The 144,179-nt window shown below is 35.7% G+C and overlaps 1 protein-coding gene across 4 annotated transcripts; it reads left to right on the forward strand.

Moving 5' to 3' along the window:
* Window positions 1-1,011: 1,011 nt before the first annotated feature.
* Window positions 1,012-87,048, forward strand: Caap1 (caspase activity and apoptosis inhibitor 1). Of its 4 annotated transcripts, XR_013090366.2 has the most exons (7): window positions 1,012-1,399; window positions 3,043-3,243; window positions 4,019-4,103; window positions 5,472-5,547; window positions 31,090-31,163; window positions 73,688-73,864; window positions 74,568-77,590. XR_013090366.2 is itself a non-coding variant. In XM_076845933.2 (6 exons), exons 1-6 carry the CDS (start codon window positions 1,094-1,096, stop codon window positions 86,289-86,291), a joined length of 759 nt encoding a protein of 252 aa, XP_076702048.1. In that variant the 5' UTR covers window positions 1,012-1,093; the 3' UTR covers window positions 86,292-87,048. The 4 variants fall into 4 exon arrangements, 3 of the variants coding, with proteins under 3 accessions (XP_076702048.1, XP_076702047.1, XP_076702050.1); XM_076845933.2 differs by lacking the exons at window positions 73,688-73,864; window positions 74,568-77,590 and adding an exon at window positions 86,275-87,048; XM_076845932.2 differs by lacking the exons at window positions 73,688-73,864; window positions 74,568-77,590 and adding an exon at window positions 49,790-51,766.
* The last annotated feature ends 57,131 nt before the right edge of the window (window positions 87,049-144,179 follow it).

The raw sequence follows: 144,179 nt of genomic DNA on the forward strand, positions 1-144,179 counted from the left end.
TGTTATTGGTCTATAAAAACCCAGGCTTCACTGGGTGTGGTGCCTGCCTGTTGTCACACTCCTTTGGAGGCTGAGGACAGATAGTTTGAAGCTCAGGAGTTAGAAGCTAGCCTGGGCAACACTGTGACACCTCTCAAACACAAAAACAAGCAGCAAAACCCCAGACCTCTCTTATGCCATTTTGGGAATACTTACTCTAGATAACTAGAATTCACCGCCACAGATGGCCATCCTAATTTTGGTCTCTAATAAAACTCTCCGTTCTTACTTTCAGTGCCTCAACTTAACCTTCAGGTTGAAATACTATCATCAAATGTCTTGCCTTTTGAATGTCTTTTTTTTTAAATGCCTCCCCACCCCCACCCCTGGTACTGGGGATTGAACCAGGGACACTGAGCTTCATCTGCAGCACCCCCGGCCCCGTCTTTTTAAGTAATGTCTTTTAAATAGATTGTGTCTTCTTACTGCCGATACTGGCTTTGGAACTTGCAATCCTCCTGCCTCAGCCTCCCAAGTAGCTGGGATTACAGGCATGCGCAAACCCACCTTTCGAAGTAACGTGATAATATGCCTAGAAATGAGTCCTAATGAAGAAAAAAAAAAGGAGGCCCAAGATCCCCATTCTTCTACAATTCCCTGAAGTACATTTTCTAAAAAAATTTGCACCAGTGACGACAACAAGATGAAACTATTTTTCCCTAAAATTTGTTATACCGTTATTAGAGTACAATTTACAGACCAACGCGGAGCCAGCAACTACACCGTTGCTTTGTACTAACACCGAAAAAAGGTATCCAAAAGGTAGAGCAGCTGCAAAGCTCCACCTTCTGTCCTTTGTAGACGCAGAAACTCAAAAATAATCCCAACGAGGTCGCCAACACTGCGCCTTACCCGCTCCAACTTATCACCGCAATTGGCGTGCGCAGCGCGTCAGCTCGCGACGCCGCCTCCAGGAACAACACACCACAGTCTGCGCCGAGGCCGGAAGTGACGCAGACCCGCGACGCCGGCGCTCGCCGTCCGCTGCTGCTGGAGTCAGATTCTGTAGCTCCGGAGACGGCGGGCTTTCCCGGATGGTTGCAGCGAAGGGATCATGACGGGGAAGAAATCTTCCCGGGAGAAGCGGCGCAAACGAAGCGGCCAGGATGCGTCCGCGGCACTCGCGGCCCCGGACCTTGTACCGGTCCTTGCCAGCAGCGGCAGTGGAAGCACCAGCGGCTGCGGGAGCACCAGCGGTTGCGGGAGCGTCAGCTGCTGCGGCAACGCCAGCTTCAGTGGAAGTGTCACCGGCGCCGGGAGCGGAGGCAGCTGCTGGGGCGCGAGCGGCGGGGATCGTGGCGAGCGCCGGAAACGGAGAAGCACCGACTCTTCTTCCAGTGTCTCGGGCTCTCTGCAGCAGGTGCGTGCGCTCCCCTCTCGCCGCTTCCCGCAGCTGACGCTGCTTCGGAAGAGGGAGGGCTACTAGACCCAGTGGGGCGGAAAGCCCCAGGGTCCACTGGTTCCCGAAGTTCACCGTCCTGAGCCTTGATGAACCCACTCCGATGTCTTGAACTTCCAAGTTTCCGGGTTTAGTGAAACAGTTAACTTTGTTATTTTTTGAACTTTAGGTCCTTTCCACTCGTGGTCTCCTTTTTCCCCCAAGAGTATGTATGGGTCAGGAGCTTGGTGGCCTTCAATGCCCTTGTGAGCCAGACGATTTATTTCTCTATCTTCACCTTTTGGGTTAAGATTAACTCCACATGAGAAAAATTGAGGCCCAGAGAGGTTAAGGAGCAGGAGTCGTTAGTAGCTCGTAGATTTGAATCCAATTCTGGCTCCACAAAAGCCATGTTTTTATGCACCATATTTTATGCAGGTTTACTAACATACCGCCATTTTTAAATTAATTTATAATTTATTAAAGAACAAATGAATACATACTTAAAGAAAAAATATGCAAGGCTCTCTTTGTGCCTCCACTATAATAGTTGATAGGCAGCCTGTATGAGCTGAAGGAAGAACAAGTTATATTTGAGTAATTCAAAGGCCATTTATCTGAACGGGCCAAATAAATAGTCTGTATGATCCCAAGGGCAATGTGAAGTCATTGATTTTGTTTTGTTTTGGAATTGGGTATTGAACCCCAGGGGTCTTTTATCACTGAGCAACAACCCCAGTACTTTTTATTTTATTTATTTAGTTTTGTTTACGTGGTGCTGGGGATTGAACCCAGTGCCTCTCGAATGCTAGGCAAGAGCTTTACCACTGAGCCCCAGCCCCAGCCCCAGCCCTTAATTTTTATTATGAGATAGGGTCTTGATTATTTGCTTGGACCAGCTACCAATTTACAGTCCTCCTACCTCAGCCTCCTAAGTAGCTGGGATTACAGCCTGCTTCACTTGTAACTCTTGAGACTCTGGAGGCTGACACTGGAAGATGGCAAGTTTAAGGCCAGCCTAAACAATTTAAGGAGACTCTGTCTCAAATTTTTAAAAATATTTTTGAAAAGGGGCTGAGATTGTAGTCAGTGATAGAGCACCCCTGGGTTCAATCCTCAGTGGTGTCCCTTCAACAGAAAAGAAAAAAGAAAATGAGTGTTTTAAATTACTGAAATTACTTGGTTGCTTGGAATATGATTAAATTATGTAACACTTTTAGAAATAGTGGCTTATGGTAAATTTACTGCTTATGATATTTATGATTTCTAACATTGTATTGCTATTTTATTTATGTGAATTTAAGAAGAATGACAATGCATACATGAAACTTTTGAGTAATAGCTACTTGAAGGAATATCCTAATTCACCAAAAGTCTAAAACTATACTAAATGTTGACTGTATTTTCATTTGTGTGTCCTGCTATATCTTTCCTTCATAGCCATTTCTTGAATTAATTGTGCAGTAATACTGAATATTTAAATATTCTTTCCTGTTTTAGATAAATGTGCAAAGAGGAATTTGGAAATGTTTAATAAACAGTTTGTTAAAGTGTTATGATGTTATGTACATGTTCTATGTATTTTAAGTAGTATTATTGAGAGTTGTGTATTCTTTTAATTTTAGGAAACCAAGTATCTTTTGCCAACTTTGGAAAAAGAATTATTCTTGGCAGAGCATAGTGACCTTGAAGAAGGTGGACTGGATCTGACTGTCTCATTAAAACCAGTTAGTTTCTATATATCAGACAAAAAAGAAATGCTCCAGCAATGCTTTTGCATTATAGGAGAGAAGAAGTTACAGAAGATGCTTCCTGATGTGTTAAAGGTATCTCATTTCATTATCAGACTGTACTCATACGTAGATTAATTTTGTAGCAGTCATGTTACTGAATACAATTTATAATTGGGTGATACCATTTAAAACAAGCTACTAGAAGAGGTATAAGAAAAGGAATTTGGAGAGCCATTGATGGCCTTGTATATTTAAAAATGTGCTGAGAAAAAGTATTTTAGAAAAATTTTGACACTATGGAAATAATTCTGTTAAATGCAGGCAGTGGTAGTAACTACATAAGAAGTAAACAATGTGGTACTTCAAGAAATACTGTTGTATAACAGTATGCAATGATTTTTGTAATAACTTACATTTCATTAAATTTTCAAGAGTTTCCATATATTTATTTTTTAATATTTTTTAGGAAATATGTTATTTTGATTTTGCAGTTATAAAAGAGGACTTGAACAAGTTAAGCCCAAGATCAAGTATCTAAAGTATATAAAGAATTGAATATTTAAACCTTTAGAACAATTAGAAGTAACATAAATAGGCTATGATTAAGAATATCTAGAAACTGAATCACACTTTAGTTTCTTTAACAAACATGATTTTGTTACCATCAGGTGTCTCAAATGTACAAGTTAACTGACAATTTTTCAGATTTCCTCCTATAAAAAGATATATGTGAATCTACTTGGGGCTTTAATAATTTGTTTTATTTTAATATTTTGTTGAACAAAAATTTTCTCACGATAGCAGTTTTCCTGTTGATATTGGACCTATAGTACGAAAATGCAATTTTTTAAAATGTCATTTTCTTTAGAACTGTTCAATAGAAGAAATTAAAAAACTGTGCCAAGAACAATTAGAACTCCTGTCTGAAAAAAAAATCTTGAAGATTCTTGAGGGTAAGAATGCATATTTCTACATTCTGGTAACTTTTTATACTATTTTCAGCATAAGTCTTGGGTATTCTTTCTCATAAATGTAACCGTAAATTCATTTTTGGGGAATCACTGAAAAATATCTTCTGTTTGTACTGAGAAATATAATTTACAGGGATGTGGCGCAGTGGAAGAGCACTTGCCTAGCATGTGTGAGGCACTGGGTTTGATTCTCTGCATCACATAAAAATATATTAAAAAAGGTATTGTGTCCATCTACAACTAAAATTAAAAAAAATAAATATAATTTATATATCAGAATAGAATTTCAGGAATAAATTTGATAATAAATCTCACATAGATAAGAGCATAAATTTGTATACTGTAATAGATAAAATTTAAAATGTCTACAAAAATACCATTAAAAATTACCGAAAAAATAAAGATTTTCCTTAAAATAATTTTTAATTCCACTTTATAGTCTTTATAACTTTTCATGACATATTGCATGTTATTTCTGCTCTGATAAGACCCAGATGCAGAATTAGAAGAATTCATTGTGATTTGCCAATACTTGTATATCCCCTTGAAGTATGGCTACTCTTTGTGATGCTGATTCTTCTAGAGTTTGGGATTTTCAGGCATTTTTTTTTCTTTTGGAACATCAAAGATTTTAATATTGGCATCACAGAAAAAACAAAAAATGGATATGCAATTTTAGACAGAACAACTTTTTAAATGTAAAACGTTTAACTATGTGTGGTGGCACACTCCTGTAATCCCAACAACTCAAGAAGCTGAGGCAGGAGCATTGCAAGTTGGAGGCTAGCTTAGATAACCTAGCAAATGAGACCTTGCCCCAAAATAAAATTTTAAAAAGGGCTGGGGAGGGCTGGGGTTGTAGCTCAGTGGTTGAGTGCTTGCCTTGCATGTCTGAGGCACTGGGTTCGATCCTCAGCACCACATAAAAAAAATAAATAAAATAAAGGCATTGTGTTATGTATAACTAAAAAAACTTTTTTTAAATGAAAAGGGCTGGGGATGTAGCTCAGTGGTAGAGTGCTTGCTTAGTGTGCATGAGGCCCTGTGTTCAATCCATTGTACTGCCAAAAAAAAAAAGAGGTTTAATGGATTTTATAGCTCTGGAAATAGATGTATAGGTAAGTATGTAGTCTTTAAATAAATAAAAATATGTTATTGTGTGTATGTGGTGAAGGGAAGGAAATGAGAAAAAAAAAAGCATCCAGATTCATCTTAAATACAAATAATTGAAAATGTAAACTTGTAACAACTATAAAGTTTTAAAACATGCATCACTTTTAAAGGTGACACTTTTGTGTAAATGATTCTGACATTTTAAACATGTTTTCAATAGTGTATTTCATTTACAAGGTGACAATGGTATGGACTCTGATATGGAAGAAGAGGCAGATGATGGCTCTAAGATGGGATCTGATTTAGTCAGTCAGTAAGTTAAAAAACTTTCATTTTCATTTCAGATTTTATTCTTTTGGCAGTTCCTAACATCAAGGATATGAATAATTTTCTGTGTTTTATTTATATAAAATAATTCAATAATGCAATTGTTTACTTGTAATAATTGAGTATTTTAGTATATATGAAGATTTACCTAATTGCTTTTCAGGATTATAGTAATTTTTCATTAACTATTATACATAGATATAGAACAACAGTGATGCTAATCTGAAGCAGAATCACATCTCTTGTTTGGATTTTGAGTATACTATTCACGTTACCCACGATTTATTAAATACCTACCCTACCAAACACTGTAATGTCTATTAATTTTGGGTGACAATAGTCTGATTTCAGAGATGAGCTTGTAAGGCTTATTTTACATACGTTTACATAATCTTTTACATATAGGTTTGTGTGTGTACATACATATTCATATTTACATATATACATACATATATTTACTTATAAGTATGTGTAATTTGATTATTATGATGACAAAAGTGCCAGTAGTCTTGGGAAGCTTACTAATCAAGAAGCAATATGCTGATTTTTTTTTATTATTATTCTGCTTTATTACAGCATATCAAACTTTCATTCACTAACTTTAAACATCTGTTGATGATTACTTCCTAAAAATCAATTATTGTCTGGCAATTGCCAAAGACCAACATGTATCTCTCTTTGCAAAGCCTGACATTTTCCCAGAAGAGTAAGAAAAGCTTTGTTGAACAGGCAATATCACAAATAAAAAATTACCAGAAGCAGTGATATAAATAAGTAGTACATACTTAAGCTGAAATCTAGAATTTTTTGATTTTTAATAGAAGACTGTCTAGTAAGTATCACCAAAAAGAACAATTTCATGTTAAAACATAGCATCAAATTATTTACTTTTCCTAAAGGATTGAAAAGGTGTTACTATATTGTTTGATTGCCTCATAATTAATTGATGGCTTTCAGTTATCACATGAATCTTGCTTAGGGTGTTCCAGGGTGATTTATACTTAAGTAGAAAATGTGCACATTTTTAATAGGTCTTATTAATGGTTTTCCTTTAAAATACACATGTCTGTAATCCCATTTACTTGACTGAAACAAGAAGTTCGCAAGTTTGAGATCAGCCTCTGCAGCCTATGGAGACCCTGTCTCAAAAAAAAAAAAAACATTTGTGCCGGGATGTGGTTCATTGGTTAAGCACTCCTGGGTTCAATCCTCAGTACCAAAGAAATAAATGAAATACTTAGCTGTGAATACTTTATATAATATACTGAGCTTCATCAGTTAGTAGCATTTTATAAGGCCTGTTACTTTTTAGTACTTTTGAGTTTCTTTTTTCTCTTTTGTGGAGATGGGGATAGAACCCAGGGCCTCATGCATGCTAGGCAAGTGCTCTACCACAAGCTACATCCCCAGCCCTAAGTTTCTTAAATCATCTTCATCATTTTGTTTCTTGATGTTGTGTATAGTATTCTAAATTGAATTTTTATTTGGCTGCATTAGTTTTTCCCTTTATTCAAATCTATTTTTTCCAGTTTTGAGATATTAATATTTAATACCTTTTTTCCCCATACTTAAGCACTCATGCCACCTTTTCTACTGTTGAAAGCCATTGAATGGATGCCTAGTTAGAATAGAATCTAATTCTCTTAAACATTACAACAAAGTACAGTACAGTGCTTGACTTTTGAATTATTGTAATAAAAATCATATCTGTCTGTCTGTCTGTCTGTCTCTCTCTCTCTGTCTCTCTCTTTAAAAAAAACATAAAGGTATTCAGCTATTTCAACAAAATTTATGGGCTGGGGATATGGCTCAAGCGGCAGCGCACTCGCCTGGCATGCACGGGGCACTGGGTTCGATCCTCAGCACCACATAAAAATAAAATAAAGATGTTGTGTCCACCAAAAACTAAAAAAAATTCTCTCTCTCTTTAAAAAAAAAATCATGAATTAATTCAAAATGACTGTTGAGAAGAACTCATTCATACAATGTAGTTATAAGACAGGCACATGAACTTTTTTTTTTTTTTTAAATGTGGTACTAGGCATTGAACCCAGGAGCTCTCTACTACTGAGCTAAATCTGTGCCCATTTTATCCTTTGTGTGTATGTGTGTGCGAGTGTGATATTGGAGATAGAACCCAGGGCTGCTCTACCCCCATCCCCATTTTTTTTCTTTTTATTAGTGTATTATACATAATAGTTGGGTTCATTTTGATAAAATCGTACATGCATGGAATTTGATCTACTATATTTCAGTGCCCAGTGCCCCCTCTTTTTCCAATCTCCCTCCCCCTATTTTCCTTCCTTTATTGGTCTTCATTTTACTCATTTATTTATTTTTGGTACCTTATAGATGTACATAAAGGTGAAATTCACTATGGTATGTTTATACATTTGCATAGTATAATTTTGTTAAATTTATTTCGCATTTCTTCAGCCCTTTTTATTATTGTGAGACAAGTGTCTCGCTAAGTTGCCCAGGCTGGCCATGAACTTGCAATCTTCCTGCCTCAGCCCCCTAAATAGCAGGGATTGCAGGCATGCACCATTGCACCCAGTGACATTAAGTTTTTGAGTGCTATAGTGAGTGGGTTGAACAGTCATAAATACAGGTTGAGCATCCCTAATCCAAAAATCTGGACTGCAGAATCCAGACTTCCTGAATGTCACATCAGTACTCAAAAAGTTTTGAATTTTGGATTTTGAATTTTCAGATTAGGGATGTTCAACTGGTAAAGTTTATATAAATATCACCAAATCTAAAATACTCTGAAACCTGAAACACTTCTTGTCACAAGCAATTTGGATAAGGGATACTCAAACTATATTTCCAAAAGCTTATGGAGCTCCTACAAGCCAGATTATTGAGATTCTTCTGAATGACCTGAGAATATATATATTTTTTAATCAAATTTCTAAGCTACAGAATATTAAGAAAACAACACTAATAGCTAACATTGAGCATTGTGTGCCAGGCACTATTTTAATTCATTGAATTTGTTACAAAACCTTACAAGGTGGGTAAGTATCATCATCATTCTACAGAAGGAAAAAAGGTCCTAGTTGATTTGTGTGCCTTAGATTCTACAGTTGCTTGTGAAAGGTGGAGGTAATGTTATTCATTTGTAAAGTGAAGATAACCCTTGTTTCTTAGAATTATAGAGATTAAGTGAGCTAACTTGACTAGTTTGTTCTTATTAATAATATGTTAATTATGAATGAGGGAAATGTTCTGCAAAGTGAAGCAAAGAAAATAGTAAAAGGAGATGATATGGAAATATAATGCCTTTAACCTGACTTTTCTTTTCCTCCTACTTCCTGGAGTAGGAAAATTACCTAAGTGAGCAAACTCATGCAGCCAAAAAAAGGAAACATGAGGTTTTCAGTTGTCCTAAGACATCTTAGAACAAGTTTAGGCAGGGAACTTCATTTACCTTGGCATTGAGCAAAATCTGAGGCATGGGGTAAAAGCAGGTTTTTTTTCTTAAAGCCTTAGAAGGCTGCTTAAGAGGCCTTAGCTGGCAGAATCCTTTGAATCCTCTTGGAATGTATGACACTTTCCTGTTTGCTTTTGTGCTTAGAGAGACAATTCAGTCCTCAATCCTCCTTCCTGTGCTTCAACAGAAGATTCAGTTTAACATGTTTTGTGCTTAAAATTCCCATGTTTTCCATAACCTGATGCTTTTCCACTCAAAACAGTAGTCTGACCTATCTGGATGCTGAGGGAACAGTCAGTCATAAATAGGAAAAAAATGAATTAAAGGAATTGAATAACTTGGGTGTGGAAAACTAAACTGAATAGCTGGAACAGGCAATTTCTGTTGGGCCCTGAATTGATAGAATATGGGAAAGAAAACTTTAATAAGGTAATGAAAACCTTCAAGGAAATAAAAACACAAATATAATTTCAGAAACTAAAGAAATTCTGATTTCTAAATTTAGTAGACAGACTGATAAAGAGATTAGTGATGATTAGAGCTGAAGCATTGTCCTGTAAGATCAAGTTTTTTAAATAGATACAGAGTGATAGAAAAACCTCAAGAAAAAAAAAATGTAAATCATTATGTGTAGTTCATGGGAGCCTGGAAGATAATTTTAGAAGACCTATCACGCAGATAAAATAGCTAGGAAAGTCGTAATGAAGTGATATTAAATGTTTTAAGTTAAATACTTGCCTTAAGACTGTAAGTGCAGAAATAATGAGGAAAGATCTTGTTACGGACTAAATTGTGTCCTCTCGAGTTTCGGTGTTGAAGTCCTGTCCCCCGGCAACTCAGAATGTAACCTTATTTGGAGATTAAAAGGAAATAATGAAATTAAAATGTGATCTGTAGGGGGGAATGCCAATCCAGTATGACTGGTATGTCCTTATAGAAAATTTGAACACACTGATAAGACACTAGAAACTAATCTGTCTGTCTGTCTGTCTGTCTTTCTGAGTGCTTGCACTTCTGAATTTGGGGAACTGCCTTGCTGGTGCAGGTGGTCCTATGAAGCTAATAGTGCCACACAGAAGCTTAAGAGAACCAGCTATTGCTGTCGACTGAAAGGATGTAGCTAGGAAAGCACTGACAGAAATAGCAAGCAAATAGAAAGGAGAAAGTCCCTTCATCTTTTTTCTTCCAAATCTTCCTTGACTGTATCTTCAACATTTCAACACAAAGGTAAAAGTTAAATAAAGGAGAATACAAGAATAACAACAAAGGATAAAAATTCTGTAAACTTTATCTTTGTAAAGATTAGAATATAGAGAAACTCCTTTTGGATTTGATGAAAGAAATAGGTAAAGAATAGTTTTAATTGTGATTAAGAAGGAAGGAGACATACCATAGGTATGTGTGAGTTTGAAAGAGATAATGAGAATCCACATGTAGAATTGTGTACACAAACATGAAAATAGCAAATAAAGGTGTGTGTTTTTTTTTTAGCAAAATACAATTTAAATTGATCCTCTGCAGAAGTGGAAACTTGAAAAGTTTAATGTAGAAGAAATCAGAAAGGTGGCTACGGACCTGTTGAGAAAAGCACAGATGAGAAGGATTCATGTCTGAATTATTACTTACATGAGTCAATACACATAATGTGTTTACAACTAATAAAATGTTTAATAAATGCCAGCTGTTGTTATTTACAAACAGGTCACACGTGTGCCATCTAAAATAGTCCCATTCCTAGGAAAAGATGAAAATGTCTTCAGTTACAGTTTCTGTAGTTTTAATACTAAAAATCTCATAGTATTATAAACATTGAGAGGATTATAGTCCACCTCTTTGAGAATATAGATTTATAGGTACAAAAATGATAATTTATATAGAATCTAGCAGTGAGTGATTACACTGCTAAGTACAATTTACTCCAGGAATTTACAAGGAGACTTAATTACAAAATCTGTTAGCATAATTTATCAATAAATAAAAGAAAATTACATGATCATATAAGTAGATGCTATGCCTTTGATAATATTCACTTGTTGTTTTATTGTATGTAAAGCGTACATGATATTTTGATATACATTGTGAAATGACTACTACCATCAAGCAAATTAAATTGTCCATCATCTTGCACAGTTACCTTTTTATGTATGTGGATATGAGCACCTAAAATTTATTAGCACATTTCTTTTTTTTTTTTTAAAGAGAGAGTGAGAGAGGGGGGGAGAGAGAGAGAGAGAGAGAGAGAGAGAGAGAGAATGAATTTCAATATTTATTTTTTTAGTTATCAGCGGACACAACATCTTTTGGTTTTTTGTATGTGGTGCTGAGAATCGAACCCGGGCCGCACGCCTGCCAGGCGAGTGCACTACCGCTTGAGCCACATCCCCAGCCCAGCACATTTCTTATATACGTTACAATGCAATATTATTAACTGTAATCCCCATGCTGTACATTAAATCTCTAGACACATTCTCCGTAACTGCATCTTTGCACCCTTTGACCTATAGCTCCCCATTTTCCTCTTGTTTCTCCCTGCTATGACCACCATTTTACTGTTTCAATGTATTTGAGATCATGCACTACTTTTTTTCTGTATCTGACTTTTTAAACCTAACATACTGTCCTTCAAGTTCATATGTTTTCCCAAATGACAGGATCTCATTTTTAAAAGCTGGATAATTCATTATGCAAATATGTATAAATATGTTTATATGAATATATAAGTGTATATTGTGCGAATGTATATAAATATATATTAATATATATTCCATACTTTTTTTTGTTTGTTTATTTTGGTTCTGGGGATTGAACCCAGCAATACTTAACCACTAAGCCACATCCCCAGCCCTATTTTTTGTATTTTATTTAGAGACAAGGTCTCACTGAATTGCTTAGGACCTCACTAAATTGCTGAGACTGGCTTTGAACTCACAATCCTCTTGTTTCAGCCTCCAGAGCTGCTGGGATTACAGGCGTGTTTCACTGCGCCCAGCTCACGTTTTTTTTTTTTTTTTTAACCACTCATCTTTCAGTGGACATATAGGTTGTCTTCATATCTTTGCTGTTCTGAATAAGACTGCAATGAATGTGGAAGTAAAGAAACATCTGGGGCTGGGATTGTGGCTCAGCGGTAGAGCGTTCCCCTAGCATGGCGGGACCCTGGTTCGATCCTCAGCACCACATAAAAATAAAGGCATTGTGTTGTGTCCATCTACATCTAAAAAATAAATATATATAAAAAAGAAATATCTGAAGTGATAACTTCATTTTCTTTGGATAAATACCCAGAAAATTGGTTTACTGTATCACATGATAGTGCTATTTTTACATTTAAAATTTTTTTTTCTATAGTTGTGAATGGACAGCCTGCCTTTATATTATCAGTTTATTTTTATGTGGTGCTAAGGATTGAACCCAGTGTCTCACACATGCTAGATAAGCCCTTTACCACTGCGCTAAAGTCTCAGCCTGCTAATTTTAAATTTTTTGAGGAACCTTCATAGTCTTTTCCATAATGACTGTCCTAATTTATATTCCTACTAACATACAAGAAAGGGTTATTTTTTCTCCACATCCTTGCCAACACTTACCTTTTGTTTTTTCATAATAATCACCCTATCAAATGTGAGGTGATAACCTCATGGTTTTGATTTGCATTTTTCTGTTAGTGAGGTTGAATACTTTTCATACGCCTGTTGACCATTATTATGTTGTCTTTGGAAAAATATTTATTTAGGTCTTTTTTCTGTTTTTTATCATTTATTTTGCTATTGAGTTGTGTGAATTCCTTATATATTTTAGATATTAACCCATTATCAGACATATGATAGCTTTCATTTATTTTTTATTCTAATTTGTTATATATGACAGCAGAATATATTATAATTCATATTTCACATATAGAACACAATTTTTCATATCTCTGATTGTACACAACATAGAGTCATACCATTCATGTCTTCATGCATATACCTAGAGTAATGATAGTCATCTCATTCCAACATCTCTTTTATTCCCATGCCCCCCTTCCTTTCTTTTCCTCCCCTTTGCCCTATCTAGAGTTCATTTAATCCTCCCATGCTCCCGCTCCCAACCCCACTATGAATCACCCTCCTTCAGAGAAACCATTCGGCATTTGGGTTTTGGGGATTGGCTAACTTCACTTAGCATTATATTTTCCAACTCTATCCCTTTACCTGCAATTCCATGATTTTATTCTCTTGAATTGCTGAATAATGTTCTATTGTGTATATATGCCACATTTTCTTTATCCATTCATCTCCTGAAGGGCATCTAGGTTGGTTCCACAGTTTTGCTATTGTGAATTGTGCTGCTATAAACATTGATGTGGCTGTGTCCCTGTAGTTTATGCTGTTTTTAAGTTCTTTGGATATAGACTGAGGAGTGGGATAGCTGGTTCAAATGATGGTTCCAGCCCCAGCTTTTCAAAGGATGGTTCCTTTCCAAGAAATCTCCGTACTGCTTTCCATAATGGCTGCACCGGTTTGCAGTCCCACCAACAATGTATGAGTGTGCCCTTTTACCCACATCCTCTCCAACACTTATTGTTGTTTGTATTCTTAATAGCTGCCTTCTGACTGTGTCTAAAACTTTACTACCCACATTTGAATTAAAATAAAGAACCAGATAGGAATCCTGTTACAACCATGATTTCAACAGTTTCTTAGAGATTCTAGTGAATAATTACAGTAATATGATAATTTTTTTGAAAAAAAGAAATAAAAGTATCTTCTTCTAGTTTATAAGATTATAAACCTAGAGTACTTGAGAGTTTTCAGTTTAAAAAAGATTTAGATAAAATGAGCGTATACAAAATGTGTAAAAGAAAGTAAATGTTACTCTTTTCTAGGAGAAATCAGGAATTGGAAAAATATTCTGTTTATAATAACTATAAAACTATGATATACTTTCAAGTGCATTTAACAGAAACATAGAAAGAAAACCATAAAACCTACTATAAAACAAAAAATAGTGGGCCTAGTTTGTGGCTCAGTGGTAGAGTGCTCGCCTAGCACGTGCTAGGCCCTGGGTTCGATCCTCAGCACCACATAAAAATAAATAAATAAAATAAAAGTATTGTATCCAACTATAACTAAAAAATAAATATTTAAATAAAATAGTTATCTGAAAAAGTACTTTACTTATATAATCTATGGCAGGGGTGGAGGAGTGATATTCTTAAACTAAAATCCTAGAAACTATAAAAAAGTATTTGTGTGAAAAATGTTAAAAATGTTTGAATGTCAAAATATGGCATAAAGTCAGTAACCAGAGAGATGATCTTGAAGAAATGTAGACAGTTCCTGACTTAACTATGATTTGACTTTATTATGGTGCAGAAGTGCACCTCATACAATCCTTCTGGTTTTCACTTTTTTCTGAATACTGAGTTATACTTAGGAATTATCTGGTGTGCTGTTGCACAGGAGGGTGACTGTATATAGCAGTTATATTGTAGATATTTCAAAAAGCTAGAGAAGAAAGGATTTTGAATATTTTTTATCATGAAGGTAAATATTTGAGGAGACATGTTTTAATTGATTTAACATTGTGTATACATGTATGGAAATATCAATACTCCAGTAATATGTGTAGTATTTATGATTTTATGTATCAGTTTTACATAAAATCACTCGAAAAGTAGGCTTTGTTATAGATGATTTTGCCTAAACATAAGTGGCCCAAGCACAAGTTTAAGGTAGGGTAAGCTCTGATGTGCTGTGATATGTTAGGTGTATTAAATGCATTTTAAACATATATTTTCAGCTTATAATGAATTTGTTGGGAAGTAACACCATCATAAGTCAAAGAGCGTCTGTACTTGGCAACAAGAGATAATCAGTAATATTAAGCAGAATTGGATTTGGGAATGGAAACACAAGTTGGAGTAATGTGCTTAGAAGATTCTTTTGGAAGGAGCCATGAACTATGGAATATAGGCAGCCTTTTAGAAGCTGGAGAAGATAAGGAAATGGATTTTCACTTGAAGCCTCTAGGAGAAATGCAGCATTATTTCCACTTTCTGGTTCCTTTAGATTTATGACCACCAGAATGTCTCGAGAATTAATTTGTTGTTTTAAGTCACTAAATTATTGTTTGATAAAGGGATAACAGAAAAATAATACAGCATACTTGATTCAGAAAGACCTGGGCAATAAGCCAAAATTATAGATTGGTTTCCTAAATCCATAGGAGTTTTTGTTTGATCTAAACATGTGTACAACAAACATTTAAAAGCCTAGTGGCATCACACCAAATTCTGGATTTCTGAGTTGCCTGAAAAATCAGATCAAGCAACTTTTCCTTGAAACGCAAAAAAAATTATTTGGGACTAGTACTGCTACTCTTTGTATGATATGTATATTTTAGTATGCTGCATAGTACTTTACTCACCTAAACATTTAATGTATAAAATGTCTAAGATGAAAAGAAAATACACAAAGGTGGAGATTGGCTTTGGAAATAATTATGTCAGTTTTTCAGTTTCTTGTTTCCTGAAAAATAAACCTTTATTTTCTTGTCCAAGTTTTAGTGAATAAAAATAGTTTTTAAAATGTCTAGGTAAAGCAGTCTGTATTATTAATACATAATTTGATGTTTTCTGTTAATAGGCAACCTATATTCCTTTAGTTTTAATCAGAAAGGATATAACATAAATAGAATTGTCCAAGAAGCTGTAAATTGATATCTTTCAATATGAAGTACACGTATAAGTGTGGGATATTGAGTGTGCCCTATATATATTAGTTACCTTTTAACCCATTAAAGTTTTGTTTGTTTGTTTGTTTTTTGGTACCTGGGATAGAATTCAGAGACACTTGACCACATCCCCAGCCCTATTTTGTATTTTATTTTGAGACAGGATCTCACTGAATTGCATAGTGCCCCAACCTCCTGAGCTTCTGGGATTACAGGCATGCGCCACCATACCCAGCCCATTAAAGGTTTTAAGATACAGAAGTACACACAATTGCTTGTGCACAAATTATAAAAATTCTAAAACTGTCTTTGCATTTTTAAGTAATCTTATTACGTTTCCACCTTTATATATTTAAATAGTATTTCTCTTCTGAGGTCAGCTTTCAAATATATTTTCTTCCCAAAGTTCTCTGATCTCTACTACTGTTTAAAAGATTATTTGCTTGCTTAATTTTTTTTTTTTTTGGCTACCATAAGTAACAACAACAAAAAACAGTTTTTAAGAATAGTTATAAGGAATTTTTGACAGTGTGCTACTTTAAACTCAAAATTAGTTATGAATTTTAACTTATAAAAATGTAAAGGAAAATGATATTTAGGAACTGTGAAGAATAATGTTCATAGTTTCTAAATATCATCACTTTTAAAAAGGTGAGTGATGGTATTGTTACCTTAGGGAAGCAAATGAGCTAATTTTTATTGTATTGCACATAGTCTAACAACTTTAGCATCTCTAATTTTTCATTGTTTTAAAACTATTAGGATTGTGACATGACTTACAAAAGTCACAGATTAAGATGAATTGCTTTAACAAAAATAACATTCTTAAGAAAATAAGATAATACATATCCCTGGATATAGAGTATTGTATCCTTGGAGATGGGCTGGCAAAGAAGCTTTATTGTAGTTAAAATAGCACTAAAAATGAGAACAGGTATTTGGGCTATAATGTTAGATGATTAAGCTCCAAAGAATGTGTTTATAATGAAATTTAAGTCTGGAATAGTGCAACGAACTAATCAGATTGAGATTTTATATGTAAAGAATAAAAGTACAAACACTTTAGGGAAATCTTTGCAATGTTTTAGAATTGCCTTCTCTAAATGCCTTTTTATGAATTTTAAATGAACGTGCTTTTGTTGAGTGATATTGAGGGAGATATCAGTGGAAATGAATTTGTATTTCCCAATAGATAGTAAGCAGTGCTGAGATTATAGTTTTAGATAATAAATTCAAAAATTTAGATTCTCAAAATAAGTTATACTACAAAGTAAGTTACATGTGAGTGTTCTGGAACTGTTGTTTCTAGCTGCTGCTGCTTTCTTAGCTAATTTAGAACCTGCCTATTCTCTGCTATCAAATTCAAATTTTGAGTGATTACCTTTTTAAAAAATAAGATACTTCCAAATGGGCCTTAAATTTAGGAAATACATATGCCAAATAGAACCATTTTTACTAGACTATTTAAATATCTAGTGAAATGTATAGGAAATTGTTTTGTGAAGTGAAAAGTTCCTTGTAAAAGAATTATTTTAAAATCTCCATTTAGGTTGTCTGTTTAGTAAATCTAATATATGGATGCATTGTTTAAAATAGAACACATGGATAGTCTTAAAATACAAAAGCTAAAAAGAGCAAGTTACTACTTAAAATTTACAAGCTAATGGTTACTAGTGATACTGGATTTGTTTTGTGTAAAATTTCTTAGATAGTCTATAGTTATCCCACTCTTCAAAAGAAGAATTGTTTCCTGCACATTGTTTATAGTCAGGATAGGTACTTTAGAGAAGGTAGAACAAAAGAAAAACTTACAGGGGATTTGATGACTGCTTTGCAGTAAGATGTTTATTCTTGAGAATTGTGCTATTCCTTTGGCTTGGTCAATTGTATTGTCAAAAGCAGCAACTAGAGTTGTTTGTATGACCATTTTCAGTTGCTGAATCCTAGCAGTGACCTGTGGTAGAACTCTATTGCTGTTTATTTGTTTAATAAACTTTCATATATACAATTTATAGTCCATCTAGTTTCATGGCCCAGTTAGTAGCCAAAGATTAACAGCCATGTTAGTTTTCCTATTGAACTTCCATAAAACAACTACCACCTTTTGTTTTTAATAATAGTAAGCATCCATGCCTTTTTTCATGAGTTGGAACTGTCCAGTCATTAGAGTACTGAGTTTGTTTCAGTTTAAGCAATGTGTATTCCTAGACTGTGTACGTATAAATAATTTTAGAAGGACAGTATTATTCAGCCAGGTACTATACTTGAACAAAACTTGAACTTGTTGGGAATAAAAGAGTCCTCCATGAAGGGCTGTTATTAAAATTAAATGCAATAAAGTATTTTGAGTATAGTTTACTGTTCCCCCGGAGAACTGAATTAATCTATAGTACATACTTAATTCATACTTAATTCATATCAATGAATAGAAAAATAAGCTTCAGGTAGACCTGAGACCTGAGACCTGGACTTAATTGGGAATGAGGGACTTGGGAGTTTGACCTGTGGTTAAACAGTCAGCTCATATAACCACTCTGCAGTGCACGTGGTTGTTGAGTGGCCATTTACTCATTTTGTTTAACTATGATAGAAACATTTTAACATACAAAAAAGACAGTAATACCATTAAGGCTTGCATTTCTATCACCCACTTTATCCCTTCTCATGTTATTATTTTGTTGTTGTTTTTGGTACCAGGGTCACTTAGCCACTGAGCCACAACCCCAGCCCTTTTATATTTTATTTTGAGACAGGGTCTTGCTAAGTTGCTTAAGACCTCGTTAAGTTGCTGAGGCTCTGGTTTTGAACTTGTGATCCTCCTACCTCAGCCTCCCAAGCCCCTGGGATTACAGGAATGTGACACCATGCCAGGCTCCTTCACATGTTATTTTAAATCCCCACCTCTCAACTTTTCCCAATGTGATTTTGAAGCAAATTGTGACCTATTTACTTCTAAATGAGAAGCAGGTAGACACCTTTCCAAAGTCTTTGGAGCATTCCCTTAGCATAGGAATGAGCTTCCAGAGGCACCAGGTGGGTGCCTTCATTTTAGTTAAAGTATATAATCTGCCAATGGTGTTCTCTGTGGAAATCTTTGAGGGATGTAGAAAGCAATGTTTTCTGTTTTGGTAGCTACCTGTACACAAAATAGTTACATATTCTCTTTATACAGAAACCTTAATTTTATACTGTGCCTATTGTCATTTTTCATCAATTAATTAATTGAGTCATCCTGCTGCTCAAGCACTGAGTTAGATGATTTACAGGTTATTTCTCTGTTTTTTATTCTTTCTCCATCACTTGTTTTAAAAATTGAAGTTATTCTTAATAACTTATTGTATTTGTTGTCCTTTCCATTTCATTTGAAAAATAAACTCAGTGGTGTTAAAAATGTTCTAAATTGGGTATTAAAGACTGTTCTCTAATATGCTGTGCATTTTTCCTACCATATGAACTGTTTGCTTACCAAGAATCACTCATGTCTCTTTCTAATGCAGTTATCATAATTGTACAGTTTATTTAAATTAAAGAGAAGGAGGTGAAATACTAATATGAAAAGAGTAGTTGATTAATTTGAATGCTTTGGAAATACATAAAGTTGAGATGTGGAAAAGTAATCAGTGGTGGGGAAATAATAATAAAAGATGGGAAGAGACATTGTACAAATATAAACTATATTTTTTTGCATTCAGATTTTCTCATTTTAAGTAAGCCAAAACTAGAAATATGACATTGGTTTATATGAATTGGATGATATAAAACTATTCTGTGAAATTATGTTAAAGGCAAGGCCATGGCCCCATATCTAAAGATTGGTGAATTTAAGGAGCTTTTGTATTTGTTTATTTTAACCTAAAATTCTTAAAATTATGTTAAGTAACTTTAAAAATTGTTTTCCTGTGTTAATAAATTTTTTTCAGGTTAGTGACATTACCTTTCTATATTAGGGAGTTTCTGTTTTGCTTTTTGCTTTTTGTTTCAAAAAATGTCAAGCACATAGAAAAGTAGAAAGAATAGTATAATGATCCTTCATATTTCTGTTGCCTAGATCTAGTAGTTATTACAACTCTTCATATTCATGTCATCTATTTTGTTGTCTTTTCAATAAATGATAGATATTTTAATTATAAGTATTTTTAATTTCTGGAAAACAAAACTATAATCCCCATATAACCATTACATCTTTATAATACTCATCAAACTTTGCAATATTTCTCTAATATTGTGTGATATCCATATTATATTCGTATTTTCCCACTTGTCCAACAGGTGTTTTACCTGTCTTTTCTCCAAAGCAGAGTATAATCAAGGTCTATATTTTGTACTACCTTTGATTATTATATCTTTTAAGTCTCTCTTAATTCTGAACTGCCTCCTCTTCCTTTTTTTCTATTCTTCTTTTTTTTTTTTCTGGAAGAGGTGCTGGAGATTGAAATCAGGGCCTCTGTGCTAGGCAAGTGCCCCCTCCCACCTTTTAAAAAAAGTTTAGCTTTTTGAGGAAATAAGATAAGTTCTTCCTATTAATATCTTATCTGCTGGCTTTCCCTAATTTCTTCTTCATGATTTTGTTTGTCTTGTTCCTATATACCTTGAATTTTCATATAAAGTGGGAATAATTTACTTTAATTAGTAAATGTGTTAGTTTCCTATTTTTTCTGTCAAAAATTACTACAAACTTAATGACTTAACCAGGACACAGATTTATTTTCTTATATTTCTGAATTTCAGACAGTAAAATCAGTTCTACTTGGCTAAAATCAAGATGTCAGCAGGATGGTTACTTTGGGAAGCCCTGAGGGGAGAATCCTTTTCCTTGTATTTTACAGCTCCTAGTTGCTGCTTGTATATTTTGGCTTGTGGGCCAGTCTCTTAAAGTACAAGACTCCTGTCTCTGCTTCCAGTATGACATTGCCTTCTCTAATTCTGAGTCTTCTTGGGGCCGTCTTACAGTGACTGCTGGAATCACAGTGGACTCACCAGAGTTAAAACAAAAATAAATAAATAAATAAAAAACAACTTCCCAGCTCAAGGTCTTTAACTTAATCACACCTCCTCCCCTTTACCAAATAAATTAACATTCATAGGTTATGGAGATTAGAAGGTGGGGTTATTGGTGATCCTATCATTTAGCCTAGCACAGGGAAAATATGAAGCTGAAGTGGGGTGTTGGCACACACCTGTAATCCTAGCTGTATGGGAGACTGAGACAGGAGGATTGCAAGCTGGAGGTCACCCTTGGCAATTTAGCAAGACCTTATCTCAAAATTTTAAAAAATTAGAGACTGGGTTTGTAACTCATTGATAGAGTGCTTGCCTAGTGTGTGTAAGACCATGGGTTCAGTCTCCAGTAATACAAAGTGAAGCTGAAGATAATAGTTGACCCTTACTGAAAGCAATGATGTGTGTGTGTATATTTTTATGTGTTTCTGTACACATTTGTGTCTATTATATATATGTACACACATACACATATACTCACATTAAACAAAGGTCTAAAATGAAAATAAAACCTTTGTGTTTTACCTTCCCATCCCATTCTATCTTCTTTCTACCCTTGTCTTTTCTCCAAAGTAGTACTTCTAGACCTTTTGCATGTCAGGAATCCTTTTGAGATCCTTCCTCAAAATAATGTTTCTTTTAAAATTTTTTAATTTACAGATTAAAATATAACCACAAAGGAGGGCTGGGGTCGTGGCTCAGTGGTAGAGCGCTTGCCTAACATGTGTGAGGCATTGGGCTCAATTTTTAGCATCACATATAAATAGATAAAGTAAAGGTCCATCAACAATATATATATATATATTACACACACAAAGGAAATCAATTATTGAAATGGTTAATAATATTAAGATATTTTATAGTATAGTAATAGTGTATGTACTTATAAACGTGTTAATAAGACATAGCAGTTCTAGTAACTTTTGTAATTTAAAGTAGTTATGACTATTTTGGATATCTGTGACAGCTATGTATGTGAAGGGATCTATGATTTCTGTTGGTGACAGTGTCATAGGCACTGGTATTGTTTAAAAAAATGCTTAATTTCAGTTAGATCTTAGTAAAAGTGTAGATTAATTTCCATCATCTCTGCCTGGCTGACTAAAGTCCCAAAGATATCTACATTCTAATCCATAGAATCTGTAGATGTTAGTACAGTCAGCAAAAAGGAACTTTGCAGATGTGATTTAAATGTTATGCTGAGGTGGGGAGGTTTTCCAGGATTATCTGGGTGGGCTCTAAATGCATTCCTGTGTATTCTTATATGAGGAGGGCAAAAGTAAATTTGATACAGAGGAAAATACTATATGGTAAAAGCATAGGAAGGCAGAGTCAAGAGAGATGTTGACTTGGGAAATGGAGGAAGGAGCCATGAGCCTAGGAATAAGAGGAAAATATCTCTAAATGCTGAAAAGGCAAAGAAGCAGTGTTCCTTAGAGCACTGGGAGTTTGGCCCTACTTGATAGATTTAGGGCTTAGACTTTTGGCCTCCAGAATTGGAAGAGAAAACACTTTTTTGTTATGATGGTAATATGTTACAGCAGCTTTAGGAAACAAATTTACCATGCAAGCTCACAGACCACTTTAATTCAACCCACAGATCTGGTGTGTGTGTGAGAGGATGAGGTAGAGGTGTTCTAAGGTCCCTTGCGTCAGGTAACTGCTGCTAATATTTTCTTGTGTATCTTTTGGGTCAGGAGTGTTATACCTGTACCAGAGTGTTTGTCTTTATCTATCTAGTGCTGTTGTTTAACATCTTATTTGAATTGTAAGTACATACACATAGTTCAAAAAATTTAAAAGGATGTAGTGACAATAAATAAGTCTCTCCTTTTGCCATTCCTCATTCTTTTCTTTCAATAAACAATCCCAGTAAACTAGTTCTTATGTATCACTTCAGAGCTGTTCCATACATATACAAATGTATGTGTACATATATATTTTCTCCTTACACATGATAGCGTGCTGTGCAAATTGTTCTTTGACTTTTACTATTAAGTTGTTTCTGCATCATAATGTTTTTTTCTTGAATTTTTGCCCTATCCAGCACACATAAGGCTTCTATATATTCCAGGATACATTGTTTGATTTAGCAATATCTAAAAAATCTGTTAATAGACATTTAAATTATTTATTATTTTTGTTACTATAAGTGGTATGAATATTTATGTAATTGTAGGGTTTTTTTGTATTTATGAAGGATAAATAACTAGAAGGTAATTGTTCAACCAGTTGTCTTGGACATAGACATCACCATATTTAACTTACATTGTTTAATTTATACTCCCCCACCCTTGTGAACTATTTTAATATACTTTAGCTGATATAATGTTAGCCAACATTTTGGTTTATTCTGGTAAATAAAAGAAACTCCTGGAATTTTAATTAATGCTATTTTATGAATGAAATTGATCATCTTACCACAGAGCTGTTTGAATTTTCTTTTCTGTGAACTCTGTCATTTGTTTACCATTTGTGTATGTGGTTGGGAGACTTTGGGTGTGGGACTTTGGGTGTTTGTAGTTTTTCTTTTATGGTTCAGGTTTTAATTATTTTTCCCCTGTGTGTTGCTTGTTTTGACTTTGCTATGGCTTTTATTTTTGCATGCATAAATATTTCATGTTTATATTGTCTAATTTTATCAATCTTTTATGGTTTCTGGCTTTTATATTTAGAAAACGCGTTCTTTATACTTTCTTTTAGTACTTCATAAGAGCTTTAAAATGTTTAATTCTTTGACCCATTTGGAATTTATTTTGGTGTAGGTTTTAAGATGGGGCTTTAAAGGTCCCTTTTAGCTTTCATCTTACCATATCTCTCTTAACAAGTATCATGGATAAACTCAGGGTATTTTTTTTTTTATAATTCTTAATTAGACTGCTAAGTACTAAATTTGTTCTATGTATTTATCTTCTTTCAGCTGCATTTATTGTTAATTCCCTTATTTGTTTTGTGTTACCACTTTGTGTGAACCTGTATGTTCATTAATATTTTCTTTTAAGTGGAAAGGCTAATGACATGGATGTGATTACAAAATTCACAGTACAGAATAATACAAAAAATTATACTGTGAGAAGTAAGTTTCTTTCCCATTTTTTGCCCTCAGTCTGCCCTTGAGAATTATTAGTCTTTTATTCCTTTTGTTCATGTCTTTGTTTTCATTGAAATTTTCCACTTTTAAAATCGTAATTCTGTTTTGATGAATTGAGAGCACATACTACTTTTTCTAGTAAAGAAATATTTTCCTTCTGTGGTTTTGAGGTCAAATTCTGAATGAAAATTGATTTTATGCTTTTATCTACACATACATACAGTATAAAAGCCTAAAGAAAGCAGTGAAATAATTTATGATTTTTAGTTGGTCTTTACTATTAATTTTTTAGAAAACATTCATTGCTTATGTGTTATTTTTTGTATTTATTTCCAAATATTTTCTTTTAAGCTATTAATGCATTAGAGGAGTTTTCTCACAGTGAGATCCATTTGCCATATTGACATTCTCTATAAGCTTTAATTCTTTTAAATGTACGTACACACACACACACACACACACACACCACATACATATTTAAAAGTAGCAGACTGAGTTTTGAGCTGATAAAGGGTAATAAATTGGTTATCTGGACACACTTGTGCTCTCATTTCCTTTATAAATTGCTATTAGGCTGTAATAGGTAGAATATTCTACATAATAGCTAAGTTTATCTGAAATAATACAATAAAGTTTTCAGGAAATCTTTGGAGAAAGTATTACTAATTATTGACAACATCTTGACTTATAATGCTTAGTATGCCACATTTTCAGTATTAGAACCTGTATGTTTTACCTTTAGAAAGTGAATTTATACTGAATTTTTGAAACTGGAAAACACATGAAAACAGGATTGTATGGATAGAGCAAAGAAGAGATAATCACATCTTTAATTTTTGAAATTACTTTTAAATAGAATAGGTATAGAAAATTGTTTAGTCATAAGTACTTTAGATCCCCTGGCATCGTGTGATGCACACCTGTAACCTGTTACTGGGGAGGCTGAGGCAAGGTTCTCAAGTGGGCAATTTAGTGTTTAGACTCTGTGTAAAAATAATACTACAAAGGGCTAAGAACACTTGCATGGAGTATGCAAAGCCCTGGGTTCACTTCCCAGTCATGGAAAAAAAAAAAAAGAAAGAAAGAAAGAAAGAAAAGAAAGAGAAACTTGAATTACAGATTGGCAGTTTATACAGTGAATCTTTAAAGAATCAAAATGTGAACCAGAGAAAGATAGGGAATCATAACGTGAACCAGAGGAAGAACTGGGGTGTGTTAACTAATTCTATTATATTATTTGGGAAAAATAAGTGGAGATGTTTTTCTTTAGCAGAGATAGTGTTAAGTTTTGATGTCTTTTGTGGAATGGAACTGATGAGGGACTTAAAGGTATGAATTGACTTTATTTGCTGTTTGAAAAGACTGAGAAAAATTAGGATTGTTTTTGTCTCATTACATAGGGTTTGAAGTTTACAGTTAGCTACCATATTTATCATTGTTCTGAACCAGTTCTAAGGCTTTTATATGCATGATTTTTTAAATAAAACATGAAATGGTTTTATTTAGCATAGTAAAGTTTATCTTTTTAAACGTAACAGTTCTGAAAGTTTTAATAAATGGATAGATGTATGTCTACCACCATAATCACAGTACAGAGTACCAGTGAGTTTGTAGTCAATTCCTTCTTGCATCCTTACACCCAGCATAACCGACCACTGTTCTGATTTCTGCCCCCTTGCTTTTTCTTTTCTTTTCAGCACATCATATACTGTAGATGGAATAATAAAGTATATGGTCACTTGAATTTAACTTCATTTAGTTAGCACAGTGCATTTAATAATCATACGTGTTGTATATTTCCCTCATTGAGGTACTCTAGAAGGCAGAAGAATAGTGTCTTAAAGACATTTATCCTCTAATCTCCAGAACCCGAGAATATATTACTTTACATTTTAAAAAAAGGGTTTTTTCCCTTTTATTTTATTTTATTTTTTTGCAGATATAAAATTAAAAGCTTTGAGTTGAGAGATGATCTTCTATTATCCATGTTGGCCCAATTGAATCACCTATGTTCTTAAAAGTAGAAGAGAGAAAAATGGGTCAGAGGGTTGTGACATAAGAATTTTAAGTTGCGAATGGTCTTCAGCTTAAAACCATCAAGGAAACAGGGACCTGCCACCTTAAGGAACTGAATCTGCTCAAAACACAAAAGAATAGGAGGTGAATTTTTATCTAGAGGCTCCAGATAGGAAAACTGCCTGCAGATGTTTTGATATTATCCAATGAGACCCATCCCAGACTTCTGCCCTTCAGAACTGTAATCAAATGAATTTATTTTCTTTTAAATCATTAGGTTGTTGTAATTTAAAGCAACAATAGAAAACTAATACAAAGGCATTAAAATTGTTTCAATTTTTTATTGTATGGACACACAAATTCATCTTACTTAAGCAAATATTTAGGAGAAGGATTGCTGGGTCCTGTCTGTATCCTTGCTAATACTAAGTATGAGAGTTTCATTTGTCAGCTGTTTTTATTTTAGTCTTTCTAATTTATAGTGGTAATGCACATTATGATTTTAATTTTCATTTCTCTAATAACTTTTGATGTGGAATTTCTGTTACTGTTTATTAGATATCTGTGTATCTTCCATTGGTGAAGTGACTTAATTTTTTAATCTATTTTAAAATTGTCTAGTTTTCTTATTATTGTGATCTCACAATTCTTTATATATTCTGGAGATATATATATGTATATATATATGTGTGTGTGTGTATGTATGTATGTATATATATATGTATGTATATATATATATATATATATTTTTTTTTTTTTAAAGCAGGTCTCACTGTTGCCCAGGCTGGCCTTAACTACTGGGTTCAAGTGATCTTTCTGCCTCAGCCTCCCAAGCTGGGATTATGGGCATGCTACTGCACCTGACTTGATAGAAGTTCTTTATCAGATGTGTGGCTTGCAAATATTTTCTCCAGTCTATTTTTGTCTTAAATTGTCTCTTTGGAATAGTAGAAGTTTTTAATTTTGATGAAATCCAACTTATCTGTTACTTTTATTTATAGCCTAATTCTGATGACATCCTTGCTTAACCCGAGGTCATAAAGATTTTTTCTATATCTTAGAAGTTTTATAAATTCACACATGTCAGTTTCTGTTTCATTTCAAGTTAATGTTGTCATAAGGTATAAAGTTTAGGTTAAAAAATCATGTCCATGTAGACATCTGATTTGTTAATACTACTTTTTCAAAGACTAATCTTTCTCCATTAAATTGCCTTTGAAACTTGGTTGAAAATCCACTTGATCCTATATATGTAGTTTTGAAATCTAATAATATACATTCTCCAACTTTTTAATTCTTTTTAAACCCCCCCCCCCACCTTTTTGACTATTTCTTATTTTTAATAGTAGAAAAGATAACTTGGCTTCATTCATTCACCTGTTCCCCTCTCCAACCTCCATTCCCTTGTACTAGGGATTGATCCCAGGGCTTAACGTATGCTAGGCAAACTTTGTACCTCTGAGTTACACCCCCAGCCAGCCAACCAATTTCATTTTATTTTGGGACAGGTCTCACTAAATTGCCCAGGCTGTCCTTGAACTTGCAGTCCTGCCTTGGTCTTGGTCTCTACATAACTGGGATATAGGCCTTGGTGCTGCTGTTTTGTTTTTGTTTTTACTTTCAGGAATATGGAGAAAATAATCCAGAATTATACCTTTTGTTATGCCAGTTTATCTGATTCATTGTCAGTTGACTTTTGCCAAAATGAAAATGATCAGACTGGCTTGGTCCTGTTTATCATTTTGTTGAGGTACTTTCCTAGTATTTTTCATTTGGACAAGAAATTGACACTCCTCCCTGACATTTAGAAATATACATATGTTAAATCTTTATAAATTCCCATGTGTTATTTTTTTAATTAAGTCTCTCAGTGTGTTACTTTGATTTTTTTTTTTTAATTCATGGATTTATAAGAAAGGATAGCATTAGGTAGCTAACTATTTGAGTAAAGTTTGGAGTCTGGGTATGTAATTCATTGATAGAGAACTTGCCTAGCATGAGGCAAGTGTGAGGTCCTAGGTTTGATCTCTAGGAAAAAGAAAGAAAGAAAAGAAAGTTGGACTAATGCTAATTTGAGAACTTAAATATCCAGCTTTCTTATAATTCAAGTCCATGCTTGTAAATTAGGCTGTTTTAAAGAAAGAGCATTGCACTTGAAAGAAGGGAATTAGAAAAAAAACAACAAAAAAAAGTCTTATTCTCTTGTTTTAAGTGGAAAGGAACACAAAGATCATTGCAGAATTTTTAACCCAGACTGGCTTTGGCAACGTGTTCCCTGGCTTTGGCAACGTGCCCCATCTTTCCAATTTTTTGTTAGCAAGTTCTTAAAGTGTCTGCTAGAAAAATTTAAATGCCATTTAAATATAAATTGGGGTTTTCCAGTTCTGGCTTTCCTATTTTAGGTTTTGAGTATGTCTTCTCACCTAAGAGTAGACTTTTCAATTTTTATAAAACTAGAAATAAGAGACATAGATTTTGTAGTTTTCTCATACTTCAAGACATTTCCTTTTTTGTAAATATCTTGCCTTTCATGCTATCTCATGGAGACGGTTACATTATATTAGAGAACTTTAATCATATAATTTTAAGAGTAAAGTCTATATCTTAGAAAAATTAGTTAGTATTGATTTTTAACTTTTAAATTATTGAAAACTGTTTCTGTTTTTTTTTTTTTTTTCTTTCTAGTTCCCCCACACCCATCCCAGATACTACTGGTATAAAAGCATGTAGCTTTTCACTTTTCTGCCACAGGGTGGTGTACTATATCTACTGTCTGAAATTCTCTTGGTGGCTTCAATAGCCTGATTAAATCCAAGATAAAATTTTATATAAGTTCATGTTGAACATGCAAATAAATAGTTTATGACAAGATAATCTTTATAGAGAAATCTAATTTTATTTGGGGGATGTTTAAGGGACACTGACAGTTTTTATTACATTTTTCCTTTCCTTTCCTTTTTTTTTTTTTTTTTTTTTAATCAGGGATTGAACTCAGGGCCACTCAACCACTGAGCCACATTCCCCAGCCCTATTTTGTATTTTATTTAGAGACAGGGTCTCACTGAGTTGCTTAGTTCCTTGCTGTTGCTGAGGCTCACTTTGAATTTGTGATCTGCCTCAGTCTCCCAAGCTGCTGGGATTACAGGTATGGCTATGGTGCCCAGCTTTTATTGCATTCTTATTGCCTAAATTATTTGAAAATAATTTCAAACTTACTAAAGTGTTGCAAGAATAATACTTCTGTAAGAATCATCCTTATAACCATTATCTGTATTTACCTATTAACATTTTATCCCTTTTGCATACATAATTACATATGCAAGTATTGTTGTTGTTTGTGAAACATTTGAGGCTAAGTTAAATACATCATTGGCACTTTGCCCCTAAATATTACGTTGTGTTTTTCAAAGGATAGCAAATTCTGTGGTATAACCACAACAAGTATCAACTTCGGGAAATTTAACATTGATTAAATCCTTTTGTCCAATCTGCCGTCAGTATTTGAGTTTGCCTTTTGATTCTGAAATATCTTTTATAACATTTTCCCCTCCAGTTCTGTGGTCTCAAATCAGTTATATTGTTCAGTTTTCATGACTGTTTGGCCTCCTTTAACCTGGAATATTTCCACAGCTGTTTGTCTTTCATAACATTGACATTGAACTTTTCTTATTAGAATACTGTTTATTTCCATTTTGGGTTTGTCTGATGGTACCTTATAATATAGATTACACATTCTCAAATAGAATACATAGCTTTATGTTACATATATTCATCTTCCTCTTATTATGTTATATTTTGTTTAAGTAATTTTTATAAATTTATTTATTTTAATTAACTTTATTTGAACTGATACATAAAATGCAAAAATATACATATTTTTTATTAGTTGCTCAAAACATTACAATGATCTTGACATATCATTTATCATACATTTGATTCAAACGGGGTATGAATTTTTATTAATTAATATTAATGGGGTATCATTATATTTTGGTACATGTGTACATTTTTGTAAATTTAGATATATGTATATACACAAAGAATTAAGTGCCATTCGAGGATGTATAAAGCAAACAAGTATTTTCTCTAAGGGAACTACTTAGATGTTCTCAGTAGGTAATATCTAATTTGATTAAAGGCTTGAGGTAGCATATTTTAACTTTCCTTCCAGAGTTCTTTATTTTGTCCCTGGATTTTCAAGAAAAATTGTTGAGATCTTATTTGGGATTTCCCTATTATTTGGTGAAAAAATAAAATCTGAGTAGGTGATATTAGACAATAAAGAAGCATAAAAATGAAGACATGACAATTATAAATCATAGATGTCACAATTAATACCAAAACCAAATAATTTTTTTGTTTGAATTCATACTTCTATTAGTGAAGTTTTACTATAAAATAAACAAATGCATGCCAAATATGTTGACTGGAAAGAATATAAACCTTTCAAAGAAATTATCATACATCTTTTTTAATCCTTATTTTGAGGGTTTTGGTGCTGCTAACTAGATAGAAATAGTTTTGTGACTAAGGAAATTTTCTAAATATTTTAATATGCTAACCTTAAGGTATATATAAAAATTTTCCAAAGGCAATGGCTACATATTTTGAGTAAGATACACATTTATTTCATTTAACTATTTACAGTTTTTTGGTTTTCTATTTTGTCAAAAAGTATTTGTAGCATCAATATTAGATAGTATAATGCTGTCATAAGAAAAGTATTAATTTGCAGCTCTATTACAGAACATAGTGAAATGAAACTTTTTTGCATGATTTTATATTTAATCCATTTACTTTGATTACTTATGTACATTACATATAAATTATGCATTTTCTACATACTGTAGACATCAAAGCATTTGAGGTATGAAATTAGATGAATATAAAGTAATTTGAATTCCAAAATGTCCATTAAATTTAACAGTGGAACTTAAAAAATTATTGGATACTGCTGTGAGTTGTGATTTCTCCCATCAGCTATCCTGGAGATTATTGGAAGGCAGAAAAAATTACCTCCATGTTCCTTCTAGGTGTGCACTTTGATTTTACAAAGAAATATACTGCTTAACTTGGTAGTTGTTTGTAGCTGCTCCTTTTGACACTAGTGTACATGTTTTTGAGTCTTTGGAGTGTACTAAACGTTACCTTGGGGCTTAGAAGGATTCATTATATCTTTCTTTGTGCCTAACTTAATTCTAAGAACTTGGACAGTAAATATTCAATTGAATATACTTTAAAAATTCTTTTTATTTATGTTCATTTCTCAGACAGGACACCTGTATAGATTCTGCTTCATCTCTGAGAGAGAACAAACAATCTGAAGGTTTGGAATTAAAACAAGGTATGATTCATTACTTACTTTTTGTTTAATTTTTACTGATAATGTATTTGCACTGTTCCAACTTGTCCCATTTTACAGATAGGAGAACAGAGTAATTTATTTGGTTGAGAATCAAAAGAAGAAAGAATGTTCTTTGTTTTGTAGTTCCTTTAGTTATTAGAATATCAGGTTATACTTTAGTTTCATGTAATTGTGTAGAGATGCCATCAGAAAGATATTGTCATCTTGAGTAGTTTTAATTCAGTAATTTTTGTTACGTATTCTCAGGTATGAGACTATGGGGATACATGTAGTGAGTAGCTTTGAGTTGTATACAGAAAAAAATATGATAAGTTTTATAGGATAAAATTTCCTCCTCAGATATTTTGTGCTTATTTACTCTTAAAGAAGAAAGTGTTTTCTTTAAATTGATAGTTTTTTAGGTAACCAGGTAGTATAAATAAAGAGATTTTAATTTATTTAAACCTCATAGATTAATACAGTTAATCTTTAAAATGTCTTTTTGGAAAATGTCACTAGGAAAAATTGAAAGTAAAATAAGTTTTTATTAGTTACACAAATACCACCTAATAATTTTCATTTTTCTTGTGAAATCAAAGAAGTGAGAATATTGCAATCAAGGGGATTGGATTATCTCTCTCTCTTTTTTTTAAGCTACCGAAGATTAAATCCGCTAGTGAACCTACATCCCCACCCTTTTCTACTTTTTATTTCAAGGAAGGATCTTGCTAAATTTTCTAGGCTGGGCTTCAACTTAAGATCTTTTTTCCTCAGCTTCTGTAGTAGGCCGGATTATAGGCATGCAGTACTCTGCCCAGCAAATTATCTGTTATCTTGAATGACTTAGAATAGTTTGTATAAAATTTGAGTCACAGGGACTTCTTTGGTAAAGAGAAATAGGCCATAAGTATTTTTTTTTTTTTTTTAACTTGTCACATCTGGGCATAGTGGCACATGCCTATAATGTCAGCTAGTGGGGAGGCTGAGGCAGGAGGATCACAAGTTTGAGGCCAACCTTAGTAATTTAGTGAGGCCCTCCCTACATAATTTAGTGAAACCCTGTCTCAAAATCAAAAGGGCTAGAGTCATAGCTCAGTAGCAAAGTGCCCCTGGGTTAAATCCCCAGTACCAAACCAGTACAAAACCAAAAGAAAAACAAAAAGCAAAAACTGGTCTATTACTAATGGTAAATTAACAAAGTGAAAACAATTGGATAATTAATTGAATCAATTTGTTCATTTTATTTGTAGTGAAAACAAGATTTAGATTTTTCTATAATTCTAATTTATATGCAGAGAGATTTATTAATGTTTCTGATGGTTTTGAAATTCTCAGTGCTTTTCAAAAGTTCTCTTTTGTTAGCCTTATAAATAGACACAATTTATCTTAAGTACCCCCACAGAATAAACTCAGATTTATAGTTTTATTGGCATTTATCATGTGTAAATACATGTCAAACATATTATTTTCATCTAATGTCATCATAGTCACCTCTTCATGTATACTTAGACTATACTACTATTGTTTCTTTTCTTCCTTTCTAAACCTCTTTGTATCAAATGAGCCAGCAGTATGCAAAATATGCCATTAGATCATCTGGGGAGAGTAAAACGTCACTACAGGACAGAAAACGCTAAAAACAACAGATTGATTCCAATTTTCTATGGGGAGGGATGGAAACTTCATTGTACAAGTTAGCCAGGCTTCCTTCTAAGGGAAGGTGTTTTTCTGCTTCTGTGCTCAGGTATCCAGAGTTCTTCAGAACTACCTTCCTACTGCCAACAGCCTATTTTGCTGTGATTTTCTTTGGTAAATTTAATTATTGGAAAATCAACCATGGAGGTACAAGGAGAAAGAGGAAAAGATTTCAGAGTAGCCAGATGGCACAAAGTCTAGGCCTTTTATGCTTACAAAAGCCTGCAGACTCTACTAAGGTTCTCACGTAAGGCATTAGCAATCACAAATGCACTGCTGGCATCAAGTAGACATAAGAAGACATAAGATCCAAGTGTTAACAGTACCACTGCACAATTCATGCTCACATTGTGACTAATCTGTAGAAAATGTTAAGTTTCAACATAGTTTTAAGAAAGCATGAAGCTAAGATCTTTAGAAAAATATCTATAAAGTAACTGTAATGTAAAATAGTTTGTCATATAATTATATAAGCATGAATTATCCAAAATGTTTGTTTATGCAGAACATCTTCCAGATAAATAGCAGCGTATAGCTGAAATCTGAACCAGACAGTAAGTAACCAGATAGTAAGTTGCCTGGAGTTAACCAAGAAGCTGAGGTGTATCAGGAAATGGAAATCCTGGTCAGCTCAATAAAAATTATTTCCCTTTTTCTAAATGAACTAATTATTATCTACTTATAATATGCAAAACTTTCAAATTTTGAGACTCTAACTTTCTTTCATAATTAGCAAGTCTTGCTCACATTGAGCCTAATAAAAATATTATAATGCTTCTTGCAAATGCTTTGTCATTTTAATGGCTTGACCATTTAAGAAAATTAACTGAAGCATATTTACTACAAAAGTAACCCTATTTTTAGTAGATCAGAATATATAGTAGCATTTAATTTTTCATTGCTTTTTCAGGGAAAACATTATATGACTTATTGGCATATAATACTGACAAGTTATTTAAATTGCATTTTAAATTTCTAAAACGCTTAAGTGTTGCTTGAGTAATTATTCAAGTAATACTCAAATATTAACTGAATTAGTTAAATTGAAATTGTCCTTTCTTTGTCTAGTACTGGTTGCATTCATTTTCTTGATAGGAAATGTCTGAAACTAGCTATACTGAAGAGGAATATAGGAATATACACTAGCTTCTACCATACTAAATAATGGACGAATATCTAAAGATCTTTTACTGTGAAATATTACCTAAATGTAAATATAATCTGTTGGTTATTTGGTTGGTACTATAGCAAAATAGAAACTCCTTTGTTAAAAATAGTTTCTTCAATCATTCATTGTCAGCCAAAGGCCATTTAAAACATCAGTTATAGTTTTATTCTTTAGCACAACTGTGTGTATATTCACATGGCATATTTACCTATGCAAGCTCACTGCAAGCCTGACATTTTATGGTTAATTTTCTAGGATTTTTAGAAATTGTGTTATTAAAAAGATTTAGTTCCCCTTTGAAAATAATGATGGATTGTTTAATTTTTAAGTGGTTATTTGTGCTACAATTCAAAAATGAAAAGCACAATTTGAGGTATTTAACATATGGAAAATATTTGTTAAAATATCAAATGAACCTGTGCTAATATTAGTAAGTTACCTTCCTATAGACTTATTTGTGAATAAGTTTGCTCAAGACATTCAGCAGTATTAAAACACAGGTCTGTATTTAAATTGTTTTCAATTGAGAATGTATGTAGTTGTGTGATATACTATTACTATAACTTTAATTATTAGATTCTTATGTTTGAATTTCTTCTTGGGAGGAAATTAGAAAATTTTGAATACTATACATAAGCAGTACCTGGGTTAAATTTGTACATTTAGATTGAGAATAGTTGAAATTTCTGGTAATTACATTAAAATATTTGAAGGGTTGTTAATTAGAAGAGTTATTAAGTTTGTTATACATGGCCCTCAAGAATAAAAATAGTCAGTAAATAAAATCATTATTAGACAAAAATTTCTAGTTTAGTTTATTTCAGATAATCAGAAGTGTCAGAAAATGCAGTAGACTAAATTCCTTATTGCTGAAGGAGCTCAAACACAGGTTACGTAAACCACCACCTGGTGATGCTGTTGTACAACAAATTCAAAGCAATGGTTGGATCTTTGGCTTTGATGCTGAAGTTCCTTAGAAACTGTAAGGTTTTATCAAGACCAGTGCCTAGTGTATTATTTGTACTTGGGAAGAGTTCTGTTTTCCTAAGTTGTTTAGTGAAAGCGGAGTGAAATATATAAACTTGTTATCTCTATTGTTTTTGGTCTATCAGAGTAAAAGAAAATATGCTTGATTAATCTTTAGGCTTTTTGATAGTTCCTTGAAACATATTCATTTGAATGAAGGCATTAAGTGATATTAACCACATGGCATAGAAATTGATCAAAATCAGTAAGGTGTCTACTACATTTTACATTAATTTTCTCATGAAAATCCTTTCTTGTTAGAGAATAACATGCAAACACAAAATGTGCACACAGAGATTTGCTTTGGTTAGGCTCAGATCTTACCAGTTTTAAAAAAAAATGATTTTGTTGCTCCTGAAACTGTGGTTTGGCCTTCAAATTCATGAATTAGTGAATGTCAGACAACTTTGAGAGCTGCCTCGTTGAGTTAAGGGTATAGCTCAGTGGTAGAGCAGTGACAGTTCAAGGTCGTGGATTAGAACTCCAACAACGCAAACAGAAAGAAAGAAAGAAAGAAAGAGAGAAAGAAGTCGATAGATGGACTTTAATAGGGGAGAATGTTTGTTGAAGTTTAACTAATGTGATGAAAACTTAGAATAGGTTTTTTTTTTTTTTTTAATGGACTTCTTTCAGCCAGTCAGACCAGTGGTCACCAAAGTGTGATTATCATACTCCAAGGGGATGCGGAAAAAAAAAATACTAGAAATTCTAAAATAAACAAGTAATATAAACATTTATTTTTAAGTTTTTCCCTTTAAAAAATTATGATTATATAAATATGTAAAATTTGTGATAGTATATATACATCAGTTTATAAGTAAATAAAATATATTTGCTTAGATGGGTGTTTGAAAGTGTTTTCACTGAGTGGTTGACAGAGGCTTTTTAGACTATCATAAAGAATGCCAGGGATTAGAGAATGGAAAGATGTTGGACTATGTGGACAGAGTTTCAGTTAGATGGGTTCAGTCACTTTTAGTCTTAGGATAAGTTCTAAAGATCTCTTACATAGCATCATGACTGTATGATAATAATATATTGATTATATACTTGAAAGATGCTGATAGAATTGATCTTTAATGTTTTCTCCACAAAAAAATAGGTATGTAAGGTGGTAGATATGTTATAGCTTGATTCAATCACATCCTAATGCATACGTATACCAAAATAACCACATTATATACCATAAATATGTATTAATTTTTACTTATCTGTGTAAGTAGGTAAAGACTAGAATCAAAAAGAGTGAAGAAATGAATTTACACTTTGAGTTGAGTTTTGCTGAAAAGAATCTCACAGCCTTAGACAAGGAAAAAGTGCTGTTAGGAAAAAATTTTTTAAATAAGAAAAATGCCATCAGAGAATTTATTGCTTTTTAAAGGAAAAGAGTGACCTTCAACTAATTAAGCAGCATTTGTAGGCCAAGAATTTTAAATGTCTATCTTGTATTCATTGCCATAGAAATCTCTGGATTGTCGAATAAACTCTGTTCACTTTTTCTTTGAACACCTAAATTGCAGATGTGAGTGTTAGGGAGCCCTAGGGAGACTGAAAAGAAAGTGTTATATGTATCTGGAGTTGGAAACAGAGAAATATGTACAACTGTTTTAAAAGTTTTGTCTAATTCCTTTTCTCACAAGCCCTTGATATATCTCCTTAACTGACTTTACCAATTAAGTAGTCATGAAATGCAAATTCTGAGCATTGAGTTTTAACATCTTTAAAGAATTTTAAAAACTCATTCTGGGGAAATGATGTCCAGTTCAACAGTTGAAGAAATAACAAAAGATAATGGCATAACCATCATTGAAGCTTAAGAATTAACATTTCTCTGAACTTTTTTTACAAGCTAATGGCATCAGTAACCCAAACAGGATCCTTCCCATTTTCTAATTTGTCTTTTTCTTTGAATAGTATTTGAATGAAAAGCTGAAAATTCTATTTGGTATGGAAAATTAGCCCATACTGTTTTTGTGCCTTTAGAAGGCTTCTGTGTTGCTTTTAAATGTAAGATTTTTGCCTAAGATTAAAGAAGTCACCAAGCACAATGGAACATACCTGGAATCCCAGTGACTGTAGGGAGTGAGGGTGCTGAGGCAGGAGTATCAAAAGTTTGAGGCCAGCCTCAGCATCTTACACTCTATCTCACAATAGAAAGGACTGGGGGTGAACTCCTGGGTTTTATTTCCAGTACCCCAAAAAACAAAGAGCTGTGGCATGGTAGTACACACCTTTAATTCCAGCATCTTGGAGGCTGAAGCAAGTTCAAGGCCATCCTTGGCAATTTAGCAAGGTACTGTCTCAAAAACTAAAAGGGATGGGGGTGTATCTCAGGAGGAAAGAAAAAACAAACAAAACAAAACAAAACAACAACCCTGGGTTTGATCCTCAGTACTACAAAGAAAAAGAAAAGGTAAATTTGCAAGGTTTTGGGGTGCATAATGATCCATGTCTGTTTTATCCTGGACGAAATTACAAGCCAAGTGCAGTGGTGCATGCCTGCAATCCCAGCTACTTTGGGAGGCTGAGGCAGGAGGATACAAGTTTGAGGCCAACCTCAGAACGATAGTGAGCTCTTTTGCAAAATTCAGAAGTGGGGGCGGTGGGCCAGTGGACTGAGGATGTTGCTAAGTTGTAGAAATTGATTCGTTATATTAAGAGAAATGTTTAAATTCTGTCCATTTTAACATTCTGTCCTGTGATACATTTCATTGGCTCTTAGGATATACTTTTAGGGCAGCTACTTTAGAGGTTGTATAGTTCAAATCTTCAGTAGGTGTTTGGGCCCCTTTGGGACACTAGGTACTTTTCAGTCATTACATTCTTGTCCAGTTCATTAGGAGTACCTTTTTATCAAAGTGCTTCTAGGGGAATATAGTAAATACTGGCTTGAATTAAGATTTTTGCCTAGTCCCTAATTTAATTAGCAGTTTGAGCTGCAACATCATATTGTTGATAATGTGTTTTTCTTACAGAAAACTAAAAATGTTTAATTAAAATTAAAAGAGTTTTTTTTTGAGGAATAATTTTAGGATTACAGAAAAATTGAGCAGAAATAATAGAGATTTCAAATATATCTACTCACCACCTCGCCCCCATTGAACCAATTAATGCATTATTATTAACTAAAGTTCATAGTTTACATTAAGTTTCCCTCTTTGTATTGTATATTCTGTGGATTTTGATAATTGTATAATGACATGTGTTCACTATTACAGATCATACAAACTACTTTCACTGCCTTAAAACTCCCCTGTGTTCCACCTGTTAACTGTCACTCCCTTCAACCCCTGGAAACACTTCTTTCCCCGCCCCCACTTCTTAATAGTTTTGCCTCTTCTGGAATGTCATACAGCTGAAGTCACTCATTTTGCAGTCTTTTCAGATTGGATTTTTTCACCTCACAATATGCATTTGAAGTTCCTCTGTCTTTTTGTGGCTTGATAGCCCAGTTCTTTTTATCAATGAATAATCTTCCATTGTATGGATTATTGCAGTGTTTATCTATTGAAGGATATCTTGGTTGCTTCCAGGTTTGGGCAGTTATGAACACAACATTAGTGTGCAGATTTTTGTATGCACATAAGTTCTCAATTCACTTCAGTAAATGCCAAGTTTAATTTTCCAAGAAACTGCCAAATTCCATTCCAAAGTGTCTTGTCATTTTTGCATTCCTACCGACAATGAATAGAAAGTTCCTGTTGCTCCACATCCATTTTTTCATACATTTATTTGCCATTTTATTTTTGAGTCAGGGTCTCACTAAGTTGCTGAGGCTGGCTTTGAGCTTGCAATCCTCCTGACTCAGCCTCCAAGCCTCTGGGATTATAGGGGTGTGCCACTGCAATCAGGCCACCTGTTCTAATTCTAATACTTCCTCCAAAGAACATGTTGTTCCCAAGCTTGTATTTCTTTCTGGTCATACTGAAACTGAGTCATTTGTTTTCTGTTTCTCTTAGCCTTTAGCTTTGTTTTTGTTACTTGTGTAGATTCATACCAGTCTTCTATATTAATCATCGATTATGTGCTCTTTTAATGTGGTCCATTATAGAGATTCTTCTGTAGTTTTCACATTTCTTTGAATATTTCATCATTTGGATAATTAGTTACATAAATTATTGTACCTATGCATCTTTTTATAGACTGTTCTTTCCCATGAAAATACCTTTTTATTGATCTTTCTGGAAAAAAAAAAAACAACATACAGGACATTTTAAAATGTGATCTCCTTCTTCAGTATTCTAAACTCTAATTTGATACAGCTATTTTTCCCAGAGGTTCCCACTACTACTACTTCATATATCTTCTCTTGTGGAAAGCATTAGAGTTAAACTGACAGCTTTTATTATTTTTCCTACTTATTCAATCAAAATGATCCTTGCTTTAAGGAAAGGTTTCAGTATGTTTAATGAAATACACTGCTACTTTGTCTGGCTGCTTACTATATGTATATGTCATGGGTACTTTCACATTTTCTAGAATTTGAATCAAGCCTTTAGTGTATCTTTCTGAGCTTATATATTAAACAAGGAAAAGAATACTATAGGAAATGTGATTTTTTTGTGAAATAGACAATGATGTTGAGCTGTCTTCCTTGGTTGGGTGGATTATAGAGCACTGAGATGTTACTAGCAGAAACTGTTTGAGTGTGAGACTTATTGAGTAAGTTCCAACAGATTATTGGTGGGAAAAGTTGCATGATTCTAAACCCCAGTACTTGGAAATAAGGGTCCTGAGAGAGCTAGTCTATCTACCTTCATTTTTTTCTGCTTTCACTTTCCCCCCTTTGGGTGTTTTCATATGCCTTCCTATATTTTGATAGTAAACTTTTGTTTAATGGCATTTTAAGTGTTTTCTTCCTGTTTACCTTTACTAGAGGAAAGGTTATAGTGAGGATCTATCTCATACATCAGTTTGTTACTGTGCCCCAATGGTAGACCCAAAATATTTATCTCTTGTAAGAGTGTTACTAGACATTCCATTGTGCTTTTATCCTGGAATGGCGGTATCTTCAGAAACATTAATTTTGGATACTATGCTTTATATATTCTCATCTGTGCATTTCATTTTTAGGCTCATACTCTTCTGTGTGGGTTTAGATCTGGCACTTTGCCTGCATCCGTGTGTTCCTGACATTTGAGTTTCATCCTCTGTTAATGTCACCTGTTAGATGGTACTCATCTTAAAGATCTATCCCATATCACATGTCTATGAGGATCTTGACTTTTCCCTGTTGCCTATATACTGTGAAAGTATACTTCATACTGCATGATTTGACACTTTAAAGTATGGTGTCCATACTTTAAGCATACCATAAGCACTATGACAGCAAAAGCTATATCTTTATCATGCCATAAATATTTTGTTACCTTACTTGTAGCATTTTGCAAGGCCTGCCTCTTCTGTGGCCTTTATAACACCATTATGGCATATGTAATGATACTAAGTGAATATAAATTGTTTCTTGGAATAATCTCTTAAAGGGTTAGTTAATGGATTTGTTATTTGTAAAAGTTGGGTTTGCAAGCTAGTGGATACTAATGTGATTTGCAAAATCAGTGAGGGTTCAATAGAATACTGGGTAAATTTTCTCTACTTAATAGTTTACATTTTCTTGTTTCCTACTACAGTTAGTTATGCTAGGATTAAATCTTGAAAATCATGGTCAAAACAATGCAGTTAAATGTAAATCAATAGTTTCATATGCTAGATGGAAAAAAGGCCAAGTCTTATTAATTTTAATGAGAAGATTGAAGGCCATTACAGAAAAGTTTGTTTGTTTGTTTATGGGTGAACTCAGGGGTACTTGATCACTGAGCCACATCCCCAGCCCTATTTTGTATTTTATTTGGAGGCAGAGTCTCATTAAGATGCGCCTTGCTTTTGCTGAGTCTGGCTTTGAACTGGTGATCCTCCTCCCAGCCCAGAAAAGATTATTCTTACATAGTAAAAGAACAATTGTTGGGCTGGGGATGTGGCTCAAGCGGTAGCGCGGGCATTGGATTCAATCCTCAGCACCACATAAAAATAAAATAAAGATGTTGTGTCCACCAAAAACTAAAAATAAATATTAAAAAGATTCTCTCTCTCTCTCTTAAAAAAAAAAAAAAAAAAAGAACAGTTATTTCCTGCAGCTCACTCAAACTCCTAAAAGTCATCAAATGGACTTTCCACTATTAGAATACATTTGAGATGTGTTCTTTGTAACTTGAAACTTAGGAAAATCAAAATTATCTGTTCTCTAAGAAAAGAAATTCATGGAGGCATGTCATTGCTTTCCCATGTATCATAGACTCTGCTACTAATAAAAGGTTCCATCAGGTCAATAACACTGGAGGCCTTGGAGAGTTGAGATTCAGAATCAAGAGGGAAAGATGCTGAAATGTGTCATTATGAATGGCATCATCATGGAACATGAATTATTTAAAATCAGGTGGGAAAAACTAATTAAAGGGAAAATCAAGTAAAATAGCTTAATCCTTTTAATAACCAGGTCTATGATTGCCTTGTAGGAATATTTGATTTTCTTTTTTTCATATTGCTATTTATACTCCTACCCTTTCCACACCCATTATATTCAAACATCTGAAGTTCATTTGTAAATAGGATCCTTATTTACAATGGTTTGACTTAGAATATTTGACTTTACAATATTGTGCAAAAGCAATATACATTTAGTAGAAACTATGCTTCGAATTATGAAGTCTTATTTTCTAGGGCTAAGTATATACAGTATAATATTCCTTCACACTCTTGCTGTAGGTTAATGAAAATGTTTGAACACATTTAAAGTAGGCTAGACTAAACTTTGATATTTCATAGATTAGATGTATTAAATGCACTTGCAACTTAACTGTATTTTCAACTTATTATAGATTTATCAATATGTAACCCCATCATAACTCAAGGAACATCTGTAGTGCGTATCTGAAGAGTTAAGAGTTGTCTCTTTAAAATATAACCACATTACCTTAAATAGCAATAGTTTCTTAATATCCCCAGGTAATTAGAAAGTGTTCAGAGTTAACCCAGTTGTAGTCAAAGCTGGCATTTTCATATTAAGATTCACCAACTGATTCAGGTGTTGTCAGCCTTACACTTAATGGTTATAGTAGCTATTGATTATTGTCTAGATCCATTGTTTCATTAGGGGTTTCAAAATAATGATATTTTAATACTCAGATATTCAAAGTTAGGTTTGCCTCTGATTGTCTTATAATATTTCTTAAATAATGTTTATGAATTGAGATCCTAATAAGGCCTTCATATTTAATTGGTTTGTGCTAAGTATTTTTAAAATCTGTGTGTTCCTCTTTTTTCCTTTCTCCTTGCCTTTGCAGTTTGTTTCTTGAAGAGGCTGAACTATTTGTCCTTTAAAGTTTTTCAGTTTTGCTAATTGCATTCCAGTTTTTCTCATATTTTCTATAAATTGTAGTTTTAGAGGCATTATATGATTCAGATTCAACATTTTGGCAAGAATACTTAGAAGCAATGTTGTTTTCCTCGCATGAGGAAGTATATAATATGTCATTGCTTCTCTTTTCATGATCCTGTTACTAGCCATTGAAATTGTGTGTTTTCCAGTCATTGATGATAGTACATTTTGTTCTCTGAAGCTAATTGCTGTGGTTTGAGTGTGTCCCCCTCAAAACTTCATGCGTTTGAAACTTAATGCCCAAATTTGTATGTTAATGATATTTGGAAGTGGGCCTTTGGGAGGTAACTGGGTTAGATGAGGTCAGGATCATGGGCTCCCTGAATGAAATTAGTGGTTTCATAAGAAAAGGAAAAGAGACCTGAGCTAATAAGCACACTTGATGTATCTCTGCCCTATTATGACAAAGCAAGAAAGATCTCCTCAGATGCCAAGCAGATGCTGGAAGGTAGAGTTTATTTTGGCTCATGGTATTAGAGTTTCAATCTATAGTCATCTGATTCATTGCTCAGGGCTGAAGTTGAGGCAGAACATCATGCGGGTAGGGCATGGCAAAGGGAAGTTGTTCCTCTTACAGCAGCAAGGAGGCAGAGAAGATGCACCCTTCCAGGGCACAACCCGAATGACCCACCTTCTCCAGCTCTGTTCCATCTGGCTACAATTACCGCCCAGTCAACCATTGAAACTAAGATGGGCTGATCAAGTCGCAGCTCTTATTTATAATCTAATCATTTACCACTCAGTAATCCTGGGTTAATAGGAGCTTTTGGGGGACCCTTCATATTCAAACCATAATACCCTCAAATTCTGATATTTAACAGGTGATGCTCTGCTCTTGACAAGCCCTTTCAGGATGAAGACCTTCACCCCAGATCAGTTTTCTGATTTATTTTTCTTTTCCATGGTCTCTACTTGATTTCTGACTTACTCTGTCATTTTATTCAAGTCCCTGCTCAAAATGTTGCCAGATCAGACCACAGTGATCATTGTCTGTGAAAGTATCCCCTGCTACTGTTTGCTTGTCCTGCTTTCTTTTTCTTCACAGCGTCTGACATACTTGTGTATTTTCAATCCCTCTTCCGTGACTTAAAGGTAAGGACGTTTTTGTTCACTGCCACTTCTTCAGTGCTTAAAACAGTGAATATCCATAGTAGGTGTCCAGTAATTCTTGGTGAATTAATTATATTAGGTTGATGTTGAACTTCATCCTCATCTCTTAACCTTTATTGCATATTTGGAATCTGTTTTTCATTCTCTTCTACCTTTTTTAAAAATTTTTTTTCTTAGTTGTTGATAGATCTTTATTTTATTTATTTATACGTGGTTCTGAGAATCGAACCTGGTGCCTCACACATGCCAGGCAAGTGTGCTACCACTGAGCCACAGTCCCAGCTCATTCTCTTCTACCTTTTGAGAGATTTCTTTAACATTATCTTTTATCAACCATTAGATATTCGCTTTTGAGAACTGTATTTTTAATTTCTAACAGTTGTTCTCTGGTTCTCTTTCCCTTTGCATCCTGTGCTTGTTTGTGAGTGCAGTGTGGACTTTGTAAGAATGCTAATAGGCTCCCTCCCTCAGTGGATTATTCTGATCCCTGAATTTATTTCTTCCTTTATTAATCTTGGTACTTCTTTTATTGTAACTGGGTTTTTGTGGTAGCTGGTTTGGGTTTCTTCAGCAGTTGTTTAGAAATGTCGGTAAATGCTCTTTCTTTGATGGAAAGTAGATGGGATAGTAGCAAGGAAGGAAAGGAATGGAGTTCAGTTGGCTCCATTGATTCTGAGGGAATTTAATTTTAATTTTTGTGCCATTTGTTCCACAGTTAACTCTTCCTTGCTTCCAAGATTTGTAAAGAAGAATTGCCTTCTTCGGTGGTTTGGTTTTGCTTTGCTTTTATTTTTCTGTCAGTTGGATCCTGTCTATTTATATTTTGTAAAAATCCTACAAAACTTTTATTTTTTAATTTTTAGATGGTATCTTTTCTTATTAACTAATACTGATTTTTTTTTCTTTTAGCACTTTTTTAAAGATTATATTCTATTAAAAATAATTCATGTAGTCTACAGTAAAATTAGAAAATTCATTTTCCTCCTCTACTTTTACCCCCCCCCCAACACCAGGAGTAATCACTATTAATAATCAAAAATACTTATATCATTTTTAGTAAAAAATATGATTATTACTCTTTGGTTTACTTTTTGATTTTAAAGATATGTATCTTGGTAATTTTTCTCTCTTACTAATATACTATCTTTTTTCCAGAAAAATTAAAATTCTGTTTTTTACTCATAGTAAAAAGTAATATCTTTTTAAATTTGCATTTGCCTAATTAGAAACTGGGTAGAGCATTTTTTGCTTATATTTATTGGCCCTTTGTTTTCCTGTTTTTTGAAATTCATGACTTGAACCTTTGTTCATGTTTTTTTTCCCTAAAGACATTATAGATGTTCTGCATATTCTTATATTTGCATTTTTATAAATGTATTTGATAATATTTTTTGTAGTCTGTTTTTAAAATTTTACTTGTGTTTTTCCTTTTTCAAAAGTCTTACCAGTTTTATTTAGCTAAATCTGTTGATTCTTTTCCTTTGTGAATTTACAATTTTGTTCTGTTTACTTAGGAAAGACTATTTATTAATCTTATCCTCAGTTAATTGAGAATTGTTATGCTATGCTATTATTTTTCTAAGTATCTGTCTCTGTTACTTCAGTGGGTACTCTGCAGGAAAGTCTCTCTGAAGTGTCTTAAATGGTATGTAATATTTTAGGGATCACCCATCTTACTGGAGGAACAAAATTAATGTAAGGAATATATCATATCTTTTTTTTTCTTTGTGAAATGTTTAGTTATTTTGCTGCTTTGTGACATCAGCAACTTGAATCTAATTTTTTATTTGCTCTTTGCTGTGCTATTTTTGATTATTATGTCTTTATTTTCTTCTTTCCTTTAAGTCTTTACTAAAGCTTGAAAAATTAAGTGGACTTAAGCCCACTAAATAAGTTTGCAAATTTATTTAGTTTACAAACTGATTTTTAAGATTTTTATTATGTTATATGATTACTTCTAATTTTTATCAGAGTAATTTTTGAATGTAACTTTGTGGAAACGAATTCTAAAGCTTCATTAAAAAATAGATAACACATACACAAAAATAGAACCACATTACCTGTATTATCTTTTATTACTGGTTAGGTTTTATTTAAAGGAGTAGAAATGATTTGCCTTTTAGTTGATTTGTTATCCTTATTCATCATCATAAACCTGTGTGAAAACTTGATAATGCTTCTTTGTGGAATTCTTTTTTAAATTTTGAAATATTTGTTAACCTATTTAAAAATAAAACTAAGCCCACTATTAAATAAAATTTTTATGAAAATAACTTTATTTCTTAAAACAAAAATTGATGAGAAGAATGGCATAGTTTTTTACATGTGTGTAAATCTCTGTTAGCTTCTATATTCCTTCTCTGGGATATAGTGTTTTGGTTAAAGGATATGGAGAAAATCCAACTACGCAAAAATATGTAGTTAGAAAATGGAGAAGGATTTTAATAACCATTTCAGATAATTGTGAATATTGTTTAATACTAAACCCAAACTGGTAGTTTTTTAAAGGATAGTTGAAATTTGGGTCTGAAACCATATCAGTGAATATTTCGTACTCTAGTTACATTAGAATTTATTGGTTAATTTGTATTCTGGATTGATCTTTTTGTTACACATAATTTTGTACCATCATGCATTTGTTACTTAGAAGATATTGGTTCACCAACTATAGGATCTTCCAAACATTGATAGATTTTATTATACAATACCAAAAAAAATCACATTAATTAATATACTATTGATAACATAAAAAACTTTTTCTAAAAGAAATGTTTTTTATCCCACATGATAGTGGAATTGTGACATATTTGTTATTTGTGGAACTCTTTTTAATATTTATTTTTTAGTTCTAGGTGGGCACAATATCTTTATTTTATTATTATTTTTATGTAATGCTGAGGATCAAACCCAGTGCCTCATGCATGCTAGGCGAGCGCTCTACCACTGAGCCACAGCCCCAGCCCCTATTTGTGGAATTCTTATATAACTTAAGAGAATACTCATTTCCCCTGAAAATACACACATACATACAAATGTTTGTGTATATGCTCACATGCATGCAGAATGGCAGATCTGAAGAACAGAACATGATGACACTGAAATTTTAAGCACTTGGAGGCATTAGGGAAAAAGTTATTTCTTTAAAAAAATGTATAATGTTTACCCTTTTTACTTTGAGAATCATAATTGATAGGAAAAACCTATGATTTTTTTAATGCCAATGATGAGAGTATATTATTTTTGGAAATGTATTCATGTTTGCACATGATGCTTTTAAAAATGTGAGTTACTAATTCTGCTAGAATGAACTAAATTCAGCAATAGTGGAAAAGACCTGAGGTATGGTACTAAAATCTTCAAAGAATTTATTGTGTCCTATTATATAAGTCATGTCACTTGTTCTCAAATTTGTAAAATAAAGTGCTTTGCTAAGTCATTTTATTTGTATAATTCTACAAAATTTTGGCATGTGTGATATGGTTATTTATGGACAGATGGAATCTATGAATATGTTTAGAATTACTATATTACTGACAACTTGGTCATTTGGATTATGAATTATAATTTTAAATGTAAACAGAACACCAAATGTATAGGGTATTATTTCTTCAGTGATAAGCTAGATGTACTATTTTTTTATATAAAAGCAAAAAAATGAAGCAAAACCCACTTTGTGCTTACTGAAATGTTTGAAACATCCATAGAGAACATAAATGAAAAAGAGTGTCCAGATTTTTTTTTCCTTTGAAATATTGGGCTTGTATACTTAAATATTTTGATCCTGAATTTTTGATACTGATAATTTTTTAAAATGAAGATTTTATTATGTAAGCTTAGGGAAGAGTAGTTCTTTAGCTGGGATTCATTTCTAAAGAAGCTTACATAAACAGTTTTAAAAATGATCTGAATTAAGTGATAGTATGTATATAGCTTGGTGCTTCTTAGCCACGTAGAAAGTATTTGAGAGTGTAGACTTCCTCCCCAGGAAAATAAAATAAAATGAACTTAATAAACATTTATTTCCCTTTAAAAAAAATTACACATACTCTTATAAATCCCTGTAGCCTCTTTGTAGAATTATAAGCTGGTGGTATGTGACAATGACAGTCAAATTTACCCCCATATAAATTCAAAGCAAATTAATTTCATAAGAATTTTTCTACTTTTAATTTTGTGACAGCCTTTGTGGGATTGTGTAGTTGTACGTAGTTTTGTCATTAGATACTGGTCTCTGGACTCATGGAATAATAAGTAAACCTCAGTTATAAAGTTGAGACATTACTTTTCTCTAAAATATCTTATCAAAAAAAGTTGGTAAAAATAATAGAGCATAATTTACTTAATTTTTGTGGCTACGACTGTCGGAAATTTCTTTTGGCATAATCCACATGATGAATATGTTAAGTGAAAAGTGACTGGTAACCATATCTTAGGGGGAAAGAGAGAACAGTTTACTTACTGTATATTTTTCTGTTGATTTAATTTACTATTATGTTATGACCTTGGTCTTTAAAGATACTCTTGGATAATTTTCTTTCTTTTTCTTTTTAATTTACCCAGTCTGTTCATTATCTAATAATAGAAAAATAAATCATATTTTTCAAAAATTTGTATTTTAAAATCTTTTGAAAAGTCTGAAAATTTTTATTTCAAATTAGTGATGTCAGATTTAGAATTAGAATGTTAGGTTAAAGCTTGCTAGGCACTAAAATTAATTTTCTGCGCTTTGGACAACTCTACACATCTTTTCTTGAATTTGTTTTTGACTTAAATTAGAAAACTTAATATAAAGCATTATTTCTTTTTAAAAATTTGTTCTTTTTAATTGTACATGACAGTAATAAAACATTATATCTTAAGACAAAATTCAATATTCGTTTTTCTGTAAATTTTCTCTTGTTATTTGGAAATACTTGCTGCTTTGGGGAGATACGTAAAATATTCCCTGGCATCAGATAATTAAAATTCCAACTATATTTTTATACATTTTATTTGTAGATGCAAAATAATTTATTGACTTATTTCCACTTTAATTTTGAAATAGGGAGTTGTTTTTTAATTATAAGAATACAGGAAGGTGGGACTGGGGTTGTGGCTTAGTGGTAGAGCGCTCTCCTAGCACGCCCGATGCACTGAGTTTGAGCCTCAGCACCAAATAAAAATAAATAAATAAAGGATTGTATCTGACTACAACTAAAAAAAAAATAAAAATAAAAAAAAAAAGGAGGAAGGTTGGTCAGGTCAGTAAATTGTTTTACAACAGTGGAATAGAATTGTTTGTCCTTCCTATATGTTCTATTATTAGCATTTTCCATCTATTGATCTGTGTTTTGTAAATAAGTTTTCCTTACTATTAAAGAAAGTTATCAAAGCCAACATTTTGAAAATCATTACTTTTCAAAAAATTAGGTACTTAAGAGATAAATAAATTTGAGGTATAAATGAGTACCTAATGTTATAGATGATGCCTGGATTTAAGTGGTATTCAGCATGAAGGCTAAAGTGGTTGAGATTCATAATCTATTTATAATTTGAGGTCTTAATATCAGTTATAGAAGTTTTAGAGCAAATGCATTTTTAAAAATCATGCTGTATTAATTTTATTAATTAAAAACTCTCTTCATGGAGACTTATTTTATCTTAGAAAATGGCCTTAGGCATTCTCTTTTAATTTATTGATTCAGAACCAAGTGTTTGAAAAAGCATATGAAAAGATTTAGGATAATTGCAATACACAAAGTGTCCAGCTTGCTGATGATATTGTCCTTTTTTTTTTTTTTTGTAGTTTATAAAGCAAAGAATTTTAAATACCTTCTAGAAGGAAATTTTACTTCTTCAATAATAAGTACTCTTTCCAAAGAGTTTCCCCCATCAACTTACAGTTTGTAATGTGGAAGCCTCATTGTGATATAAAACATTACAATATTTTTATTAGGAAAAGAGATCATGGGTGCTCCACATGATGGAATATGTTTCCCAGTACTTCTGTGTTGTAATAAATTGCAGTAAAAAAAATAGAATTTATATGAAATTTGATCTGTTTTGAAACTTGAGCCAGTGGGATAATGGATTGTGCTTTGGACTCCAAGGTGGGAGGTGGGGTCCAAGTAGCCCTTTAGTCATGAATAGTAAGGAAATTTCAACGCAGGGCATTTAGGTTACAAGGTTCTTTCCCATTTTTTGTTGTTACAGGCAAAGGGGAAGATAGTGATGTACTCAGTATAAATGCAGATGCTTATGACAGCGACATAGAAGGCCCGTGCAACGAAGAAGCAGCTGCTCCTGAGGCCACAGAAAATACAGTCCAGAGTGAAGCTGGTCAGATAGATGACCTGGAAAAAGATATTGAAAAAAGTGTGAATGAGATTCTGGGACTGGCAGAGTCTAGCCCAAAGGAACCCAAAGCAGCCACCCTGACTGTTCCTCCACCAGAAGATGTTCAGCCTTCAGCACAGCAACTAGAACTGCTAGAACTTGAGATGAGGGCAAGAGCAATTAAGGCCCTAATGAAAGCTGGTGATATAAAAAAACCAGCCTAGTTATTTAACTTGAGTTTGAATTTTAGGTGTGTTTGATGAAACCACATCCTGTAATTTTGTATCTAAAGTTTATTTGGGGTCTTATGTGGTATTTCTTATGTAACCCTATTAGGTAAACTCATCCTAGGCCTAAAATACTTATTGTTTTTGTTTTGTTTTTTAAACTTTTATATTATAGATGTGTGTTTGAATTCATGACACATACGAATGCTATTTTAGATGAATACTATGTTTGCAAATACTATCTTCAAAGCCATTAGGGAAGAGTCATGGTATTTTTTTTCTTTGTTTTTAAATGTTTGGCAACAGACCCAAAAGCTTTAAGAAGGATTGACCAAGCATGTTTCTCTTAAGGCGACTTCTATTTTGCAATAAATATTAAAATTTTTGCTTCTAGATTTGTTAATGGTTTAAGAAATTTTGTTTTGTGTATATGTAATTTTAAAATATTTACTGTTTTGAAGATGCCATCTGTGAATATGGATTTCCTGGTTAAAACTGAGTAGTAGTTTTTGTTGTAAGGCTTAGAGATCTGCTCTTCATGACTGAGTAAAACTTTTTTTTATAAAGAAAAAAAAGACTCAGTTTAAGGCAATTTTTAATAATATAGAATTAATTGCCCATATTAAATTCCAGCAGACAAGCCATCCTAACAGGTATTTGATCCTATTGAACACTTTGTTCAAGTTTTTTTTTTTTTTTCTTCAATAAAAAGGAACAATTTTGATTTACATTCCAAGCTGTCAGGAAAAGGAGACTGTTTTATTCTACAAGGTTCATCTGGTGGTGTTGCCTGAAGATCTGATGTGCTATAATTTTATGAATCAAAAATAATAAAAGACTTACCATTCTGGATCTAAAGACTTTTGATACTTTTCTGAAAGTAAAGTTAATTTCAAGAACTTTTGATAAGTTGATGTTATAATTAGTCTAATTTTGTATAGTTTTTGTAAACAAATTAGCATCCTATCACAATTACAAATGTTCCCCCCAATTGGTAATTGCAGTTGTTTGATACCAAAATAAATTTAGATAGGATCCCTTAACTTAAAATAAATTAATTTTTTTCTAAAATATAAATCTGGAGCTGTTTTTATATTTGAAAACAAATGTAGTATATTTTATTTATAAGTCATGTTCTACTGATATGAGGATTTTCCTTATACATACCTTGCAGGGATTGTTTTATTAGCTGACTTAATTATATGTTTATTTTAGAGGGTATTTTAAATGGATATAGAGGACATTTGTGAAGCATTGGTGTTACAGTTACAAATTTACATTTTGCTTCTGAACACGTCTTTAAATAATCCTGTCACTATCTTCCTCTCCAAATCTAACAAAGCATAGAAACCTGTGTCATTTGAAGTGTTTCTTTTAGGCTGGTAAATGTGAAGATGACTTAAATAGTGCTCACAGTTGTCACTTCATCATGAGAAAGCATTGATTATGGTAAAATAATTCTCTAGTCCAGCTTAAGCTAAAAGTTAAAATAATAAAGTAGTACAAACTAAACTGTATTGCTGCTTACTAATTATAAAATGTGATAAATGGCATTTGTGTGATTAAATGTAAGAGTAGGAAAAGGTCTGAGTGTTGTGGATTATTAAAGCCCTCATCTCTTGAAGTACTTTGTGTCTCTTCTGTTCAGTGTGCAAAATGCTTTGGAGAATATTTAATTGGAGTAGATATGTGTGAAACAGAATGAACTGAGTGAATTAGAGACTACTGAGATTCCTAACTTTAAAAAAAGTAAAAGAAAAAAAAAAAAGAAACAGCTTTTTTTCCTCTTTCTGTCTTTTTAATGGGAACAGATTTAAGAACTTTTTGAAAATGACGGGCTTTAAAAAATAGGAATAAGTTTGTTTTAGAAATGCCTAATAGGAAAGTGCCTCATTGATCTGAGGCTGCCATTTAAAAAATTAGTTCACAGGTATTTATTGCTTCTAAGGTCTTCAGTCTTAAAGACAAATCTTAAACCCAGAGATGTTACAGATTGATGAGTAAAGATAAACCTGTTGCTTCTTTTTATGCTTGATTCTTTCCTTTTGTTAAGGTAAGGAAAATGTTTGGGTAATAATTAATTGGTAATTAAGCTAAAAGAGAAAAAATGGCAGCCAACTTTTCCACTTAATGTCAAATAATTCTAGTATTTGAATTGGGGTTTGACCCAAATTTTGAATGTTGTATGGCAACTGATTACAGGTCCTCTGCATTAATGAGCAGCTGTCCCAAGCAGTAGGCCTTGGATCACTTTGAAATGTTCTTACATATTGATTGATATGTATTTTGAAAGCTTATTGCCCAGTTACTAGTTAAACATTGCAATTATGAAAAATCACCCCAAACCCTCAAATCTTTCTATTGAACACCACCAGTCCCTTAAGATTATCATGCAGTGTATCCTTTCATTATAAATGTTTTTGCCAAAACCAGTTTTCAGCAAAATGTTAGATCCTAGAGCATGATTAGTTATCAGAGTAAAGGCATGCTGAATCACTGGAAGAGTAATACAAATTGCAAAGAAATATTCATTTTTCAGTGTCATTTTTAATGTAGATAAAGCAGGAGTGAACCGATATTTGGGTCACATATTTAAGCAGTCTGAAAGTTTTTAAAGTTCTTAGTTCAGTGCCATCATAAAATGAAAGAAAAGAGAGTCCAGGCATAGATACTTTGCTTTGATCATATCTAATTCTGAAAAAGACCAGTGCTTTAACTTTAAACTTCATTTTTAGTTACTTTTAGTTACTTTTCTTTTTATATTTAGGTAGACTCCCTTTTTAAGCAAGTGCTCTAATGAGTATACCAATAGAAACTCAGATATATTTCCTTGATATTTGATAACTATTTACAGGTGCTCTGAGATGAAAAGAATATGTGAGTTAAGAGCAGAGAGTTCTGATTCTGCCCTAACCAGCTGTATACAAATGACTTTAAAATGAGGGAAGTAAATTATTAGCCAAATATATGATTTCTTTCAGCTATATTGGTCTGTGATCCCAATACACAATATAGTAAAATTTATGAAAACAGAATTCTTTTGATATGTATTTTTTATATCCTCTAGTCCCTCCCCCTCCAGTTCAAAATGAAGCAGTTTTATTTAGTCTCTGTTCCTTGCTCTTGCTGGATATGAACATCAATCGAGTTTCCATTTTTTTCCCCCTTACTACAGTCTTCACTGTCAGGATCTCTTGGTAAGTATACTGCCTATAATTACTCATTTTGGTCCATAAACTTAGTTTATTTTAACTTCTTATTTATTTCAAAATAATACATAAATAAATTTAAGGTTTTCCCCCCAAAGAATCTAGTGAAAAATAGCACTTTCTTTCTCTGTCCTTTTTATATGTAGCTATTGCTACAGAGAGGTAACCGCTTTCAAGTCTTTAGCTATTTCTTATTGCACTATCTCTGTCTGTTGCAAAATAACATGATTATTCTGCTGCTTCCTGATATTTTGGTTTTAGATTTATCTGTTTTATATTTTGGAATATGAAGACTAAGCTCTAGTTCCTCTGCCTCTCCCCAAAACATTCCTTCCTTCATCCTCCCAATATAGTGCAGTTACATTACACTTTCTGGTAAAGTAAGTGTTCAACAATTATAACTGCTTTGACTCTGGGATTACTGTGCACAACTGAACTGTGTGTATCTGTAATTGTATTTCCTTCTTTGGTCCAATTTTGTTTTAAATTTTTTAGAATTAATATAATTGCCTAATTATTTTATTTGCTCAGGATTTCTAATAGCAGATATAATTTATACCCAGGCTGTTCTCTAGAAGTACAGATCTCTTAATAGGTTCAGATACATTGCATAATCATTTTTTTTTTTTCTTTTAAGACATTCCTATGGAACATTCTGTTCTTTGGTAATCTGAATTGGTTTCTCTTACCTCATGTTGGGGCCCCCATTTCCTGAATTCTGTCATCTTCTTTTTGCTTATTTCTTTACTTTGACATTCTTCCTATGAAGGACAGTATGAACAATAAATTGTTTTTTGATTTATTTGTGTGACAGCATGGCTCAGTTCTGTCCATTGAAACTTTATGTGTGTGCAGATGTCTAGGCTGGAAATCCTTGGGAGCTCTGCACCAGTGCCTTTCCAACTTGCACTGATGCTCTTGAATTCATTTGTCATTCTGATTTTTGATACTTAATGTTTTGTCCTATTTATTTCTCTTTGGAAGTTGTCAGGATCTGATCTTTATCCTGATTCTTCTGAAATTTCTCCATGTGTCAGGGTATGGATATATTTTCATCCAGTAAGTTAAATATTGTGAACTCTCAGGGGGGTAATTGAAGTCATTCAGTTCTGGGAAGTTTGTATTATTTCTTGGGTAAGTTTTTCCCCTTTATTTTCTTATAATCTATATTCCTGGTACTCATTCTGATATATCTAGGCCAATTTTAAATTTTTATTGCTTCTACTTCCTTTTTCTTCCACTTTCTAATATTTTTCTCAATTTTGTTTTCCTATGACTTTTTAAAATTTTCATATTTTTAATATCCAGAAGATCTTTTTGCTGTTTTTATTTTCTGACTATTCTCTTTTCAAAGCAGCATTCTATTCTTGTATCTATAGGGCAGTGGCTCCAGCGTGGGATCCCAGTGACCTTGCACATATCCTGGTTGGCCATGCAATCAGAGCTTGAACTTCAGATTGACCTAAGTCTTGATGGACATAAACCCTGTGATCCTCCCAAGAACATGGCAAGACAGATTCAAGAGGAACCCTTACATGACCATTTTCTCATCTGCCTTTATTCTGGAAGTCTTCTTGTCTTTCAAGAGAATGTCTTGAGGCTGTTTCCTACCTGCCTTTCTGGGTCCTTTGAGACCTGAGACTTTCCACCTTTCCCCTACCTTAGGGCAGAGCTATTAATAGGCTATAAAATTGCTTAGCTGCAGCAAAGCATTAGCTGCACAGCAGCAGGTGTCACATCACTCCCTTAGTGTTGTCATCTGGTCCTTTTGTGTTGATATCACACAGCACAAAGGCTATGGACTATTTCATTATGTATTTTCTCATTATCTGTGTAAGTAATAAACTTTCTGAATCAAAAAAGCACTCTTGCTTCCCCTGCTGATTGAACCTGTCAGGACTTGCTTGGCCCTTGCCTAGACCTTGTGTTTAGCAATTTCATGGATAAATATTAATTTTAATGGTTATTTTCTTTGGCTTCTTGCCTTCTGTTTCCTTCAAGTTAATTTTTTCTTATTTGTTTTGCTATTCAATATTTTCTCAGTTTTTTAAAAAATGCTTGCTGATGTTTTACTGCTCGAATACATGAGTAAGACGCTAAAAAGCTAGTTGGAAATCTGTGGCTAAGGCTCTGTAATGGTGGAATTCTCTCTCCAGCTGGATATTCACAATATGAAGACTTTTACTTAATCCAACTATTTTCGATAGGCTAACCCTGCCTTTAATTCTTCATGCCTGTAATCTCAGCGATTCTGGAGGCTGAGACTGGAGGGTTGAAAGTTTGAGACCAGCCTTAGCAACTTAGACCCTAAGCAACTTGGTGAGACCCTGTCTCAAAAAAATAAAAAGGCCTGGGGACATGACTTAGTGGTTAAGCACCCCTTAGTTAAATCACTGGTAACAAGAAAAACAAAAACGAAACAAAACAAAAATTCTAATTGGTATATTTGAGTTTAGAATCTCTTCCACTTTGCCAGAATTTTGAAGCTGATGAATGAATGCTTGTTGCCTATGTGTGTGGAGACCAGCTTTCATGTTCCCTTTCCACTCTGAGGAAGAACCTGGGATCCTCATTACTGCGCCTTACTTGAGTTTATGTTAGAATCATGTTACTTCTTACTTTCGTCTCTCTGTGCACTAACCATCTTCATCTACTAAGTCATCCCCATTCATTTGTGTTCCAATTTCCAAAATTTTCTTGACTCATCTCTCATCTTTTTACTGTCTAAAACGGATTATTCCTTTTAATCTCTTTGCCATTTTAGTGGGCTTTCATGAAGGAGCCATGACAAAGCTCAGTTTTAATTTGAGTCAGTCGTTTCTTCTTAGTGTGGGTCTCTGTCCAAGAGTCGTGGCTGGTTGCTTTAGGGAGTTCTCAGGGGATACACTGCTCCAGCTCCTTTTAGATTGTATTATTAGACCTCACTTTGACCTGCTATTATTAGAGACAGAACCCCTCCCAGTTTCAGCTGACAGCCTCAGATTGGCTTGCCATGATTTGTACTGATTTTAGATGTCTTCTGTGTTCAGGTTGTTTAGCTGTCCAGATGGCTTCCCTTTCTTTCTCCCACAGAAGTGCTGATATGGTTTTATGACTTGTTAGTGGTTTGTTCTAATCTGATTATATTAAGGAGTTTAGGGGTATACTTAGTTTTAAATGTGTTGGTATTTCTATTGCTTTGCCTAGTTTTCTGTGGGAATTTGAATAGATTCAAAAACTGTCATGTGGAGAGTATGCGTATGTTTTTATTTAAAAACACTTAGTCTTATTTGTATATGAATAATATTTTATATCCAAGAAAATAATTTATATCTAAATGTTATTATTGAATTATTTTCAGTATTTTCTTAAAATTATTTTGTTAATTTTGATGAATTTTCCTTGATGATAAAAGTTATTTTTCTTTTAAAACTAAAGCCTGCTTTTGTTATCTTACTTAGAAGAAGTTGTTAGTCTAAAATAGCAATTTAGCACTGCTCATTAAGAGCATAATTTAATTTTATTAGATATAATTTATAGTAATTGTTGTCAGTTGAAAGATTATTTATTTATTTGTCTTTTGGTACTGGGGATTGAACTCGGGTGCACACTACCACTGAACTACACCCCCGAGCCCTTTTTATTTTTTGAGACAGGGTCCCACTGAGTTGTCCAGATCGGCCTGGAATTTATGATCCTCCTGCCCCAACCTCCTCAATAGCTGGGATTATAGGTATGTGCCGCTGCGCCTGTCTGAAAGATTTTTTAAATTATGAAGTAGAAAGTACTGTATATTAAAGTGAACACATAACTTTTTTCCCTGTAAAAGTATGTAACACCTTTTTTTATTAGAGTTTTATAGTTATACATAGTAGTTGTATTCATTTCGACAAACTCATACGTGCATGGAATTCGATTTCAGTTCATAATCCACCCCTATCCTTCCCCCTTTTTCTTCCCATCCTCCTTCCTGTCTTCCATATTCCCTCCTCTATTAGACTTCCTTTCCCTCACTATTTATTCCTATTTGATTGGTTCTTTTGACCTATGTATATAGGTGAAGCTCCCTGTGGTATATTTATGTATACACATAACGTTATGTTTTAAGAATTCATTCTGCTTTGCCTCTCCCTACCCATTCCTCCCCTCTGCCTATCACCTTCTTCCACATTACTAATCTTCCCTTTATCTTTATGGAAACATAACTATGGATTCAGAAGGACCAGTATTTTAATGTTCTTTTAAAAGTTTTTTAAAAGAGAGAATTCACTGTGTCACTTTTAAAAGAGAAGTTGTTTCCTGTGAACAACTTATATTTGTTCATTACTTTTCTGTTTTAGTATATCTTTCCCTGAAACATTCAAAGTTCAAAAAAGAGCTAGAAGTTATGGTAATTGATCCTTCCCCTTCATCCTCCAGATATATTTGACATGAGATTTTTAAAATAATATTCTGTTTTTAGTGTGATATTCTAAGTCACCAATTTAATGAAAATTTGGTATTATTGCTGTTATGTTTATCGGTCTATATAACATAGTCTCAAGAAAAACTAAAAACCAACTTAACAAAAAACCTCTCTGCCTGAAAAGAGATTCTGGAAGCATCAGTAAATATAGTTTTTGTCTTTTAGTGGAAAAGATTGCTTGATGTAGTTTTAGCTATAAAACAATTGTTTTGGTGTTAAACATCTGTGTAATAGCTTCCTGTGGAATTTTTCTATTAGTAAACATGGAAGACAAGAATATAATATCAAGAATGCTATGATATCAAATTAAAATCTGAATATGATGTCTTTTGACTTATTCATGATTATATAAACCTTCATGTTTATTTCTACAACAAATCTGCAACATGCAGAAAGAAAAAAAAAGTCTTTATTATGTTCCCTTATTTATAGCCAAATTTAAATGTTAAAATACTGCATTTTCTTGTCAAGTTTCATGTTTTATAGTTCTTTCTTGCTATTAACATTAAAATATGTAAACGGAATACTTATGTATTCTGAAGCCTGTAAAAAGGTTTTTGTGGGGCACTAGTTAATCTTACTGCTGCTATAGTCACCAGAGAAAGAGCCAAACTGTAAATACTGTATAGTTATGAAAATGTGGAAGAAAACCAGTCATTCTTGTTTTTTAAAAATACATGTTCATATACTCAGCTGTTCTCTAAATGTACCTTAAGATGTCATTTTTTCCTACCTGGTCTCTAAGTAGAAAATCTCTTGTCGGGATGTGAATTTTAGCCTGTATGGCAAAAATCAGGCTTATATACCTTACTGCTTTACATCTTGAACAAATAAAATCAATCCTTCCCAATTACAGAATACATAAAATCAATCCTTCCCAGTTACATCAACATATGACAGCTCTTAAGAACTTGGTGTTCGTGTTTCTATTCATATATTAGTGCTAAATTATTTTTTAAAGCCTATAGCCTTTAGTGAAAGTTAAGTGTCTCATTGATAGCTATTTGTTTATTTATTTGGTACCAGGGATTGAACCCAGGTGCATTTAACCACCAAGCCATATCCCAGCCCTTTTTATTTTTTATTGGAAATAGGGTCTCGATTAGTTGCTTAGGGCCTTGCTAAATTGCTGTAACTGGCTTGAACTTGTGATCCTCCTGCCTCAGCCTCCCAAACTACTGGCAGAGGCTACCATAGTTATTTCTTAAATCCCCCCCCCCACACACACACAATTTGTGCATTGATATAGAATTCAGGAACTTTTAAATTACAGTTTGGGAGTTGTCAACACATTTCATTGTGAATTGGCTTAAAATTATTTGCCTTTATTAGTGAAATAGTTTCAGAAAATAGAACTTTGGTTGGTTTACATTTAGAGCTTAAGGAACTACCAAATGAATTAAAACTAATGGGCACATATTAAACTTCATGAGCTTGCTTAACATACCTGCTTCCAACCAGCCCTACCTGACTAAACTTTTCTGTTTGCCATTTTTTCTTTTTCTCTTCAACCTCACTATTAACTCCCTTCCTTTGCTCTTCTGTCATTTTCCTACCTTTCACTTTCTTCCTTAACCGGTCATTGTTTGAGACAAAGATTATTTTTTTAAACATTTATTTTTAGTTGTAGGTGGACATAATATCTTTATTTTATCTTTATGTGGTGCTGAGGTTTGAACCCAGTGCCTTATGTATGCTAGGTGAGCACTCTACCACTGAGCCACAACCCCACCCAAAGACTTTTTTTTTTTTAAGTCTTTGTTGTATTCTCAATTTATAAACTTTAAGAAAAATAAAAATAGAAGCCTGGTGTGGAAGCACATGCCTATTTCCAGTTACTTGGGAGGCTGAGGATTGCAAGTTTGAGGCCAGCCAGCCTGGGCAATTTAACAAGACCCTGTCTCAAATTTTTAAAAGAGGCAGGGGGTTATAGCTCAGTGGTAGAGTACTTGCCTAGAATGAATGGGGCCCTGGATTTTTCAAATAAATAAATAAAATACATGTCATAAAACTTAAAGACCTACTATTTAGATTTTTAAATAAATAATTGGGAATTTTATAATTCTAGAACCAGAGAAATAGACCTCTTAATTAGATGAGATCAGTTTCAAGTACCAACATATTTTAATTTTATTACAAATGATTTTCAAAAGCATATGTTTTTAAATATTTTTTAATTGTCAGTGGGCCTTTATTTTATTTATATGTGGTGCTGAGAATCCAACCCAGTGCCTCACACATGCTAGGCAGGCACTCTACCACTGAGCCACAGCATACATTTTGAACTAGTGTCTTTTTGTTATAGTAAATGGTCAAGGTTTTTGGCCATGTCACTGTCACTGTCTTCTTCCCTTATATCCCAAATCATTTCAGTACATAAAGGCACTCAAATATTCTTTTCCTCCACTATTTCTCCCACAATGTGAATTTAAACAAAAAAAAAGTACATGAATGTTACGTCAATCTGAATTCAATGAATTTTTCTTAATTGTTTGGTTTCTTGATTCCTCATTGATTCCCTCATTTCTCATTTGCAATATTGTGGGTTTATTGCAAATAATTTGGACAAAAGATAAAACTAGAGAGAAATCCTTCTCTGTGAATATAATCTTGGCTTCTCTAATATTTAAAATCATCTATTGATTCAGTTAATGGTGTGCAAACTTTTTTCACTAACCCAATTATGTGTGTGTACGTATATACACGTGTTTATTTATGATAATATTGACAAGTATGAAATATAAAAGGCAAAATACAATCTAAAGAGAGTGCATTTGCACAAATAGAAAAGCTATACGGTTGATACCCTTAAGATCTACATATGTTCAAGATATCACAAAATTTTAATATCCTAAAATTATATGTAAACTATGGTTGCTAATTCTTAAAGCTCAGAGAATGTTGGAGGTGTGATAGAGTGTTGGGAGATATGCAGAGGAAGCACATTCAACAGGAAGAAATAACATCCAAAATGTAAAAGTGACAATTATGATTAGCTGGTTGTTGGAGACTGTTCAGTGCAGGGGGAAACATCACACACTGAGGAGTTTTTGTTTATCACTACACTGTGAAAATTGATGTTTCTAATGATGAACCTGCAAGAAATTCGATTTACGTGCAATTGTGTGTAAATAAGTTTTATTGTAAAAATAAAATATTTAGGTATGAGAAAACTTTATGTGGGCAGATACTTTTCTTGATTTACTAGATAAATGAGGTATCATTTTGAGGAGAGTATTTGAAAACACGATTATATGCACTTACACTTGCTTTGAGGCCTGGTTGCAATCACACTCTTAAAGTTTACTGGAAATTATGTGGTTTTTGTTCATTGATACAATAGAATAAAGGAAATGAACTTGTGTACTCTGTGATAAATGGCCACTTATTGTCTCTTAAAGCATAAAATATGTTCATCACTGAAAGCTGAAATTAGTCCCCAAACTAGTGTGTTTTGTAAGACACTTTTTATAAACTCAGTGAAGAACACAATTAGGGATAAAGGCTTTTATACTTGGCGGGGATAGGTGGAACATTTAGTTAACATACATTGTTTAACATCACTCTAGACATTCTGTTTCTATGCAATAGTTGCCATTATATATTTGGTACTTCATATAAATAAGATTTTTTTTAAATGATTGACTGTAACCGAATAATGCAAATCTTTTGGTGGCATAGTCAAAGTGAAATACACTTTGCACATAACAGGTATGGGTATGGACACTGAAGAGGAGTTCATTCAACACCTTCAACACTACACTTAAGAAATCACACTTTTTTTAAGCCATAAGTTTGCTTCTTCACGAAGAAGTATTGCTATGAACACTTTTCTGAGTGCCTTGTTATTAATCTTTGAGTTTGTATTATCCTGCAAGGAGAGGTCCCAAATTATACTTTCACAATTGTTCCTGTAAACATTTAAATCTAAGTTGTCAAAGCAATGAGTCTATCCTTTGTTGCAGATATGTAATAACACCTCAGTAAAATAATAAAAACACAATAAACTTAAAATGTTCTTTTAATGTTTTAAATTGTGTCATTTCTCTTTTTTTAAAGGATGAGGGTGGAGGAGAAAAGAGAACTTTAGACTTTTTTTATTTAATTGAACTAACAGCATGTGCTGACAAGTAATAAATAACAGCGATTCAGAGTGACTAAATAAATTGGTTTCCACAAGCAGTGATTCATCTTCTGTCTTTCATTGCCATCAGGCTAAGAGACAGCTTCTTTCTGTCAGCTTATAGGAAAGATATTTGAGAACATAACAATCTTGTTTCTATTCTTGCTCTAGTAAATTCTATAGTAGTTCACTTTAAAATATTTAGATATAATTAAATCTGGTTGTTCATTTACTTAAGATTTTGTGAATTTATAACTGTTCAATCTGATGTTCCCATTTTTTCCTTTGACTCCTGAGTTATTTAGAAGTGTGTTAAGCTAGTTATGCTCCTTAATATATTTCTATATTTTTAAAAATTTTTATTGATATTCATATACAATAATGTTCACCCTTTAAAATTGTACAGTTCATTGGTTTTTACAGATTTAGGTATCTGACAACACCATCTAAATCTACATTTTTATCACCCTAAAAAGATACTTTATACCCATTCACAGTTATTCTCCACATCTGCCTTCCCCTAAGCCCCTTGCATCCACTAATGTATTTTTTGTCTCTAGGATTTGCCTATACTGCTCATATAAATTAAATATGATAGGTGACTTTTTGTGTCAGACGTTGTTTTCAAGGTTCCTCCATGTTGTCAAACATATAAATACTTCATTTTATTGTCAAATAATGTTCCATTTACAGATTTTACTACATTTTTTGTTTATCCTTTCATTTGTTGGTTGACTTCTGTGTTGTTTCCACCACTTTCTGGCTCTTATAAACAATGCTTCTGTGAACATTCATGTGCAAGTTTATGTGTACAAACATGTTCTCACTTGAATTTACCTAGAGTAGAATTACTGGGTCACATGGTAATTATGTTTGACTGCTTGAAGAACTGAAAAACTGGTTGGTGCTGGATTATTTTTATCCACTCAAATAGTCTTGAACCTCCTTACCGAGATACAGATAAATTACTAGAGGGATCTTGAGTTCTCTTTTCACATTGCTCTTTGATCGGCGCTACACTGGCCTGAGAATTCTCAGTGCCTCTAGTCCTTCACTCTTCATTTTCTCAATTTAGAAAGTGATCTGTGCCCTACCTGGGTTCCCCTGCCTTGCTATGGCCTGGAACTCTCTCAAAACAGCAGTAACACTTACCTCATTTGTTTTCTGCCTGACAAGACTCACTATCTTTTGTTATACAGTGTCCAGTGTTGTCAGGACTTGCTCCACACACTCTGTTCTCTGGTTGTTTCAAGTGGACAAGTCATTCCTGTTAGTGTTACTCCATTTTGACCAAACGTGGAGCTACTTTCATTTTTTTTTTTTTTTAACCCCTAGTACTAGGGATTGAACTCAGATGCTTTACCGCTGAGCTGCATCCCCAGCTCTTTTTATTTTTTACTTTGAAACAGGGTCTTGCTAAGTCATCCAGGCTGTTCTTAAACTTGTGATCCTCCTGCCTTAACCTCCCAAATAAGCTGGGATTATAGTTGTTCACCACCACACTTGGCCTCACCTTGATGGGTATATTCACTGGATATGGAATTGCCTTTTTTTTTCCACTCAGTACTTAAAAGGTGTTCTACTGTCTTCTGTCCTCCATAGTTTCTAATAAGACCATGGTATTTTAATTGTTCCCTTTTTAATTATGTGCCATTTTTCTTTGGCTACCGTCATAAATTTTACTTTATTTTTCCTTTCCTCATCTGAAACTAGAGTTACTTATTTATTAGGCCTTTTAATATTGTCACAAAAATCCTTGAGGCTTTTTAAAAATAAATTTTCTCTCTTATTCAGATTGGATAATTTCCTGCACTATCTTCAAGCTCATTGATTCATCTCAATATTATCTCACTTCTGCTATTAAGCCCATGGTGACTTTTAAAGTTTTTTACATTGTGTTTTTCAATTATAAAATCTCCATTTGGTTCTTTTTTATATTTCCTCTGTCTTTGCTGAAATATCTATCTCTTCATTCATCCAGGCATTATTTTTCTTTACTTCATTGAGCATAGTCATAATAGCTGCTTTAATGTCTTTGTCTGATAATTTCAATATGCAGGTTATCTTTGTTTGCCCTTTGTAGATTGTCTTTAAAATGAAGACAAATTAATGTATATTGAACAGATTTGTTACTATCATCTCAATTAAGAAATACAATATAGTTAGCACTCTAGAAACTCTGGGAGTTTTTTGGGTTTGATCTTTTCTTTGTTTGCAATGCTAATTTGGTTTATTTTTCAAGAATGAGAAAAATTATGTTTATAGGATAAGAGAGATAACTGATTAATCACATTTCTGAAAAAGAGAAGAAATACTAAGATATTTGATTGTGTTAGTCATCAGAGCTTTGTAAATCAAAATCTTGATGAAATACCACTGAACTACCATCAGAATAGCTAACATTTAAAACTTGACTAACCCAAACACTCATGCACTGCTTGTGGGAGTATAATGGGTACACTGTGTAGGAAAATAATATATCAATATCTTCTAAAGCTGAACAAACTTATAACCTATGGCCTAACAATTTGACTCCTAAATATGTATCTGTTGGAAATGTTTATATATTACACTGAAAGAGATAGGTAAAACTGTTCACAGTAAAGGCATTTTTAAAGCCAAGATTTAAAAAACCACCGAATGTCCCATCAGTAGGCTAGTGAACAATTAACCTATGGTCTGTTCATGGAATGGGAGGTTATGTAGCAGTTAGTATGAACAAACTGCTACAACATGCAGGACAGAAGATTTCACAACTGTGATGTTGAAGGAAACCAGACGTGGAAAGGGTCATGAAGAGTGATGGTTACATGGATATGTTCTCTTTGACAAAACCCATCAATATTATGATTCATGGACTTTTCTATGTTGTACTTTATAGGAAGCTAACTTTTTGCTAAAAAAAAGAGAAAACCCTCTCTACCGTATGTTTGTCTTGCTCTTTTAGCAAGATCTAGCAATTTAGCTACATTCTCAGCTTATCAAAATACATTTTTCCTATATCTATATTTGGGAGGATATCAGATTTCTTATGATTGGAATCATTGACTGCTGAGTTTAGTTTCCCGGGGCATAATCTATAACTGTCCTAGAGGCACTATGTATCTCTGAGTTCCATTTCCATGTTGGAGTTATTTTAAGATGTTATTTATATGTTGTGTAAGCAGTCCTCTTCCAGAATCTTTTACATGCAGATAGTTGAAGTCTTCAGGAGAAAGTTGAGAATTATAATACTGTATTTTTTTATAGTAATAATGTTCTTTAAAGCCACTAAAGAATTTAGAAATGGAATCACTGTGTAAGGTTTGTGGGACATTTTAAACTCATAGAAAAGACTTGGACTTAATTACTTCAAGAAACAGGCTATATTTATTTTCTATTTCTGTGTAACTATCCCAAAACTTTTTTTCTTTTTTCTTTTTCTTTTTTCTCTCTCTCTCTCTCTCTTTTTTTTTTTTTTTTTTTTTTGTACTTTTGGAATTAGGGATTGAATCCAGGGGCTCTCTACCACTGAGCTACATCCCCCTATCTCATCCATGGATTTTAATTTTTTGTTTACATTTTGAGACAGTTCTCCTGTCTCGCCTCCCCCAATTGCTGGAATTACAGGCATGGCCCACCATACCAGGTTTCTATTCCAAAATTTTGTAGCTTAAAACCACCCAAACATTTATTAATCTTATATATTCTGTGGATCAAGAATTTAGTTACAGCTCAACTGGCTTCTCTGGAACAGTATCTCTTACAAGGACAGAATCAAGATGTCATCTGGGGTCACACCTTATCTGATGACTAGACTTGAGAGCTCCAAGCTCACTCAAGTGATTTTTGGTAGGATTCCATTCTGAAGACCTCAGTTTCTCACTGGCCACATGTTGAGGACCTTTCTTGGTTCCTTGCCACATTTTCCTCTGCACAGCAATTTATAACATGACACCTGTCTCCCAAGCAAAAGAGAAAGAAAGGGTAAACAACATGAGAGCCTAAGTGTTTCATTCTAAACATTAAAAGTGACTTACTAGGTCCAGCCATACTCAAAGTAGGGAAATACACAAAGACGTGAGTAGCAAGAGAAGGAGTTACCTGGGGTTGTGGCACACACCTATAATCCCAGTTTCTCCTCTGGAGTCTGAGGCATGAGGATCACAAGTTCAAGGCTAGCCTGGGCAATTTAGTGAGAGACTGTCTCAAAATACAATTTAAAGCCCGGCGCAGTGGCTAGGGAGGCTGAGGCAGGAGAATCGCAAATTCAAAGCCAGCCTCAGCAATTTAGTGAGGTGCTAAGCAACTCAGTCAGACACTGTCTCTAAATAAAATATAAAGTAGGGCTGGGTATGTGGCTCAGTAGTTGAGTGCCCCTGAGTTCAGTCCCCAGTACCCCCTCAAAAAAAAAATTAAAGAAAAAGGGGTGAAGCTATAACTCAGTGGTAGAGTGCTTTGGGTTCAATTCCCAGTATTAGAAGAGTCGTTGGGAGCCACCTTAGAAGCTATCACACTGGGCTTTGTCTATGAGTAGCCAGGATGGCAGGATGGGGTTAGAGTCCACAGCAGTTTGTCTTCAGTGAAGATTTTCCTTTAGTTGATTTGTTCTGACATTTGTTCTTTAAGGTGTTTGTCTAATCTTAATTAATTTGGACCAAAACATAATCTCTTCACATCTTAAACCTTTTCTCTGCACTTCCATTTACCCTATTTTTTCTCTATTCCCTGTCCTATGTAGCAAAGAACTGTCTTCCTATTTTGTAAGATACATTGTCCTAATTCTAAAGGTATACTCTTGCTTTTTGAAGAAGTAAGAAGTAAAATGTTAATTTACTTATCCTGTTCTGTTCTATGCAAGAGGGTGTTTGCCTATGTAAGTGTTGGTTGGTAGAACTCTCAGCTGGGATTTTTTTTTGTGTGTGTGCCACCCACGTTTCGTTTAGCAGTGGGAATTTTAATTTAGGTCATCATATTTTCCTCTTAACTACATCCTTCAAAGGAGATAATTGATGCCACTAGTAAATTTTAAAAAATCTCTTTAAGGCCTTCTTTACTTGTAATAAAATACTGTATTATCATCTGTTTTTCTTAGTGTTGTAGGTAATGAATTTTAAAAAGACTTGAAATGATGGTAGCTTTTGGCCCTTATTAAACAACAAAGAAAAATTATTGGGGAATAAATGTACAGTTCTATGAATAACTGTTTTTGGGTTGTAAAATCACATTTATTTATGTAATGTTTAAATAATACCAAGACAGATGGTTAATAATTCCAATCTGCAACCATAAATGTAAAATAAGTTTATTTAAAATTTTTTTTAAATCAGATGGACATGTGGGGAATTAATCTTTTGCTCTTTCCATGGAGAACAAATTTAAAATAATATACAAATATTTAGAAAGAGTTTCTCAGTCATGGAGCATTTCTCATTTTGCTTCTCATTGGTACCTCTCTTATTGTTGGAAATGCTGAAGTTTTGAAATTCTCCTTTTCTGTAGTGGGTGGTCCTCCCTTTTACTGAAGAATGGATTTTGTGGCCACTGAGTCAGCAGTTACTTTGACTTTAACTGAAAGAGATGAAGTTTCTAAGAGTTTATTACGTATGTTTCTTGCCACTGAGTGAACAAGAAAAATGCATACCCACCAGTGCTGACTGGTTGGTAATTTCTGAAACACGATGCCACAGCTCCTCATAAATAACAGAGTAACAGAATCATGAAGAATTTGGCAGAGATCAATCTCTAGATGGATGAGTTAGTCTATAAGCAAATAGCTGCTCGACTCCCTTTGACTTTTAAGAATGCTCTATGTATTTTCTAACCTAAGCTCTTGGATTTCAGTGAATCTCAAGAGATCACAAAATTTTTACAGACTAATAAAGACCAACAGCTCAACATTGGTGTGTGGTGGTACATTGTATTTTAAGTGGGAAACAGGTGGACCACACATGCTACTTCCAGGGACTCTAATCTTTACCTTGCTATCATGGAGATTTGCCAGGACTGTTGAGTGAGCTGAATTTAACACTGGTGTCATGGGATGAGAAAGCAGTATAAATTTCATCAATGATCTGTGAAACTCTGCCAATAAAACATTTGGTGGCCTAGTTGTTTTATTTGTGGCATATTTATAAGACTGCATTAGCAATGTCTCTCTCACACACACATACACACACACACACATACACACACACGAGAGAGAGAGAGAGAGAGAGAGAGAGAGTCAATTAACTTAGATCAAAGCATAAGCTTGGAGCTAAAGATATTTTCATTTCTTGCTACTTTTCTCCAATAAATGTGCAAAGAGACTAAAAACTTACAGCAGTTTGATAGATATATCATCTAATACTTCTTGTTGTTCTCATTGGAACCTGCCAGCATTCCCATCTCTATGAATGAGCAAGATGATCTAAAAGCAAGTGAATATAATTTGAACTTTCAGCTATGACATAAACCCAAACAGTTCCTGATAGCATCCATCTCTGCGGACAAGGAATAAGGTAGCAGGAGATGCCTAGAAATGGTTTATGAGGTACCAACAGACTTTTGGCAGGTGTCAGCATGGTGGTTAGAAGTTTGAAAAGAAGCTGGACATGGTGACTTATGCTGGTAATCCCAGCTTCTCTGAAGCTGAGAGAGGAAGATCACAAGTTTGAGGCCATCCTGGGCAATTGAGTAAGACCCTGACTCTGAACAACAACAACAGAATGCTGTAGCTGTAGCTTAGTGGTGGAGTGCTTTGCCTAACCTAGCATGTGTGAGATGTGTGAGGCCCTGTGTTCAAACCAAAAGAGTTAAAAAAAAATATGTGGTATTTTTAATAGTCTTTATACTGTGTTTGCCTCACAGTAATGCTGTTAGGCACATGCTTTTAGGTACTGAATGGAGTGTGCCTGGCTAAGAGATTTGTGCCTCTGTTGGCTGGGATATGCAATGGAGTGTCTTTAGCACCCTGTGAAGGGGCACACTGAGGTTTAGAAGAGTAGGAGTTGTTTCAAGTTCCTGCTGTGAAATCACAGGATGAGAGGGATTTTATATTCTGAACACCTGATTCCTAATCCCAAATATTCCTAACAGAAAACTCTAGGTAGAATAATATGAAATATAGGAATCTTAATAAATTGTGTGTGGCAGGGGCAAACTTGTATTACAATGAGCATAATCTCCAAACCTAAAAATAGCATGAGAGAACTAATGCACCAGTGGTCATGTTAGCAATCGTGGAAGGAGGTAGCAATATTTTGTTTGTTGATGTTGACCAAGAATTCTCTACTGTAGCAACAAGGCAAATGAGAATTTGCCTAAGATGTTTTAATAGTCAAGTGCTAGAGACTTATTTATTAATTGATTTTTGTGAGAGGAAAAAGCAGTATTCAGTTTGGCACGTTCACTTGAAGAACTCTTGAGAATCCAAAATAGAGCAGTTCAGGGGGCAGGAAGTATTGGGAGCAAAGACCTAGTAAATTAATTTGTTTCTATGTCTCCCCCTACCCACACACAAACTTTTCTTGAGGCTCTATAAGAGGAGCAGGTTTTTTGGGTACTAGAACAAGCAAAGGCTGAAATTATACCAGCAGGCATTTAAAATAAGCACTTTATACATGTCAAAGTTACTCCTGTCCATAATGCCAGATGAAAGACTTTCCCAGTAACTTTTCCCCTTACTTGTTTGAAAAAAGTTTATAGTAGTATGGTAGGTTTGTGGATCCATCTGGCTTCCAATCTTGTTCTTCCACTGCAATCTATAGTGAATATGGATAAAATTACTTACAATTGCCTAGTCTTAGTTTTCCTAACTGTAAACTAGGGTTAACAATACCTGGAAGAGTTGCCATGAGATCTAAATGGGATAACATGAATAGTGCTTTCTATGTTGGAGCTAAATACAAGCAGTCTCTTGCTGTCTTTTTGGAAGGTTTGAACTAGATGAAAAGAAATGAACAATATCATTCATTAATGAACTTATATTCACTGACATTATGAGAGGATCTTTTAAGGACTAACAGAACTGCTCAGTCAATCTCTGATTCTAGAAATCTGCATTTCTAGGATAATTTTGATGCCCAACTAAGTTTTAGATCACTGAGCTACATAAATTCTTGGAATTCTATTTTATTATTTCTCATCAACATTTTGAAATCAATTTAGTTAGATAGCTCATATTGAACAGTGTTAGAGTCATCTATACTTAGCTTAAAAATATTTTCAGTCATGGGCTTGGTTTTGAATGACATTTGATTGCTTTTACCAAATTTTACTTCCCTAGCACTAATATAGCCTGATTTATATGTGATAAAATTCTTTCCACAAATATTTATCACATACTGTAGGCCAGACACAGAGCTAGGTGCTTCTAATCAGTTAAAAAAAAAAAAAAAGCAAACCCCTGATTTTGTGGAGCTTAGTAAATTTGAGCTTGTTGGGTGTTTTAGCCTTTGCTGAAATTATAATTTTAAATGTAATAAGTGACCAAACAGACTGGGTACAGTGGTACACTCCTGCAGTCTGGTACTGGGGAGACTGAGGAAGGAGGATTACAACTTCAAGGCCAATCTCAGCAACTCTGTGATATCCTGTCTCAAAATAAAAATTAAAAGGGCTGGGGATGTAGCTTAGAGGTAGGATACCCCTGAGTTCAATCCCCAGTGCCACAGAATACAAAATAGATAGATAGATAGATAGATAACCAAACAGAAAGTTTGCTAGCATACATAGTTACAATTTGTTTTTATTATTTATAACATTTTATTATTGAAAGTTTCCAAAAACATAGAAAAATTGTCAGGATTTTACAGTGAACATCAACATACCAGCAGCTAGATTCACTCAGTAATATTTTATTATACTTGTTTTATTGCATTTATATCCATTCATTAACCAATTTTATTGTTTGTGATGTATTACAAAGTAAGTTGAAGACACTAGCATACTTCACCTAAATACTTCAGATACAGAGTTTAATATTTGTTAACATTTTTTTCTAATTTTTTTGTAGATGTAGATGGATAGTATGCCTTTATTATATTTATTTTTGTATGTAGTGCTAAGGATCGAACCCAGTGCCTCACACATGCTAGGCAAGTGCTCTGCCACTGAGCCACAACCCCAGCCCTGTTAATATTTTTTGATGTAAAGTTTACATTAAAATGTACATTTTAAAAATATAAGAGTTCACAGAAAGTTTGCAAAAACACATGTATCAAGATGTAGAACACGGAATGTTTTCTGATTTTGCTTTGCAGTGAATCTCTCCCCCAAACCACAGATGCAATCCCTGTTTGAGTTTTTTACTCAATAATTTTGATATTCTAATATCATGTAAATGAATTCATGCATGTTTGCTTGTGTAAGATGACTTTTACTCTGCGTACTATTTGTGGATTTATCCATGCTGTCTCATGTATCAGTAACTTGTTCTTTTGTGTTGCTGGTATCATTGCTTACCATAGTTTTCCTGTTCTAATCTTGATGGACACTGGGATTGTTTGTAGTTTTGGCTATTTGAGGAAAGTAGCAGTGAGCATTCTTGCATAAGTCTTTTGTGAACATATTTTCATTTATAGTAAATAAACAGCTGCTTGTAGAACTGTCCTTACAACTTTTAGAAGAAACTGCCAAACCTTTTCCCAGCACACTTGTGTCATTTATCTTCCCATTGACAGTGTTGCTCTGGGTGCTCCATCCCTCACCCACATTTGATGGTGGCTGTCTCTGTATCCATTTGATCAATGTGTAGTGGCATCTTCTTGTGGTTTTAATTTGTGTTTACTTGATAATGCATGTTGTTGAGTACTTTTTCATGTGCTTATTGGCCATGTGTACATATATGTTTTTGACTCCAAAAGTTCCTTGCCCATTTGTAATTGGGTGGTTTATCTTTCTGTTGTCACAGTTAGTTCTATATCCTAGATACCAGTCAGTTGTCAGTTATATTTTGCCAATCTTTCCTCCAAGTCTAATCAGTTGTCAATTATATTTTGCCAATGTTTTCCCCAAGTCTATATCTTGCTTCTTTATTTTTTTAATTGCGTCTCTTGATGAGTAGAAACTTTAAATTCAATAAGGTCTAATTTAAAGGTCCTTTTTTCTTTCCTTGTATAATTATTGTCTTCTGTGACCTGGGAACATATTCTCCTTTGCTTTCCACTAAAAGGCTTTTAGTTTTAGTTTTTATGTTAGGTATTCATTTTCTATTTTATTTCCATTTTCACTATTTTTTAAAATTGATGTTATTATTTTTTTAAATACATGACAACAGTGGAATGCATTACAATCCTTATTACACATAAAGAGCACAATTTTTTTATATATCTCTGTATATAAAGTATGTTCACGTCATTTTATGCCATTATACGTGTCCTTTTTTTGCATTACAATTCTTGATACACATATATACACAATTTTTCATATCTCTGTTTGTATATAAGGTATGTTGACACCCAATTCAAGTCTTCATACATGTACTTTGTATAATGATGACCTTCACATTCCACCATCCTTGCTAATCCCCTTTTTATTTTCACTAATTTTTGAGACTAAGTCTTATGGACAATGTCAAATAAAATCCAGTTAAATTACTTTTACATATTAACAAATAAGTGAAATTTAATCAGGTTATGAGAATCCTATTAGAATATTTTTCCTGACAAAATGTGCAAATATGGAATTATTGAAAATCTCACCATGTTTTGTAATTAAGGTTTGTTTTCAATCATATAGTTTAAGAATAATAAAGGTTCCTGTGATAAAAGAGCAACCTTGACTCAAAGAGGTGTTTTAACATACATTGGTTCAGGTACCGAGAAAGGCACTGTTCTGTGCATTTGGGTATAATGGCAAATGTTGGGCAAGAACAGCAGCACCCACGTCCTTTGTGTCAGTCTCCTTGCACAGGGTCCCCAGGAGGAAAGTGAGAGTAGAAACCATGTCCTCCTTCATTACCTTATTCTTCATGTTCCCAGTTGACCTCACACTGGTTACCTAAATTTCACACCTTCAATTCTGATAGAAGATGACCATGGCTGCATTCCTTCAAGCAAAGTTGTCACTTGTGTTCCTTTATGAGGTTTGGACCCCAGCTGCTGTGTCAGTCTGACACACTGATGAATGAACAGGCCATCTGATATTCTGTCCAATGGAGGGCATTGGCTCATTTAAACACTCACATAACATTTGCTCTGAAAATGGATTTTCTGAAACTTTCCACTTAAATAACTGTGGATTAACTTTCAGCGAGGCCGGCATAGTGGAAGCTAAGCAGAGCGTATAAACCCAGACTGTTGGGCCGCTGCACATTGTCACAGTTCTGCCTTAATTCACTGCATATTGCTTCCTTTGAAATTTGCAACCAGATTCTAAATTATTCACCTTTTAACATCTGGAAATGTTGAAAGCATTTGGCCATTTGTTCACCTTGTTTGAACAGTACATCCAGGTGAGGTAAGAATATATTTGCCAAAGCAAAGAATACGCCTCTAAAAGATTAGACTGGTAAGTTCAAAATGGTCTCCGTTGTAGCTTAGACAAGGCATAGAATGTTAGTGATCATATTTTTATGCAGTCCTACTACTGATAGCATTCCATGTTGTAATGTCTCCCCCAAAAGATTTTTTTATGAACTTAAAAAAGTTTCTAATATAAAGGTTATATTATTGCCAAATGCTAGTTTGAAAGAACCAAATAGGATTTTGAAGATTACCCATCTTTGACAATGCCTTAAATTTTTATCTCCTTATCCATTCCTCATTGCTTTCTTTCTCAAGACATTATGGTTTATTGTGTCTCCACTAGGTACCTTGCATGTGATTTACGCAGTGAATGGCCCTGCTTTTGGAGCAAGTTAATGATATAATATCCCCATTTATATTCAGAGCAGTCAACACTTCCTAGCTCTCAGAATAATAAAAGCACCTGCATTTAATATACATGGAAGAATGGGAAGGAAAATAGCAGATAAGGCACAATCAGGTAAGTGTAATCAGATAAAATATCACAATATTATAGTAGATCAGCATCTGGTAATGACTTGAATTTTGAAAGACTGACAAACAGCGTGGCCTAAAGCAGCCAGGCGTACCTCATTCAGAGCAACTCTTCCCAGAGCTGATTGCTCCTCTCATGTGTTTTCTGGCAGATTAAGCAGGTAGAGTTTCTTATTTTAACTCTTCTAGAACTACACTGTGCCATTGGAAAAACACTGGCAATGTTCCTTTTAAGCCCAGCCTGGAAACAAAAACAAATGACATGTCTAAAAGTAAACCTTGTACTTGCAGCAGTTATCTCAAATTGATCCAAATCAATTTTATTAAAAAAGCAAATTTTGCAGTACTAGGCAGAGCTTTCATTTATATCTTTGTACTTGCCTGCATGGCATGGACATTTTATTCTTTTTTTTTTTTAATAGCAGGGGAAAACTGTTAGGTTATTACGAACTGATTGCCCTCTGAGAGCATCTTCACTTTTGACCATTGGCATCTGGTAAACCTAGCTGTGTATTTTCAGCTTTGCATGAGTCCTAATGTACAGAACCATATGGAGACAAGTAGAAAGCTTCAAATTTGCCAAAGTAAGAACTGCACAAACCCAGTTTGTAGATGAAATTTAGCAGTTTTCTTTCTTTTAAGTTACTCTTTGTTGGAGGCCAGTGACCTCTTCATTTAATTCATTTCAGCTTACCAGGTGCTGGGGAGGATCGAATGTCCAAGTTGCAAGAAGTGAAGCAGGCCCAGGTGCAGAAGGGCTGCAGTACACATACAACCAGCTGACAGTCTGCCCCAGCATTGGCATCCCCAACCACAGGAGGGCCCAGCTCCTTCGTGGAGGGATCAGAAAGCACTGGATCTTATCTGCTATAATCGGAAAAGGATGTTTTATGCCGAAAATTGAACTGACAGCTCTATCTATTGAGAAGGCTTTTGTTCACTCTCTTGTTCCTCAAATTGTATGCTGTTTTGTTTTGTTTTAAGGGTGGCAGCCCTTAGCTTTGGCCAACCAGTGTTAAATGAACTTCCACAAATATGATTATGAATGAAATGAAATAACTATCCATTGCATTTGGAAATACTCTGTTTCTGTGGAAATGGCTTTTCTCAAAGTACCTTTTTCTCTCCATCTGCCTTAACTTAAACTGCCATAACAAAATGCTATAGACCAGGTGGCTTAAATGACAGAAACTTATTTTCTTACATTTCTGGAGGCTGAAATCTGAGATCAGAGTGACAGAATGGTTGGATTCTGGTGACAGCCTTATTTCTGTCTTAGAGACAATGTTCATTTCACTGTGTGCTCATATGACTTCTTTGGGTATGTAAGTGCAGAGACAGAGCAAACCAACACTTTGATGTCCCTGTATTAACCCCATCATGAGGGTCCCACCATGATGACCTTATCTAAATCTAATTACTTCTGAAAGGTCCCATCTCCAAATGCCACATTAGCAGTTATGACTTCAACAAATAAATTTGTGTGATGGGGAATGTTTACAATTTAGTCCATAGTATCACCCAATTGTTTTATCATAGCAAAGTTAATAAGGTTGAGACAAAGAGAACTATTGTCTTCAAAAATGTTGATAAGACAGCCTTGGCAACTGAGCCAGACCTTGTCTCAAAAAAAAAAGGTGTGTGTGGGGGTGCTGGGGATATAACTCAGTGATAGGGTGCTCCTGGGTCAATCATTGGTACTAAAAAAATCAAAATAAAAATATTTTTAAAAGTATTGACATGAAGAGTATTAGAATATTAATAGTTCAGTCCTATGTTAGAGAGCTTTGAGTTGTTGTGACCAATATGCCAAACAAGAACAACTTAGAGAAGGAAAACTTAATTTTGGTTCATGGAGGTTCGTTCATGGTTAGCAGCTTCATAGCTCTGGGCCCAAGGAGAAGCAGCACATCATAGTGGAAAGGTGAGACTGAGGAAAACTGCTTATTTCAGAAAGCAGAGAGAACTTGAGTACAAGGATCCAAGGGCACATCCCCAGTGACTTCCTCCAGCCATGCCTACCACCCATTGATGCATTCAAATTATTAATCTCAAATGGATTAATCCTCTGTTTAAATTACAGCTATCATAATTTGATAATTTTACCTCTGAACATTCCTGCATTATTTCACACATGAGCTTTCCTGGGGACACCTCACATGCAAACTATAACAGGTCCATAATGGAGCAAATATCAGTTGATTGAGAGCGTTGATAGCCATGTGCTTTGTCCTTTCTCACCCATGCCCACACCCACACCCACACTCATGTAGCCCTACTGAACCTACTGTAGGTTTGTATAGGATGGGGTCAATCACAGAAAGTGTCTGTGGCAGAAATTAAATGGAAAAATAACAACTTTCAGGATGCTTGTAGTGTCAGCAGTCTCTTGTGTTTTCTATCCTTGCAGTAACATAGACTAATCACTGATTTCAGAATGATAAATTAACCTACAGGGAGCAAATTCATTACCTAGGAAATTTTCAGTAATATACTAAATACTGAGGTTGGAAAAGAACTGATTTTCAGAAGATTTCTAATAACAGAAGTAGAAAGCACAAAGGAGTTTGTGGATAATCATGGGTTAATTACAACACCCTGTTTCCCAAGCATTTCATTTTGTATAATGTTTGCTTTTGGAAGATGGACTGAGATTTACGTTTTACAATTGAAATACTGAGCTTCTTCAAGGTCATGAGATAAGATTGAGATTATCAATTTAAGCATGAATTGCACAATATTGAAAGTTGAAAATGCCTCCCCCAATAGCTTTTTGTTTTATTTTTGCATTTTTGTTGTAGCCTGTAAGGAACAATCAAAGAAGCCTGTTGTTATTTTTTTAACTTGTCATTTTGTGAATCTGGGCTATGAAGAGCAATGCTGGCCATGTTAGAAAGAGATGTATCACTCTCTGATTTGTGATAGGCAGCTTAGATAAAGCATGATCCAAGTTATTTTAACTTCTAAATTGAAAACCGTTTTTCTGCTTGAAGCCACATTAAGAAGTATTTCATAAATAGTGATGGCGATGATGCAATCAGCTAGGTATTTTTCTGGTTCTGCCTGAATTCCTCACCCTTTCATCAGAGCCCTTTTCTTGTGGGACTATGATGCTATAGTCAGGAGTAACAGAACTGTCTGAAGTGTGGCCTGAGCTTCCATTCATCCTGAGTTTTTAGTTATAGATGTACTGTCTGTAGATGGGGGTAAAGCATAAATCTTTCTAACTTAAGGCTGTGGCATATACATTTACCATCACCATCCTATTTTGGATGTATGAGGTTCTGGTCTCTTAGAAATGTTAGTTGGGAAAAAAAATTCAGAACAATAGAAGGATTGGGGAGAACTATAGATGTGAGGACTCTTGCCGTTAAAGACAATAAGAATCATCATCCTGATAGAATCTGTGATTACTTCCCAAAGCAGCAAATGTTGTTCTTTTCCTCCGTATATAATTTGTGTTGAAGATTTTAGGTGACTAAAACAACAACAAAACTGAAAACAAAAACAATATTTCTTAGTTACCTTTTCAATTATATTTGAGTCCTTTACTCTCACCAAAGGAAATACCCAAGTCCACCTTTGTTGAATGCATGCCCCAAAATAAACTTGGTACATGTCAAGCTTCTGGAATTAGAAAAAATTCAATCTTCTGGTGCACCAGTTCTTGCTGCCTGTTCTTTGGGGGTCATTTCACTTTTTGCTTTAGCTTTCTCGTTTTAAAAGCAAGAGTTTCTCATGCCATATGCCATGTCTTGATTTTTGCTTTGAAAGATAGTCCAGTTCTCTCTGTAATAACTGAATCGGGGTTTCTAATGTTCATTACCACCAGAAAGTTGCTAACCTCCAAAAAGCTTGGAGAGAGGCCGCGGTATCAAAGCTCACTTGCGAAACCAGCAAGGAAGCCCTTCCAAAGTCTGCAGATTGTGAATGTTGCCTGTATATGGCAGGTGTCTCCAGCCTGGAATCTGGTGGCTGAGAAGTTAGCCTTGGGCCAGGCTAAATCTAGGGGGAAAAAAAAGATAAAATATTCATTAAAAATAAAATGAATATATTATTTTATGCCAGTTTTAATACTTTACCCATTTCTTAGCTTAATTCTAGATATCAGAACATTTTGTCATGATGTGATGGGCACATAAATTGTTCAATATTTCTATAAAAACATTATAAAAATACATACATAAGTAGATTTCCAAGGTACTTTGTTGGAGATGAGAAATTATTAAGTATCAAAAATGATTAGTGGGGAAAAATCATCTTAAAATATAGTAACTTTGCTGAATAATGAGTGTTACAATTAACATATTCTACAAATCTATCAATACTGTGGCTTCACATGTCCTTGTTCTTCTCCAAAATTAATAATGACAGACACCAAGACCCTATTAATATTTTAATAATCTAATAGGCACAGGCAAGCATGTAGCAGAGAAGAATGTCAATCAGTGGCCAGAGCTATTGAGACATCTCAGGAGACTTCCAGGTGGGTGAGCTAAGTCCTCATAATTCTTTTCTTCATTCTTCCTGGGTTCATTTTCCTAGCATCATCCAGTTTCAGCAGCTGTTCTAATTTTGAGCAGAAGAATGATGTGCTTATAAAAGACAAAACTGTGGGCTGGGGCTATAGCTCAGTGACAGAGCTGCTTGCCTAGCATATGTGAAGCACCGGGTTTGATCCTCAGCACCACATAAAAATAAACAAATAAAATAAAGGTTTTCTGCCCATCTACAACTACAAAAAAATTTTTTTAAAAAAGACAAATCTCACAAGAATATTTAGGATTCTTTATGTCTACTGTATATTTTAAGAAATAATAATGTTCATGTCAGTTTGTATCTTTAAATGCTGTCATCTGGAAAATAATAGGAGCTTTTATAAATAATATATATTTGGGAGTTTGAAGAAATAGATTTTCTCTGATTTTAGCATGAGCAGTCTCCTTGCTCTAATCATTTCCAAATTCATCTTCACTACAAATTATTTAACATGTATAGACTACTATGGATTCTAGAAAGAATAAAACTCAATGAAAGGAGGAAAAAAGCCAGTGACCAACACATATAAAGTGCTTAGGGTAGTGCCCCACCCAAAGAAGGTCCTTCACAATGTTAGCTTCCTGTTCTTTTGCTTCTGAGAGGCTCATTTCCACAGGAAATGATGCTTGACTTTCCTATGTTTCACACAATCTATTTTGCAGCTCTCATAAAATTTTCCTGAGTTTGGAGTTGAAGATTTATTAATAGTTCCATCTTGCAAGAACATGCCCATATAATTTGTTGCCAATGCAGGTTGTTCTTCAGAGGAGGAAGGTCCCTGCTGGGGGTTATGTCTGGATGGTTTTGAAGAATCATTTGTTGGAGACCACACAGAACCAGAGAGATCACACTACAGAGACTGAATTTCAAATCTAAATACCACTACTGATCTCTAGAACAAGACTGGGAGAGACGTGGGGGAGAAGCCTGTAGAAAAGACATGATTTTAGAAAAAAGGGAGAAAAGGGAATTTTTGCCAGGAACCCAGAATCAACATGCCCATCCCATGACCAGCACCCCCAAACACAGGTTTGATAACAACTTCTGGAATCTGCATAAGGCCACAATTCATTCTGTTCTTAGAGGCTTCTGACACTTGAGCCAGTGATGACTCATTTTTTAATCACCTGATTGTAGTTAGGGCTCACAGACAAATGTTTTTAAAAATATTTCCTTGTAATTTAAGGGGCATATTTTTGCTTTCCTTTTCACTCTGCTGCCAGGTTGCCTGACTAGGATTTTTCTCTCCACAACCCTACCCAACACCTACCCTAATGTGTTTGCTATATTTTCTGGTAATTCTCACAGTTTCAGTCCTCACCAGATTTCACTAAGCTGTTGTGCCATGCACATATTATTGGAACTGGCTCCCTTCTTGTTCCTGCATGTCAATCCCCTATTCTTCCTCAGGGTCTACTCCAGCATCAACTCTCAGTGAAGTTTTCTCTTCCCTCTTGGGTCCATTAAGTTCTGTTCTTTTTAATTCCACAGCACATTGAACAAAGTATATGCACAGAGTTGTACTGATTTGTAGGCGTGCTTGTCTTTTTCAGCGTACCACGTAGGTTTCTTGACGACAAGGACTACTCCACTGGTTTTTATGTGCCTGATGTATAGTGGGTGCTGATGGAGCATATGCTGAACAAAGGTTTGACATGGTCTCTTTTGTTAACATGCAAGAAAATAACTTGACATCAGTAGGGAGCTTGGGACATGAAAGAAATTAGTGTAAAGAATAAATGTTTACCTTTCATTGTGTGCTTAAGACATGGAAAGCTACATATATTTAATAAATATAGGTAAAAATAATTGGTTTGATGATGGTAATTGAGGTCATTGTGATGTGGGGTAAGGAGGTAGCGCAAGAGCACTGGTCACAAGGTTCTAGGCATAGCTTTGCCAAGGAACCTTGCCACCTCAGTTCTTTCTTGACCTAATTTTTTCATCTTGTGGAATAGAAAGACAGGAGGAAGTAATCTTACATGAATTTAAGGTAATTCAAGCCCTAAAACTATCATCTATTATAGTGGTAGCAGTTAAGAAATGCCAAGCACTGCCACAAAGTCCTATCTCTGTACCCCCCACACAAAGATGCTTGAACATTTCTTGTTGTCCTATTTAGATTTGGAGTCTTCTAGGGACTTTTTCTTTTCTTCTCCTTCTTCTTCTTCTTCTTTTTTTTTTTTTGATATATATTTTTAGTTGTAGATGGACACAATACCTTTATTTATTTGTTTATTTTTATGTGGTGCTGAGGATTGAACCCAGTGCCTCACACGCACTAGGCAAGCACTCTACCACTGAGCCACAACCCCAGCCCTAGGCACTTTTTCTTAATTTCTTCCTTTTGTGCTCATTGCCCCCTTCCTCCAGGCCTATGTGTTTTGCCTTGAAGCTGCAGAGCAGTTGGAACATAGTGCAGTATTATGTGGCTCTTCAGTTCTTCCTTCAGGGTGGCCTTGTGCACCTCTCCACTACCCCTTTGCTCATTGCTCCTCACACAAATCTTGGCCCCTCTTCAGCAAACTTATCTCCAACAGGCCCAGACAAGATTTTTAAGGTCTTTCAGGGCGTTTTGCTCTTATTTTCTGTGCAAAAGCTATGTTGAAGCAGAGGACTCTCAGATCATTTCACCATCAGTTTACCTCCCTTTTTTTCTATTTTCTTAGAACCCACTTTTATTATGATGAGAACACTGAGTACTGTTTGCTGAAGGTTTACTGTGTGTTTGTATTGTGATGGGGGTTTACATACCTGCCTGATTGCTTACATCACTAAACCTTTCCACTGTTCCTGAAGGATGAAATATAATCATTTTGGAGATGAGAATATGTTCTCAGATTGTTTGAATAACTTGCCAGGATTGTCCGATTCCAAAGCCAATGCAGTTTTCACCATATCATGCCATGTCCTAGCATATGTAGGTCCTCTTCAGTTTTTCGTTTTGTTCATGTCAGTTTTTTGTTGGTTTCAGAAACAATTATATCACCAATAAGAAAAGACTTTCACCTCACCTCAGCACATAGAAGTTTGTGTTTTGTTTTTTCTTATGTTCTTCTATTCTTTGTTTAGAGTCACATATATTTTAAAGAGTACGACCATAATGTGGAATTCGATTTTATTATATTAATATAAATTCTTCAAGTATTTTTGTTATCTTTTTTTCATGTTATCATTTTAATGGCTGTATAATTTTAATCAGATTGGTTCATCATAGTTTCTTAAAAAGTTTAATACTGCAAAACATACAGATTATTTCCATTTTGTACTGAGATAAATTATAATAATGACATTTATGTACTTTTTAAAGATAAATGGTAGTACATTGACTTTTTTAAACATTTTTTTTAGTTGTCAGTGGACCTTAATTTTATTTATATGTGGTGCTGAGATTCAAACCCAGTACCTCATACATGCTAGGCAAGCACTCTACCACTGAGCCACAACCCTAACGCTACATTGACTTTTAAGAAACTTTTTATTATAGTAATACTGACATATTTATAAGAGAATAGATAGGTCCTACTTGGACCTATCACCCAGTTTCAACAATGGTAATCAACATTTTGTCCATCTTGTTTCATCTAATCACCTTTTTATTCAGAGTATTAAAGAAAATTTCAAATATCTTGCTATTTCACTTGTAAATACTTCTGGATACATTTGTAATGGATAAGGCCTCTTTACTAAGGTTATCTAATATTCTATGATCTCTATTGAGGTCTATGTTTAAATATTCACATTTAGTTTGTGCAAATTAGGATCCAAATATAGCCCACACATTGCAGTTGACTGTTACCTCTTCAAAGTTTCATTTATGCTAAAGAGTATACACACACAAAGACACTTTTTTAATGCCATACATTTAATGCCATACATACACACTTTTTTAATGCCATCAATTTGTTGGATAAAACAGGTCATGTGTCTGTATAGTATCCCAACAGTCTGTTGTTGATTGTCTTTTTAAGGTATCATTTAACTTATTTATCTACCCTATTTGTTTTGATTGTGGTTAGATATAAAAAGTTTAATGAGATTACAGCTCACGTTGGGGATACAGCTCAGTTGGTAGAGTGCTTGCTTTGTGTGTACAAGGCCCTGGGTTCAATCCCCAGCACCACCAAAGAGAGAGAGAAGAGAGAGAGAGAAGAGAGAGAGAGAGAGAGAGAGGAGAGAGAGAGGAGAGAGAGAAGAGAGAGAGAGAGAGAGAAGAGAGAGAGAGAGGAGAGAGAGAGAAGAGAGAGAAGAGAGAGAGAGAGAGAGAGAGAGGAGAGAGAGAGAAGAGAGAGAGAAGGGAGAGAGAGAGGAGAGAGAGAAGAGAGAAGAGAGAGAGAGAGAGAGAGAGAGAGAGAGAGAGAGAGAGAGAGAGAGAGAGAGAGAAAGAGAGAGAGAATAAGGAATAAGAATAAAATAAGAATAAGGAAGAATACTTGGTAAGTATGGTATTTTTTAAAATTTGGTATCAACTTTAACAGAACATTTTACCCCTTCATAAGCTCTTTTTTTTTCTTGTTCTTCTAGAAAGCCTCTTATGTAGGCAGCCTCTCTAAACTTAAAGCCCATTCATGTTGAGTCATGTGACTGGATCCCTGCTGATACAAGCTTCTATTCTAGGGTACTGAAACCAGTTTTGTTTTAGCCCCTTCAACCTTGGCAGAAAACTAAGAATTGCCTGAAATACTTTTGAAAGCTATTGGAACCCGAAGAAAAACCTGGATTTGAAAAAGAGATAATTGAGAATTGAGGAAGGATGCTTCAACCTTCGACATTGAATATACTGGTTCACAGGCTGAGACAGGACAATCCTCTTGGCTGCCTTTACAGGTCAGGGAAGGGCTGAGACAATACACCTGTTTTCTGCTTCTAAACTCTTTGACTTTAGGGTAGTTTAAATGAAGTTTCTCTTTGTAGAATGTAAATATGGAAGGCTATCATATACAACATGAGCTCTGTGTCTGTCTCCATCATAGTAATCCCTGGGCACAATAAGAAAGCCATGGCTGGAAAGTGGGGATGAGGTGTTCCTATCTCCTTATAACACATTCTCCCTTGTATTTTATGTGGTGTTTGAGGCATCTCTCAAGGCCACATAATAAGAAGTTTCCCACCAAACAAAGCAAAGGAATATACATGATGTGAGGCTCCCAGCATTGTCTAAGACTTAAGAAGGCAGAGTAATTCTTTTCTTTTTCTCTGGATCCCAGAAAGTAAAAACCATGTATGGCTTTTCCCCTTATGTCATTAGATAAAGTCAGATCTTCCAAATCCTGGTTTGCCTGATCATTCAAACCCACTACATCTTCACACTGTTGGTAAAGTCCTAGCATCACTGGGCAAGAAGATGTAAGGTACCTTTGCAATGTTCTCCACCAACCTTAAAACTGGAAATGCTCCATTGAGGTGCCATTATATTTTTCAGATATATGCCAGAGGCAGTTCTAAGAATGTGTTAATAGGATGGAGATAGCTCAAGACAAGAGCTTCAGAGAGATAAGAGCTGGGAAGTGCTTTATTTAAGAGGGTGGCCTTTCTTTTGGGGCTAGATTCAAGTATCTTACTTTGTCCCCTTTATCTTATTGGACAGGCTATGTAATAGAGACTTTGAATTTTGACTTTGAGCTGTAGAAAGACAGAGGATTTCTTCATTCTTTTAACTTCTGGTTGTTCATTTTATTCATTACTATTTTATGGTATAGGCAATGTCACTGGAAGGTCAGTCACAGAAACTGAGAATCCAAGAATAGAGAAAAACTCTGAACATAAAACATTGTTTAATTCTATGTTTTTAATTAAAATTATTTTTATTTACTTAATCTTTGCCCAATTTAAGATAGAATGTTAAACATTTTTTTTTCTGTTAAGGAATGACTTTTTCATATATGAGCTGTTTTTGAGAATCCTTATTACTCTTGTGTTTTCCTAATGTGCTTCTTCAGGCATAGGAAGCAATTCTTTCTCTTTTCTTTAGAATATTTATAAGTTTTAAGTGGACATTCTGATAAGCCGTATTCTATTTGCAACATTCCTTCTTTGGCCATATGGTCCTTATTGCTCCTTTGATTATTCTATAATGTGTCTGTAGTAAGTATAGGATTAATGGATTCAATGGAGTATAGGCAAACTATAGTAAATGAGAGGCTGGAACAGCATCTTATTTCTTTTTGTTTTGAGCAATAAGGAAAAAAGCAAAATTGAAAGAAAAACAATGCTTTAGGCTTGAGTTTATACAAAAAAAACTACAGCAGTTTAAAGTTTCTTTTAAACGTTCTTGTTCAGCAATTCTTAGAGAGTGGAGTGTTTATTAGACAAGCTCCGACTCTTCAATACTTTTACCTTGTACATGATGGAACTGAAGTTCCTGTAGTTTTTCTAGATCAAATGGATACTTAGTTGGTAAGTCTACTTAAGTTTCTCCCCTAATATCCATGTTTGTTAAATTTAATCAACATTGAGTAAGAATGGCAAATGTTTACCTTAGGAAAGATTAAACTAAGTTTTCACTTGAATTGCCTTTCTATCAAGGAATATTTCTCATTTTATAAGAAATCTTAGTTTCATTTTCAACATTGCCACTTCATATTGTTATGGGTAAATACTAGAACTTCAAAATGGTAAGCCCATATTATATGATATAAGACTATAAATGCTTTTGCTTTACCTTCTAAAATGCAAGGTGAGTACTGCTAGGTTGTTTTCCTGAGTATTTTAACGGCATTGAATATATATACACCCACCAATGCAGGGAGGACAAAAATTATTTAAATGTAAATGAAGAAGGTTGGTAACTATTTCAAAGGTGAGTCATGAATCTTTTGTCCCTCAGATTCTCTAGATAAAAAATATGAATAAATTGGCTCCAAAAATTGTAAATCTGCCTCTTATTTGAGACCTGGTATGGATGTTGCTCTTGCAGGTGTTGATTCAGGTTTTGTCTTTTCCTTTCAATGTCCTCCATGTGTTCAATTATCCTCTCCTGGCACTCTATCTTTGGAGAGAAGCTTTGTAGACCCCAGAGGCATCATTTTCTTTTGTCTTATGTTAAATTGCTGTGCCCAGTCCTTCCCTGTGAATATATGCAATTTGTAAGCTGAGCAGTTCGTATGGGCCCCTAGCAATGTTCAGTCCATATTCAATTCTTTCTGTTGCATAGGTGGTTTTGGCTTTTAAGCAAATAAGGGAATATATATATATATATATATATATATATATATATATATATATATATATATATATATATATATATATATGAAGTTAAAAAATAAAAGCTTGACTATCAGACATGAATCAGATGTGCTATACAGACTAATCCGTTATTCGAGCTTATCTGGAACTGCATGAATTAATCTTAATCATGTCTATTCTTTTAAAAATATCAACAGTTAAAAATTGCATGTCTTATTATTAAAAATGGTTTTGGAGCTGAGATATAATCTCCTAAATGAAGGAATAAAAATAAGAGCAGGATGAGCCAGCAACCATTTTTCTTCCTAAAAACTTAAAATAAATGGAGATCAAGGAATGTTAGACATTGTTAAATAAATCAGAGGTCTTGTGACATTTCTAATATTTTATTAACAAAATTTTGATTTGATTTATCTCTTTAAAATAACTAGCAAGGTATTCTCTAAGTGCTAAAACATAAATTACAAATGCAAAAGCTTGATTTATGTTAATGGTTGATAATGTGTAGGGCATGGCATCACAGGTTCTGCAATATTCTCTGAATGGAAGGATAGATTCAGAAAAGTACTAAAGAAAGTGCTGCCTTAGGCTCCATTTGTTGATATATAGATGATGGCTGTCTTCTAAGAAATGATATAATCTTGATGATGTGAACTTTCACTTCCATTTCAGACATCTCCAGATTTTAGTGAAATCTGCTCGACAGTTCTGAGTGCTGCCCTGTCTCCATGATGGATCAGAAATATGCAGATCTCTACAAGGATAGCATAGGAATTAAAAAAAAAAAAAAGTCTGACTACTACTTAGGTAATATTTGGTCTTTCTGATCTCTTGCAGTAATATTTACATTTTTATATTTCTCAACATACCTTCCTTTCCTCCACCTCTTAGACCCTAAATAACACCATCTGAATTGATAATTCCCAATTCGGTGTCAATCTGAGATATACCTTCTCTAGATTACTTGGGTTGCTCGGTATTTTAAGAAAAACCACATGGTCCTGAAAATTGGAACTGCTCCACATTTTTATTTTCCAGCCTCAAGTATGTTTGTTCCGTCTGCATCATTTGGCTATCTTCTTGTGCTGCGCATGGTTGTCCCCTTCTGATCCTGTATGTCTCCCCTTAAATGTGACTTCCTCAGAGAATCCTTCCCTGACCTTCTTATCTAAGTAGGTTCCTTCTTACCCACTGCCCTGTTTATTTCATGACACTTTACACTCTACAATTCTATTTTGGTGTTCATCTAACTTGACTGTCACCACAACAAATTTCTTGTGCCCAGGGACAGAATCTATGTTAGTAATTGGAGTAGTAGTGTAGTTATTGGCATGCAGCAAGCACTCAGGAAAAAAAAAAAATCATTAGATAAATAAGTAAATTGTAAGAATGCATTTGAAAAAATAAACATTTTTAAAACTACTGATTTTTACAGTGCTGCTTTTGAATGAATGTAGCCATAAGCCCAAGAGATATTCTTACAGCTGTTAGGTTGCATTCCCTTTCAAATAAACTTCTCCTGCCTGTGGTGGCTGAATGAAGAGACCCTTGTGTTCTGAATTGGGAACTCACAGCAGTTGTCCAGCTTTTGTAATAGCAGTTCTCAGCCTCCCTTTGTCTGCAGGTGCACACAGACTGATGCTGTTAACATGTGCCATCTGAACACACCCAGGGTGGTTTGTGATTCCCAGAGCCCAGACTGAGACTCACCTCTTTCCTCCCCATTCCAGAAATCACATTGGGATGTAAGTGAGTGAGTTTAAGTCTTTACAGAAATTGCCTTGAATCTATTCAAGTGTGAATCAAAAGGCAAAAGACAAACCAATTATAAATTTTAGGGCTCTTTTTTAGTAGTAGTAAATTACCTGCTATATGCTTCGCAACTAGTCAGTACACGTCAGTGTGTCATGACACATAATTTTTGAATTGGTGTTTCAGAAGTTGGCCTCAAGCCTCTGGGGAAAATTTTATTATTTATGTAACTTTTGGGAAAGAAGAAAATGCATATAGTTAAGAGCACAAAGTGGCAACCCTATAGGAGAGGAACTCATGAAAATAATATTTACAATAAAGCCTATACTGATACTTGATAGGTGTTGACTTGCAAGCCCTCTCAATGATTAACATAAAATGCTTATTAAATAAGCTGAGCCATATAAAATGTAAATATTAGCATCTTTAGTCTCAAAATGCAGTTTCATATAGCTCAAACCAATAAATTTGTTAATATTTTCTATTGTTTATTTAAAATGCACTTGTAAGTTCTGGCAAAAGAAGAAGTGTAAATGTGTCACAGTAGATTAGATAGAGGTGATGGGAGGGGAGGGAATCGGGGGATAGGAAGGGCAGCAGAATACAACAAACACTAGTATTGCTGTATGTATAAATGTAGCTGTATAACCAATGTGATCCTGCAATCTGTACAAGTGGAAAAATAAGAATTCATACCCCATTTGAGTCAAATGTATGATATGTCAAGATCATTGTATTGTCTTGAGCAACCAATAAAAAAAAAAAAAAAAAAAAAAAGAACTAAAGTTTTAGACCAATACAACTCACTCTTAAAACTAAAGGTGAACTGAGTTTCCATTCTAGCTCATAGTTTCTTGGGAGAGAAATGATTACTCTATATAAAACAAGGTTCTTTAAAATAATGAAATAGAATAGTGATATGTGGGCAACTACATAATTATGTAAATTACATAGTTAAATCAAGTCCTGCTTTAATGATAGAAAGAAGACAGGCTTACTTCTATGAAAGATCTCATTTCCACCATTGGTTATGGCTGCTCAATGTAACTACAGTCCTTTGGCTCCTACTGGTTGGGTGAAAGAAGCAGTATTGAATTAACATTATCATGTTACTGTCAGCATGTGAGATTTGTCTGCAGTCCCAGCATTTTTAGAACATTTGATATTAGTTGTGGAACACTGGATTAAAATTTGCAAAAAAAAAAAAAAAAAAAGAAGAAGAAGAAGAAGAAGAAGAAGAAGAAGAAGAAGAGGAGTAACCTAACAGTGAATCTTTTGATGTCTTTTTGTCTTTTTTAGTGTCTTCTTTGTCAAGATACGCCAACCATCATTGAGTCTGTCAGTCTTGCTTGGGTAGCCTTGCCTGGCCCAAGTTTATGTGCTATCAGGAGACATCTCTAAGCCATAGAAGTTACAATCTAGGTAGAAGAACAAGATTCATCTGGGAAGTAAAGTTGTATTTATATATGCTAGATTATGCAAATCCAACAAATAAAGAACAGCTTTTCTTCTATGGTTCCTACCATGGCTCACCATACATGTATTTTAAGAAAATTTTATATGTATAGAAAAGTTGCAGTGATAGCATAGAGAGTTCCCACATACCCTTCACTCAACCTCCCCTAATGTTATATCTCACATAAGCATGGTATATTTTTTTATCAAAACTAAGATAGTACCATTGGTATATTACTAATAACTAAGCTACAGACTTTATTCTGATTTTACAAGGTTTTTCACTAATATCATTTCTCTGTTCTAGGATCTAATTGGGGATACCACATTACATTTAGCTTATATGTATCTTTTTTTTTTCCAATATCTTTATTTTATTTATTTTTATGTAGTGCTGAGGATCAAACCCAGGGCCTCTCATGTGCTAGGCAAACACTCTACCGCTGAGCCACAACCCCAGCCCCATATATGTATCTTAATAATTGATAAAATATAAAAATAAGAGGTAAAAAATTTTACCCATGCTCAGACAATACTGCTATTAATATTTATGTACATTCTTTTCTCAATGCTTCAATTTAACATATACCACACACATTTTAGGTTTGGATTGCATTTATTATTTAGCAAATCATATTACCTATATCATTTTAGTGTTTGAAAACATTTTTAATGTGTGCATAATTTTTATCATGTGAATGTACTATTGGTTAACATTAGCAGATTATTGAATAGTGGTTGTAATTTTTTTTCCTCTTACAAATGTCACTGTGCAAAGGGGAGGGTGGGGTAGGGAGGGGGTATGAGGGCAGGAAAGATGGTGGAATGAGGTGGACATCATTACCCTAGGTACATGTATGACTGCACATATGGTGTGACGCTGCATCATGTACAACCAGAGAAATGAAAAGTTGTGCCACAATTAGGTACAATGAATCAAAATGCATTCTGCTGTTATGTGTACCTAGTTAAAATAAATAAATTAACTAAAAAAATGACACTGTGATGATTTTCAATGCATATGAGCTTTGGGCGCTTTTCATATTTCTATAGGTAGGTCACAAGGAAGACCATGTCCTGTAAAGACCAAAGGATTCTCCACCCTTTTTTTTTAAAAAAATTCAAGAGTAATAACTTTTAAACTATACTGAAATCTCTAAAAAATGCAAGTGAAAATCTCCTCCTGCTCTATTAGACTTAGTTCCCTGAGGAAAAGAAAGCATTGTGAGGTTTCTGGCTTTAACCTGAGCCAGTGCAATTGAAATTATTGGTGGTGCAGCCATGAAAAAGTACAGCTTTAAGCCTAAGGTTTTCATAAGTGTTCCAAGTTCCAATGAGTTCTTGGGAAGAATATTATAGCCCCATTATTTTTTGACTCATGTCTCATCAGGGTGGCATTGCTTGGACCTTTCCTGTGATTTTGGTTGATCATTTTTAGTTTTAGAATTTTGCTAGCCCTTTGTCACTCAACAGTAATTTTGATTACTAGATAGCAGATATCAACATGGGGGGGTGGGGAGACCCCACTTGTCTTTGCCCTCCAGAATAAATAATTCAGCTGTTTCCAGGGGGAGCCCTGTAAAACCACACCCTTGTACTGCAGTAAGCTGACACTTGTTAGTCTTGAGGCTGAATGAAGGAAACATCATGGGATCCCTGGATCACAAAGCCACAAGCCACAATGCCTGGACATTAGGAACTCTCTATCTATTGTGAGAGCTTACTACTACCGGGGAACAGAATTTGGACAGTGAGAAAAGTTTGGCTTCTGGAGTTAGATAGACCTGGTCCCAAATCCTGGATATAGTACCTACTAGGAACTTTTTGACTTTGAGTTATTAAACCCCTGAACCTGAGCCTTTTCACCTGTGAACAAGAGATCATTATATAGGCTGTTGTACAATTTGAGTGAGATGTTAAAATATATAGTGCCTGGCACATAAGTCACCATTGGATAAAATTTTATTAAATGAAGTTATGGATGAATGACTCATCTTGCTGGTTGAACATTCTGTTTTGAATAGGGATATGGCCATATGTTATATAAAGCATCATAATATATCAGTAAAATGAATTAAATGTTAATTGCATGTCCCCCACCCCCAAGGTTGCTGACAGCATAAACCAACTCTGGGTAGACTATATTAACTGAACACTGAGGTCCTGACATCTAAAAATTAAAACAACAAGTCTTTGGATGGACCAAGCCAGAGCAACTCCAGGATTTTAGAAGCAGAACACCATGGATCTTTAGAACATTAACAACTTTGTTTCTCATTTTAGTGATCTTCCATCAGGTGCATCAGCTCTGGTCAGAGAGGCAGGGGCATGTAGTACAAGCATGGCTACTGGGGATCTGCTATGGTTTGGTTATGAGGTGACTCTCAAAGTTCCAGTATTAATGCAGGAGTGGGAATGATTAGATTATGAGAGTTGCAACTGAATTAGTGGATTAATCCATTTGGTGGATTCATAGTTTGAATGAATTACTGGGTTTGAACTGTAGACAGGTGGAGTGTGGCTAGAGGAAGAGAATCACTGAGGTTGTGCCTTGGCGATTATATATTTTGTCCGTGGCTCCATACTCTCCTTCTGCTTCCTGACTATCATGAGGTGAGCAGCTCTCCTCCACCATGCCTTTCTGCCGTGATACACAGCCTCACCTCAAGCCCGGAGTTATGCAGTTGGCTGACAATGGACTGAACTCTAAACCACGAGTCAGAATAAACTTTTCCTCCTTGAAGTTATTCTTGTTGAATATTTTAGTCACAGAGACAAAAAGCTGACTAACACAGTACCTGTCCTCTGCATCAGGAACAATTCACAGGGCAAAGGTGAATTTTAGGTGATATTAAGTTTAACAGGCTTTAATGAGATGTAATTGATATACAATAAGCTGCATATATTTAAAGAGTATCATTTGGTACATTTGAGCATGTGTATATACACCCAGGAAACTATCTCCATGATGAAGACAATGAATATATCCATCATACCTGAATGTTTCCTTGTGCCCTTTTGTATTTCTTTTCTCTTAACCATTCATACCCCTCTACCTGTTGTAGGTATCTACTGATCTGCTTCTGTCATTGTACATTAGTTTGAATTTTCTAGAATTTTGTATAAATAGAATCATATACCATGTACTTTTTTTTTTTTGTCTTTTTGTACTCACTGGAATTATTTTGAGATTCATCCATGTTGTAGCATGTATCTATACTTCATTCCTTTTTATGGATGAATAATATTCTATTATGTGGATATACTACAATTCGTTTCTCCATTTAGTTTTTGATAGTTATTTGGGTTATTTCTAGTTTGGGGGCATTACCAGTAAAACTGCTATGAACGTTCATGTACAAGTAGGTTTCATTTCACATTAAAAATTTTCAAAACTCAACATTAAAAAGACCAACAATCCAATTTTTAAAAATGGGTAAAACATGAAAAATTTGCCAACGAAGGTATACCAATGACAAGCATATTCAACATCATTGACCCCCAGAGAAGTCTCTTCAAATGAAGAACTAATAACCTTACCTTATTATAATGCTTATTTTATGGATAAGAAAACTGAGACTCAGGGAATTAGGCAACTTGATCTAAGGAGAATTGAAATTTGAATCCAGGCCTGTTAACCTCTGCCTAAATTCTGTGTTATACAGGTAATATTGATTAGAAGGAGGCTTCAAAAGCTCAGGTTGGAAACATGGGAACTCATGAATTAGAAATGCAGTTTCCATTTCCTCTCCTGATGAAAGTTTTGGCATCTATTTCACCCAAAAGGTAAACAGTCTATGCATTTTCTAACATCCAGCTTTGTCTAGATTCCCCTAGAGAAGTATTCTCATAGAAAACTCACCAAGGCTTCATTGGTCTAATAAATAAACAGTTTTGTTTAACCATGATGATGATTAAGAATAGGAGCTTTTGGGGCTGGGGATGTGGTTCAAGCAGTAGCGCGCTCGCCTGCCATGCGTGTGGCCCGGGTTCGACCCTCAGCACCACATACAAACAGAGATGTTGTGTCCGCGGAATACTAAAAAAATGAATATTAAAATTCTCTCTCTCTCTCTCTCTCTCTCTCTCTCTCTCTCTCTCTCTCCCTCTCTCACTCTCTCTTAAAAAAAAAAAGAATAGGAGCTTTTTTAGTTTTTGTTTTGGCTCTGACAGATTTCAGTTTGAATCACACTCTACTCTTAATTATGTGATACTCGGCAAGTTACTAAATACTTGGAACTTTGATTTCTTCATCTGTAAACTGGTAACGATGGCACTGATCTGTGTTTTAAGAGTTGGAGGAACCGATGTATATAAAGAATTTGCCACCATGTCCTACACTTATTAAACCTCAAAACACTGAGGTTACTTTGCCACCAGAAATAATGCAAACCTTTGTTTAAAAAAAACGTGTGTTAAGTATTGCACTCACGATAAAACATAAAACACTAATTCATCACCCGGTTGTATTTTGTATTCCTCTGAAGGACTTACTCCATCCTGTAGAAAACGGTAATTCAAGGGAAGATGATGGCATTTAATTCTATAAAAATTATTAAAAAGTAAGTGAAATATTTATCCTTTAGCTATAAACGTTAGAACTACTCTTTTGTGGGAATATCCATAACTGTTCTTCAGCCACTTTAGCTGAGTGGCCACATGGAGTTTTAGAGTTTGGTTATCAGATATGCAGTACCCACATAGTAAAGAAATCAAAGTAAATGTAATGAAGAGCTCTATGGAGCACCATTCCTCATGCTGAGAGAACCACAGCCCGGTTACAGTTTTGCATGGCTTTTAGACTCCACCAGGCACTCACTCTTACTGTAAACTTCCTTCACCCTTGGCTTGTTCTATTGCCAACAGTTCTTTTCCCAGGCCTTGGAAGTGCTACTTCAGCTACCAATGAATGATGCCTTTTTCTCTGTCATACTATGTTTTTTTTTTTTTTGTTTTGTTTTTTGAAATATGGTGCATATTTTGGTTAGCACATGGGGGCTTCCTCTAAGTACCTGGATATGGGATGGTGAGGAGGGGCAAGCCAGTTTCTCTACCAGATGCCTCCAGCAATTTCTGCTCCAGTAGTCTTGTAATAAGCGGATCCTGCAGAGAGACCCTGGAGTTCTACTGTTTGGCTCCAATGCGGATATGCAAACTTCCCAGAAGACTGGCTCTGAGAACAATTTTTTTTTTTTCATTCTGGCAAGGCCGTGCTCATTTTCAAAGCAGCTGGGTCCGGTGATCTCTGTCATCTCCCAGCTATAAATACCTGAAGTGGCAGGACAGTGGAGCTTTGTCTCCTGCAGCATAATTTAAATGATCTCCAGTTATGCAGATTTAATTCTGACATCTCCAGCTTTAACCAGGGGATGGTAAGATATTAGGGGAATTCCTTGAGCACAAATGTTGACATGTTTTCTTTGTGTGTCATTGTTGTGTTTGACCTTATCACTTTTGCAGCAATTATTGCTCTTTCAAATTTAAAACAAATGTGCAACACTTTACAGATTCCTAAGTTCAATTAAAAGGTCTGTAAGTTCAGCCCATAACACACCATTCATTCATTTTTTAAACTGTGGTTAAGACATACACAACATTCCTTATCATTTTTAAGTGGAGAGTTAGTTTGGTAGTCTTCAGTATTTTCATATCGTTGTGTAACCATCACCAATATTCAAATCCAAACTCTTTTCATCTTGCAAAACTGAAACTCTAACCCATTAAATAACAATTTCTTCTGCTCCCTGCCATACCTTCTGGCAATTACCATTCTACTTTCTGTCTATATGTGTAAATTTGACTATTCTATGTACCTCCTGTAAGTGGAGGTATTTTACAGTATTTGTCTTTTCTTCATTTCATTATCAGGCACATTAATAAAGCAGAAGTTAGTGGACTTTCTAGTACCCTTAGCAAGGACACCCATGTAGAGAGTTAGGTGCATCTTTTATTTATCTTGAAGTCATTAAACATTTTGTGTGTATGGCTTTCTTTCTTCTGATTCCATTTTCACAAATCAACCTTCTGATTGTGGTGTGGCTCCCTAACAACTAGTTGTCTCCTGAGCATCCTGTTTATACTATATAGCATTGTATTGCAGTTTTGGGGATACTGCCATCCCTAAACTTCAGAGATAAGCCATAAACCCATACTCTTTGTCACAGTGATTGATTCACAGACAGTGAGTGATCAAACCCTAAATCAACCCTCTGACTAAGAGATTAGTTCACTGGACAGATTCTTTTCTAAGTTAGTCCAATCAAGGTGAAGGTTAGAATCTTTATTTGATGGTAGGGCAGAAAGAAGCCTTCCTTCTTTTACCAAAATTGAATAGAAAAAATGAATATCATCTTACTGCTGCTAACAGCCATTATATAGCCATGAGCAGTTGTACTAGCAGGGTACTAATATAATAGAATATAGAACTGATATATGGGCAGAAATATAATTCTTGGTGATAGCCTTAAGGTGTTGGATCAAGTCTTGTCTGAAGAACTCCATACTACAGATTTTTTTAAGTTATATAAGTTAATAATTTAAAAAATGATTTAATGAAATTTGAGTTGGTTTTCTATTACTTATTTCTAAGTACACAAATCCATGTAAAGGGTCATAAAACAATGGTAAAGTTGACTTTATGTATTCTAGCCTTTTTGGTACTAATTTCTCATTGTGAAAAAATATGTTGGTATTCTGATTCTACACATTAGTTTCTTCAACTTATACTTGCTCTTCTTCTCTTTCTATTTTCATAGCCACTGGAAATACTTCTGAACATTCGTGGTAGCTTTCAAGTAGCAGCTAGTTCTTTTCACACAATTGGCCATCTGACCTCTAACACTTGGTCTCACAATCCTAGAAGTCACCTTCTTAGGTTCTGTCACATTCTCTGACTACAAAAGATAACTGAGTCTCCTTCCTTTAAAGTCTGAGCCCTTTGCATGTGGCAATAATAGAAGTGATATTGTCTAACAAATTGCCAAGAATATAACGTGTCCATTTGGAATCTAGGGGGCCTTTCTAGTTTTGTCATTGGCAGTCTAGAAAATGTTGGAAGATACCAAATTCATTGAAGTCTCAAAATTTTCTTGGTCTTGTTTAGCCACTGTCTTAGAACATTTGGTGTTGCTGTAATATAATATCATAGACTAGGTAATTTGAAAAAGAAAAGAAATTTATTCCTCACAGTCCTGGAAGCTGGGAAGTCCCTTATCAAGGTGCCAACATTTGGTGAGAGTCTTCCTGCTGTGTCCTCACATGGTGGGAGATGAAAAACAAAATGAGAGGACAAGAAAGAAGGTAAAAAAGGCAGATCTCAAGGGTTTTTGTTTTTTGTTTTTTAAATCTGGAACCCACTCCTGGGAAAACTAACCCACTCCTGCAATGGTAGCATAGATCCATTCATGAGGGAAAACCCTCATGACTTTATATGAGGTCTTAAAGTTCCCACCTCTCAACACTTTTGCAATGGGTATTAAATTTCCAATACATAAATCTGGGAGATGTATCCAAGCCATAGTAGCCACTCTTCTTACTTATTCAGACCCTGGAGATTTTTCTGATGGTGGAGTTGTGCATTCTTAGTGATTCACTCTTCCTACTCCCTGTAAAGAAATCTATGTATTACTTCTCTTTCCTCTACTGGACCCTGGGTAAAAATATACACAGAGTGGAAAACAACATATTAATGATAGGGTTGTTCCCAAGTGGTGTTCTCATGAAGCATTTCTTCATAAAAGGACCCAAGATGCAAAAAGAGCAAGAGCTAATAAAAATTAAAATTATACAGAAAATCTGAGTGTGTATTAGTTTTAATTTTACCCTAGAAGTTGCAGGTCCTCCAATGCAGGGAAATTTGTAGATGAAATTATGTTCAGTGGTCTCTTGATAACTGTCCCTGGATACACATTCCATCAATTGTGGCTAAATGCAGATCTGTTCTCCTGTCAGCACCAAGGCATACTTGGGATTCCAATTCATAAACATTTAAATGCAGTCACTCAAGACCTATTGTGGCCCTGAGTTGTATTTTCTCATTTTTGGTGATGGGATCATTTTTTTAACAAAGCATGCTGTCTGTGTGGACTGGTTGAATAGAGTGCCCTGAAAGTCTTTAATAAATTATAGGCGGATTTATGGGTTCTGCTCAGGGCCATGGTAGATTGGCTGAGTTGAAAAATAAAAGGGATGTATTTATCCATTAGGTCCAGTGGGTCCTAGGTATTAGGGGAAAGAGGTTCATGGGTGGAAGTTGCTTTTTTTTTTTTTTTTTAACATTATAGACTCCTGTACATGAGAAACTTTCTAGACCTCAATTATTTCACATTAAAGTGACATGTTGTCTAATTGGTCACTTAAGGAAACTTCCTCAGTGTCATCCAACTTACATTCTGGAAAATCATGGTCGTGAGAGAACTCTCAAAGTCAACCTCACAATTAAAATAGGAAAATGTCAACACAATCCAAGATGGGTGGGTCGTATTAATGGGCTTAGCACCTCTGAGAACAGATACTCCATATGTTGGGTGTGTGGGAGACCTTGCCTTTTGGTTTTATTTCCCCCATCTGTTTTCTCCTGCTGAAGTTAAGTTTCCGGCTCTGGAGAAGAACATCACGTTATATGATGGGTGCCAAGCTGAAGGACGCCAAAGTCAAAAGTTTTCTTGACCAATCCTCACAGGACACAGTGTTCACTCGCTGGTTCCTGAGTCACCCTGCCAATCAGCACCCGCCACGTCATCAAAGCAACCCTTCTTAAGCTGAAGCTTGCTGGCTCACGCTGCTGCGGCTCTCTTCCTCTCCTTTTCTTACCCTTCGGGCAGCCCCACAATAAAATCTCTTGGTTGAATTTTCTTCTCTGGTGAGTCGCTTGCCTTGAACCACAACTTCTCTGGCACTAATGTTTCCCTGCACATGTTACATTTTTTTCTCTGTGCTCCAAAGCTAAACTTTCATAGCCACTTTCATATTATTTCCATTTTACAGATGAAGAAATGAGGTAAAGCATGAAAATGGCAAGTATCTAGCATAGAATAAAATGCAAAATAAATTATTGGAAGAAAATAATTTTGTTTATATTTTGACCAAATGTCTCTTTGAGGTAAGGACAAAGTCCTATTTATCTATGTAGTCCTAGCACTAACAGAGAATTGGGTCCAGTAGGTACTTAATAAATCTTGGTGAAAGGTGTGAGTGATTGACCAGTTAATCAAAAATCTCCTTGTTTCAAGTAGTGCAAAAGTGATTCAAGATAGAATACATTTTTATTAAATGTTTTTCTAATTATAAAAATGATAGATGTTTATTGGGGAAAATTAGGCTAATACAGAAGAATGTATAATAATATATTTTTCATAGTTATCTATAACTTGGAGACAATAATTTTCCTTCCAGTCTTTTCTGTATCCATTTTTCCTCTGAACTGATGGGTCCTAACATAAACATAAGCAAATCCTTTCATGTTCCCTGAAACAGCCAGAACCCCCACCATGGAAATATGAGGAATAAGACTGTGACAAAAAAAGAGAAATGTGAGAAACACAGAAGCTTTGGACTTTCTGTGTATAGGGTTCAGAGATCTCATTTCAATTTCAACCCCATTTCCTTTTCTGCTTTACTGGGAGAATGACCTTGAAGGAGGGAGAAGTCACTCTAAATAGACAGAACAGTCTTGGCCACAGCCCAGATCTACCACCCAGGCGCAGAGGAGAGCCCTCTGATGTCTCTTGAATGATTTAGCTTTATTGCCTATTGTCTCTCTCCCCAAATTGCCTTTAGGATGAATGTTCCAGCCAGAATCCATATAGAGGACACTAGCTTCCCAAGTAGTTCACAGGATGTGGATGTTTTTTATGAAACATCCTTCAAATTGACCATTAATGGAAGCTGTATTTTGCACCTTACAATGAGGAAATTACAGTGCATTAGGAAGTTCTGCATTCTGGCGTAGGCAGTGAATTAGATGAGGGATACAGGCTGGGGTGCTTTCCTACTGGGCATAATACTCAATTTATTTTCATTTACATTAATTTCTCTACATCACTGACTACACAGGCATTAAACTGTTAAATGCAAGCAATTCCCAACTGCTTGATGCAAATAGAAATGTTTAATGAATAATAATAGAAAAGAAGCCTATAGACTAACCAAAATGCAAAATCGTGAGAGCGTGTTAATCAACCTTTACCATGCAGAGGGCTTGACAAACCCCTCTCCCTCCTTGTATCCTGCCATCCTCCCCACTTCCAGTTTTTCTTTGAAAAGAAAATAATATAAATAATAAAGTACATTTAAATGGTAGAAAATAGAGTAATGTAGTATTGTTTGATGCTTCACCTCTTACATAAGTACCATGTGAACTTATCTGGAGGATTCCATGAAGCTTAAAAAAAAAAAAAAAAAAGAATCCTACCTCCCTTTGGCTCTAGTGATGAAGTAGTTCTGCTGATGAGACCTGAGACCAAAGGGGATTTTAATGTATAATGTCTTCATCTCATACAGCTACCTACTGTCCCCGTAGCCTCACCAGGCTGTCAATACTAGAGTCAACTTGAGGAAAAAGGTGGGCCCTTCTTGTTGGCAGTTTATTCAAAAGCTTCTGCTTCTTTGGGTTATCTCTGGCAGTAGGATCTTAAAGCCTACATTAAAATTAATGGATCTTCCCCCTCACAGTTTAATTACCACCCAATGACTTCACTTGTTGTGGTTAAAAGGGAAACCTGGCTCTGTTCTTCATGAGCAAAATGACCAGGTAAAATTGCTTTAACTTTTGTGAACCTCAAATTCCTCATCTGTGGAATGGCAACAGATACCTGTTGTGCGTGATTATTTCCCACACCCTAGAATACTCAAGACTACAAAAAACACACAAAGAGGTTGGATGGAAAAATAGCAGAATGTCAATGGTAGCTGTTTCTTCTTTTTTCCTGTGCTATACTTTCTATAATAAGCAAAAAATAAGCACAAATAACATAGACAGGTGCAGACCTCAACAGATTCGCTGATGATGTTTATTTATTCATAGATTCAATCAATCAGGTACCGGAGGGGCTCACTTTCTGGTAGAAAATGGCCACCAGTTACAGAAGGGGTTTGAGTTTTGTAGGGTACAATGAGGGTGATTTAATCATTGGAGACCAAGGATGTGCCAATCAGACAGTCAGGAAACTAGTTGCACGGGTTAAAAATTTAACTCAGGAAAGCAGTTGTAAAAAATTGGATACTCATTGTTACCAGGAGGAGATGAGATAGGAGCTCAGATCCTGAGGGATGAAAACTCGGATCCTACCCAGTGCTCTTCTTCTTCCTGGGGGTTCACTGTTCCCCAGAGTTTCACTATTTTCTGTTTCCTCCTTCCAGGACTAATTGACTCTGGGAGAAGGTTAAGGTACAGGGCCTCTTCTCTTCAGGACCCATTGTTACTGGAAGAAGACTTACTAGGAGAGGTTTAATGTTTATTTCCCCTCCCCTCTTGGGCCACACTGACCTTCTGTTCTTTTTGAGGTTGTATTGGGGATGTTATTTTTCATAACCCTTCACAAACTATCTTCAATAGGAAAATTATGATTTCCATTGTTTTTATGATTTCTTGATTCAAGCTCACATAGATTAAAATGATATCTGTTGGAATTTCTTTTTCTTTTCCTCTCATTTATATAATTTTTCCTCTCAAAAGAGGGATCAAGGAAACAAACAGAAAAACCCAGGGTATATTAGTATTAGTTTCCATTTGTTGCTATAACAAATTACCACAAGTGGCTTGGTGGCTAAAAACAATACTAATTTACTCTCTTGTTAATTACAGGTCAGAAGTTTGAAATGATTATTATGGGACTAAAATCAAAGTGTGGCAACTCTGCTAATTTCTGCAGGCCTTGGATGGAGAATCTGTTTCTTTGTTTTTTCTGGCTTCCAGTGGCTGCCTGTATTCCTTGGCTTCTTCCTCCTTCCTCTATCTTTATCCTAGTCTTTGCTTCTGTCTTCACACCATCTTCTTCCCTTATAAGAGCCCTTGTAATTATACCAGACTCACCCAGTTACATGACAGAATCTCCCCATTTCAGCATCTCTAGAAAACATCTGCAAATTTCATTTGCCATATTAAGGTAATTCATGGAGTTCTTTTTTTTTTTTTTTTTTTTTTTAAGTGGAGTGGACATCATTCAGCCTTCCTCATGGTGCTTATAGAAGAGGTGGAACATTCAACCAAAACCAGGAAAGGAAAAGCAGCAACAAAAGTTCCTAATACTGAGCAATAGCAAGTCAACTGCTTTATATAGGAGAACCATTCCATTCTTACAGATGAATCTGCACAGGACCCACCACACTCAGGGAATTCAAGGTATTTGGGTCTGGTATGAATGCACAAGTTGATGGTATCCTATTAAAAAACCAAAATCACTGTACCCAACAATGAAAAACTATCAGGTCCCTTCTCTCAAAATCTCTAAGATGCCAGAAATTCAGTCTAAAATTATTATTATTTCTGTGAAATGTCAATTCTTTCTATTAAAAGGCACCAGAAAGAATTCAAGTCGGGGACTGCTCCTTGATTCAAAAGCAGCCTATTTTCTCCAGCTTGGTACTAAGATGTGCCAAGAATAATTTTTTTTTTGTAAAGCAAAAAGGTTTAAATTATTATTTTTGTTGCAAAAATGCCACAGGTTATTAAAGTAACATCAGGAATGGATATAATCAGATCTCATCTATTATTAATGAGGTTCTGCCTTAATGTGATCATTATAGGTATGTGCCTCACACCTAGAAGCTATCACCTAACATAATAACAACCTGAAATAATGAGTTGCCAGCATGATATTTTTCTTTTGTGAAGGGTTATACCTATAGGGTTGCTTTTCTCTTATAGCAACAACAACAATAATAAACTGTATCATTTTAGACAGAGACAGGTGTAGATTTTATTTGTAATATAATGGTTACTGCTTAACATCTTTACAGTTAAGATTTGCTACAAAGCCAACACAAAAATATTTCGAAAACTGTATTATTGCTACTCATAATGATTATCCCAGAGCTAGAAAAACCTTATATGACTTTCTATAACATCTGTGTGTGTGTGTGTGTGTGTGTGTGTGTGTGTGTGTGTAAGAGAGAAGGAAAGTTCCAAGATATGATTATACTTATAGGTTCATTTATTACGAAATTAGAAAATATTCTTTGCCATACACACACCTTTTAACTACAATCCCTTTTTTTCTCTAAGGCAATGGTTCAGAAAAGACATAAATGAAGTCTTTGTGAATAGAGGCAGAAAGAGACCACATCCTGAGTCGTTTGGCTTCTGATAGCATCCTTTTACAGCAAGTTATTACAAATAGTTGTGCTGAGGCTTGCTCACAAAATCCTGTTTAATCCTTAGCGCGTTGAATTCTACAGGATGCAGTTTCCTGGAGACCAGATTAGGCAGATTTAAGTATCAGGAATTAGAGCAGGTGTAGAAATGAGGGTCAAGTATCCAAGGACCTGACAACAGCAAAATTGGTTCATAAAAGCCCAGTGTTGGCCAATTACATCCTTCACCCCTCAAATGGTTGTTCCACTGTCCCATTTTTCCCTCCCTTCATGGCTGGACTCCACTTTCTCAATCTTCTCACTCCCAGCTCTGCAATGTGACTCTTGCTTTACTGATCTAGTTTGGGACAGTCTTCGGTGATCTCTCTCAACTATTCATCAGACTTCATCTAGCCCTGTCCCTAGATGCAGACTGGAATGTTCACCCCCTGGCTGGATGGCTACAGGAGAATGTCCCCACAGCATCTCAACCTGTACAAGTCCAGTTTTGCTCATTGGCTTCTCCGCTCTCTCCAGCTTCTATCCTCACCTGTCCTTGCTGACCTGCTTAGTGAAAGGCTTTCTCTTTCTCTGACTCCCTCAGTCTAGAAATACCTCTGTCTACTTTTGCAGTTCCTGGATTCTGTGCTTTCCTGCTTGACCAAGTGGTAAGTTTCTTGCTTCTCCAAGCGGTAAGTTTCCTGCTACAGTAACCCTTTAACTGATCTTTTCTATCTCCATACTAGCCTTCCTTCTGCTACTATGCCTCCCAGCACTGGTGGAATCTTAACACCGCTGGTAGTACTACTTCAGGGAGTGGATGCTTAATAAATGCTACTTCGTTGTTTCTTTAGCTTCACAGCTTTTTCTGATAAATTGAAAGGTTCAGTTTAGATAAACTCTTAACACCCAGCCATGGTCTGATATTTTGTATGTCTCTAAGAAATGGAGGATGAGTTTTCATTTGACTTCTGCCTGAATATTTTATCACTGATAAATTTGGGCCCAGGTCTAAATAGTAATAGCAATATTTTAGGCTCATTCTTCACTCTAAATCTCTCTTTACCCCATGGACTTTGCCATTTCTCAGGGTAACTCAAGTTCTAGAATCAAGTATGCTCAGAATATGAACTAGACTAGGCTGAATAAGACACTGGACCATTTTCTATGGGGTGGACTATTTGAAATGCCATCTTCCTATCTATAAAGGGAGGAGATTGAAATAGGGAATTATAGGGTCCATTCTGCTTCCCAAATGTCTGTATCTCCTTAGGACCTTGTTCATATGCTAAGTTGGGGGTTTAAAATGATTTATTGCAAAGAATCACATATTTTTGTGTGCATTTTCTTCAGTTTTTCAAGGTGACCATAACTATGTGTCTCTTAGATCTCTGACTAATTATTGGAGGCTTAGCAACTGGTCTCAGAAATCTATCCCTGCATCATTCTGGCTGGCCTTCCAAGGCTGCTGGCAATGATACAGAGCAGGTCTGTACCTGGGAGACACAGGATTCTACTGACTAATGAGGTTCACTCAAGGACTCCCCACCAGCCTTGCTGAACTCTTCTTAGAAATGAGTTGCATTTTCAAAGACCTCTACCCAACTTTGCTGCCTTCTCTGTGGCTTTGATCCCCGCCTCCTTTGACTCCCTCCTCATTTTCTCTCACAGGCTCTTCTCCTAATAAAGTTTTCTTATGTCTTGGTGACCACTTCTCAGATGACCTACCCTAATATACAACCTGCACTTGACGTCATAATAAATTTACCTTTGCCCATGGAAGAAAATGGGAAAATTTGGTCTGGTTTTAGCATTACTATGGTTTGAATGTGTTTCCTTCAAAATTCAGGTGTTGAATCTTGGTTAGGAGTAAGGGCTCCTCCTTCATGAATGGGATTAAAGCCCTTATAAAAGAGGCTTTAGGCAGTATTTGACTCAGTTGCTCTTTTGTCCTCTGCCATGTTCTTCCCCTCCAGAAGCTGCGGTGTCAAGATGCCAGCTTGGGAACAGAGACGAGGTCCTTACCAGAGGATCTTGATCTTGGACTTCCCAGCCTCCAGAACTGTGAGAACTAATTTTCTGCTCTTTATAAATTACCCAATCTTAGGTAGTTTGTTACAGCTGCATTAAACATGTTAAAACAAGCATCATTTGTACACCTGCAATCAATCCTGTGGATTCTCTTTTCCATAGCAAAGGCATTCATCCATTCATCTTTTCTTTAAATTTACCCTCTAAACTATAAGAAAGAGCATAATATTTTTAGAAAATGCACACATGTGAAAAGAAGAAAATAAAATTACCCACAATCCCTCAACTCTCACATAACCATGGCTTTCTGGTCTCTTCTACAATAAACAAATAATCCTTTTATAGATAGTAACAACAGAGGTTGATACATATAATGATATAGCAGAGGAATTGGAAAACTTTTTCAAAGGGCCAGATTAGTGAATATTTTTAATTTTATTGGTCATAAAAATCTGTGTTGCAACTTTTCAACTCTGCCCTTGGTAGGGTGAAAAACAGTCACAGATAACATATCAATATGAGGCTGTGTTCCAATGGAAAAAATAGGCCTTGAAACCATGGTTAACTAATCCATGATTTAGTGAAAGAAAAGATCTCGCTAAAAGACCCAATCTTTGAGTAAATGGGAATTTTCAGATCCTGCTTAACATTGCCCAGTGGGGCCAGTAGAAATCAGCCCCCAGGGACTTGTGTAAATTGGCAGCTGGAACAGAGGGTTCAAGCAGAGTCACGGAAAAAGTGACTCTCTTGGAGGATCCCAGGATACAGGGGCACAGTCCCTAGAAAGTGTGAAAAGCTCGTGTTTGTGTGGAACTTTCTCCTAAGGAACTAGCTATGATTTAAAGTGAGAAGGGGAATAACAAAGCTGACAGCTTCATTGTGGTCTTTTGCTGTTGTCAGGCATGAGTTAAGAAGATTGCAAACCCTTCCTAATGTGCTTTTCCCATTTAATTTTGTGGCTGCATAAACTTTCATAGCAAATAATGAGTTGGGGCTGTAGCCCAAATGTTATGGACTCTTTATGTATCTGGAGAGCCTGTGGAGTGAGGCGCTGCATTCTAATGGCCTGCTTAGCCAGGCACCGGCTGGGCAGAGCAAGCTGGTTTTGGCTTGAAGAGGGATTCTGCAGAATTGGAGGGGAACCCACCAGAGAGCTCCTTGGCCTCATGGCTACCCTTCACTCTCCACAAAAGCATTTTTCCCCAAGACATGACAGCTGTTCCTCTTGGGTCGGAGGGAATCTGTCCCTCAGCTAGAATTCTGACTCTGTCTGTCTTGATTTGGGTGTTGAAGGATAAATGCTTACCTAGGAGTCCTGTTTTCGACATCCACGCTTGCATTCCTGTTTGTCCATAGAAATGAACATTGACTACCTATTCGCCCGTCCATCTGCTGTGATGGCACCGTGCCTGAATCCTGGCAGGGCAGGGATACTACAAAGGGCTGGAACTTCAGGGCCTTGTGTTTGGAGGGATAGCAGCGAGGGGAGAAAATAGGAAGGGCACAGGCATGGGGAGAAGAGAGGCCATTGTTCTCACATTGCCCTCAATCTTAGTCACCTAGCCTCTTCCATCCACTGGCCCTGCCTTACTCCTCCAGGAGTTGAGTCCTTAGACAACTTGGGTGTGAGAATTGCATTTGTGCCTGGGGATAATGAATTTTGGAATCTGGCCCCAACCACAAACATCTTGGAGTCAGCATTTAAGGTAAAAAGAGTGGAGGGGAAAAAAGCAGTTTATAAAATGATAATGCACAATGGTTCCCGTTAATTTAGAAGTGTGTGTGTATCAGTATTTCTGGAGGTGGCTAGTGGGATTACAGGTGATTTCTATTTTTCTTTTTTTATTTATTATCTTCTGTTAACATTTTCAACAACAGATATGTGGATGAAAACAAAACACAAATAGCCATAGAATATTAGGTATAAAAAAAGACTTTACTGAAAGATTAACCTCTGCCTAGGAAGAAACCTCTGTCCAAGGAAGAATTTCTAGCCCACTGTAAAATGTTAGACAACTAGTGAAATTCAACCTGAACTTCAGGACATTAAAGGGCCTGGAAGCAGAAAGGCTGGTACAGGGGGCTGGAGCCAAAGAGTGTGCCAGGTCAGTAGGAGGAGGCCAGGCCTTATTCATCGGTATTATTTTACTTTCTCTGAGAAAACTTCAATGGTTCCCACTATCCCTAGCCTTTCCTGTAAGAGTTGATTGCTTCCTTTTCTGACTCCACAAAACATTTTGTAGGTGGCTATCAGAACAGTTTTCTATTGTAGGTGGTTTTCACTGATACATTCTGGCCGCTCTCTCTGTAGAAGGGGCATGGGCTCTTGGAAGGGAAAGTATTATCTCCCTAGCACTTAGAGAACCTGGTTGACGGTGGATGCTCAAAATAAATCTCTCCTTTCTTCCAACCAGAAAACTCATTTTTTTTATTGACTTTGCTTATTGTTTTCATTTTTATTATTTTTGGTAAAATATATAGATAACAAAATTTATCATTTTAACCATTTTTAAGTATATGGTTCAGTAGCATTAAGCATGTTCACACTGTTGTGCAGCCATCACCAAAGTCCATCACATTAATTTTTATCTTCCCAAACTCATTCTCCATAAGCGTTGGCAGTAACTTTCCATTTCTCCCTCCCTCCCTCATCCTCTAACAACCACTACTTTATTTTTCTCTATAAATTTGCTTCTTCCAGATGTCTTATGTAAGTGGTCTATCCAATATTTGTCTTTTGTGACTGACTGGCTTGATTTAGAACATCCACGTTCCAGCTGTTTCCTCCTCTCATCTGCAGTGCCCATTCCACTCACTTGATCATCCCTTATTATGACCCTAGCCCCATCCTAGGCACAATGAGATACTGAGGCATAAGATGAAGCCCTACCTATAAGACCTCTGTGGTAGCATGTGTCAGAATTTCCTTTCTTTTGAAGAAAGATAATATTTCATTGGGTGTTTTTACCACATTTTGCTCAACCACTTATCTGTTGATGGACACTTGGCTACTTTAAATAATGCTGCAATTAAAGTGGGTATACAAATATTTGTTTGAGTCTTGCCATCAATTCTTTGGGTAGCTACCCAGAAGTGAAATTAGTCAGAAAACTATTTTTTAAATATGGATGTAGTGGAAACGAGAAGAAAAGGGAGTCATCAGTGTGGAGTTCAAGAGTCTAGTAGGAAAACCACAGATTTACCTACTGAATCAGAATCTCTCTGGGGACTAACTGGGAAGGAATCTGTGTTTTTAAGTACTCTCAGGTGACTCCGATGATTGGCTAGGCTTGAGGACCACAAAACTCCATGATTTTCAAGGTCTTCTCCCACTCCACAATTCAATAAAACTGTTACCCCCTCCTAGCTACAGGGGTTCTATGTCTTTTTCCTGTCATAATTTTAAGAGTAGCTCACTGTCTAATTCTCATAGGAGTTAGAATAGCAAAATAAATGATACCTACTAAAAGATTATATGTGTCCACAAGGGGAGGCAAGACCCCTGAAACCATAAATTAAGCACTTTGGTATGTCATTGTCTTTACGTCACACCTTTGCTGTTGATTTTGTCAGTATCTAACCTGTGTATAGTAATACTAACAACCATTTATTTTATCAACACTAACAACCACTTACCATACTCTTTTGTAAATACAGCATTTAATCTGCCTCAAATCTTTCAAGGCACCTATTTGCCTTCCATATTGCATCAAGATGCTGAAGCACCAAGGTCTTAGCATGTGATGGGATCTATAATTAGATCCCATTTTTGTTTCTTCATATCACATTGATTGTGATAATAGTTTGTAGTTTGCATGTGTGCAGTGACATCTCAGAGATTTGGAGTCTAAAGGAAACCTAACACAATGATGTCTGGCACTGGGATTGGAATCTATGTCTCCTGACTCCCACTTTAAGGTGCACAGAGATTCACTTTGAAATTTTCATTTTTTCTCCTGGCTGGCTGTGAGCTTCTTATAGGTGTGGCTTCATCTTGTGCTTCAATATCCTATTATGTCTAGGAGGGAGCAAGTTTTAGATTTCAACCCAATATAACTGTTTACTACTATGAGACTGCAGGCAAACTATTAGACTCTGAGCCCTAGCTTCCTCATCTGTAAAATGGAAAGATGAGTCAAAGTTCATTAGAAATAGATGGTAAATGCATCCTGCACAGGGTCTGACACATGTTGGGCACAGTAACTATTAAATCTTCTCTAACCTCCTTCCCAGGAAGAAGCCTGCCAACTTCAAGGAGGAAACTGGTTGGTCAGTGGAAGGAGGCTGCATTGCTGATGCAGCTGGGATTCCTGGAGGTTGATCTTAGGGTCGGAGTCAGAAAATCGCTCATTTTACATTTATATCAAATCAAGAAGGGCCCAGAGGGTGTGGTAATACACTCCTATACAAGCTACTGTAAGAGACTGAGGCAGGAAGGTTTCAAGTTTGAGACTGGTCAGGGCAACTTAGTGAGACCCTGTCTCAAAATAAAAAGGGCTGGGGATCCACCTCAGTGATAGAGTGCTTGCCTCACATGTGCAAGACCTTGGTTCAATCCCAGCACTGCAAAAATAAAACAAAAAACAAACCAGAATACAATTACACACCTGTATTAAAAGCTGCATTATTACCAATTGGCAAGAAGTGAAAGCAAACCAAATGCCCAGGGGCTGGCGTTGTGGCTCAGTGGTAGAGCGCTCTACCTACCATGTGTGAGGCACTGGGTTCAATACTCAGCACTACATAAAAATAAAATAAAGGTATTTATTGTGTTCACCCACAACTAAAAACAAAATCAAATACTTTTAAAAAAACCCAAATGCCCATTTATGGGTTAATAAACAAAATGTGCTATATATACACAATATGTACATCCTTAAGAAGGAAGAAAATTCTGATGAATGCCATAACAGGGATGAACCTTGAGACATTATGGTAAGTCAAATAAGTCAGTCAAAAAGACAAATACAGTATGATCCCACTTGTATGAGGTCCCCAGATTAGTCAAACTAATAGAAAGTAGAATGGTGGTTGTTGGGGGTTGGGGAAGCCGGAATGCGGAGTTGTTTAATAATAAAAACACAATTTCAGTTTTTTGAGATTAAAAAAGTTCTGAATACTGATTCAGTAAGTAAGTGAACATACTTACTGTCACAGAACTGTAAACTTAAAAATGCGTAGATGGCACTTTTTATGTTATGTGTATGTTGTCATAATTAAAAATAAAAATTAAAAGAGTCCAGGAGTAATGGTTTCCATTTAATTCCAGCTGCACATCAGGCTACATCTTTATTTTCTGAGTCTGAGCTGAGAAGCTGAAGCCCTTTCTTTGGAGATAAAACTCTATCCATGCAGCAACAGGTGGAAAATAGCTTCATAATTTTCAGATTAGCAGACTTTCCTCTGCTAATGTCTTCCTAATTATCATGTAGACTTAGCATTGAACCATAATTATTATCAGTTAATTAGACCTTAAAATGTATCTTTGATAACACCTCTGGCATTTAATTATGTAACTGGTAACTTATGAATGTTATTAAGGGGATATATGACTACAGTAAAGTATAATTAGATCTCATTTTTGTTTCTTGATATCACATTGATTGTGATAATAGTTTGTAGTTTTTATAGTTTATTTGGAAATGGTCGCATTAAATTGATAGTCTATAAAACAAACACCCATTTTAGCAAATATTTGTAAATCCTATTAAAAAGAGAGAGGCCATGAGAAAAGGAAAAGGGAATGATCATTCTTGATGCCCTTTAACAAAAGTTCACAATAAATAAATGGCCTGTTTTCAAGGCCATTTCTTTCTCTTAAAAGCAAATAAATTTAAGAATTCATCTCATAAAATATTAATTCTTACTGTTGGAAAACAGAAAAACAATGACCAAGCTACTTCTACTCTTGTGAAAGTAAAAAATTCTTTTCTCAAAAGTTGAGTGCACTTAAAGCACACACAGAGAGAATGAACAGTGAGTCTTTTGTTGAATGAAGTCTCCCTTTTAGAAGAACATAGTTCATTTCATATCTTTGTAGGAGAGTATGCATTTCTGTATATCAGCTAGAAATCAGTTCATCCAGTAGGATTAGCTGGTAGATTTGAAGTCCCTTGAGGGCCAGGATCTTTCCCTTTTGTGATTTAATATCACTTACAATTCCTAATGCACACAGGCTGGGTATTTAATGAATATTCATTGCCTGTTGAGTTAGATGGCTTGGGGGAAATTAAAGAAACTCTGCTTTATGTACTTTCTCTCTGAAATGGGGACAATGAAACACACCTTTAGAAAATAAGTTGAGATTCTGGTGAGAAGTCTGGTGGATTAGCAGATATTTGGCCACAGAGGAGCCTGGATGCATGAGGACTAGTGGGAGCAAAGAGGAAAGGAAACGAAGCAGGTCAGGTGTGAAAATAAGCCACCTGACACATTCTCATTTGGAATTTATATGACTAGTCTAAGGTGGACAGACGGACTGAATAGTTTTAGCTCCATGTCTTGATTGGTAATAGAAATATGATACATTAGCTGGAATTTTGGGACCTCTGAAATGTAACACAGATGAGGAAGCTCGTTGCTTAATGCCACAAGGAATGAAAGAAATCCTTGTCTAAAATCAAGGAAGTATGTTGCATCTGTCATTTACAGTAAGTTCTTGTAAGTTCTTGTAAATGCAATTCTCATTTTTTAGTTGAAATTAAATGAGAAAATACTAAAAACATTTTGATAACATAGCTCTGCTCTGCACAGAATAACAACTGCCTCCTTTTGCTAAATAGCAGCTTGCTGCTTATATACAATTTCAGGGACTCAGAAGCCCTTTTCTTTTTTAGCTTTATCTTTCTTAGCCAATACAAAACAGCTTTGATTTGATCATTTGTGCACACTAATTTACACTCTTTCTTTGCAATGAGTGACCCTGTGGAGAACAAAAGCATGAAGACAATAGACCTGCTCAGAGAACTGTGCTGCAGGCTGTAGGGCTTACTGGAAGGAAAGCTGGAATGGGCCAAGAGGGAGAGGTCCTTACTGTGTGATTACAGAAACCATGGCTTCACCTATAGAAATAGAGAAATTTGATATCTTTGGTGCAGGAGTGTCAGGGCAAGAGAATAGATCTGCAAAGCATATAGTTGGTAGTTGGTGCTTAATAAATGGCAGCTAATTTTCCTCTAAATGACTGTAAGGAGCTGAGATACAAATTGTAAGGCCATTGAAATGAGAAACCAATCCATTAACCAATGAAGAACATAAAAATGGAAGTAAAACCTGAAAGACCAACCTGTTAACTCAGAGGAACTTGAATGTGCTTTGGGAAGAAGTAATTGGGTTTCCCTGGAGCCGTGTAAGTATGTTTTGTTTTGGGAAGTGCAGAGTGATATCACATGAAGGGGCCTGGTGAAAGACCAGAAATCTGGGTTCTAGCCCATTCTTCTGTGGATTATTTGACCTTGAACAAGCTGGCTAAATTTAAGTAAGGAGATTGAGTTAATTTCTTAAATTCCTTCCAGAACTATGATAATGGAGGCCTGGGAACAGGAATAGTAGGGTTTGGAATCAGTTACAAAGAGACATCTAATTTTTTTGGCACTATTTGCTGATGATATGATTCTATACCTAGAAGACCCTAAAATTTCCACCAGAAAATGAATTTAGCAAACTATAGGATATAAAATCGACAGTGATAAATCAAATGCATTTCTGTATATCAGTGACAAATCCTCTGAAAGGGAAAGAGAAAAACTACCCCATTTATAATAGCCTCAAAAAAAAAAAAAAAAAAACAACTTGAGAATCAACTCAACAAAAGAGGTGAAAGATCTCTACAATGAAAACTAAAGAACGGTAAAGAAAGAAATTAAAGAAGACCTTAGAAAATGGAAAGATCTCCCTTGTTCTTGGATAGGCAGAATTAATATTATCAAAGTGACCATACTACCAAAAGGACTATACAGATTTAATGCAATTCCCATCAAAATCCCAATGACATTCCTCATAGAAATAGAAAAAGCAGTCATGAAATTCATCTGGAGAAATGAGAGACCCAGAATAGCTAAAGCAATCCTTAGCAAGAAGAGTGAAGCAGGTGGTATCACTATACCAGATCTTAAACTATACTACAGAGCAATAGGAAAAAAAAACAGCATGGTATTGGCACCAAAACAGACTGGTAGACCAATGGTACAGAATAGAGGACATGGAGACTAACCTACAAAACTACAATTATCTTATATTAGACAAAGGTGCCAAGAATATACATTGGAGAAAAGATAGCCTCTTCAATAAATTGTGCTGGGAAAATGGGAAATCCGTATGCAACAAAATGAAACTAAACCCCTATCTCTCACCATGCACAAAACTCGACTCAAAATTTATCAAGGACTTAGGAATACAACCAGAGACTCTGCATATAATAGAAAAAAAGGAGACCCTAATCTTCATCATGTGGAATTAGGCCCCAACTTCCTTAATAAGACTCTTTGGTGCAATTATTAAAATCAAGGATCTATAAATGAGATGAACTCAAACTAAAAAGTTTCTTCTTAGTAAAAGAAACAATCTGTGAGGTGAATAGAGAGCCTACATTTTTGGAGCAAATTTTTACCTCTCACACATCAGATAGAGCACATTCTCTAGGGTAAATAAAGAACTCAAAAAGCTAAGCACCCAAAAGACAAATAACCCAATCAATAAATGGGCCAACGACCTGAACAGACATTTCTCAGAAGATGATATACAATCAATCAACAAATATATGAAAAAAATGTTCATTATTGTAGCAAGTAGAGAAATGCAAATCAAAACTACTCTAAGATTTCATCTCACTCCAGTCAGAATGGCAGTTATTATGAAGACAAACAACAATAAGTGTTAGTGAGGATGTGGGGAAAAAGTTACACTCATACACTGCTGGTGGGACTGCAAAGTGGTGCAGCCAATATGAAAGCAGTATGGAGATTTCTTGGAAAATTGGGAATGGAACCACCATTTGACGCAGCTATCCCTTTCCTCGGTCTATATCCAAAGGGCTTAAAAACAGCATACTACAGGGACACAGCCACACCAATGTTTATAGTAGCACAATTCACAATAGCTAAACTGTGGAACCAACTTAGATGCCCTTCAATAGACGAATGGATTAAAAAATGTGGCATATATACACAATGGAATATTACTCAGCAATAAAAGAGAATAAAATCATGGCATTTGCAGGTAAATAGATGGAGTTAGAGAAGATAATGCTAAGTGAATTTAGCCCATCCCAAAAAACCAAATGCCAAATGTTTTCTCTGATATAAGGAGGCTGATTCATAGTGGGGTAGGAAGGGGGAGCATGGGAGGAATAGACGAACTCTAGATAGGGCAGAGCGGTGGGAGGGGGCATGGGGTTAGAAATGATGGTGGAATGTGATGGACATTATTATCCAAAGTACGTGTATGAAAACACAAATTGGTGTGAATATACATTGTATACAACCAGAGATATGAAAAATTGTGCTCTATATGTATAATAAGAATTGTAATGCATTCCACTGTCATATATAAAGAAAAAATTAATTAAAAAAGGAAACACAATATAATAAAGGAAGACAATTAACAGAAAAAAAAGAGACATCTAATTTTTTTTAATTAATTTTTATTGTAGGTTGTTCAAAACATTACATAGTTCTTGATATATCATATTTCACACTTTGATTCAAATGGGATATGAGCTCCCATTTTTACCCCATATACAGATTGCAGAATCACATCAGTTGCACAACCATTGATTTACATATTGCCATTCTGGTGACTGTTGTATTCTGCTGCCTTTCCTATCCTCTACTATCCCCCCTCCCCCCTCCCCTCCCCTCTTCTCTCTCTACCCCCTCTACTGTAATTCATTTCTCCCCCTTATATTTTTCCTCCTTTCCCCTCACTTCCTCTTGTATGTAATTTTGTATACCCCTGAGGGTCTCCTTCCATTTACATGCAATTTCCCTTCTCTCTCCCTTTCCCTCCCACCTCTCATCCCTGTTTAATGTTAATCTTCTTCTCATGCTCTTCGTTCCTACTCTGTTCTTAGTTACTCTCCTTATATCAAAGAAGACATTTGGCATTTGTTTTTAAGGGATTGGCTAGCTTCACTTAGCATAATCTGCTCTAATGCCATCCATTTCCCTCCAAATTCTATGATTTTGTCATTTCTTAATGCAGAGTAATACTCCATTGTGTATAAATGCCACATTTTTTTTATCCATTCGTCTATTGAAGGGCATCTAGGTTGGTTCCACAGTCTTGCTATTGTGAATTGTGCTGCTATGAACATGGATGTAGCAGTGTCCCTATAGTGTGCTCTTTTTTAGGTCTTTAGGGAATAGACCGAGTAGGGGAATAGCTGGATCAAATGGTGGTTCCATTCCGAGCTTTCCAAGAAATCTCCATACTGCTTTCCAAATTGGCCGCACCAATTTGCAGTCCCACCAGCAATGTACAAGAGTACCCTTTTCCCCACATCCTCGCCAGCACTTGTTGTTGTTTGACTTCCTAATGGCTGCCAATCTTACTGGAGTGAGATGGTATCTTAGGGTGGTTTTGATTTGCATTTCTCTGACTGCTAGAGATGGTGAGCATTTTTTCATGTACTTGTTGATTGATTGTATGTCCTCCTCTGAGAAATGTCTGTTCAGGTTCTTGGCCCATTTGTTGATTGGGTTATTTGTTATCTCATTGTCTATTTTTTTTTTAGTTCTTTGTATATTCTGGATATTAGGGCTCTGTCTGAAGTGTGAGGAGTAAAGATTTGTTCCCAGGACGTAGGCTCCCTATTTACCTCTCTTATTGTTTCTTTTGCTGAGAAAAAACTTTTTAGTTTGAGTAAGTCCCATTTGTTGATTCTAGTTATTAACTGTTGTGCTATGGGTGTCCTATTGAGGAATTTGGAGCCCGACCCCACAGTATGTAGATCATAGCCAACTTTTTCTTCTATCAGACGCCATGTCTCTGATTTGATATCAAGTTCCTTGATCCACTTTGAGTTAACTTTTGTGCATGGCGAGAGAAAGGGATTCAGTTTCATTTTGTTGCATATGGATTTCCAGTTTTCCCAACACCATTTGTTGAAGATGCTATCCTTCTTCCATTGCATGCTTTTAGCCCCTTTATCGAATATAAGATAGTTGTAGTTTTGTGGATTGGTTTCTGTGTCCTCTATTCTGTACCATTGGTCCACCCGCCTGTTTTGGTACCAGTACCATGCTGTTTTTGTTGCTCTGTAGTATAGTTTGAAGTCTGGTATAGCTATACCGCCTGATTCACACTTCCTGCTTAGCATTGTTTTTGCTATTCTGGGTCTTTTATTTTTCCATATGAATTTCATGATTGCTTTCTCTATTTCTACAAAAAATGCCGTTGGGATTTTGATTGGCATTGCATTAAACCTATAGAGAACTTTTGGTAATATCGCCATTTTGATGATGTTAGTTCTACCTATCCATGAACAGGGTATATTTTTCCATCTTCTAAGATCTTCTTCTATTTCTCTCTTTAGGGTTCTGTAGTTTTCATTGTATAAGTCTTTCACCTCTTTTGTTAGGTTGATTCCCAAGTATTTTATTTTTTTTTTGAGGATATTGTGAATGGGGTGGTTGTCCTCATTTCCATTTCAGAGGATTTGTCGCTGATATACAGGAATGCCTTTGATTTATGCGTGTTGATTTTATATCCTGCAACTTTGCTGAATTCATTTATTAGCTCTAATAGTTTCTTTGTAGACCCTTTTGGGTCTGCTAGGTATAGAATCATGTCATCTGCAAATAGTGATAATTTGAGTTCTTCTTTTCCTATTTTTATGCCTTTAATTTCTTTCGTCTGTCTAATTGCTCTGGCCAGTGATTCGAGAACTATGTTGAACAGAAGTGGTGAGAGAGGGCATCCCTGTCTTGTTCCAGATTTTAGAGGGAATGCCTTCAGTTTTTCTCCATTCAGAATGATGCTAGCCTGAGGCTTAGCATAGATTGCTTTTACAATATTGAGGTATGTTCCTGTTATCCCTAGTTTTTCTAGAGTTTTGAACATAAAGGGATGCTGTACTTTGTCGAATGCTTTTTCTGCATCTATTGAGATGATCATATGGTTCTTATTTTTAAGCCTATTGATGTGGTGAATAACATTTATTGATTTCCGTATATTGAACCAACCTTGCATCCCAGGGATAAATCCTACCTGATCATGGTGCACAATTTTTTTGATATGTTTTTTTATCCGGTTCGCCAGAAGTTTATTGAGGATTTTTGCATCTAGGTTCATTAGAGATATTGGTCTGTAGTTTTCTTTCTTTGAAGTGTCTTTGTCTGGTTTAGGAATCGGGTGATGTTGGCCTCATAGAATGAATTTGGAAGTTCTCCCTCTTTTTCTATTTCCTGAAATAGCTCGTAAAGTATTGGTATTAGTTCCTCTTTAAAGGTTTTGTAAAACTCTGCTGTATACCCATCCGGTCCTGGACTTTTCTTAGTTGGTAGTCTTTTGATGGTTTCTTCTATTTCCTCAATTGATATTGGTCTGTTTAGGTTGTCAATATCCTCCTGACTCAATCTGGGCAGATCATATGACTTAAGAAATTTATCGATGCCTTCACTATCTTCTATTTTATTGGAGTATAAGGATTCAAAATAATTTCTGATAATCTTCTGTATTTCTGAAGTGTCTGTTGTGATATTGCCTTTTTCATCCCGTATGCTAGTAATTTGAGTTCTCTCTCTTCTTCTCTTCGTTAGTGTGGCTAAGGGTCTGTCGATTTTATTTATTTTTTCAAAGAACCAACTTTTAGTTTTGTCAATTTTTTCAATTGTTTCTTTTGTTTCGATTTCATTAATTTCAGCTCTGATTTTAATTATTTCTTGTCTTCTACTTCTTTTGCTGTTGTTTTGCTCTTCTTTTTTCTAGGACTTTGAGTTGAAGTATTAGATCATTTATTTGTTGGTTTTTTCTTTTTTTAAGGAATGAACTCCAAGCAATAAATTTTCCTCTTAGAACTGCTTTCAATGTGTCCCATAGATTCCGATATGTTGTGTCTGTGTTTTCATTTATCTCTAAGAATTTTTTAATTTCCTCCTTGATGTCTTCTATAACCCATTGATCATTCAGTAACCTATTGTTCATTCTCCAAGTGATGCATGATTTTTCCTTACTTCTTTTATCGTTGATTTTCAATTTCATTCCATTATGATCAGATAAGATGCATGGTATTATCTCTACTCCTTTATATTGTCTAAGAGTTGCCCTGTGACATAATATATGATCTATTTTTGAGAAGGATCCATGTGCTGCTGAGAAAAAAGTGTAACTGCTTGATCTTGGGTGGTATATTCTATATATGTCAATTAAGTCTAGGTTATTAATTATGTTATTGAGTTCTATAGTTTCCTTATTCAACTTTTGTTTGGAAGATCTGTCCAGTGGTGAGAGAGGTGTGTTGAAGTCTCCCATGATTATTGTATGGTGGTCTATTAGACTCTTGAACTTGAGAAGAGTTTGTTTGATGAACATAGCTGCACCATTGTTTGGGGCATATATATTTATGATTGTTATGTCTTGTTGGTGTATGGTTCCCTTGAGCAGTATGTAGTGTCCCTCTTCATCCCTTTTGATTAACTTTGGCTTGAAATCTATTTTATTTGATATGAGTATGGACACTCCTGCTTGTTTCCGAAGTCCATATGAGTGATATGATTTTTCCCAACCTTTCACCTTCAGTCTATGTATGTCTTTTCCTATCAAATGCGTCTCCTGTAGGCAGCATATTGTTGGGTCTTGTTTTGTGATCCATTCTACTAGCCTGTGTCTCTTAATTGGTGAGTTTAATCCATTAACATTTAGGGTTATTATTGAGATATGGGTTGTTCTTCCAGCCATATTTGTTTATTTATGTTACTAAACATGGTTTGTTTTCCTCTTTGATTACTCCCCCCCCCTTTACTGTACTACCTCCCGCTGTTGGTTTTCATTGATATTTTCCATTTCCTCTTCCTGTAATATTTTGCCGAGGATGTTTTGAAGAGATGGTTTTCTACCTGCAAATTCTTTTAACTTTTGTTTATCATGGAAGGTTTTAATTTCATCTTCCATCCTGAAGCTTAATTTTGCTGGATACACAATTCTTGGTTGGAACCCATTTTCTTTCAGTGTTTGAAATATGTGATTCCAGGATCTTCTAGCTTTCAGAGTCTGTGTTGAAAGATCAGCTGTTATCCTGATTGGTTTACCCCTAAATGTAATATGCTTCCTTTCTCTTGTAGCTTTTAAAATTCTCTCCTTATTCTGTATGTTGGGCATCTTCATTATAATGTGTCTAGGTGTGGATCTCTTATGATTTTGCACATTCGGTGTCCTGTATGCTTCTAGGATTTGGGATTCTGTCTCATTCTTCAAGTCTGGGAAGTTTTCTCGTATTATTTCATTGAATAGATTGCTCATTCCTTTGGTTTGGACCTCTATACCTTCCTGTATCCCAATGACTCTTAAGTTTGGTCTCTTTATGTTATCCCATATTTCTTGAATGTTCTGCTCATGGTTTCTTAACAGCTTTGCTGAGCTGTCTATGTTCTTCTCCAGTTGAAATACTTTGTCTTCATTGTCTGATGTTCTATCTTCTAAGTGTTCTACTCTGCTGGTAGTATTCTCAATTGAGTTTTTAAGTTGGTTTATTGTTTCCTGCATTTCCAGGATTTCTGTTTGTTTGTTTTTTATAACCTCTATCTCCCTGTATAATTGATCTTTTGCTTCTTGGATTTGTTTATGTAATTCATTGTCGAAGTGGTCGAAGTGGTCTTTCATTGTCTGATTTTGCTGTCTAATGTCTTCCTTGAGACTCCAGATCATCTGAAGCATGTATATCCTGAATTCTTTATCTGACTTTCCATCTGCTGCAGATATTACCTCTTCTAAAGTTGAGTTGACCTGCATTGCTTGTGGTCCTTTCTTTCCTTGTCTTTTCATACTGATCGCGTTTCTTTCTGCTTGGTGAAACTGTTGTGTTATTGATTTTTTCCCCCTATATATTTATATTGCTCTTGTATAGTTGCAAAGTCTCCCTCGCAGGCTTTGGCGGTGGTTCTGCCCCTCCTCCAATTGGGGCAATGTGCCTAGCACGCTGGCAGGCCGCTGTGCCTGTACTTTCGGTGGGCCTGTTCTTTCGGTGGTCACAGGTCCGCCTACCTTGCAGGCGTGAGCAGCAGCTCTGCCCCTCCGCTGGCCGCTAGGCCTGTTCTGTCTGTCGGTTGCAGGTCTGTCTACCTAACAGGCGCTGGTGGCGGCTCTGCCCCTCCCCCAACTGGGGTGATGTGTCTGATGGGCCACTGGGCCTGTTTTGTCAGTGGTCATGGTTCCGCCTACCTTGCAGGCGCGTGGGGCAGCTGTACCCCTCCGCAGGTTGCTGGGCCTGACCTGCCGGTGGGTCGCAGGTCTGCCTACCTTGCAGGCTCGGGGGTGGCTCTGCCGCTCTGTGGATTGCTGTGCCTGTTCTGCTGGTGGGTCGCGGGTCCGCCTACCTTGCAGGTGCCCGGCGACTCTGCCCCTCCCCCAACTGGGGCGATGTGTCTGGCGGGCCACTGGGCCTCTTTTGTCGGTGGTCACGGTTCCGCCTACCTTGCACGCGCGTGGAGCAGCTGTGTCCCTCTGAGAGTTGCTGGGCCTGACCTGCCGGTGGGTGGCAAATACGCCTACCTTGCAGGTGCGGGGTTGGCTCTACCGCTCCGCGGGTCGCTGGGCCTGATCTGCTGGTGAGTCGCAGGTCTGCCTACCTTGTAGGCGCCCGGCGGCTCTGCCCCTCCCCCGACCGGGGCGGGGCGATGTGTCTGGCTGGCCGCTGGGCCTGTTCTGTCGGTGGTCACGGTTCTGCCTACCTAGCAGGCTCGTGGGGCAGCTGTGCCCCTCCGCAGGTTGTTGCGCCTGACCTGCCGGTGGGTTGCAGGTCTGCCTACCTTGCAGGCTCGGGGGGTGGCTCTGCCGCTCTGCGGATTACTGTGCCTGTTCTGCTGGTGGATCGTGGGTCCGCCTACCTTGCAGGCGCCCGGCGGCTCTGCCCCTCCCCCAACCGGGGCGGGGCGATGTGTCTGGCCGGCCGCTGGGCCTGTTCTGTTGGTGGTCACGGTTCTGCCTACCTAGCAGGCGCGTGGGGCAGCTGTCGAGACATCTAATTTTTAATCCCAACTCTGAGCCTGTTTCTCCCTATAAAATAGTATAAAAATCAGTATTTTGGCAGTAAAAATGGCATATTAATATATAAAAGCTCATCATATTAATATATGGAAGTGTATAAGCTTCCATTTCCTTTTCTCCCTCTCCACATTGTCTGTCAGGGATTACATCTCAGGCTATTTAGTCACAAATATATCTGTGTATTAGGTCTTCAGTAAGTATTGACTAATAATGAAGATTTTGTTTCTATAAGGCCTTGCCTGCCTAGAGTGAGTGCCCTTTTAGCCTGGGTGAAGCTTCATCCTCCTCTTTATGTGTTTCAAATTTTCTTCCTTTAAGCTACTCCTAGATGAGACAATTGGGGATAGGCATTGCCTGTAACAGGTCATATGTCACTGAAAATGGAAGGGGTTCTGGGCTGTTTGTGTGTGTAGGTTTCCCCATTTTATACAACTTAGATTAGTTCAAATTAAGTAGTTGTTTCCTGGGAAAAGACTGTGATGTTTATTAATGTAAAATGTAGTAGTAGGTTAAGAATTAGCTAGATTTAGGTTTAAATCTGACCTCCCATATTTCAGTTCTGACCTACTTAAATTCTCTAGGATTCAGTTTTCTCGTCTGTAAAATGGGGTCAATTACAGTACCTAACTCCTACCATTATTGCAGGGATTAGGTGAAATGATATTTATGACATATTTTGCATATGATACTTGGCACAAAATAAATGCTTGCTAAGCAGAGACAAAAAGGTTATTTCAGGGCAAATGTGTATTCATTCAGGTGAAGAAAGCAAGGCTCAGGGGAATCCAGTAACATTTAAGCTGCCAGGTAAATAGGCCCTTGCTCTCCTGTTACTCAAGACCAGAACTTTTCCTATTTCAGCATCTTTCTGAAGTTTTTACTAAGAGTCATTGCAAGTTGGGGTGGAGCTCAATGGCAGAGCACTTGCCTAGCATGTGTGAGGCCCTGAGTTCAATCCCCAGTCTCATACATACACATACAACACACACACACACACACACACACAGAGACAACACGAGACACATATACACACACACACACACACACCCAAGAATCATTGCAATAGAGCCTTAAATGTGCCATCTTATTAAATAAATCATAGAGGAATTTTTCCAGTTATAATGCTTAGTATCTGGTTACCCTGCATGCCTGTAATCCTAGTGTCTGGAGGCTGAGGCAGGAAGATCAAGAGTTCAAAGCCAGCCTCAGCAAGAGTGAGGCACTAAGAAACTCAATGAGACCCTGTCTCTAAATAAAATACAAAATATGGCTGGGGATGTGGCTCAGTGGTCAAGTGCCCCTGTGTTCAATTCCCAGTACCCACTCACTCCAATAGAGAAATAAAATTGTGTTAGATGGCATTTAATAGTTTATCAAAGAGGGAGTCATATAATTAGGATGCTGTTATTTTCCTCTTACAAAATCTGGCTGCTGCCCCCTGGTGCTAAGGGTACAAAATTATATTTCACTGAAGATCTTTCCACTGTGTAGGTTTGAATCAAATCTTGATAGAAATTAAACATGCACCTCTCCAAACCAAACATTCATGTACATTACTTGCCTAGGAGATGTGAAGTTACAATCCAAAGACCACCTAAGCATACCAGTGGATAGCAGAATGACTTCACCTTTTATAGAAAGTAATCCATTACTGAGAAACCATCACAAGCAATTTGGCACAATTGAATTTCATCTTTAACCTTTTACTATGACTTGTGTGATTAGGCCACTGAGGAAGTGGTTTTCAACAGCATGATTAAAACACTTTGAGAAAATAATTTCTGTCTTCAAGTACCTTGTGTACTTTTTTTTTTTTTTGCCAAGTGTTTGTCCTTTCTCATCAAAAGAAGAGCTATGAAATGAAGAATATTGACTTTTAACATTGTCTTGGATAGAAATGAAAGATCATAAACCAGCAGAGTCAAAGTCAGGGTGTGGATCTTGAGCAGACCTAGACAATGGGGTTGCTTGCTGGATGATCATCAGGATAGGGGTGCACCAGCACAGCATTTTCAGATATGAGAATTCCACCTGCTTACCAGGAATTTGTTTTTTTTCCCCCTAAAGTTAGGAAAAAAGTAAAATTTTACTAAGAACTTACTTTAAACAACAGTGTAATGACTCCATCTACTAGGAACCAATATTATTTTTAAAAAGATATTTTATTACCAGAAAAATTGTACTATTTTACCCAAGAAAAGACAGTTTTTGTATTGATTTTACCATTTTATTGGGAGGCAAAACTGGGCTATGGGCCATGTTTAGAGTTCCCTATAGGAATGGCCTGGTCAAATCCAGTTCAAACTAATTTTAAGCCCAAAATATTCCACTTCTGTGTTTGCCACTGGGCCTCAAATTGTGCCTGGAGGTTCCCAAATAGTCTTCAGAATCAGTGACTTAAACAGGCAACACAAGTTGTACACATTATCATAGGCAACATACATCACAGGGAGGATGTCATAAGAATTCAGCTAAGTGTAGTGAGATCCGCAAGTCTGAAGATTTCCAGTCATCATTCTGAACTCTGCCTGTCCTTTGCCATTCTCTTTAGAGAAACAGGATCTTGTGCCACTGCCTCACAGTACTTTATATCTCAACAAGAAGAGGATATGTTCTTTCTAGAGTGAGTGGGTTGTGGGTGACCTATCTGAGTTCACTGGCTCACTGAACAGTGATTAACATTTAAAATGTATGCAAACTAGACTCCTAATTAAAGTCCAATAATGTAAGACTTTGAACCTATTCACTGCCTTTGGAAATAATCATAGATGCCTGCTGCTTATCATGAAAAAGTCATTATGGCAAATGACCAACTCCCCCACCTTCTCCTCTCCATCACCTGCAAAAGTGATTCTCCATTGCATAGATTTGCACATAGTGCATGTTGCAGAGTCAAATGTCTCCTGGTAGCTGTAATTGTTATGCAAATGATCTTGATTACAGGAGGAATAAAATTTACAGAGCTCCTCTCATAGGTGAATTTGCAAGCACACTCCAATTAGGAAAGGGTGGATACTGGTGTTGATTCCAGGGGTCATCCAGAACTCTCCATGGAATTTGGACATAGCAGTGATACAGGCAAAGTGATCCTTCCATTCCTTCTCCTCCTCCTTCCTTTGCTTTACTGATTCTTTGTGGGAAAGTAGATATGAAAGAGAGGGAATTAGAAAAAAAAAGTTGCACTGTTGGTCTGTGTTTATAGTCCCAGTCACTCAAGAGGCTGAAGCACCATGACCGCTTGAGCTCAGGAGTTAAAGACCTGCCCAGGCAAGATAGCAAGTTAAAAAAAAAAAAAAAATAATGAAACCCAAAAGAGGTCAGGGGACACAAACATTAAACTCAATTTCTTTGATAAAGAAGAGAATCCAAACAAAGCCTAATACAGGAAAAAAAGAGAAAAGAAAGAAGTGATATTTACTGTGCACTCGACAGTGCTAGAGAGTCTTGTGGTATGTGGTACATTTTCTCATTGACCCATATAATAGCCTGATGAAGTAGGTTGCGTTAGTTTACAGGTGAGGAATTTGAGGTTAAGAGAGGTTTGTGTACATGAATCAGGTTCTAACATCTCAGAGCTAAGCTTCAATTCTAAATTTATCTGATTAGAAAAATCATGGCCTTTGTTATGTCCTTGTTGACTCTCAAAATTACTCAAAAATGCATTCTTGGAAATGAATTTCCAGGAGACATGATTTCAGAGCTCTGGTTTCACTTCTTTATTCCCCAGGATTTCAATGCTATGGGGACAATGTGGCTACAATGCCTGTCTGTTGTATAAGCAGCTACTGACATGACCAGTGTACCATGGAGCTGGCATGGAGCACACTGGGACATAGGGTTACAACAGCTCAAGGAGCTCTTCAGTGTGGTATACTAAGACCTCTCACTATACCCCGTGTGGTAGATGCAGGGTGGGTCACTTGTACTAAGCAATTATAAAATGTGGTCAGCAAATGAATTCATTTTTATCTTTTGGAAATCATTTGATGATGATATTTAAGAAATTCATGAACTTCTTTGGAAATTTATGAACAGAAAAAGTGATTCAGAGCACCCTTTTACCCATGAACCATCCTCTCTCTGTCTCCCACATCCCCAGCCTCTAATAATCAACTGTTCTGCTTCAGTGAGATCACTTTTTTAGCTTGTACATGTAAATGAGGACATGCAGTATTTGTCTTTCTGTGCCTGGCTTATTTCACTTAACACAATGTCTTCCAGTTCCATCCAGGTTATGACAAATGACAGGATTTCATTCTTTTTGTAACTGATAATATTCCACTGTGCATATATACCATGTTTTCTTCATCCATTCATCTGTTGATAGACACCTAAGTTGTTTCCATGTTGACAATAGTGAACAATGTTGTAGTAAACATGGGAGTTCAGATGTCTTTTTGATATACTGATTTCCTTTCTTTTGCATATATGTTTACAAAAGCAATGCCTACTCCATCTGAGAGCTTGAAAGCACACATACACACACATGCTTGCCTAAATCACAGATCATCTATAGCTTCTCCCCTGAGGTAACTTGACAAAGATTTTGTTCCTTATTTCTTCTATTTCTCAATATAGTGAAAATTACTTTTTATGGATGGCATGATTTATATAAAATAAATATTCTATTATCCAGTGGCAATTACATAATTTCTAACTTGTTCACCTTTTACTGTTTTTCTACATCTTTCCTTGACTTATCCTTTAGTCATTTTACTGCTCTTTTCAGGGACACAGGAAGAAAGATGGTTTGTTTCTTTGGGTGGTGTCATGGAACCTATAGAATCTTATGCTATACCAGCACTCTAATGTTATTGATTTACTAATACTCAAAGATTATAGAAAATTATCTTGATTTTTTTCATTGTTTTTAACTCACCAAGATTGTGATAATTTGTTACAGCAGCCAGAAGAAACTAATACAGTGATTTTAGATTTTAGGCAAGTTTCATAGTTCATTTTAGCTTAGGTTCCTCAGCTGTAAAATGTAAAATAATAACAATATCTACCTCACAGTGTTATTGTGAAGATTAAAATTATATCTATGTATTTATGCTGCATAAATACATAAATACATGCATAAATACATATGATGAGATACATATGTAACTTTTAATCTTCCCAAGGTCCCTGTGAGATGGGTATTATGCTTAGTAATATATATATATATATATATATATATATATATTAATTAATACTATATATATATAGTATTAATTGTAAATGTTTCTCATGAACATCACACACACACACACACACACACACACACACACACATCCTGTGAGTTAGAGGATTCTAAATCCCTAGGGAATGGAAATACCATAAATTGGAAGAAATTTAAGTCTCTAAATTACCGCTGTGGAAAAAAAGCCCTTCGTTGACTGGGAATACCTGCATGGGATTGACATGTAAATAAATGGAGGTTCATTTCTCTCTTTTATAGAAAGTCATTAATTTGGTGGCTTATTGTTACAGTGGCTAGTATTATGCTAACTAATACAACTTCAGAGTTCTTTGCACATGCAGGAAGCTTAAAGGTCACCAACTCACTTTTCTAGACATTATATCTTGTTTGTAGGAGAGTCTGTCAGGGAAAAGTTGTTGATGCGTGTACCCAATGATTTTAATCTTGAACTTATTGGAAGAAAATGAGCACAGAATCTGTAAAGGCCATTTTGAGAGTCACTTTTCTGACTCTAGTTGCATACTAATTAATATCATGGAGCGTTAGCAAACTAAGTAAGGAATAATTATTAGCTATCAAATTCTGAATTTAGGAGAGAAATGATACTATATTGTGCATAATTTTTGCATCATTAAAAATTAAATCTCATAAGCATAATGCCTCAAAAATCAATCTCTGACACTGTCTACAGATGACAAACTACAGTATGTAAGAGAACAATTTGCTAGGTAATGGTGTAATATTTTCTACATTTAGACAGAATTTCTCCAAAAAAGACAAAAAGACATTTTGTATCAAAGTATTTCCCATCAGGGATAGCTAAAGAATAAACATAGTTACTTAATACTGCTTTTGTTTATATTCAGGTCCATAGATAGGATGATTCATTGAATGGACTGTTGTATAGAAAACTTTTCTATAATTTTTCTATTTTTTAGATGATAATTTAATGAGAAGACTACGAATCTCATTGTTCAAAAAAACCCATGTTTTAATCTTAGTTCCATGACCTTATTAACTGTGTGAATTTGAGCAAGTTTCTTAATATCACATATTTTCAGTTTTATCACCTGTCAAAAGGAGATATTCAACCTTACCTCATAGAGTTTTCATGTAGATTAAATGTGAAACAATAGTTAAAACAGTTGACACTGGGTCCAACACATAGCAGACACTTAATAAATATTCCTTTCTTCTTTTCTCTGTGTTTTTGAGCTTTCTCCCTGAAGGGAGACCTAAAACAAGACTATTGCTCCTTCATCAAGTCATGCTCACAGGATGAACTATATAGGGATCAAAGACTGCTGACTGAGCCTGCACTGTGGCCTGTAATCTTAGCTACTTGGGAGGCTGAGGCCAGAGAGCCACAAATTCAAGGTCAGCCTGGGAGACTTACAGAGACCCTGCTTCAAAATAAAAAATGAAAAGGCCTGGGAATGTTGTTCAGTCGTAGAGCACTTGCCTAGTGTGTGAGGTCCTGGGTTCAATTCCCAGTATGCACAAAACAAATAAACAAAACAAAACAAAAAACTGCTGGTAGGAATCTCCCAGGAGCTCTTGCTCTTGAAGATCTGTCTGTAAGATCTCTGAGTCAGCTATTAATGCCACCACAGGCGACCCCTGTGGAGGGTGCTGAGATTTCTGTGGAAATAGAAGAATTTCTGGCACTGGTACCTCTTGGTCTGCTTTGCTGTGACACTTGGTATAGTTCTCTCAGTGATGATTTTAAGCTTTCAAGGAAAAAAAATAAAATAAAAAAAGGATAGCTTATGTTTGAGACTCAGAGCATGTACTAATGTGAACAGGATCCTGGATTTTCTCTTGTGTTGGTTCCAGAGCTACATTGCTGCCATTTAATCCCTGTCCACACAAAAACCTAGTCTACGTTCAAATTAGGATCAAGAGAGAGACTGAGTATAGTGGCCATTGACTGATGATGTCATGACTTCTATACTTAGATGGAGTTTGTGTTTTTTGTTACCCCAAGCAACCTATTTATTCTCCACATTCCTCAGGTTTCTTTTTTGGAAATGGGATTAGACATCTTTGTTTATGTTCTTCCTCAAAAATTCTTAAAGCAAACCAAACTACTGCACTGCCATTAATAGTTTTGGTAGTGTGCTAAATAAGTGCCTGCCCTTCTCTTCTATGGGGAGACATGTTGGTGTACTGGAAACTGCTCAGGCTTTAGAGCCAGAAACACTTGTGTTTCTTTTCCTATTTTGTCACTGAGGAGTCAGGATGCCACAGTGAGGTTACTAAATTTCTTCAGAATTCAATCTTGCATCTGCAAAGTGGACATAGCAATACCAAATTTATAGCGTTATTTTGAAGATTAAATGAAATACTATATAAATATTGCAACTTTCTTACTCCCTGTATCTCTAAGCTTAAAGTCAAGTGCTGTGGTTTAGTCATGAAGTGATTAATGAAGTATTCTAATGAAGTATGCAGAATTTCTAAGTTGCTTCCAAGAAGCTATAAATATTTCAGGGATTTTCTAGATGTTTGTGATTTACTAGAATTTACTTTCTACACACATACTCTATTCATTTAAAAACCATTTTAACTGGATGTAGTGGCACTCGCCTGCAATCCCAGAAACTTGGGAGGCCAAGGCAGAAGGATGCAAGTTTGAGGCCAGCTTGGGCAACTTAGTGAGACCCTCTCTCAAAATAAAAAATAACTTCAAAAAAGGGGTAGAGATGTAGCTCAGTGGTAAAGTACTCCTGGGTTAAATCCCCAATATCACAAAAACAAACAAACAAACAACAACAACAACAAAAAAAGCATTTAAATCTTTTGATTTGTAAAGAGAGAGGGAATATCCAATGTATCGAGCCCACTATTTTGAAATGGAAGCCCCATGTTTGAACCCTTTTAGGATCTTTGTTTTCTCCCCTTTACTGAGTTGCCTCCCAATTAATAAAGCTGTGCATGTTGGACAGAATAGGAGTCATTGATATGTTCACATTTTTATTTGTACAAAATGAGGTGGAAAGAAAAAGAAAAAATCACACATTGAAGGAGAATGAAAAGAGATTAGAAATAATGAAATAGTTCCCTCTAGATATTAAAGATTTGCAAGAAATCTTAGGGGTTTCCAAAGAAGTAACAAGATTAAATATAAAGAGAAAGAACATTCGCTTGAGATTGAGGGGATCTAAACTTCTTCTCAGCCCCGTCATTCCCGCTTTGTCATTTGGCCATCTTGTATCCGCTCTCTGGGACTCGATTTTTATCTTCCATAAAGTGATGGTGAAGGAAAGATGCTACCCAAATGGTCTTACTTGTCTTGTTTGTATCTTGAAACCATTAAAGTCAGTACCTAATTCATTGCATGTCTGAGGAATTCCCTGCCTAAGGTAAAAAAACAGGATTCTGTGGAAAAGAACAAATGATAAATCCATGATATAAGAATTCTATTTTGTTGAAGAAAAGGGACTGAGGGTAAAACACAAGGAACCAGAGAAGTTATAGCATTCTCTTAGAATATTAATATAGAATACTCATTTGGTAGACTATGACACTTTCAGTTCAGTATGACCTACCCACAGGAAATGGAATAAGCCACACCGAGCCATTAAAGAGGTAATCAGATGGAAAGAATGTCCATTTGTAACAGTGTCCATCTGCCTCAGAACCTTAGTAGTAGTAAGATAGATAGAAATAAATTAATTATTTTTTTAAAAAAAATGAGGCAAAGTCACCAAATATCTTACACATGTGTTTTTATGTGCACACATATAAACAACTATAAAAGCTATAACTGGATGCCAATAATTTATATGGCTTTTCCATGCAGATTGTGCCTAAGAGCCTTACTAAACAATAGGTCACACAAAAAACTGAAAGTACAGTGCTTTTGAATAAAAGAGGATTGGACATCAGGACAGTTCCTTATATCTTTGAATACCTTATATCTCTTTGTGTCTTTGAAGTTTTGTTTTTGTGTAATAATATTAATGGAGAGAGGAGAACAGAGGGGAATATGACACAAGTTTATTCTTTCTTGCTCAGAGCGAGGAGATAGCAGCTTTCAAAAGATAAAAGCCAAGGTTTTTGGAAAAGGTGAAACAGAAAAGATTGATGGTTGGGATTAATGGAGATTTCATTTCATTGTTTTCACTTAGTGAATATTTATCAAGGGCCTATTATGAACCAAACTCCTGACACTTTTCAAAGGGAAGGTGAGGGGACAGAGAGGAACCTGATGTTTATAAAAGACATGTATGACTCGAAGGAAGTGGAATTATTTTACCAAGATGTGAAATTTCCAGGAAGTGGGGAAATGGGAGTGAGGAGTGGGGTCTGCAGGTGAAGTCATGTGGGAGGTAGGAAGGACAGAAGAGACGACAGCTACAGAGCCCATGTAGGAGGAGAATAAGAGATGTAGGCAATGTTTTAAAGAAAAATGTCACATGGCAAAATAACTAGAAGAGAAGATAGGCTCTCTGAAAGCAATGGGAAAGAATATGGTTAGCATGAAAAGGCACTGACTGGGCATGACAAGGAGTGCCCCTGGGATTCAGGCATCATGGAGGAGTTAACCAGGATGGCTTTAGAACTACACTGGTGCAGGGCTCAGTGGTGCACTCCTGTAATTCCAGCGGTTTGGGAGGCTGAGGCAGGAGGATCGAGAGTTCAAAGCCAGCCTTAGCAGAAGTGAGGCACTAAGCAACTCAGTGAGACCCTGTCTCTGAATAAAATACAAAACAAGCCTGGGGATGTGGCTTGGTGATTGAGTGCTCCTGACTTCAATCCCCGTAGCAAAAAAAAAAAAAAAAAAAAATCAAAACAAAAAACCTACACCCATACAGCACAAGCTCTCAAGAGGGAGAAAGAACACTCTTATTTTCAGCAAGGAGAGAGCACAGCTCTACTGTGAATGGAAGAACACAAACCTCCAGAAGGCAAAGGGGAGAGCGGTCAAGTTTATTAGCCATTATGGTGTGTAAGTCACTTGACCTCCGTTACCTGATCAATCCTGACAATTCAAAGATATTATACCCATTTTTTTTTCCCCAATAAGGACAGATGAAAACTCAGAAATTTTAAGGAATCGGTAAAGGTCATATAGCTTAGAGGTAGGACTGGTATTCCAACCCAGGTCTATTTATGTGCAAATGAGTAAGGGTGTAGCAGTCATGATCTAGCCAGGACACTGAAACCACAGCAGTTAATTTTATGGAATTGAATATTAAAGGTGTTCAAGGCGGCTTGTGGTATAGCTCAGTGGTAAAACATGTGCCTCACACACAAAAGGCCCTGGGTTCAATCCCTAGCAAACTGCACCCCCATTTATCCCACCAAAAGTGTTTGAGAACTGAAAGTGTAAAAAAAAAAAAAAAAAAAAAAAAAGTGAACATTAAGATATCACAGAGGTAGCAAGTAAGGAGTGACCTGTCACTGGGTTGGTGAACGTTCTGATTTGGATGTGGAATGGTCCCAAAAGGCCCCAAAGACGGGGATTTGGGGGAAGTGATTAGATCAGGAGTGCTCTGAACTTACTGGTAGACTAATCTATTGCTGGCTGAATGGATAACTGGGAGGTTGGACATAGTTGGAGGAAGTAAGCCACTGGAGATACTCTCTCTGGCTTCTTCCCCACCCTCGCACTCTCCTTCACAGCTGCCAAAAGCTAAGCTTTCCTCCACTGTTCCCTTCTGCCATGATGATCTGCCTGATTTCAGGCCCAGAGCAATGGAGCTAACCCTCCACAGATTCAAAGTTCTGAAATCATGAGCCAAAATGAGCTTTGCCTTCTTTTATTTATTTTTCACAATACCTTTATTTAATTTACTTGTATGTGGTGCTGAGGATCGACGAACCCATGGCCTCACACATGCTAGGCAAGTGCTCCACCACTGAGTCACAACCCAATCACAGCTTTTCCTTCTTTAAGTTGTTCTTGCCAGGTATCTTGGGCACAGTGATGGAAAACTCAAACAGGGAACAAAAGAAGGAGGTTAGAATTATCAAATTACCTAGAAGCTTGAAGGAGGGCCCTTTGAGCTAGAACCCAGGGCTCTGGAGCAGTACACTGCTTGCTGGTGCTAGTGGCTATGAGTGTGAGTTGAGGCTGTTGCTGACGGTGCTGGGGAAAATGCAAACTGGAATCAGTTGCCGCTGCTGGAGCAGATGGCTGCTGTCAGGGTGAAGCAGTGTTGTTGGAGGGACTGATGCTCAAAAGTACAGGGAGCCATGAAAACCAGCAAGTCCCTTCTTCCTCCCCCTTCCTTCCGTTCTCCCGTAGTGCCCCCTGTTGGCAGACTCTAGCAAAGCAGCTGGCAAAGGAGAAGCTGCTTGCTAACAAAGCCCAGCATAGAAGAGTGGATCCGAGGCAGGGTGCTTAGCTTGAAGACTGGAACAAAGAGAAGCTCAGGAACACAGGTTCACCACCACCTGCCCCCACCAGTTCTGAAGGGTTTTATGTTTAACAGAAGGAAAGCCAGACTTTGGTATTAGTTTTGGAGAAAGGAACATGAACAGCCGTGTTTCGCTAATTTCTGCAAATGAATGTAAAATCGAAACAATTAATTGTTTAGCTACTGAAGATTCTCGGTTATTAGGACATAAGGACAATTAGCTTTTAAAGCATTGCTCAGAACATATACTTTTTTTTTTTTTTGCCAAATGTTTATTTTTTTTACAAAAGAGAACAAACCAAACCCTTTCCACAAGAGCAGCACTTTTGAAAAAAAAAAAAAAAAAAACAAAAAACGAATGCTAAACAGGATTTAGGAAAGAGAAAACATCACCAAAGCCCATGGGAATGACAATTCCTGGTTAACTGTAAAAAATGGAGAATCTAATTGAGACAGATGACCAGATTTAGGAAAAATAAACCTCACCATTAAAATCTAATTAAATATTTGCATTTCAGCATTAAGTTTCCTCTCAAAAGTTTTGTGAACAGCAGGGTGACAGTGAAGATTATTGACTATAATTTGCTGAAGTTTTTAACTAAATTAGTTTTGTGCAATGTATGGAAGGTTTACTCTGCTGCACTTATCTGGTGGCTGCTTTATTATTCTTTTAAAGGGAATCATTTATAACTGTTCTCAGAGATCTTTTATCAGCCACTTATCTCCTTCAACTGGACTTGTGACGCCAAGGGATAAAATGAATTGCTGGCTAATATTGTGAGAATTAATCAGACCACAACAGCGGGAGAGTAATGACTTACTTACAGTTAGACATTTGCATTTGGCAGTAAAATCACAACAAAATATAAGGATGTTTAATCTTTGGCTTCGACATGAACATTGGAACATGTTGGCAATACAAAAAATAAAATAAAATAAAACCTGCAAAAATTGTGTGTTTTAATCTTGGGTAATTACCTAATCTGAGATGTTAATTCTGAGAAGAAAGGTCTTTTTTTTTTTTGATACAAAGAGTTCTCCCAACCCCCATTTTGGTACCTTTGAATCAAAGTGGTCTAGTTTTCTGAGATACTTTTTCTCTATTAGAGACCTTTGGAGAGATGAAGTAAGTCTTTTGACCCTCATCTGACCTTCCTCCAAAGTCCGCTAGTTCTATTTAGTTCTGTTTCCTTTCTGTCTCTTGGCCCTACAGTAATTTAGAAGAAAGTGGTAGCAAACCCAACACTGAGGTGGTGGAGGTATTTCTGCAGCTGCGATTTTTTCATATACTGCTCACTCTGTTTTCTTAAGAGTCTGGCATCTTCCAAAAGAGGATTAGGATTTTGGTTGCTGTACAAACACTGGAGTAGGAGTACAATAAAAAATTATTTCCTGGTTTAAGGTCATTGACTCAAAGGCATTGGAGATGTACCTATGCTTAATAGCCACATTCTTCAATTTATATGTCTACAGCCAAAGTGCTCATGGCATCCATTACTATTTAGGTCTGGTAATTTGCAGGAATGCAGTTGTCCTCAGTAATCACGGGTTTTGTCCTATGCAGAGCACATGCCCATGTAGATACACATAGACATACACATAGCGAACCTGTTCACAGAACTCACACAGATCTCTTTTTCTGAGGCTGTGTGTTGTTGTGCGAAGCAGAGACTCCCAGGAGATCTGGATTTGAATCTCATTTCTACCCTGTAAAGTCTGTTTCCTGGCCATGTTACTTTACCTCTCGGAACTCCATTTTCCTTGAGAGTAAAATGAAGATAATAATACCTGTCTTGTCAGTCACCATAAGGATTAGAGATTGTAAAGGAAACATGCATGTCACTTGTTCAACAAACGATAGTAGATTGTTTCTATAATCAGTAGAGAATCAGCACCTTTGGATTTCCTGCATTTTTTGTGTTTCCGGATGTAGCAAAGAAAAAAGCCTGCATATTTGGCTGGAGTAGTCCCTGGGTTGTAGCTGCAAGAAATCAAAGCCCAGAGTCTGTGTTTGGACTGGTGCAGCTGTAGGCAAGGAGAGGGAGTTCCTGACAGAGTCTCGTGCATCTTGCATTAGAGTCTTTCTGAAGCCTACCTTCCTAATTTCCAGAGCAATTCATTAATCTTCTCCTAGAGACTCCTCAAGGGCAGAGACTGTGTTTGAGTTTTCCTTGTATCATTAGAACCCACACATAGTAGGTGCTAGTAAAGACTAAATGAAATGTGTGGCGATGGCGAGGTTTTATTTAATCCCAAACTCCCAGATGACATTATTGTTCCTTTTCCAAGATTCGCCTCACTTCTACTTTGCTATTTTGCCAGCCACCTGCTCCTTTGGCCTTTGGTCAGAATTTGAACCAGAATTGGAGCTAGAGGCTTTGTCTTCTGAACCAGCTCTATGGGAAGCAGATCTCAAGCAGATTGTCATCCAATTTCCAGCCTGAAAAAATGCCAGGGTCAATTGATGGTGTCACAGACCTGGGAGTGGGGAGCAAATATGTCATGAATTTGCTGTTCTTACTAGTGTTTTCTTTTATCCGTTAGAATTTAAACCCTCTTTAGATTTTTTTCCTTAAATCCCTAAGGCTTGGCTGACGTTACTTAAATGCGCTGTAGTAAAATTTGGCTCTCTCAAAACATGTGGAGGGGCTGGGATTGTGGCTCAGAGGTAGAATGCTTGCCTAGGACGCATGAGGCACTGGGTTCGATCCTCAGCACCACATAAAGATAAAGATATGTGTCCACCTATAACTAAAAAATAAATATATATTAAAAAAAAAACATGTAGAGACAACATGGACCTTGAATTATCTTCTTTACAGCCAGAGTCTGGGCAAATGTCTTACTATTGAGCCAGAATCTGTTGATTTCTTAACTGGGATCAAACCTTAAAGTCCCTGGCTGAAAGTGAGAAGGTCACAGCTGACAGTGATACTAGCTTACTTTTGGCAAATCTGGGGCTTAATTTGGAATTCTGATCCAAAATTCTTGGTGATGTTAGGAAGGTGTGATAGTCCATTCTCTTCTACTATCACAGGATACTTGAGCCTAGGTAATTTATAAAGAAAAGAGGTTTGTTTTTCATAGCTGTGGAGGTTAGGAAGTTCAACATCAAGGTGCTGGCATCTGGCTGGGGCCTCCTTGCTGTATTACAACATGGCAGAATACACCACATGGCAAGAAAGATCAAGAGATATCCAACTCGAAGACTCAAGCCCTTTAATAGTTGGCTTAATGAATCCATGAGGGTGGACCCATCATGACCGAGATTCCTCACATTGGGTGCCATCTCCTAACATGGTTGTGTTGGGGATTAAGCTACCAACAAATTATTTTGAGGGAACACATTCTAATCCCAATAGGTGGTTATCTTCCTGAGCCTACATCTTCTTTAAAAAGGGGATAGAACTATCCCCTTACCCCAGGCATGGTGAGGGCAAAGAAGTTAATTTTTTGTCATAGTATAAATTGGAAAGGGTCATTATTATTCTCATTATTATTATTATTGAAAATAGGTTAGCATTTTAAAATGAAACTAATCATGCTTACTATAAAAAAATTCCAAAATACGAAGAGATATGAAAAAGAAGTCAACTCAAATCACACGACCTAGAAATGATTAGATCTAAAATTTGATACACATCCTTCTAGAAATCTCTGTAGGATAAATCATAATATATTAACAAGTTTTGTGACCTATTTTGTTCAACTGAATAATATAGTCATAGATATATTTCTATGTACATAGTATTTCTTTTTTCATTTTATTATGAAAAATTTCAATTATATACAAAAGCATTCATAATACTGTATACCCATCTGTTCCTGTTATCTAATTTTTTTTCTAGTTATGTCTCCCTCCGACTTCACCCCATCCCACCTCATCACTGGATAATTTGAAAACAAATGCCAGGCACCATATTTGTTTTAGTTTCCTAGGGTCTGCTGTAACAAATAACCATGTGGTGAGTGACTTCAACAATCAAAAATGTATTCTTTCATAATCAGGAGGAAAACAGTCTGAAGTCAAGTGTTGACAAGGTGATTCTTTATTGTGGCTCCAAAGCAGAATCTATTCCATGCCATCTCTCCTTGCCTCCTGTGATGCCAGCATTCTTGTGGGTTCTTACAGTTATATTGTTTCCATCTCTGCCTCTGTCCATATGGACTCCCGTGCATGTTTCTGTGTCCCTCTCTATCCTCATCTTTTAAAATAAAGATACCAGTCTTTGGATTTACAGCCCACTCTAGGCCTAGGATGATTTTGTCTTGAGACTTTTAAGTACATCTGAAAATATTATTTGCAAATAAGGTCACAATCTGAGGTTTCAGGTAGACATAAATCTTAAGGGGACATTATCCTATCCACTTATGTCTCAGTACCAATCTTCTGTTGTCTGAATATCCTACCATTTTAACCTGTTCTGCATTGATGTTTGTACTAGTTGTTTCTACATTTTCACCTAACGTATGTCTTTCTCCTGTGCAAGGTGGTTGGGTCCAAAGGACTCAAATTTTCCATTCTGATACACATTGCCAAACTATCTGGTAGAACAAGTGTACTGATCTACATGTCTGAACAATGCATAAGTGCACTCACCAAACCTCGATGTTTGTCCATTTCCTCAGTCTTCACCAATTTTATAGGTGGGAAATATCTTTTATTTTCTTTTTTTTTACAATTATAAGTGGGTAGGGATTTAAAAAAATAATATGTGACAGTGATGGAAATGAGAGAGAATGGCTAGGAATGCTTGAATGCTTGGGCTCAAGAGTGATGCAGACCAAATCATTTTCACGAACACCACTTGTATCAAGAAGTTCAGTGGAAAAGCACTAAAGAAATGCTATTAATCTTCTATATGTAGGGTATATACATTACACTGTGGGATGCTTATAGTAGAAAATGAATGCCCTGCAGATCAAGGAAATAACCTCTTTAAGTTTCTGTGGACAATTGTAACAAAATGTTCAATCTAAAGGAATTATTGCTCATTGGAGGTCACTTCTTTAACCAAGGGGCAATACTTTTTCCAATTACATATTTCACAGCCAGGTTGTATATTAGGCCTTTGTTCATTTTGAAAAAAGAAAAGAAAGACCATTCTTGATATTCTCCTGTCCCATTGACCATCAGTCAGACCTATCAGGTTAGCGAACGGAATTATGGTGCATGGCCAGTTCTCTGGCTAAAGGTCAAAGGCCCTGGAGACTAGAATCATCACTTCCACCAAGGCAGGCTTGGTCCTATTTGCTTTTCTTCATTTAGTAGCTTAGATTTAAAAATACACATTTTTTTTTTGTTTTGTAATTACTAAAGTAATGCATGTTCATTTATAATATTTAAATGAAAAGGTATTGCATATAATAAAATGTGAAAGCCCTTTCATAGCACTCTAAGAATAATTTGGAATAAGTTTTCCAAGGTTTTTTTCTTAATAATATATAAACATTATTATTATTACTGTCTTTTAAACAAAATAGGCTTATGCTGTCCTGCAATTTCTTTTCTTTGTTTTTTTTTTTTTTTTTCACTGATTCAGGACATCTTGCACATTTCTTGTCATGAAAATACAAGATATATTTCATTTTAACAGCTACAGTGTACACCACTGAAGGGATGTATCATAATTTATTTAGCCATTTCCCTATTGATTTGGGCTGTTGCTGATTTCTCACTCCTGCCAACAGTGCTTCACACTTTTCATGTAGAATTGTCCATTTTTGCAGAAATTTTCATAGGATAAATTGTTAGGTGAATGATTGCTGAATCAAAGAGTAATGCATGTGTACTTTACACACCGATAGATTATGTCAATTTCTCTTTCTCCTTCCAGGAAAGGTTGTTCCAGAGTCTTTTCCCACCAACAGTACCTTAGAGTCTCTAATATCTTCATTTCTTTTTTTTTTTTTTTTTGCTTCTGTTTTTTTTTTTTTTTTTTTTTTTTTTAAGTTAGACAATGTCTTTCATTATAGGAAACTAAGTCTTCTAGAACCCACCCAAAACTTCGGTTTTGGGGTCAAGGAGACATTTTCCAAGTACGTCATTTTTCTTCATGTAAGAATCAAACTGGTCTAATAAGTGCCCCACAAGACACGGCCCCCAGGGGACCCAGCTGACTACGTGGAAGATTTGGGGATATTACTGTTAACAGGAACAATTAATGCTGAACCAGCAGCCTTAAAGCAGTCCTAAATTTTGTGCTCTTGGGTTCCTAGTAGCTAACGTTAGCAGAAATATTCTTCACCTAACAGGCTGTGTAATGAATAATGATGTCAACAAATATTCATTGAATGTCTACTTTATGCATATTTTAATTCCATCTGTTGCACAAAAAGACCGGGCTGGACACAAACTTCACAGATCATCGCAGCCTTTTATTCAGGAAATGGATTATACCCCCAATGAAACCACTTTCCTGGTGGAAAATGAGCTACTGGACGCAGGAGGAGTTTGGGTTTTTATAGGTTTTACCAAGAGGTTATTTAGCGAGCGTGTCAGTTTGGGCACTCAGGCATTTGGGTTTTTGGGTTGGGGGTTGGTGGCCAGTACCTGGAAAGAATTTATCTTGGAAGAGATTAGTGTGTCTTAGAGACTGTCATTCTAGGTTTGTTGAACCACTTTCTCCCCACCTGTGACCAGCATCTGAAAAGGATTTATCTTGAAAGATATAAAAGCTATCAATGTATGGCTTTCTTTTTCACTTCCCTTTCCCAGGCCACACTATGTTGGGGTTTTTCATTTTCCATATCTAACACCATCCTCACAGCAAACCTGAAACTTCAGTATTATCCTACCCATTTTAAAGATGGAGAGCCTAAGACTTAGAAAGATGAAGAGACTTTCTCCAAAACAACCAAGTGGCAAATCCAGGATCTACATCCATTGTCCAGCCCTGAAGCCCACATCCTTGAATGACCCAGGGCTCTTTCTTAGCAGTAGCACCTTTGGCTCAGGCTTTGATTCTTAATGGACATCTCTAGTCCAGGGATTTGGAACACTAGGCTTTCTTAAGTTCAACCTCATCCACTGACTATTCATTCCTCCTTTCATTCACTCATTTATTCATTGGATATTTACTAAACCTATGCTTTGTAACTGGTGAAAGAGGAGTGGTTCCTCTCTTGGTCTCTCAGAGTCATTTGGGTAGATCCCAAATGTTCATAGCAGAGAAGAGAACTGGCATCATCAGGATGTCCTGGGAGCTCAGGGGGAGGCACCTATTTCTGCCTTCAGTTATCTGGGGAAACTGCAAATGAGGTGACATCTGGATGAAGACAAGCCCTTTATCTCCCACAAAACAACCCTGATGCACTTTGAAAAGCTAAGCAGGGTTAGATCAGAGGTTTGGCTTTGTGGAGAGCAAAACAGGGACTTAGTGTTTCAAATGAAAAAATTGTATTCTTTTTATCTGATAATGGTGTTTGAAAATTTAAATAATCCATGGAAACTAGAACCACTGGTGAGTTTCCTGTTATCTTTCAGTGCTTACACACACACACACACACACACACACACACACACATCCAATTCTATTATAATTCTCTTTTAAAATGTTCCTTCTTCATCCCAAAATAAATAGAGGTAATATATCAATGAATCCCTTATCCTTCATTTTAATCAGGTGTATACTATTTCGATAAATGGACTTGTCCAATGTGTGTCTAATCTCAATGGACGTTTTGGGATCACTGATTTTTAATATTGCAAACAACAATGCAGTGATTCTCTCTGTTTATATTGTGTTGGAACCTTGTTCTATTTTTCCCACAGGAAATATTTCTAGAAAGGCAACTGCTGAATCCAACAAGGGGATATAATGCCAGGTTGGTCCTAAAAAGTCTTACATCAACTATACTCACTCTTGCTGTTTATGAGAGTTCAAGAACCCAGTGCAGATCCTGGGGCCAATCACTTTGTGCCTCTGTTAACATTGGCCTAAATCTGTTTCCTTGTGTTTGAAATCCATTAATAATATTCAACAGAAGGGATTACATAAGTGAAGTGAGATAATCTTTATACATGAGGGTCCTAGTTGAGTGCCTGGCACAAAGCAAGCAGTCAATATGTGATAGTTGCTGGATCTGTAGAAAGCTAGAGCTCTGGGAAGCAGAGAAATACTTTTTCATCCTCCTAATAATGAAGTGATTTCCATTTCTGGTGTGATGAACTAACCAATGCATAAGGAGAACTCCAATATGGCCTTCCTGTAAAGGCCTAAGCCCGGTCCACACATGCCTTTGTATTCTGTATGCTCGTGTGGAGGTTCCCCAAGCATTCATTTCCTTCCTTCCATCTTATTTATCAGATTTAATGTATCCAGGACACCATCCTGTGTGCATGAATGGCCAGGGTTGAAAACGTTTTTTCTTTTTGCAACACAAGGCCTTTTAAAAAGGGTGTTGGCGATCTATAATCTGGAGCTGTTTCATGAAGTCCTAGATCACTAGCAGTGAGATAAATTGGATCCGCATAGTAACACATTAAAAACAGGGACATCTGCACAGCTTCCCCCAAGTGCTTTATAACTGGTCTCTTCCTTTTAAATCCACATCTGTTATATAGCTCCCAAGTAAATGGCACACATTTTGCTTAAAGACAGGACAGACTGTAAGGACTGAATTTTATTTTTTCTGACCATTAGTGCCTGCCATCAAACAGATTGTGGAAATGCACACATTTTTGAGATGTAAGCAGGCATTTTGTATGCGTCCCCACAAGGGAAACAGTTCATTCCCTTTAAAAATATGTATGTGTATAAATTTATTTGTTAATATGCATGTTTGTTTCTTTATTTAGGAAATATTTTGAGATTTGCAGTGGGGAATTCTGAATTTACATATTGTTATATGATTTAAAGGAGTGGTGTTTAAAATTACATTTTTTTCCTTCCAGGAATAATATAATCTTAATAATTGTTGAAGCTGGGTGATAGATACAAGTGGGATTGTTTTACTATACTCTCTATACACGTTTAGAATTTTGCTTAATAAAAATTAGATTGAGAAAAGTATATTTTTCTGAGCCAAAATATACTGTTTCATTACACTGTGTCCCTAGCAGAATATATAAAATTCTAAATTAGACCAAGAAAAAATCTTTAGAGCTTAAAGTAAAATCAAATGACTAAGAACAACCAATATTCTGTTGGCCTTTGATTAGAGTCAAGTGTTTTTGTGGTATTACAATCTAACTGAGCTATGAAGAGTCAGTGTAATTTACTTTGAATTATAATGTCCAACATAAGAATTTTAAAATCCCATTCTGTATTCTCATCTTTTGATTATTTGAGATCTCAGTCTAAGTCTCTCTCACCCCGCCCCCCCCCATTCCCCAACCCCTCCAGTCTATTTTTTCTTTTTAAGGGTTATTTAACTTTTCAAGTGATATAAGCCAACTCAGAACATGAGAATTAGCATTAGAAGATATGTTTTTGAATCTCAGTTTTATGTAAGTCTGAGAGATTTAATTTCTCTGAAAATCTGTTTTTTTTTTTCATATAGAGAATTGATATATAAATAATCCTTTCAGGACTGCTGTAAAGATTAAAAATAGAGTGAATAAAATATGCTTTACAAACTGTAAAGCCCCTGCAGCTGGAGGATATTGTGATTACATCCTCAGAGGGCTCTATCATCTCTGAGAATAAAGAACACTTGTGTACCCAGAGTACAGAATATACACAGAATAGGATAATATCTTTCCCCTCTGTGGGACAGTACAGAGGGAAAGAGTTTGATAATCTTATTCACCAAGTAGTGGTTTTCAAATGTTAACATGCCCGTGGGAGCTTGTTAAGATTTTAGGCTCCCAGACCAATCCCTAGGATGCTCATTCAGAAGGTCTAGGGCGAGGGGTAAGAATTTGCATCTTTTTTTATAACCATCCCTGGTGATTCTGATGTAGATGGCCCAAAGATTACAGTTTGGAGAACATGGCTTCTATGGTGTAACAAGTTGCACTTTTGAAGGAATTTTTCTATTTTGCAAGAAGACTCTGTGAGAAGGGAGTATTTAACCCCAAGAAATAAGTCACTAGAAATGAAATATCACACACAGCAGTGTAGGAAAGAATTTTCAATGGGCCATTTGAAGGTTCTTCAAATACCCAACAATAATTAAAATTCAATTTAAACAAGAACACAGTTTTAGGTATACGAGTGTGTGTGTATGTGTGTGGGTGGTATATTAAAGCTTTTCCAGGTGATTTTTCTTTTACGTAGTTCTATCCTTTAGAGAATTTATTGGGGAGAGTATTTTTTGAATTATTTTGAGTATAATTATTGTTTGGTCAGAAAAACATATCTTTCCCTTTAGATAATTGACTTTACAGGAGTATGTTGCTTTGTTAAGTGTGATTTTTATTTAGACTTAGGGCTAAAATATTTCCTGTGGAGAATATATCTTTGGCTTTGTAATGTAAGTCAATGGAAAAAAATAGGTTTTGATTAAAAGAAAATTGCTTTATAGTCAATTTCTTTATAAGAATTGGGACAATTGCATTAGATTAGATTGCCCTGTATACCTACTCTCCAAATGTTATTTACTTTTTATAATACAGCATTAGTCAATGTTCTCTCTCTCCTCTTGGGTTTGCCTTCTCCATTCAGACTCTTACAGTTTGATTTCCTAATTACACAATATTTAAGTCAAATCATTCGAAGTATATAAAACTGTTTTGGAAATTATAGTATTATAAAAATGTAAGTGATCTTTTGAATTATAGTGCTTCCTTCCTCTACTGAATCCATGTGCTATGCCTGGAGTCTCACTAGATTCTCAAGAGGTTTGGCGTGAAGGATATTCTACATACATACCATTCTCTGTTTAGGTAGAACTCCACCTGGAATTCCTGCCTCCTACGCTGTAGATTGAGGTAAACAAGTAGATTGCAAAGTTCCCCCTTTATTTTCAATAAATTGCAGGACAAGGAAGTAGAGCTAGAAGTGGAAAGCTCTATCCAGCAGGGGAAAAACCTCTTGCCCAACCATTCTCCCTTAATGCTAATTTTAACCAGATGGTAGAAGTATTTTAATCTTTCTACCAGATTTTGGTGATGACTCTTCTCAAGGTGCTTTAAATGCAGAATCAGAACCACATCTTCTTTTCATTGTTGCTCAGTCAGAGTGCTAACAGGAGGTCGAATTTGTCCCAGATGGCACTGTCCTCTAGTGATGACTTTTAGGTGTGTGAGCAGGCTGACAGGTGTTGAGGTGCTCAGACAGCAATGATGGGGGATCCCTGTCACCCAAGAAGATAAAAATGCAAGAGAAGGAAAGAGTGTTGTGGTAGTGCAGTAACAATTGGAGCCACAGGGGAGGAGGACCTGCTGCGACAGCTGGATGGTGGCAGGACAAACAGACTGACTGAGGCTGGAGCAGAAGAGATGTTGCAGCTTCTCTTTCTGTTGTCTCTCATGGGCTGTCTCTGACTAGCAGCCAGTTGGCAAGGGAGCCCAGATGATGGGCTTCATCAGATGATGTTCCAGCAAGGGTGGACATTCTCAGATGCAGAACAAAAAGAGGCACAACTGAGGATAGGGGGAGTTAATAAGGACACCCAGCAAGATTGTTCTTCAGCAAAAATTGACAATCCTCTCTCTCCATTTCCCCAAATCTTCCATTTGCTTCTTGCCAGGTAACATCTTTATATAAAACAAGGCTTTAAACTCTGATTGATTTGTGTTCAAGTACTTTTGACTGTAAAGCATGAGTATGGTGATTGTCCTGAGAAATATTAATTGATCAAATTTTTTCACATGAACGAATTGGAAGTGGGGAATTTTTTTTCTTCTTCTTTTGGTCCTAGGGATAGAATCTGGGGAGCACTTTACCACTGAGCTACATCCCCACTGCTTTTCATTTTTATTATCTGTTTTTGTGGTTCTAGGGATTGGACCTGGACCTCACAGAGGCAAACCCTCTGTCACGGAGCTACACCCCCAGTCCTTATTTTTTATCTTGAGAGAGAGAGTCTCACTAGCTGAGGTCAGCCTCAAACTTATGATCTTCCTGCCTCAGCCTCCTGAGTTGCTGAGATACATGAGGTGGGGAAATACTCAATGGCCTGAGAATATTTATATTTTAATTGGTGTTTTGAATCACTAGAAAAAAAATAACTTGACATTTTGTAGGAAATGCATTAGTACTATCATAGTGCTTAATATATTTTATTGTCAGTTGTCTACATGTGAAAAAAGATTATTCAAAGTGTTTCACTGTAGACTTCTGATCCCAAGGGGTTTGCGACATAGCTTCTCTGTAGCATATTTTTATTATTCGAATTTCTGCTTTTAT

This window comes from Callospermophilus lateralis, chromosome 2, assembly GCF_048772815.1.
Source record: "Callospermophilus lateralis isolate mCalLat2 chromosome 2, mCalLat2.hap1, whole genome shotgun sequence".
Taxonomy (NCBI): Eukaryota; Metazoa; Chordata; class Mammalia; order Rodentia; family Sciuridae; genus Callospermophilus; species Callospermophilus lateralis.

Coding starts and splice junctions, on each gene's coding strand:
- Caap1 (XM_076845932.2), top strand. CDS start 1,094: ATGACGGGGAAGAAATCTTCCCGGGAGAAGCGGCGCAAACGAAGCGGC. Junction 1,400..3,042: donor TCTCGGGCTCTCTGCAGCAG/GTGCGTGCGCTC, acceptor TTTTAATTTTAG/GAAACCAAGTATCTTTTGCC. Junction 31,164..49,789: donor AGGTTTGGAATTAAAACAAG/GTATGATTCATT, acceptor TTGTTGTTACAG/GCAAAGGGGAAGATAGTGAT.